The 110,793-nt window shown below is 39.3% G+C and overlaps 2 protein-coding genes across 4 annotated transcripts; both read right to left on the bottom strand.

The window, feature by feature from the left end:
* Positions 1 to 11,827: 11,827 nt before the first annotated feature.
* Positions 11,828 to 102,987, bottom strand: LOC122662084 (WAT1-related protein At5g64700-like). 2 transcript variants are annotated; one of them, XM_043857642.1, is made up of 6 exons: positions 102,723 to 102,987; positions 26,397 to 26,459; positions 25,606 to 25,927; positions 24,330 to 24,491; positions 23,907 to 24,058; positions 11,828 to 12,005 (listed from the first exon to the last, which is right to left on the bottom strand). In XM_043857642.1, exons 1-6 carry the CDS (start codon positions 102,920 to 102,922, stop codon positions 11,882 to 11,884), a joined length of 1,023 nt encoding a protein of 340 aa, XP_043713577.1. In that variant the 5' UTR covers positions 102,923 to 102,987; the 3' UTR covers positions 11,828 to 11,881. The 2 variants fall into 2 exon arrangements, with proteins under 2 accessions (XP_043713577.1, XP_043713576.1); XM_043857641.1 differs by lacking the exon at positions 102,723 to 102,987 and adding an exon at positions 27,914 to 28,172.
* Positions 72,196 to 98,231, bottom strand: LOC122662085 (WAT1-related protein At1g21890-like). Of its 2 annotated transcripts, none has more exons than XM_043857643.1 (3): positions 98,070 to 98,231; positions 97,790 to 97,941; positions 72,196 to 72,395 (listed from the first exon to the last, which is right to left on the bottom strand). In XM_043857643.1, exons 1-3 carry the CDS (start codon positions 98,214 to 98,216, stop codon positions 72,272 to 72,274), a joined length of 423 nt encoding a protein of 140 aa, XP_043713578.1. In that variant the 5' UTR covers positions 98,217 to 98,231; the 3' UTR covers positions 72,196 to 72,271. The 2 variants fall into 2 exon arrangements, 1 of the variants encoding a protein (XP_043713578.1); XR_006332970.1 differs by having other exon boundaries at positions 72,277 to 72,395; positions 98,059 to 98,076.
* Positions 102,988 to 110,793: the final 7,806 nt, after the last annotated feature.

The following is a 110,793-nucleotide window of genomic DNA, read 5'->3' as shown; positions in this document are numbered from 1 at the left end:
GGTCTTCCAAAACACACTATCTAGAAAAACTATAAAGAAACAAGCCTAATTTGATTACTTGCCTAGTTGGGAGAGGAATTAAAAAGTAAGTTTACTTTAAGAGAAAGGAATGAGTTTACCGAAAAAAAAGAAAAAAGAAAGGAATGAAGGATGAGCTGCCCATCGGAGCTACAGGCCAGCCCATTTAATTAGGCCATGTTTGTTTAGAGGGGACTCAGGTGGGATGGGAGAAATGGATTGGAAAATGTTCATGTGGCATTTCAAAATCTCACCCCAATCTTGTTTGGTTAATTTGGGGAATTTTTATCACCTCAAGTGCACCAAAAAGGTACATCTGACGGTGCACCTTAAAGTGATTTTGTTTAAAACACTCCCCCAAGTGCATGTGCATCGTCAGATGTACCTTTTTGATGCACTTGAGTGTGTACTGTACTTGAGGGGATAAAGGTCCCTCACCCCTTTGCTATCCAAAGTCCTTCCAAATTAGTTGGACTTTGGTTACTGTTCATGAGAAAAGTAACTTCACCTGAACATTTTCACCCCAACAAAATCCCACCAACATGTGAGTCCCATCTTCCCAACAATCCCACCCCACCTTCCTTTCTAAACAAACTGAACCTTAGTGATTAGACTATATGTGACCAAACATGCAAATACGGTAACACCCATGTATTAATAGGATTGGTTAAGCTAGGTTAGAGAAAGTGGTCATTTGGACTGATGCATATCATTATTTTTTTTTTGGGGTAAAAATGCATATCATTATTACCTGTACTTAAAACTGACAATTTTTTTGGGAAAAGGAACGATAGCCGTTGTTGTGTGTGCACATTTACGTACCTGTGCCTAGAAAACCCGATGCAAAAAGATCGCTGCAACCCTAGACCTGTCCACCTTTTTAGGGGTGTGGTGGTCTTTTTGCACCGGCGGTGTCTGGGCATAGGTACACACCCACACACAGCACCTGTTAGCATTCTTTCTCCCATTTAATATGAAAAGAGCTTATATATTAAAAGAAGGTATTTCTGTCTTGTACCTAATACTAATAGCTTTGAGAATATCAACCAAAAAATGGCTGGTTTTAAATTTTCAGCCGACAAAGACCCTACACTGCTTAGTCTATATCGATATCAATGGTGACCATTACGACCATGATATTCTTTTTTTTTTTGGTACCAATTACGACCATGATATTCGTGGGTTGGACATTACGAAATAGTAAAACATTTGGCAGCATTATGAACCGAGTGAACTGTCTTTGATGTAAAAAAATACAATGAATCCATTCCTAGCTTCCAGGTGTTGGTAAGTGTGGTCCAACAAAAGGAAATTTAAACTGATACACCATATTGTATCCAACCAGTTATAGGGTGACACATGGAAGAATGGGCCCTAGAAGCATATCCCCTCGAGGATTCATCTGTCATATGTGATAAGGTAAAACGTGGATAGACATGTCAACAAGATTAGTTGGAAAGATTCTCGATGACTGAAAATTAGGAGGAGATCACTCCTCCAGGGAGTATCCAAAGCCTAGAATGACTCAATCATCCTGGGAAGAAGGAAGGCAATCTCGCACGTCTTTGCAAAGGGGATCATGGGGGAAACATGTATAAAGAGAGGCCATAGTGCCACAAGAAAGGGGAGATTAATTATCTAATCAATCAATAAATATTTGATAGAGTTATTTGTGTTCATTATTAATTCTTATGTTGCAAAGAGGGAAACCTCGCAAATTCAATAACATCTTTCTTTGTGCAATAGTTTTTGGTGCCGTCTGTGGGAACGAAGAGGAAAAACCTGCGAAGATACCACGATTACTAACACCCACAACCAATCAAAAGTCTCCAAAGTTGTTGCTGCTGCCGCTGCTCGGTCCATTGCTCAAGATGAGGCACCAGAAAGATCCTCAGGCCCTCACGCCGAACGAGGCAATGTTATTAGAGAGGAGACCGATTCCCAGGAGGAAGATTCTCAACCTAGGGTGCTATCGATCCACCATGATACATAACGGTAGAGCAGTTCGAGGCGATGCAAACTCTATTGCAGGATCAGTTGAAACAGATGGATATGCAACATAACATCCTCCAGGGAGTTTCACCGCCACCTCCACACCCATCCCAGACGAAGGAAAGAACACATTCTCCTGAACACAGTGAAAATCACAGCGATGTCAACAATGTTCGGGGGAACGATAAAGAGGTTCTAGGAGACAATAGAAGGCAGGATCTCAGATGACCATGGTCGAACAGGCCTTGAACAACAAGGTGATGGAATTATAGGAGCAGATCCAGGCAGTTCTAAAAGGTAAGAGTCGTGCTCCAAGCCACGGCTTCAACTTCACCACCGACATTGCCTTCATGGAGGAGATCAGGGCAGAACGCCTACCCAAAGGCTTCAAGATGCCCACCATTGAGCAGTATGGAGGTACAACAGATCCAGAGGACCATCTGGAGAGTTTCAAGTCTGTAATGCTCTTCCAGGGAGCATTAGACGCCATCATGTTCCAGATATTCCCCTCTACCTTAAAGGGCTCGGTAAGACAGTGGTTCGCGCGCCTGAAGTCACGATCAGTCTCTAGAGTCCATAGGAAGACAGCGGCCAATCTGTTGGCCATCAGACAACGTTCCGATGAGATGCTAAGAGCCTTTCTTATAAGATTCAACAGCGAGGCGTTGGAAGTTTGGGACTTGGACCCTATTGTGAAATTCCAAGCCTTGCGCAATGGCATTAGGGATGTAGAATTAAAGAAGTCCCTCATCATGGATGAGCTTGTAGATATGTACGATCTTTTCTCGCGTTGCGAAAAGCACATCAACCTTTGTAGAGGTTCTTGCGATCAGGAAAAGAAAGATTCCCATTCTGGAGGAAATAGCCACAAAGATGGCAAGGACCAAAAGGACGGGAAGAGAAAGAGAGATGATCGGGCATGGGTCCTGAGGAGCGATTCGAAACCAGAGCACACCTACACCGCCCTCACCCACAACCGAGCATACATCCTTAATGAAATTAAGGATCAAGTGATCCTACGCTGGCCAGGGAAGATGATTAAGCATGCACAGGAGCGCAACAAGAACAAGTATTGCAGTTTCCACCAAGACCATGGCCATGACACAGAGGATTGCAGGTAGTTGAAGGAGGAGATAGAAGCCCTTATCTAGAGGGGCCGCTTGAGCAGATTCCTAAAAAAGGGTGGTGGTGATCGGAGGCAGGAGAACTGACCATGGGAACCCGAGGAAAGAGAAAAATTCCCCCACTCGGTTGGGGGATAATGAGGATAGGACAGATCCAGCTAATCGTAGGCGCCATACTGACAATGCACTCCTCAGAGAGATAGCCACTATCTTTGGAGGCCCAGGATTGGGAGGAGAATCTTCAAATTCCAGAAAACATCATGCTCGGTGTGTGTTTCAGGTTGAAATGCCAAACAAGAGAAGAAGGACCAAGCAACAGATAACCTTCTCGGATGAAGATCTCTCCGTTATCCAGTCACCTCATGATGATGCCCTGGTGATCAAGATGACTATCGCCAATTGCTCGGTGGTCATGATATTGATTGATAATGGAAGCTCGGTTGACGTGCTCTATTATGATGCATTTGGGAAAATGTAATTGAAGCCTGAGATGCTGAAGAAGGTGGATTCTCCACTATATGAATTTTTCGGAGCACCCGTGCATGTGGAGGGCTCTATTGAGCTATTGGTGACTGTGGGGACTGAGCCCTTGTTGTCCATAGTAATGATGAATTTTCTAGTGGTAAAGTTCAATTCCACCTTCAATGGAAAACTTAGCCGACCAGGCCTCAATGCCCTGCATGCCATAGTCTCCACCCCCACTGAAGGAGGAGTAGGAGAGTACCGTGGAAGCCAGATAACCTCAAGAAAATGCTATGAGGGTTATCTAAGAGGAAAAGGGAAGGAGTACTTGAAGATGCTCGTGGTGATACGAAGCAGGAAAGGTTAGAGCCGTCTGAGGATCTAGTCTTGGTGGAGATTGTTGAAGGGGATGATCGCTGCACCGTGTAGATAGGCGCAAGCCTGACTAGTGAATGGAAGAGGCACATGGTGGAGTTCTTAAGGGCCAATTCAGATGTCTTCTCATGGTTAGCTACTGATATGCCCAGAATTGACCGAGAGTTAGATGAGCACAGGCCAAATGTCCATCCAGTATCACAACCAATTTTCCAGAAGAAGAGGACCTTTGCACCTGGATGCCAGGGAAAAGTGATGGAGGAAGTAGTCAAGCTACTGGAGGCACGATCATTGAAGAGGCCATTTATCCTGAGTGACTCTCTAATGTAGTTATGGTTTCCAAGCCTAATGGCAAGTGGCGTATGTGTATTGATTTTACTGATTTGAATAAAGCATGCCCTAAAAACTACTACCCCTTATCTCACATTGACTTATTGATAGATGCCACGGCAGATCATGAATTGTTGAGTTTCATGGATGCCTACTCAGGCTATAATCAATTCAAAATGTATGAGCCCGACATACCGAAGACCTCCTTCATAGCTGGCAGAGACACATTCTGCTATAAAGTCATGCCCTTTGGGCTAAAAAATGCAGGTGCCACCTATCAAAGACTGGTGAACAAAATTTTCCAAAAGCAGATAGGGTGCAACATGGAAGTTTATGTGGATGGCATGCTTGTGAAAAGTTTGAAGGTGTATGACCACAAAATCGACCTCGACGAAACATTCTATGTCTTAAGGAAAAGCAAAATAAAGCTCAATCCTGCCAAGTGTACGTTCGAGATAACTTCAGGTAAATTCCTTGGCTTCATGGTATTATGAAGGGGGATAGAAGCGAATCCAACCAAGATCAAGGCCATCTTAGATATGGTGCCACCTAGAAGAATCAAAGAAGTGTAAGAGCTAACGGGAAGAGTAGCTGCACTGGGGAGGTTTATTTCTGCTTCTAGTGATCGGTGTCTTCCATTTTTCAAAGCACTGAAAAATTGAGCAAGTGAAAGACAGACCAAAGGGGTAAAACTTACTTTTGAATGGACAGAGGAGTGTTAAAAAGCATTCGCAGATCTAAAGAAATACTTGGCAAATCCATCATTGCTAATGAAACTTAATCCCGGGGATGAGCTCCAGCTTTACCTAGCGGTTACCACGGTAACCGTCAGTGCAGTATTGGTAAAAGGTGATGGGAGAGTGCAAAAGCTAGTATACTATGTCAGTAAAGTGCTCCTGGATGCAAAAACAAGATATAGCAACATAGAAAAGCACGCCTAAGCTCTAATAGTGGCTACACAGAAGCTAAGGCCTTACTTTCAAGTTCACACAATAGTGGTGGTGACGAATCTGTTGGGAAAATACTTCCCTTCCTCCATGATGGTTTTGATGATAACAAACATATTGGCACAAGACCATTGTGTATTATTGTGTTAACAGATTTGAGGATGGAATCAAACCAAGAATTAAAGAACTTAAACCTTATGGATGTTCAAGATCAAGACTTCGAAGACATGCGAAGTTTCTAAAGAAAACCTTGACAAAGATCTTTTGAAGATTGAAGAACATCACTTGAAGAAGTCAAATTCAAGCCAAGACTGAAGATTTAATGTATTAGCAACACACACTCCTCTGCACATTGTATTGCATGAATATTAGTGAAACTTGCATAGCATTCATTCATGCATATCTAAAGACCTTAGCGGGCTACTTAAAAGCCCATAAAGACCTTGGTATAAACTGGAACCAATACATGTCAATGTCTGCCAAAGACAGATTGTGAAAAAGCCAAAACTGTCAATCGGTTTCACAATCGATCGAGCGGCTGATTGACCAAATCGACTACCACAAATAGTGGCTAAACTGGTTTCACAACCGGTAGATCGGTGATCGACCGGTTGGAAAAATTTGTCTAAACAATTTTCTCCAATGGCTCTATTTTCCATAATGGTCATATTCAGCGGTCGATGGGCAGAACCAAGCGGTCAACCGATTGAGCTAAAAACTAGCCATTTTATAGCCGTTAGAGCTATTTTGACACATGATTTTTGAGCATTAATTGCTGCCAATAAATAGAGTTTATTGTTCACCATCACTACAGTCCAAAAGATTACTTTATTGTAAGGTGAAAAAGCCAATTCAAGCTCTTATTGCCATCATCACAAGTCAAGAAGAAGTCTTAGTCACTCAAGCTTGACATCATTGCTCAAGACCTTATTCTCTTCTAGCACAAAGCTCAAGAGGTTAAGCATCTTTGCATCTTTCATTGCATATTCACAATTGTATTTGCAAGAAGTAAGTTAGGACACTTCTTGCCTAGGTATCTTCTACCTCAATCTCTTTTTAATTGCTTTCTTACTCTTGAGTCAGGTTAACTCTAGATGAGTAAGGTTGATCTTGCACTTTCCTAAACTATACTTAGGTTATGTAATGGATTCTCTTATTCTGGTAAAAAGATTTGCAAAGGTGTTTTCTCCACCTATTGTATTGAAAGGGAAAAGTTTAGTGGAGGTCTCTCAAGGTTGAGAGGAGTGGATGTAGACTCAAGCTTGAGTCGAACCACTATAAATGCTTGTGTCTCTCTTGCTTTAATTTATCTCATATTACATTGTCTTGATAATTTAGTATAAAATTTAAAAAGGCTTAAATTCCACTAAGGTGACCTATTCACTCCCCTGTAGGTTATCCAACAGAATCAACCTCTAAAGAAGATATTGTTAAAACCCGACCACTCGAGACATTTAGTTGCATGGTCGGTTGAGCTCAGAGAATTTGAGATGCAGTACAAACCGCGCACCACTATAAAAGTGCAAGCATTGGCAGATTTTATCATCAAATGCACCATACCAGATGACAACTTAGCAGTAGACACCGATTATGAAGAACAGACAAAACCCTGGACGTTTTATATGGATGACACTTCCAACAGCGTCGGACGCGGGGCATGGCTGCTTTTGACGAGCCCAGAAGGATTTATAGTTTAGTATGCACTAAGATTCAAGTTCTAAACTATAAATAATGGGGCTGAGTATGAGGCATTGATAGCTGGTTTAGGCCTTGCAAAGAGCCTAATGGTAAAAAGCATCACCGTGTAAAGTGACTCACAACTGGTGGTCAATCAAGTGAATGGAGAGTATGAAGCAAAGAAGCAGCGCATGGCACAATATTTAGAGAAGGTACGCAAACTAACGATTGAATTTGCTTACTTTCAAATATTGCAAGTGCCCTGTGCAAAGAACGCATCTGCAGATGCGCTATACAGGTTGGCCACGTTAGATTTTCAAAAGCTAGGCCGAACAATGTACATAGACATTCTAGAAGCACCAAGCATTGAAGAAAAGGAGAATATGATGCTAATTGAAGAAGAACCCTGTTGGATGGACCTACTCATCGCATATCTCCAGAGGGGCATACTCCTGACCAACAAAGAAGAAGCTAAGAAGATAACGATGAGAGCAGCACGATTCATCATGATCGGAGGAGTACTCTACAAAAAGGCATATGCTATGCCATATTTGAAGTGCCTCAGATTGTCAGAGGCTGATTATGTCCTCAGAGAGATACACACTGGCATTTGTGGACAAAATTTGGGGGGCATAGCGTTAGCTCACAAGGTGATCAGACAAGGGTATTTTTTACCATACTTGCAAAAAGATGCAATGAGTTTTGTATAAAAATGCATTAAGTGCCAAACTTTCATATCGATCACATGCCAGCTGGAAACCGAGCTCACCACCATCTCAATCGTGCTACCTTTAATGCAATGGGGGATAGATATTCTAAGACCATTCCCAAAGGCAATCGGAGGAAGGCAATTCGTGGGGGTAGCAGTTGACTACTTCACCAAGTGGTTGGAAGCAAAAGCGTTGGCAACAGTCACAACAGCCAACGTATGGAAGTTTTTTCTCCAGTCTGTCATCTATAAATATGGAATTCTGAGGAACCTTATCACAGATAACGGGAAGCAATTCGAGAAGAAATTTAAAGAATTCAGAGAGAGCGCGGGTGAAGAACGCTGCTCATCAACAACGGATAGCACGCCACTACAATGACAAGGTGATGCTAAGAGCCTTTCACTAAGGGGACCTTGTGCTCTACAAGGTAAAAGCTTTAGAGCCAAGAGTCATAAAAAAACTAGCACTCAACTGGGAAGGACCATACAGAATCTCCAAAGAAGTAGCTTCAGGAGCTTATCATTTGGAGACTTTGGAGGGTGTACCCATACCATGATCATGGAGCTCAGAAAACTTGAGGAAATTCTATCAGTAGAGGTCAGTCCTCATGTATTCTAAAATCACTTATGTAGTTATTCACTTATGTAGTTATTCCAAGCTTCTGGAAAAAAAAAAATTTCATCTATATTTAATAGAAGCATTTTCATCAAACTATTTCAATATGCGAATCATCAATGTCCGTATTAATGGTCAACCAACCATAGTGGTGAGTTGCACCACAAAAGAACTAATGGTCTATCAACCATAATGGTGAGTTGCACTACAGTAAAACTAATGGTCTACCAACCATAATGGTAAGTTGCACCATAGTGGTGAGTTGCACCACAATAAAACTAATGGTCTGCCAACTATAATGGTGAGTTGCATCATAATAAAACTAATGGCCAACCGACTATAGTGGTGAGTTGCACCACAATAAAACTAATGGTCTACCGACCATAATGGTGAGTTGAACCACAATAAAATTAATGTTCTACCGACCATAATGGTGAGTTGCACTATAGTGGTGAGTTGCACCACAATAAAATCAATGGTCTACCGACCATAATGGTGAGTTGTACCATGGTGGTGAGTTGCACCACAATAAAGTTAATGGTCTATCGTCCATAATGGAGGTAGTGACATTAGAAGCAAACGACAGGAGGCGAACAAAAAATAAATAAATAAACCATTGGCAAATAATGAAAGGTGAAGATTTCATAGCAAAAATTATGAAAAGTTACATTTACAAAGTGTATATAATACATGAAAATGTCACAGATACATAAATCTCTTGCTGGGGCGCCGAGCATTAGGAGGCAATGGGCCAGGAAGATTCTGAGGAGGAGGAAAGAGGGGCAAGGAAATAGAAGAAGGCTCCAACTTCACATCCTGTATAGGGAGTTCGGGATTAAAACCCAGTTTAATGTTTTCCCACTTAAAGTAGGGGGCAGCCTTCTTCACTTTGTTGTATAAATGCTGAGCACCCTCCGGGGCCTTGTCCTCGCAAAAATGATGGAAGACCACTGACTTTAAGAGATGATCAATGGCCAAGTTTGCAGCGGCGTGGCTCTCTATCCAAAGATAATCAACAACATCGTCAATAATGACCCTGGCGAAATCAAGCCTCTTAACTAGATCATCCTCCCACCTCTCAAGCGACTTGTAGTAGTCAAGCTCCTTCTCAAGACAAGTCTTAAACCTCCACAAAGCTGCATTTAAAGATTCATACATTTTTAACCGTGCATGAAGTTCCTCCTCTTCACTTGCTCCATCAGAGTGTACACCGCGCATTGTAGGATGACCCTACATGCAGAATTCAAAAGTCATGCTCTGGAAAACATTGTCATTAAAAGTAATCTCTTTGTATACAAGAAAAAAAAGCGTGGCAACAGAGCTTGGATACAAGCATAAAAAAAAAAAACCAAAAGGACAAGATATGGGGTGAAACTAAACTAGGGCTTAAGTATCTGTTCTCGGATTCTCAGCATCGGAAGTAGAGGACTTCTCAGTATCTTGGGCCAGGATGGAAGGGGATTCCACCAACTTAGTTGGAACCTGCTCAGCTTTTTCTACCATAAAATTGGCACGCTCAGCTTCCTACGGCAATCTGTTTAGCTTCAATTGCAGTAATCTGCTCGCCGACACCCGAGCTCCCCACCCTAGCTCCTGAAAACTCCGCAGTACCTTTGGAAACATTCAACACGGGAATCTTCACCTCCCCCTTTGATGGGAGGGGAACAAAACAGCCATCCTCTAGCATGGACAACATCTTCTCCACCTCCTTCATAGTGGTGAAGTTGAAGGTGGGATCCCGCTCTTTCACTTGCCTCCAGAAGGTGTAAGCGTACTGCATCAATGTCTTCGCGAAGGTCTTCAGGTGTTCCACCCTATTCTCCTTTGAGGCTATGTAGGCCGCCACCGCCTAACTCCTGACTTCCTTCGTTGAATCCTCAGCATTCCTCAGCCTAGTCTTAAGGTTGGAGATCTCCACGTTCTGATTCTCCACCAAACTGCCCCTCTTCTTCGATTCCTCTTCGGCCTTCTTTTGGGTTCGGACAGAATCGCTGGAGCTCTTCTCGGCTGCCACCCGGGTAATCTCGGCAGTTCCCTTTGCCAGCTTCAGCTCAGTAACCTCTTGCTGGAGTGAAAGGATGCGCTGATCACAATCTTCACAGACCCGTTGCAGATCCTTATAGTCCTTGTCAAGCTTACTGTACACGGAAGCATACTTCCTCTTCCATAGAACAACCCCGGAGGCATAAGTCAGCACCTGAAAATTTAAATGGGTCAGGAAAATGAAAAGACTCATTAAAACTAAAGGAACAAAAAGAAAGAGAAGTTACCTCATAAGCCCGAGCATAGGCTTTACTCTCCAAGGAATGATCTTCCATATCGGAGAGCGCCACCCGATCAGTAGGAGGAATGCAGTTCAACGCCATTTGCTTGGCAGCAATGGCATCACCCAAAACTTTTTGATCGACTCGTACTGACCACTTGGGAATAAACATGTCCGGCGACATTTTTCCCTTGCCCTTGGAGGGCTTCTTCAATGTGTACTCAGGCAAGTTGGTGCTCGGTAGCACCATAACTTGACTGCTTCTCTGGGACTCAGGAGGGATACCATCCCGAGTACCATGATTGAGGATGCACCACCCATTAAAAATTTGTTATGAACTATATGTTTCTCAAAGTATACATGTTTTGCGGCATACTTTTCAATATTCAAAAGGAATCAATATATGATATAACCATATATATTATTCCAAAACTTTTATCACACTTTTTGTTAATGTTCTATGTTATTTCTAGCCATATAATTTTTGTTTCATTTTTGTGTAAATTTATTATATTTTCAATCCTACAACTCCAGGGTCAAGGGAACCTGAATTTATAGAAAAATTGACTCGGAATGGGGGAACATCCTAACTTACCATTCAGCCCTTTAGTCAAATAATTAAGAAACACTAAGAAAAAAAGCAAGGCCTATATATCCTATTACAAGGAAAGGTTATAACCAGTTATACTAAAATCTTCCTTCTACTTAGTAAATTATCACATAGAACTGCACTCGTAATTGAGAGAAATTTTCTTTTTATAAAAAAAATTAGGTGCGAGGTTTACAAAAATACTGCATAAAAAAAAGGTCCATCTAGGAGTCGCTTTGCCTAGCGAAGTATAATGCTTCACTATTTGCCCCTTGGCAGTACATTGATTAGTTCTGAGAGGACCCCAGATACATCTCCATGGCCAAATTTTTGTCCAAAATAAGTAAGGAAAATTGCTCAAACTTTGATTCAAAGTTTCAGAAAAAATACCAAAATGCCAGCAAATAGAGATAAATATAAAATACAAATGACATCTTTTGTAATTTTTAACATCTTCATCTACTCATTTTAAACTGAAATTGTACCAATGAGATGCTTGACTAATCCTCTATTACATGGACTAACCCATGTATTGCCATGTGGCAAATACTAGAGCATTTTACTTTATTAGGCATATTGATGGGAAAGAAGAAAAATAAATATTAGAATGGCAAATTCAGAAAAGTATTTTTAAATCAATGTGCCTAATAATACAAGTGTCTCCAGCTATACTTTTCCAGTCATGCCTTTCTGGAGATGACCTTCTGCTTATGATATTATCTATAAGATTTATATCATTTCTCTTATGAGAAAACTGATTTTAATACACTTTTGATCTCTTATGGTTGAATCAAGGGTGAGTTGATGGAGATATCATCATTTATCTCATACTGCTTCATATCGTCAGCCTTCGCCCATAATATTAGGTAGAGCCCCACAATTACTAGAAAAGCTCCTACAATGCTGCAAAATCAAATAAGTGAACCGATGAGTAAACAGAATAAAAAATACAATGATAAAGTATGGAATTTGAATGAATCAAACGGATCGCTCATCTATTGCTAAAAAAATTGCATGAATAGATCATCAGGACTTACTCATATAGAAATTGTAATAGAAGAAGTACTTTCATTTGAACTAAATGCCTCTATGTTTTCCCTTTTATTGATAAAATAATGTTTGTGGGGTTTACAGATTTCTATCTATAAAAATGGTACAATTATTTTTGTTTTGGGAAAAACTCGTTCTCACCCTCTTATGTTGCTAGTGCTCTTCAGCTACTCTGACAATTGATAGAGAGGATAGAATCTGGATTAGATATGAAAAATTTTCATACTAAAAAATCAATCAAATATTCTCCTATATATGTCAATGCATGTCTACCATAATCCAACCATTACTGTGCACTCCTCCATCGTCTGGATTCTTCAAAACTATATTATGCCACTTAGCAAGCCATTTGGGCTAAAATTTGATGTGTGAGTAAAAGACCTTGGAATCGATGTAATCAGTCGAATTTCTATTACAATATGGTACAATTATTTACTTTTTTCTTTTTTTTCTTTTTTTTTTTGAGAAAAACTCATTCTCATCCTCCACTTGTGCTTTGCAGCTATACTCGCCATTGATAGAGAGTTTAGAATTTGGATTAGACGTATCAAATCATACTGAAACTCAATCAAATATCCACCTACGTATGTGTAGACGTTGAATTTTGTCACCATCCCCTGCGATGACGATAACTGGACGTGGATGACTGACGACATCCCCCCAAGAACTCTTGCCCCTGCACACAAGCCATATCACTCTCATATCCCTAGAAATGATTCACAATACCTTTTTACCAAATATTGAAGGAGGTATTGCTCACCTTCCCTGACCACGGTGGTCCCAAGCCATACAAGGGCTTGTGGTGCCACAGCAGAATGAATCATTCTTGTGGCCCCGTACCCGCAGTGCCGCAAGATCACTTGGATTTCTGCAACGCTGTGCGTGCGACACAGCTAGATTGTTTGGAATTATGCAGCGTTGTGCACGCGGCGCCGCCAAATTGTTTGAGATTATTGCAGCGCCGCAGAGGGGCGGGAATCCCTATAAATAGGGGTTCTCCCCCTCATTTGGAAGCATTTCCAAACTTCGGGAAGAGCATCCCCAAAGCCTGTCTTTTGCTTTCTTTGCTTCCCAAAACCCTGTTTCACCCATTTTGAGGTCCTCCCCATCCCTAAGTCCAAATTTCCAAGCCTAGTTGCCTTGTCCAAAGTCCGGATTACCCAAACTTGACTTTTCGACCCAATTCCAGTCGAATCCCTTAAAGATTTGAGAATTCTTTATGGCGTAGTTACTCCGTCTGAGGATCGAGCATTCGAGTCCCAAAACCTCGTGACGCTGTTACTCTACCTGAGGTTCCAAGATTCAATACTTGTAAGCCATTATTTTGTCCAAGATTCCAAGATTCAATACTTGTAAAGCCGTTACTCTGTCCGACAGAAGATAAGTCAATCATTTGTCTCCACCTGAGCCGGGGGATGTTTTCCATCTTGCATTTTTCATAATCACATCGGTTTAGCATACATGTATACATTTCTATCGTTAACCTTTGATTTTGACACAATGTAAACTCTAAAATATTCATGTGTACTATACATAGTAGTTAGTATAGTGTAGTTTAGGTTTTATTTGAACAGTTTGTACATCATCATTGAGCCATGCATGTTGATATAAGACATTCATTATGGGAGAATATTCAAAATCAAACATCTAGTAGAATGACTGGTTTACCCGGGCGAGATGGGTGCCTAATACCTTCCCACTCTCGTAACTTGACCAGACCAAATGAAATCATGTAGCCCTTCATAGGGCTACACCAATTGAGTCCTAGGCCCTAATCCTAGGTGGCGACTTCATTCCATATGATTGCATGACCCCCATCCCCCGATAATTGACATAAGACCCTTCTTTTACTTGAGAAGCGTGGATCACGCCCATACCATCCGTAGACGAGAACCACCTCATAGGAAACACCCACCACCTCCCACGTTGTGCGACGGAACGGATCGTCACAATACGTCAATGCCCGACTATCATAATCTGACCAACATTGTGCACTCTCTCCCATTGTATTGATTCTTTAAAACTCTAATTTTCCACTTCGCCATCTATTTGGGGACTGAAATTTAACATATGAGTAGAGGACCTTGGGGTCTAACTAGTCACAAAATTTGGGCCCTATCTGATACAAAAGAATTTACATCAGCCAAATTTTTTTTCAATGATTTTGTATAACCCAAATTATTCTTGGCTTTTCAGTCTTGGGTAATAGTGACATCTTTCATGTAGCTCTCTTTTCAATTTGAACCCACAAAAGCCATCATATTGATCATTTTCTTTCCAATAATTTCATGACACCCTCTACTCTTCTTTCACATTGTAATCACTCATTACATTTGATGCCACATACTCCTTTTGAGACTAATTTGTGTACCATTCCTACCCTTCCATAAAATTTACCACTCAGTCCATTAGATTGCCTAATTCTACAATCAAAAAGCATCACTTGTAGTGTGGTTAATAGGTACATATACCATTTTTATCCTTTCACTTGAAAAAGGGGGAGAGGGAGATTAGTACAATAGAGACAAAATGGTCAATTTGATAAGAAGATTTCAAAATTTAAATGAGTGAATTATATTACAAGAAAGAAGTTAAAAATGTAAGATGTCATGTGAAATTGTAAAGAAAATGGAAAGACTGACGCCGTGCCATCATAAAAAAATAAGTTCATACACTAAGTTGGTAAATTTAAAAGAAAAGAGAGAAAGAATGCTACACCGGCTGTGTCTAAATTTCTTTTCCCACAGTAGGGTTACATATGTTATTTCATAGAAAAGAGGATAGAAGCAGACGCAGGGAGGCGCTAGTGTACGCTGCTCAATTTGACAGTGTTCTTTCTCCTCAAAGAAATAAATATTCCCACGACACTAGAATGGGAATGAATCCACATTCCCTTTCACAAGACCCATGGAACCCACATTCACACTCTCTCATTAATCAATATGTGGGCAGCCTACTGATCGAATTTGTCTCCCCAATCTCTCATTGGTGTGGTTTCCTACTCTACCGTCGTGAAAATCATTACCCTAAAAGCAAAAAGATTAGACCATTAGATGCAAATTGGACAAATTTATTAATATGATGCCTAGCTTTCTTTTCTGACGGGAGTAGGAAGCAATATTATATTTTGGGAGAAGGTTCCCCATGATACCCATGTGAGGAGGAATATGCACGCCACACTAATGGTGGTCCTAAAAAAGGTATTATGCACATGTTTAGAGCAAGAGAAAGAAAACAATGTTGTTAGGGTATCTGATTTCCGCCCAATCAGTCTCTGCAATGTCTCTTACAAAATTATCGCTAAATTCTTGGCTAATCGCCTCAAGGGTTACCTAGCTTCTTTAATATCTCCATTCCATGCTGCTTTTATCTTGATCGGCATATTGCTGACAATATTGTATTGGTTCAAGAAATATTCAACTTTTTAAGTCTTAAAAAACGAAAAGGGTGCTTTGTGCATGGCTACCAAAATTGATATGGCTAAGGCATATGACAAACTGCAATTGGGTCTTATTCATGCTTTGGTTTCTTAGGGTTTAGCGATACTTGGCACAAGTTGGTTTTTAATCTTATCTGTTCCCCCTCTTTCTCCATTAAGATCAATGATAACCCTTTTGGACTTTTTTTTGCCTCCAGGGAAATCCGACAAGGATGCCCTCTTACCCCCTATCTCTTTATCATTGTCCTGGAGGTTCTATCCCGTCTTCTTGCGGCCTACAGATATCTTCGTATGTTTCACGGCATAAAAATTGCTCCCCATGCCCTGAAAATTACTCATATCCTATTTGCAGATGATAATTTCATCTTTTGTAGAGCTACTAATGAAGATATTCTCACAATAAAATCTTTTTTGGACCTTTTTCTCTGATATTTCTGAGCAAGATATCAATTTTAACAAAAGTGAAATATTCTTTAGCAGGAATGTGGACCCTCTTGATTGTAGAAGATTTTTCTCTTTGATTGGCATCCAAGAGATGTCACAGGACTCCCTTTACTTGGGTACTAATCTCTTCCATTCTAGGTCGAAAGTGAAAGACCTTGCGTACATTGTTAAGAGAGTTAGTAGTAGACATTCAACCTGGAAGTCTAACTTCCTTTCTTTTGCACAACTTAGAGTTCTTATTTAATTTGTTTTGACGACTATTCCTTTTCTGTTTTTTTTTGCTAAAGGGTCATGTATTTTAAGAGAAGAAGAAAAAAAATACACAGAGATCAAGGAAAAAATGGAATATGAAACACCTCACAAAAGCAAAAATCCCCACTTGTGGCACCGCCATCAATAGGGCAAACAAAGAGAGACATGCACAAAATTAAGGGTGAAACAATCTGAACCTAGCTCTGCACCGAGCATCCACGACAAGTTCCTCTTAAACTAGGGGAGGCAACAGCACCATCATAGACAAAATTTACAGAGACATTGCCGATTTAGCTAAGAAGTCAGCTATTGGGTTAGCCCCACAGAAACAATGGGAGATTTTTCACACTATCAAGTCCAAGAAAGCACCGAGCAAGCCATCTCTACCAAAGATACCAGGGCACTAGCTTCTAAAAAACCAACATAAAAATTGCCACCGAGTCACACTCAACCCAAAGCCTAGAAACACCAAGACATTTTGCGAATTCCAGACCCAAAATTAGAGCATGAAATTCAGCAGAGAAATTAGTATCCACTCCCAAAAATTCCCTAAAAGAGAAGATGATTTGAGCCTCTAGATTCTGGAAAACACCCCTGCACCTGATCTGCCCGGATTCCCCAATGAGCAGCCATCAATATTTAATTTAACCCATCCAGGAGAAGGCCTAGACCAGAAGACTTCCAAAAATCGGGAGGGACTTCGAGGCAATAAAGAAATATTGAGGTGCCTCCCCAACAGGAGATCTTGGACAGTAATATTCCTGCACCGAATGGAGGGAGAGATCCTCGTCAATTCTCTGAGAAGTAAGCTCCATACCTGAGCTTCATTGTTGCTCCTACCTTCAAAACGTCTCTTGTTTCTCTCCAGCCATATAAAATAAGAAATTAGAGAGAGACCACACATCCAAACATCACGCAGAGAAGATGCTACTGCTTTACTCCTCCACCAAGCACTCAAATCTAGAAACGAATCATGTTGCTGCCAAGCCAAGCTGAAAGTATTTGAAAAGGAGGATCACAAAAATTGGGAAAAAGGGCACTCACAAAAAATATGGTGTAAAGACTCCTCTGCACGGAGGCAAAGACCACACCTAGATGGTAAAGGGATTCCAAATTTCTTCACCAGGTCGTTAGAGGGGAACTTTCCATGGTGGATTCTCCAATCAAAAATCGAAAGCCGGGGGAGAAGTAATTTATTCCAAATGATAGACAACCAGGGAGGTTTAGGATTTTTTGATCGAATCATATCCCAAGTAGAATTAATTGAGAACTCGCCAGCAGCATTTTGAATCCAAAAACATTTATCATCCAATAGCTCGGGAGGGAGGTGAATCTGTCTAACCAAGTCAAAAATGCTCAACAAAAAGGGCGACTCCACCTAAGGAAGACTCCATTGACCATCAATAATGAAATCCACCACTTTGCAATTAAAGCCCTGGAAGAAAACCGGATCTAAAGAATACATTTCCGTAATAGAGGAGGGACCCAACCATTTGTCAAACCAAAACTGAATTTTTGAACCATTGCCAACCGCCCATCTCTCATTTTCCGATAAAATATTCCAAATACGTTTAATACCGGGCCACACCAAGGAGGAAATATAGGTCCTCTTGACAGAACCATCTTGATTAAAAAATCTTGCTCTCATGAAACGACTCTAGCTTGATAGCCCCTGTTGGATGTGCCAAGCCAACTTGCAAAGAAGGGCCTTATTAACATCCCTCATACGTCGGATACCCAAACCACCCTCTGACTTGGGCCTACAAACAATATCCCATTTGATAGAAATTTTTTTCCCAAAATCTGCATCCCCAACCCAGATGAAATTTCTCATCCACCTTTTCAAGGTCTTCACCAACGCTTCAAGCCACCAATACATAGAGCAATTGTGGACTAGGATACCAGAGATCATAAATCTAACCCACTCCACCTGCCCAGCCATAGAGAGAAGCCTTCCTTTCTAACTCGACAGATGCGCCTTGATCTTATCCATCAAAGGTAAAATATGCTCCCGCTTGATCCATCCTTTGAAAATTTCCACACCCAATTACGTCGTTAATAAGGAGCAAATAGGAATTCCTAGGACACTAGAAATCCTATTCCGTCTCTGAGGAGGGACTTTTCCAAAAAACAACTTGGTTTTCTCCTGACTCACCCTCTGGTCCGAAAAGTCCTGGTACTTTTCTAGAAAAATCTTCAGATTATGAATATACCTGCTAGAAGCATTCATAAAAATAAAAATGTCATCAGCAAATAAAAGGTGGGTGGGAGTAACCACCCGTCTAGGACCCGAGAGAGCCTTAATCTTTTTGGAGGATAGCAAGGATTGTAGACCTCTACAAAGAACTTCATCTGCCAAAATAAAAAGCATCGAAGAGATGGGATCACCCTGCCGAAGACCCCTTTCGACTCCAAAGAATCCAACTGGATCACCATTTAATAAAACAAAGATTCTGGAAGGGAGGAGGAGCTGATGAATCCAGTCGACCCAGCTTTCAGAGAACCCCATCTTCCTTAGAACCCCAAACAGAAAATCCCAAGCCAAAGTGTCATATGCCTTCTTGATCTCTACTTTATTACCCATACCTCCCCCTCTGGTAGAGGCAAACATGAGATTAGCCAACTCAGAGGCCATAATAGTATTATTAGAAATAATTTTTCCTTGTTGAAATGCACCTTGTTCTTCAAACAACAGTCTAGGGAGCTTCACTGCCAATCTCATGGTCATCACCTTTGAGATGGTTTTACACAGAAAATTACCCATACAAATAGGCCTGAATTTATCCAACGACTGAGCCCCATCAAACTTCGGAATTAAGGTAATGAAGCAATTGTTAACACCAAACGGGATCCTTCCCGAAGAGAAAAAATATTTTACAGCCGCACAAAAATCAAAGGAGACAATATCCCAACACTTTCTGAAAAAAGCACCTGAAAACCCATCTGGACCTAGAGAGCTATTAGGGTCTAGGTCCCACACCGCTTTCTTGATTTCCTCCGTAGAGGAAATCATCTCCAAGCACATATTATCCACATTGTCAATCTCACGCTGGATATACTCAAGAAGATCATTGTGCGAAACCAAAGGAACTTTTGTATGAAAAGATTCATAATGACTAACAACATAATCAGCAATGGTAGCCTGGTTAGAAATTACCTATCCATCCTCCTTTTTTAGTGATTGAATCATGCTTTTTCCTTCGAATCTAGGTCGACATATGAAAGAATTTTGAATTCCTATCTCCCTCTTTGAGTCATCTAATTCTAGATTTCTCTACCCATAGCTTCTCATGCATTTCAGTTGCCTTTAAAAGTGCCATCTTACCATCCGCTTCTTGGTTGAAGAGCTCATCTGACATACCTTCAGCCTCTATTGCCGCCTGCACTTCTTTCAACTTGGTCTCAGCAGCGTCGAGAGCTAGATTAATATTAGGAAACACATTCCTGGCCCAAGAGCGCAACAAAAATTTGAGGCCTTTGAGTTTTTTGCACAACCCAACAATGGGATTACCAACAATCGAATCCTGCCAATGCTCAGACACCACCCTCGAAAAATATTCATGCTCTGACCAGAACTTATGAAATCTGAAAGAGCAATTAACCGGACAAGGAACACCATCAGAAAACACCAGGATGGGGAGTGGTCCGAAGCTATACAGGGCAGCACCCGCTGGGCACAGTCATGAAATAACGCCAACCAACCTTGAGAATAAAAACTTCGATCCAAGACAGCTACCATATTACCCCTCCTTCGGTTATTTAACCAAGTAAAAAAATTTCCTTGGGAAGGAGTACTGATCAGAGAACAAGAATCAATCATGGCCTGAAAATCTGCCTCTGATCCCTTATTGAAACTACCCAGACCTCTCTTTTCATTTGAGAACAAAGTCACATTGAAGTCCCCCACTACAAACCAAGGAAAAAGACCTGAACAAAGGTTCACAAGGTCCAGCCAAACAAACAATATCAGGAGACACATCCTTCAAAATGTTTCTCAAGGCCCTCCTACCAGCAGCCTTCTTCATCCCTTGGAGACTATTCCTTCTTACTTTTTGCCTTTTTTCCTTTTCCTATGAAAATATATTGTAATTTAGACTCTATCTGTCTTTTTTTTATGGAATGGGGACTTTGGGAGTGCGAGAAAGCTTCATTTAATTGGTTGGGATCAAGTTTGTTCACCCACCACTTTTGGTAGGTTTGGACTTTGCAAAGCCTCTACCCATAAAAGAGCATTACTTCTAAGGCTTGGATGGAGGTTTACAATTGACAAATCTATCATTTGGATCCGTGCTTTAAAGGCTATGTACTTTCACAATAAATCGATCTTTGATCCCAAGGATATGACCAAACAAGGATCCTAGACTTGAAACAACATTGCATCCCTTGGAGTTTAGGCAGAATTATGGTGATTTGTTTTTTTATCTATGAGGCTATAACTAATTATAGTTGGAATACACATTTTCTATCTTCTATGTCCCACCTGATTCTGTAGGAGAAATTATCTAAATTCCTATTTCAAGTTACGAGGACCGATGGTGGTGCTCCTTGGCATGGGATGGCCCCTTCTTGATTCGTTTGACCACTAAATATCTTAGGCCATCAGATTGCCCCTATTGTGATTCCAATTTCTTTAAGCGGTGGCGTTTTCTTTGGAAACTCAATTTACAACCTAAATTTAAACTATTCTTTTGATGTGTTTTACATATAGGAATTCCAATCAAAGCGATTCCCTCGAATGGATCTTGATCGAGCGTACATTTGTTTTTGTGGTTCATGTGTTGAATCCATCTGACAAATTTTCCTCTCATGTGAATGTACTAAGCGTATTTGATCTGCAGGCCCCATGGGATTGAGAACCAAGTTTCTCTCCAGTTCTTTGTTGGAACATATTTGTGTTTCGTTCCTCTCAAATAACTCTCTTGAAAAACAATCTCTTATCTAGTTCTTCTCAATCTTTTATTATTACTTGTTATTACATTTGTCATGTCGGGAATAAAGTTGTTAAAGGATGGGATTGAGAACCAAGTTTCTCTCCAATTCTTTGTTTGAACATCTTTGTGTTTCATTCCTCTCGAATAACTCTCTTGTAAAACAATATCTTATTTGGTTCTTCTTAATCTTTTATTGTTACTTTTTATTATATTTGGCATGTCGGGAATAAAGTTGTTAAAGGATCAGCTAAGTCTGATCCTAATCTGGTCGTTAAATTTGTAACTCACTGGATTTATGATCTTAACATTCACCCCCTTCTCTATCCCCCCCCCCCCCCCCTCTCTGATTGTTCACATTTGGTTTCTCTTGACCTTTCTCCTCTTACATTATGTGACCCCACCCCCATGTTAAATCACCCTATTTTAATCTGCACAGGAGCCTTAAACCCAAGTCTAAACACCTCTGGTTGGGCTATGTGCATTTTGTTTTGGTAGCTACAGGATATATGCAATCAGGGGATACTTTGGAGGCAGAGATTTTTGGCTTTTTGCAGGGCTTGGAGCACGCATACAGGATGCGGATAGATGTTAAAGAAGTTTGGTGTAGTAATAAAGAATTATGTTTATATTTACCACCACCATCCTCTACTCTAAAAACAATAAAGAGAAAAGAAATAATAAAAAAAATAAAGTACGAGAGAAAATAAAAAATCCCATGTGTGGGGAATTTCACAATGTCGTCATGATATTTTATTACACCCCAAACCCACTATTGACTACTCCCGAGGAATTTGAACAATAGACTTAAGCTGTGTTAGGTATGCATTCTAGGTCGATTTCGCATTCTTGGACCATAAAAAACAACTATATTGAACATCCAAGAATGCAAAATCAACATAGAATACATCCCAAGAATGCATACCAAACCCAGCCTTAGTTACTAGTAGCCAAGGCCCTTTACTGGCTGCTCTAGCTGACACTTTCAATGTATAGCTTTCCCTATTAACATTTGTTATTCAAATGAGCTTTTAATAAACAGTGGACAAGGAGTACTCACCCCCACCAAAAAAAGAAGAGAGAAAAGGGAGGACAATTGGGAGGTATTTGGTGAGGTTTACGTGGGTTTCTTGTTGAATTTGGACTTTTGGTTGATGATTGGGCTACTGATGTAACTTGGGCCTAAAAACCCCAAACATACCACCCAATATTTCACTTGGCTTGGCTTATATTTTCAGTCTGTGGGTTGGGCTATGGTTGAGAAATCCCAACCCAACATCGGATCACGCTGCATTAGGATTAATGCATCGGTCTAAATCAACCCTTATAATATATATAGGAAAAAGAACTTTGTCCGGGAGTGTGGCCTACACCAGCACTCTCATGAGTCTATCTCTCTCCTCCCCATATGAAAAGACAACTCTACCCCTTTGTTTTAAGGAGGAGAGAAATAGACACATGGGAGTGCTGGCGTAGACCACACTCCCGGACAGAAAATTGCTTCACTATATATATAAATATATATATTTATATATAGAGAAAGAGATAGCTACATGGTCGTGTAGCTCCTACATCAGCACATGGGCCAATAAGATCGTGCACAGGATCATCATCTTTATAGCATTTTTTATTTCAGTGTGTGGGTGTGCATGCGTAAGTGACTGAGTGTGTGTGTACATGTGTGGGTGGGTGGATGTGCATGCATGCATGTGTTATGTGCTCACTGGGGCCCACTTTTGTGTATGGGTGCTAGATTGGGCCAGCCTAGTATGGGATAGGTTAAAGGGCTTAATTTAACGTGTTCCATCAGCTCTGGAGCTTTTGGCATATCGGTCAAGTACCCAACATTTAGTGTAAGAGCCAATCACCACATCATAGGTTTGAGTCACGGAAAGGGCTACCTAGGAGAGGGCTACCTGGAATAGAGTGAAAACCGTCAAGAAAGGGCTACCTACTGTTAGGCAAACATCCTGGAGTAGAGTAGAGCCGCTTGGAAAGGGCTACCTACCACCAAAGTGAAAGCTGTCTAGAGTGAGAGCCGCTGAGGACGACGGTTGCGGAAGCATGATGGTCTGTGATGTGCCTAAAGGGGCCCACTCTAGTGTATGGGCGCTAGATTGGGTCAGCCTAGTATGAGATAGGAAAAAGAGAGAGATAATAGGGAGAGGAAGAGAGAAAATAATAAAAAATAGAAACTAAGGATGGGAGGGGAAGAAATAGGAGAGAAAATAGAGAGGCTTTACAAACGAAGCCAGGCGTCTGGCTTATTGGGAGGTAGCCGACCTCTCTGAAGATAAACTCAAGAACAGTTTCAATTTTCTAAAGTCTGCTTTCTATTTCAATATTCAAAAAATAAATACACGTACAATAATTGGTTATCACAACTACCTACTTCCCACTCCCACAACTTCTCCTACATTTTCACTTCAACTCATCCCTTTGCTAATAACTAATTTCACACTTACTATTACTAATTAACTATTTAATATTAAATAAAATAACTACTATTAATTAACTACTTAATATATATTAAATAACTATTAAATAAAATAAACATGGAGTACGTAACAGCATGCATATGTGTATGTGTAGGCATATGTGTGAGCACATATTGACTATAACCTTTTGGCATTCGGATTTACAGTGAGTTGTAAAGCTACGATTTAAGAGTAAGTTAAAGAGTATACTGACCTCCCCAAATGTGCAGTGTCACCAAGTACAAATGTGTCCAATAGGAAGGAGAAAACAATGAGGAGTGGTGTAAATGCTGACGTAAAGACTGGACCCCTTTTGTGTATACTCCATGTCATCACGTAGTATGAAAGGCCTGTTATCACAATTCCCTACAAATTCCAGAATAAAATTTCAATGCAACAGGAGCATATTAATGCAGCTACTATGTTAGATTCATTTATTAAGGATTGTGTTAGGTATTCATTCTCGGAATAGCTTCTGGGTCTAGAATGCATTTTCAAACCCATTTTTTCCTTTATTTTCTTGCTTTAGAATGTGTTCTAAATCCATAATCTATACTAAGAATGCATACCAAATCAAAACCTAAATGTGAATTTTTTGTTTCTTGAATAATCACATATAAAAATACATAGTAATTACCCCAAAGAGGATGGCTACAAGAACTAAGCCTCCATCCCATTGAAGTTTCCAGGATGAACTTGGGATCACAATTGCTGTGACTATGGCTGTTTGGATAGTCCCGAAGAAGCTCATCATCGCCGTCAATGATAGCTCCGCTGGATACATTCGTGTAACATGGCCCTGCCAAAAAGTAGAGGGAGGGTATTTCAGACCATCAATTAGTTAAGGGGGCAACGAGTAATAAAGAACCTAGGATTTTTGGGCAACCCTTCGCTGTGAGTGTAAAATAGAAATGTCAGAGAAGTTGCAAAATGAAGCTTTGCATTGATCTAATAATGTCAAGTAGGTAATTGTAATCTCTAGTTACACCCAAGAGGGGCTCCTTTAGAAAGAGGTTATGCTTTAGTCTTAGAGATAAAAGTAACTACATTAAAGTATTTTTATAGTCCATACCTAATACGACTACCAGAGTTCAGAATTCATGTCCTTCAACAAGAGTGCCATTAGAGGATTTTATAGTCCACACTTAATTTAATTAGAAGAGTAAATTCATGTCCTTTCAACAAAAGTGCCATTAACTCAAGAAGGCAGTTTCCCCACTTCCACGGTGAATATCCCTCACCCTGTCACCCATGGGTTTCTAGGATTTGGGTCCTCTGTAGCGCGAAAGGGAGTGTAGCGCACCGTCTGATTGTCCACAGTGTTTGGGCACGTAGCCCAACACATAAACGGGATGTTGGGTTGTGTGCCCAAGCACTGTGGGCCGTTGGATCTACGCTACACTCCCTGTTGTACTACAGAGGAGCCCAACGCTGGGCTTCTATGTCTTGGGATGGGTATCGGGCATAGTGGGAATCGAGGGTAATAATAATCCTACATGGTGGGTGAACCTTACTCTGTGGGTGGAGGAAAAATTTCTCCTTAACTCAAAACCAGAACACAGTTACCTATGTTTTCCAAACCTCTACAATTAATATCCCCTATATTTCTATCCGAGATCTGTTGTGCCTGTTTTGATTGTGGATTAGGTATTGTAAACTTAAGGCTGCGTTTGGTAAGCACTATTGAAAAGTAACCTAGATCGATAATGCATTCTAAGATGATAATTGTCACAGTTTTTATCATTTTAGAATGTATTATCAATCTAAAATTCATTCCAAGAATGCATACCAAACGCATCCTTATTATATTATTCTAAATACATTTTTGGTCCAATATAAAATTCTATTTCATTTTAAGCATAAAGATTGAGCCTCAAAAAGAAGTAGGGAAAAAAAAAAAAAGTCATTCTTACCACGAAAATGTTCCAGAAACAGGTGGCAAGTACCCCAACGATGATCATAATAACACCAAAAGTGGCCTCACTAGTAGCCAAATTTGTTGATTTGAGAACGGTGGGTCCCGTCCAAAGCACAGTTGACAATACACCGGCAGCAGATATAGTCACACCCCATATCTTAGCCTGCCCGTTTCTGCTCCAAAATCGGAACTTCTCCTGCCCAAAAACCACTGCTAGAACGAAGATCAGTGCAGTTTGCAAGTTCAAACCAATGCTTTCATATGACGACCCAATGAATTCTAAGGCCATTGTCAACAGCAACTGGCATAGTGTAATCCTATATTCATTGTGAAAAAAAAAAAAAATGGACCAAAGATTAATTAAATATAATAAATAGGACCGAGTTTCCCTCCACCCTATTCACCGCTGGGCCGGAGAGATCGGGAGAGAGTATCAGGAGGGTAATTTGGAATATACCAAAATCCTAGGAGGGATTTGTGAACTCTACGATGGTGGGCGAACCATCCTCTATGGTTGGAGGAAAACTTAGTTAATCAATTAAATATTGATCGCCCATGAGTATTATTGGTTGGACTAGGTTCACAATTCCAGGCCTGAACCACAAACCCCGAACCCCGATTTGTTTCGGGGAGCCAATTTTTAGCCTGGCCAGCCCATTTTATAAACCCGGTCCAATAACCAAAACTAATCGGGCCGGGTTTTGACACCCTGGGCAACATACCACATCAGGTGAACGTACCTGTACGTAGGTTTTATTGTAATATGATCAGTTCGATATACTTAACTGTAGGAGTCCCAACAAGAAGGCATAGCATAGTATCTTGAAGGAAAGTGGTGGCCTCTTCTGTCTGTAGAAGAAAAAGAGGGAGAAAAAAATGTCATGACCGGTAGTTATCAATTGGTTAGGTATCATTTTTGCAAATGCGACATCAACACTCATATGTCTCTATATGTTAAGTCCATTATTCTTACCAAACCGGTAAGGGTGTCAAAACCTAAACCGAATCGGTCAAACTGACTTGATCCAAACCAAGCTGATGTCTTATTGGTTTGGCTTTGGTTTGTGGGTTAGAGCACCATTCGGTTTCGATTCGTTTCAGGCTAAACCGACGGGCCACTGATTGGCCTGACCGATAGGATCGATCCGAACCAAATCTAAACGAACACAGAAATCGAACCCTAAAAACCCTACCTAATCCCTATCCAAAACTAGGGATGTAAATGGATAACCAAAAATCTGAATCCGATCCGCATCCATATCCGTTTAGGACATCCATATTTGTTTAGAGATATCCGGAAAAAAAAAATCCAAATACTTAATAATAAAATGGGCGGGAGTTCTCTGTGCAGCAGCGTAGGCTGTGCCCAGACACATGGGCTACCCATTCAGGGGGGCGGGGTGGTCATTTTGCCCACCCTCATGTGTCTGGGTGCAGCCTACGCTGCTGCACAAAGACCATTTGACCTAATAAAATTTAAGTAAATAATGATCTTGAGGGTTTTTTAAGATTCAACAGGTTCTAGAATGTAAGGAAAAGAGAATCATGATCTAAGAGATATGGATTGAGAGTGAATTGTATTCGCTAGGGGGAGGAAGGTCTGGGTTACGCAAGACAGAGATGTAAATGGATGGTCGAAAATCTGAATTCGATCTGTTTCCAAATCCATTTAGAGTTATCTATATTTGGCAGAAAATAATCGGATCCGATCTGTTTGCATTCCTACCCAAAACCAGTCTATACTCAGTTTTCAAACCAAACTGAACCGAATTAAAACGATAGCAAAACCAAACCAATACCAGAGTCCAAACCGAGCCGAAATATCAAAGGCAGAAATTAGATGGGTTTGACCATTTTGACTGGGGGTTGGGTTTTTCATAGTGAAAATTATCCGCAAACCCGACCCATTTCCATCCCGAGATGTTGCTAGAAAGAAAAAAAAAAGGCATTTCTGAAATTGAAACACTTTTCAACTGTTCAAATGCCGGATCCGACTCTTCTACTTCTGCTAGTTCGGTACTGTCGTGCGTCTTCACACACAAGCGTGGTGGAAAGTACAGCAGGCTTACTCCTACTCTGGCAAAGCGGTTGGACAGAGATAAGGCGGTACATGCCGCCTTGCTTGTGTGTGGGGCGCACATAGCAGTAGGGGCAGTCGAAAGTAGAGGAATCGAATGGTCAAATGCCCGTCAGTGACCTTCCACAATGTGAATACGGTCTAAGAATGCATAAAACAGGTGGGTAATTCTTAATGAGTAGAATGAATGTAATGCTGGTGAGGATTAAGTGTTCGAAGAAAGTACCTTTCTAGGAAGAAGGCAAGAACTGATATGACCACGGTGGCAACAACGTGCTCATAGACGACAATGGCTAGGGCACTGACACCTTTGGAGAGGATAGATTCGATGAGAATCATGAACACTGCAAGGCATAGCTCGTTCAAGGTAAGAAACAGGTAGGGCTTGCATGCCTCAAACCATAACCAAAGCCCCCTAAGTTCCATCTTTCCGCTTCTCCTATCTCAAAAGCTTCACCTGCAGGTATTCCATTCCATGGGAGAAGATAACTTAATCAGCATTTGATCATAAAAAGTGAGGTAGATATTCTGGGGTTGACAGTTGAAAAAATTCAGTAGCAGAACCTGAAGCGGGAAGTATCACTGATAATATAAGATGAGCACGTGATGGCCACCTAACTAAAAGTCTTTTCTTTGACACTTAGACCGGAGTCTACTTTATTGTTAGCCGTATACTTGGGTAAATACCCTTTCTGTTTTGTTTTGTTTTGGTTTTTTGGCTAAAGATCATTTATATTAAAAAAAAATAGAAAAAGAAAAATTACGTGATTAGCTACTTTTGGGTTTTCATTTACAAAACTGTCCATTCTATGTTTGAGTTAATAAAAATAGACAAAAACAAGTTAAGGTTTACAAAATTGGACAAAATAGTATCTCTCCCTCCCACACTTACTTTTTTAGACATTTTTACCCCTGTCGTTGTCTTCTCGCCCAGACATCCTCCGTTCCCTGCAACCCTGCCCTTGTCCCAGCCACCGCCATTCTCTGCTACCCCAAGTAACAAAGGAAAAAAAAGAGATTTTTAAGAGGGGAACCGCTGAGGAAGGAAGGAGAGTCACTGTTTTGTCTAGTTTTGTAAAACTAAACTTGTTTTTGTCTATTTTTGTTAATTCAAATATAGGGTGGATAGTTTTGTAACTGAAAACCCAAAAGTAGCTAATCATGTAATTTTCCCAAAAAAAAATTACAAATCAGTAGGAATTAAAAACAAAATGCTAAAACCTCTTTAACACCACCTACAACATTGCCTTCAGCAGGGAAGAGGGCAAGCAACAGAAACAAATTTATAGATTACGAATCGATATCTCGGTCTACATTGAGTATCCACTAAGAGCTCGTCTTGCACTGAAGGAGGGAATTTCAAAGAGACGAAAGACAAGGAATTTTTAGCAACGTCATTGGCCAAAAAATCCGCTATCGGATTTCCTTCACAAAAGCAGTGAGAAAACTTGCACTAGATAGAAGATAGGGCTGAAGATAAATCCAATCTTGATAACCATGTTAGAATTTTAATCCTATAAGGACTAATATTTTAATATTATATGGACTAATATTAAATATCCTAAACCAGGCTAATTAGAGTTTTGATCTAATTAGGGAGGTCATTAAGTTGTTTTAGAAGTCTAATGTGGACGGGCTTAGTGTGGGGCTAGATAGATTCCTACTGGGACTATGATGAGAGAGGCCCTCTAGGAATTACTATATAAAGAGAGCTAGGTCCCCCTTCTACCCATCACAACTATTAGTTCTCAATCTTTGTTGAGGAGTGCATTCTAGAAGAGAGGGAGATATTCAGTGTTCAACCTCCCTGTGCATTCGGTATTCTCATCAAGCCAGTTACTTTGGGAATAGAGGGGAAACACCTAGATCTTTGGTCTTTATTTTCTGTTGCGATCATCATCACTATGGATGTGAAATAAGGTTAGTGGTTCTATCCCTATTCTCTATTATTTATTTGATTATGTTCTTGAACGCCCTATAGAGATCCTAGCTTTTAGGGTTTTGTCCCTATTCGGATCAAATTAATCTAACATATGATATCAGAGTCTCCATAGATCCGTTCTTGAACCTATATGGATTCAATAATAATAGATCATGCGATAGGAATCAAATTTTTTCGCTTCAAATCAAGGTTTTTGAAGTTTTTAAATTTTTTGAAAAAACCCATCCGGACATTGGCTTTCTGCCATTTTTTAGCCTGCGAAAGTTGAAACAGATTACACAGATGGATGGAACTCGGAATTCTAAGAATTTTAGTGGGGGATCGCCGTCGCTGGCCACCAGACGCGCCCTCACATGCCAGCAAAAGCCGCGAGTGGATCTCACTCTCCGACAGGGTTTTTTTTTTTAAAAAAATTTACCTTTTTGGGTTTTGCTAACGTGCACCAGAGCCTGGTTAAGGGGTTTGCTATCGTGCGCCGCCGGGTCAAGTCACTAGAGGAGGCCAAACAAGGATGAATCAAGGCTGGTCATAGGAAACGATGGACATTCTGACATAGAGTTTGTGGGAGATGTCATTTTATTATAAGATTCTGGTTTTAAATTGACTTTAAAAAACACTTTTTATGTACCATCCTTCAGGCGGAATTTAATTTCGATTTCAGTTTTAGACATGAGTAGTTACCATTTTGAAATAAAGAACAGTATGGTTAATTTGTTTTTTAATTCAAGTAAAGTTGGTTCCTACATTATGTCCAATGGATTGTACAGATTGTGTTTATCTCCCAATGATATCTACGTCTCCTATAATGTTGAAAACGTTGTTTCCAAAAGACCCTTACCTAAGGAACGGTCTTTCACATTGTGGAATAAGAGGCTATGTCACATTTCTCAGGCAAGAGTGGAAAGGCTGATAAAGTCTGACATCCTACCTACTCTCGAAAGTGATCTAAAAATTTGTGTAGACTGTTGTAAGGGAAAGATGACCAAAATAAAGAAGAAAACTGCAGTCCGTAGTTTTGACCTATTAGAGGTCATTCACACTGACATCAGTGGTCCCTATTCAGCCACATTGTGTAGAAATTTTTATTTCATCACTTTTACAGATGACTATTCCCGATATGGCTACCTATACTTAATCAAATAAAAGTCTGAATCTCTTGACAAGTTCAAGATTTTTAGTATTGGAGTTGAGAAACAATTAGAGAAAGTTATTAAAATTATTAGATCTGATTGGGCGGGTGAGTATTATGGCAGATATGGCGATGTTGGATAGCTTTAGGGCTTGTTTGCCAAAATACCTAGAGGACTCTGGAATAGTTGGTCAATTTACTATGCTAGGAAGTCCTAAACAAAATGGGGTCGCCGAAAGGTGTAACCGCACCTTTATGGACATGGTGAGGAGTATGGTTAGTAGGACAAATTTACCTAAGTTCTTATGTAGAGAGGCTTTGAAAACTAGTCTTTATATCCCTAACCGAGTACCTATTAAAGCCATTCCTCTTACCCCTTTTGAGTTGTGGACCGGCCGTAAATCCAGTTTAAACCATCTTAGAGTTTAGGGGTGCCCTGCAAAAGTGAAGTTATATAATCCGACTTTAAACAAGTTGTATCCCAAGGCTACTCGTTGCTACTTTGTCAGCTACCCAGATCATTCAAAGGGATATAAATTTTATAATCCTTGCGGAGGCACTAGGATTGTGGAGTCACAGATAGTGAAGTTTCTAGAATTTGATGTGGCTGAAAAGAATGATTGTTCTCAAATTGTTCAAGATAGTCACATGGTTGGTACATCAGTACCTGTTCTTCTACCTATTAAGACGGATGTGGGGTATACTACGCCATTGGTTACACCTGTTAGAGTTTAAGAGCCTGATATTGATACGGTCCCTGACATTCATGTAGCACTTGATGAGATTCTTCTTATTTAGGATGCGATTAAAGATCTTATCATTAATGCAGTTCCAGCTGAGATTCCTCAGATTCAGGTTGAGGTAGTGGTGGCACCATTACAGAGATCCACTAGGGAGAGAAAGTTAGCTATACCATCTATCTATGAGGTCTATCTGAGAGAACATGACAATGACATTGGTTGTGTGGTTGATCCAATTACTTATTCGGGCGTTGTTTCTAGTCCTCACTTAGATTTGTGGTTAGATGCGATGAGAGATGAGATACAATCGATGAAACATAATGATGTTTGGGAGCTTGTTGACTTACCTAAAGGTTGTAAGCCCATTAGTTGCAAATGGGTGTATAAAACTAAAAGGTATTCCAAAGAAAAAGTTGAGAGGTTTAAAGCCAGACTAGTAGCCAAGGGATTCACTCAGAGAGAGGGAGTAGACTACAATGGGACCTTCTCTCTAGTCTCTTCGAAGGATTCTTTCAAGGTGATATTGATAGCTTATTTTGATATGGAGCTGCATCAGATGGATGTAAAAACTATCTTTCTCAATGGAAATCTTGATGAGGAGGTCTATATGGTTCAGCCTGAGGGTTTTGCAGTGGATGGTTCAAATCATCTTGTGTGTAGACTCAAAAAGTGTATCTATGGTCTCAAACAAAATTCTAGGCAGTGGTATATGAAGTTCGACAGTGTTGTGACTACATTCAGTTTGTGAAAAATAAAGTGGATCAGTGTATTTATCACAAGGTCAATGGGAGCAAATTATGTTTTTTCATTCTTTATGTGGATGACATCCTCCTTGCAAACAGTGACATTGGAATGTTGCATAATACAAAGCAACTATTATCTAGGAAATTCGACATGAAGGACCTTGGTAAGGCTTCTTTTGTCCTTGGCATTGAGATCTATAGGAATCGTTCTCATCATTTCCTAAGTCTTTCTCAAAGGGCTTATGTTGATCGTATTCTAGAGAGGTTCAGTTTGCTGAATTACAAACCTGGGAATGTTCCTGTTCTTAAGGGTGACAAGCTAAGCTCGACACAGTGCCCGAAAAATGAAGCTGAGAGGGATGAAATGAAGAAGGTGCCTTATGCTAGTGCACTTGGTAATATCATGTATGCTCAAGTCTGTACCAGACCAGATATTGCTTTTGTGACGGATCTTCTTGGTAGATATTAGTCAGATCCTGGTCTTAGCCACTGGGTTGTTGCCAAGAAAGTATTGAGGTTTTTAAAGGGGATAAAAGATTATATGCTGACTTACAGACACGTTCTTGAACTCAAGCTTGTGGGTTATATAGATTCCAAATTTGCTGGCTGTGAGGATGATAGGAAATCAAAATCAGGTTATGTTTTCTTGATGGCAGGAGGGGCAGTATCATGGGAGACTAAAAAGCAAACATTGGTGACCACTTCGACTATGCAGGTAGAGTTTGTAGCATGTTATGGGGCTGCTACTCAGACTATTTGACTCAGGAATCTCATAAAGGAGTTAACCAATGTAGACTTTGTGGATAGACCCATACAGATATATTGTGTTGACAGTTCTGTTATGTTATTTATAAACAACAATAAAGGACTTAGAGGGTCTAAGCACATGGAGGTCAAGTATTTGACCATAAAGGAGATAGTATAGAAAGGTGACATTGTAGTGGAGCATATTAGTACAGATGATATGGTTACAGATCCCCTAACCAAAGGTCTTCGCGCTTGTGTTTTTTGAAAGACATGTCATAAGTATGGCCTTAGGTGCAACATGGGATGCGATTGGTTAGTGGGAGTTTTTTTTTGCTCCATTGTAAAATAAAGTTTCTTTTCATCTGTAATTTTTGTCGTATGGTAAACTTTGGCTTATTTATATCAGTTGTCTTTGCATGCAAATTTCTTTTGAACATATGGGTGTTTCATTTATTGACATGATGTATATATATCTAGTTTTAAAGTCTTAAGGAATGTGTTAACCTTAAGTAATGCTGGGGCATTAAGTTATTAGCCTAAATGTATGTCTTATAACATATAAAGTAAAACTTGAGTTATTTAAGATGAGACATACAGATTCGTTGGAATCATAAAGATTATTTCTTTAGTGAGCCTGTGCCACGTAAAGAAGAGAAATTTTAGATTGACACATGGATAATACATAAGGAATCACTATATGAGTATTATCTCGTTGCCACACTACCACATTACATCCATGTTAGTAGAGTTGAGAGCTCTTGTGACCATGGAAGGCTCTGGGTCGCTTGATCATAGATGCAGTTACTGCCATGATTCGGTGTCTAAAACTCTATTGGACAGGATTGACTTTCTAGTACGACATCTAGATCAATTTATTTTTAAAAACTATGCATATAAAGTTTTCCTAAAAGGTTGTTAGCCTGTGATTTGTTTTGGTCAAAATTGCTTTGAATCTCTTTAAAAATAAGGGATTTAATATAAATTCAAGTGGTAGAATGTTAGAATTTTAATCATATAGGGATTAATATTTTAATATTATATGGACTAATATTAAATATCCTAAACCAGGTTAATTAGAGTTTTGGTCTAATTAGGAAGGTCATTAAGTTGTATTAGAAGTCTAATGTGGACTAGCTTAGTGTGGGCCAGATAGATTTCTACTGGGACTATGATGAGAGAGGTCCTCTAGGAATTACTATATAAGGAGAGCTAGGTCCCCCCTCTACCCATCACAACTATTAGTTCTCAATCTTTGTAGAGGAGTGCATTCTAGAAGAGAGGGAGATATTCAGTGTTCATCATCCCTATGCATTCGGTATTCTCTTCAAGCCAGTTAGTTTGGGAATAGAGGGGAAGCACCTAGATCTTTAGTCTTTATTTTCCGTTGCGATCATCATCACTATGGATGCGAAACAAGGTTAGTGGTTCTATCCCTGTTCTCTATTATTTATTTGATTGTGTTCTTGAATGCCCTATGGAGATCCTGGCTTTTAGGGTTTTGTCCCTATTTAGATAAAATTAATCTTACAAAACAAACCAGGGGATAGGTATACCATCCACTACAATTACTACTACGGTAGAGTCGCATTCAATTGAGAGGTCTTGAATACCCATATCCATAGCTTCTGTAATACCCCTCATACGAGCTCTAAACTCTGTCTCATAGTTAGAACAAAATCCTAATAAAAAAAATGAAAGTAGAGATACTCTAGGCTGAGAGCCACGAATAACCCCACCTTTACCAACACGACTTGGATTTTCAATAGAACATGCATAAACATTTAATTTAAGCCAAGGCACAGAAGGTGCACACCAAAAATTCTTTAGGACTGCTGTAAGCTTCCTAGGCGTTCCAAGATGGCCTAATCATCTAGAGCAAATTAAATCAATGACAGAAATCACCTGACCCTATCTCACAAGCACTTGTTCCTTTAAGGCTTTAAAAATAATACAAAAAATTAAATTTGCCTGCCTATACTTTCCCTCAAAGCGTCTTGAATTCCTTTCCATCCAAATGAAATAAGGAACCAACACCAAACCGGCACGCCACAAGTCTTTGAAAGCATGATACTTGGACTTGTGTTTCCACCACAAAACAAGGTCGCATAGGGATTCATGGGGAAACCAAGTGGTAATGAAGCACACTAGGAAAGCACACCAAATTGATCAAGAAAAGGAACATTCCAAAAATAATGTGAGATTCAGTCAGAAGCATCAAGGCAGAAATCACACTTGGAGGGCAAGGGGATATCCTTAGATCGAACCATCTCATCCAACGGCAGCTTCCTGTAAATCAGGTTTCAGGCAAAGATAGACTGCCTAGGCGGTAAGGTTTTATCCCAAATCATCGTACACCACGGCCTTTGGATTTATTCTTCTTGTCATCTCCCAGGCAGACTTCACTGGGAAGGTACCTGATGGAGTTAGGCTCCAAAAAAAACCCTATTAGTACTTATCGTTCTAATATTATGTTTACAAAAATAATTTGTAGTATTTACATCTTTCTTTCCAGGAAGCCTATCTCTCTTTTGATGTATGATACCAGTCGAGAACAAAAACATTGCAACAATCGCTTGTAATTGGTCTTGTAGGTATTTATCCAAAATATTTTCATTTATTCGTAATAATCATCTAATGGGTGCAACTTTTTGTCACTAAAGTGGTGAACTAAGAAATTCTAAATGCAGTATTTATTAGGAACAACAGGATGGTAAAAAGAATGCCAAACAGTCGCGTGCTTCCAGATAGCATTGCTCGTTGTATAGATTATTAGTAGTAATTGGATGGGTTTTGTATGTTATTGCTCATTTGATTGGGAATATTGTTTATGAACGGTCTCTTAGGGGCCCATTTGTTTGGCCAGGGGAGGTGAGTGAGAAGGTTTGAGTGTGGACTCCACATATTGTATGGAAGATGCAAGGATAGTAAAGTGGGAAAGTGTAATTTTTGCATCCCAATGCTTTTTAATTTGGTTGGCCTAGGAAAATTGCACTTATCCACCACATGGCATGTTTCGATATCCAGATTTATGAGTGATGGAAAAATTGTTAAAACATGTTATAATTATAAGAAACACCAATACATTTCACCCCCCAATGTTCCATTTAGTGTGCCCATTTTTTCTAATACAAAACCATTTGGGACTTGATACACCATATATTATCCACCTAATCTGAGAACGACACATGGAATGGCTTGGATTCCAAGAAATCCGTTTTCGTCCAAGACTGATCAAACCACGTGCATGGCAATTATATTGGTTAAGGCACGTCAACAAGATCAATTTGAGAGAACCCTGATAGATGGTGACTGCTAATCACTACTCACGTGTAAAAAGAAGATTCCAAGTCCCTGGAAAAGGGGAGAAGATGCCTCTTGCAAAGGGTTTTCCTAATCCGAGCACAATTGGACCGCCTAACGAAGAACGAAAGCCATCTGGCAGATCTGACAAATCTTTGGGAAGAGGGTTGGGGAGAGAAACTTGTATAAATAGAGGCTCTTGTGCCCATGTAAGGGATAGATTCAAGTATTCAGTAAACAGAGAAATCAAAAAAACCTTCAAGAGTGACCTTCGTTTTCCATAACTGTTTCTAGTCTAGTTCTAGTGTTGCAGTGTTGAGGAAATTCCTCAACACTTTTCTTTATGCAACATAATTGGCGCCGTCTATGGGAACGAGGGAGAAAAACCTACTAGGATTCCACCATGACCAACACTCGCAATCAGGCATAGCTTTCAAAGGCCGTCGCTGCTACTGCGGTAGCCGCCACTCATGCTGTTACTCAAGGAGGAGCTCTGGGTGGACCTGCAAGTCCTCAAGCAAGACCAGATGATCCGATCCTAGAAGTGAACGAATCCCAGCAGGAGGAATCACAGCCAAGACTCCCTGGAGATCCACCACGGTACGTGATGGTGGAACAATTTGATGCGATGCAGGCTCTCTGGAAAGACAAGATGGACCAGATGCTGGAGATGTAACATAACTTCCTGCAAGGAATCCCAACACCACCACATCCGTCACAAGCGAGGGAAAGAACCCATTCCCCAAAACATAGCGAGAATCATAGTGATGTGAACAATGTTCGAAGAAAGGATAAGGAGATCCTGGGGGACAGCAAGCGCCAAGGATCCCAGATGGCCAAGGTCGAGCAGGCCTTGAACGAAAAAGTGCTGGAGCTAAAGGATTAGATTCAAGAGGTCTTTAAGGGAAAGAACTTGGCTCCAAGCCATAATTTCCAATTCACCACCGATCTCGCCTTCACAGACGAGATCAGAGCAGAACCCCTACCGAAAGGCTTCAACATGCCTACGATCGAGCAGTATGCAGGCATGATGGATCCAGAAGACCATCTGGAAACCTTTAAATCATTGATGTTCTTTCAGGGAGCATCCGATGTTATAATGTGTAGAGCATTCCCCTCTACATTGAGGGGGGCGGCAAGACAATGGTTCTCACACCTCAAGCCGTAATCTCTAACTAGCTTTATAGAGCTTGGGCAGGCCTTTCTTACCCACTTCATGAGCAGTAGAGTCCATAAGAAGATAGCAGCCAATCACTTGGCTATTAAGCAGCTCCATGATGAATCCATCACAGAGTTTCTCACAAGATTCAATAAGGAAGCGTTAGAAGTAAGAAATCTGGACCCAATTGTGAAATTCCAAGCACCATGCAGTGGTATCAGGGATGTTGAATTGAAGAAATCCCTGATCATGGATGAGCCAGCAGACATGTATGAACTCTTCTCGAGCTGTAAAAAGCACATTAATCTGGTAGAGGTTCATGCAGCCGAGCAAGAGAAAGAAAGCAAGTCCGAGAAGAAGAACCAAGAAAAGAAAGATTCCTAGTCTAGAGGAAACAGCCAGAAGAATGGCAAATACCAGAAGGATGGGAAGAGAAAGAGAGATGACAAGGCCTGGGTTCCAAAGAATTACTTAAACTCGGAGCCAGTCTATATAGCCCTCACTCACAACCGGGCATATATCCTAAATGAGATTAAGGACCAAGTAACGTTGCGCTGGCCAACCAAGATGATCAAGCCCGCGCATGAGCGTAACAAGAACAAGTACTGCAGATTTCACCAAGATCATGGTCACAACACAAAGGACTACAGACAGCTGAAGGATGAAATTGAAGCCCTCATTCATAGGGACCACCTGAGTAGGTTTGTCAAAAAGGAAGGCGGCGAAAGGAGACAGGGGAACCATCCCAGAGAACCCAAAGAAAGAGAGAAGTCCCCTGCTCAGTTAGAGGGCACAGAGGAAGAAGACCGAGAAAGGAGAAAGTGGCACACTAAGAATGTGCCACTCAAGGAAATCACTACAATCTTTGGGGGCCTCGAGTTGGGGGGCGAATCGTCTAACTCTAGGAAGAATTATGCCCGATGCATATTCCAGACTAAAGTACTCAGCAAGAGGAGAAAGACTGAGCAACAGATAACATTCTCAGATGAAGACTTATCTGACATTCAAGTTCCACATGAAGATGCCCTGGTGATCAGAATGATCATTGTCAACTGTACGGTGGCCAGGATCCTTGTGGACAATGGGAGTTCAGTTGACATCCTGTACTATGATGTGTTTGAGAGGATGCAACTGAAACCCGAGATGCTGAAGAGAGTAGAGTCTTCACAAGAGAAAGTGGTTAAAGAAGTGATCAAGCTACTGGAAGCAGGGTTCATAGAAGAAGCAATTTACCCTGAGTGGCTTTCCAATGTTGTAATGGTGCCAAAACCTAATGGCAAGTGGCGTATGTGTATTGATTTCACCAACTTGAATAAAGCTTGCCCTAAAGACTACTACTCCTTGCCTCGTATTTATTTACTAATAGATGCAACTGCCAACTATGAAATGTTAAGTTTCATGGATGCCTATTCTGGGTACAATCAGATTAAAATGTATGAACCAGATATATTGAAGACCTCTTTCATTGCTGGTAGAGATACCTACTGCTTTACACACATGCCCTTTGGGTTGAAAAATGCAAGTGCCACCTACAAACGGTTAGTGAATCATATTTTCAAGAATCAAATAGGGCGCAACATAGAAGTTTACGTGAATGATATGCTAGTGAAAAGCTTAAAGGCATCAGACCACGTGACTGATCTTAAAGAGGGATTCCAAGTCTTAAGGAAGAGTAAAATGATGCTAAATCCTACAAAGTGTGCATTTGGGGTAACTTCTGGCAAATTCCTTGGTTTAATGGTATCATAGAGAGGGATAGAAGCAAATCCAGCTAAAATCAAAGCTATATTGGAAATGCAGCCACCAGGGAGAGTCAAAGATTTGCAAGAGTTAACAAGAAGAGTAGCAGCACTCGGGAGGTTTATCTCGGCTTCTGGAGATTGATGTCTCCCATTTTTCAAGGCACTAAAGAATAGAGCAAAGGAAAGACAATCAAAGGGAGTCAAACTTACTTTCGAATGGACCGAGGAATGTTAAAAGGCATTTACAGACTTGAAGAAATATTTGGCCAACTCACCACTCCTGACCAAACCAGACCCAGGGGACGTGCTCCAACTCTATTTGGCTACCACCACTGTGGCTATAAGTGCAATATTAGTCAAAGGTGATGGTTGAGTGGAAAAGCCAATCTACTATGTTAGCAAGGTGCTCTTAGATGCGAAAACTATGTACAACAACATAGAGCAGCACGCTTATGCCTTGATCATGGTGGCACGAAAGCTGAGGCCTTACTTTCAAGCTTATACCATAGTGGTGGTAACAAACCAACCATTAAAGAATATTTTTGCAAAACCTAACCATTCTGGACGGATGGTTGCATGGTCAATTGAGCAGAGAGAATTTGTTGTCTAATACAAACTGTGCACAACTATCAAGGCACAAACATTAGCAGACTTTATCGTTGAATGTACTTTACCAGATGATGGTCAGTTAGCAGCAGATGATGACCATGAAGAACATGTAGAGCCATGGATGTTATATGAGGATGGATGCTCCAATAGCATCGGATGCAGAGCAGGATTGATACTAACAATCCTAGGAGCGTTTGTGGTATAGTATGCATTGAGATTTAAATTTCAAACTACCAACAACGGAGATGAATACGAAGCATTGATAGCTGGCCTAAGCTTGGCAAAGAGCCTAATGGTGAAAAAGATCACCATACACAGTGATTCACAACTGGTGGTTAACTAAGTGAATGGAGAATATGAAGCAAAAGAACAACGTATGACACAATATTTGAGGAAGGTACGTGAATTAATTGTTGAATTCAATTACTTTCAAATATTACAAGTTCCCCATGCACAAAACACTTCTGCAGATTCACTATCTCAGTTGGCCACATCAGATTTTTAAGAATTAGGAAGAATAGTGTATATAGACATTCTCGGCGTACCGAGCATCGAAGAAACCAAGAGTGCATTACCCATTGAAGTTGAACCATGCTGGATGGATCCTCTCATCGTATATCTCCAAGGGGGCCTACTTCCGACCAACAAAGAAGAATCTAAGAAGATAAGGATGAGAGCAGTACGGTTCATTATGATCGAGGGAGTACTTTATAAAAAAGCTTACGCCATGCCGTATTTGAAATGCCTCAGGCCATCAGAGGTAAAGTACGTGCCTAGGGAAATTCATACTGGCATTTGCGGATAACACTTGGGGGGCATAGCGTTAGCTCACATGGTCATCAGGTAAGGGTACTTTTGGCCATACTTACGAAAAGATGCAATGAGTTTTATACATAAATGCATCAAGTACCAAACCTTCGCACTGATCACCCATCAGCCAGCAACTGAGCTCACTTCCATCTCTAGTCCATTACCTTTTGTACTATAGGGGATGGACATTTTAGGTCCATTCCTAAAGACGTCAGGAGGCAGACAATTCATGGTGGTAGCAGTAGATTACTTCACTAAATGGGTGGAGGCAGAGGCGTTGGCCACAATCTTAACTGCAAAGGTGTGAAAGTTCTTCCTCCATTCTGTCATATACAGATATGGAATCCCGAGAACCATTATCACAGATAATGCGAAGCAATTTGAGGAGAAGTTTAAAGTGTTCAGTGATCGATATGAGATTTAGCTACATAAGACTTCAGTAACGCATTCCCAATCTAATGGCTTAGTTGAAGCCATGAACAAGATCTTGCTGGATGGGATCAAAAAAAAGTTGGAGGCAGCCAAGGGATTATGGGCTGAAGAGCTACCGAACATCTTATGGGCATATCGAACAACCACAAGGCTTACAACAGGTGAAACTCCATGCATGTTGACATATGGAACTGAAGCAGTGATTCTTGTGGAAATTGAAAAAACGTCACTAAGGGTATAGCTTTATGACCCAGAGACTAATGGTGAAAATCTGAGAGCAAATTTGAATCTGTTAGAGGAAATCAGAGAGACAGCAGGTGTAAGGAATGTTGTACATCAACAAAGGACTGCACGCCATTATAATGCAAAGGTGAAACCAAGAATATTTCACCAAGGAGACCTGGTACTTCGCAAAGTGGAAGCCTCTGATCCAAGAGCCATGGGATAGCTAGCACCAAATGGGAAGGACCATGCAGAGTCTCCAAGCAAGTGATGCCAGGAGCTTATCACTTGGAGACTTTGGAAGGGGTACCCATACCAAGATCATGGAACTCAAAGAATCTGAGGAAATTCTATCAATAAAGGTTAGTCCTATGTATTTTAACTCCTTCATGGTGTTCCAGTGTTCTGTCGTCTACAATCAATAAAAGTATTTTCCATTTTGACTGCTTCTAATACCCAAGTTGTCATAATAAAAATAGAATGGTCGACTGGCCATAATGGTCTTCCGACCATAGTGGTGAGTTGCACCATAATGGCGTTCCACAATGAAAATTAATGGTCTTCCGACCATAAAGGCGAGTTGCGCCATAGTGGCATTCAACAATGAAAATTAATGGTCTTTCGACCATAATGGTGAGTTGCACCATAGTGGGGCTCCATAATAAAAATTGATGGTCTTCCAACCATAGTGGTGAGTTGGCCCATAGGAGCGTTCCAAAAGGAAAATTAATGGTCTTCCGACCATAATGGCGAGTTACGCCATAGCAGCATTCCACAAAAGAATTTATGGTCTCCAGACCATAAAGTTGCTTTTCACAAGAGTGGTCGGTTCTCAATGAGTTCAACAGTAGACAGATCATGATGAAAATGGCAAAATGAAAAGAAAAATACAAAAGGCAAAGCATCGTGGATAACAGAAGAAAATTGAGAAAATTCATCATTTATTAAAGCGAAACTTCTTACAACATAGAAATGGGGTACCAAAAAGCAACAAATATATCATCATTTTACAACGTTGAAACGAGAACTTAGGGCGATAAAAAGTCTTGAGAAAGAGTAGTGGATGTGTTCGGCTTCCAGTGAATGCCTCCTCCTAGCAACAAAAGCGAAGCAGAAACAAGGTGCGCCTAGACCCCAAGCACACAGAGCATCATCTTGGTTTGCCAAACAACAAATGTGGAGGATAATGGAAACTAGGGCCATAAAGAGGATGCAGTACAGGCTGCAATCAACCCAGACATTCATGGCATGCCCTCCTGTAGCCCTCAGCGAGCCCGAGAAGCCTTGATAAGACTGTTCGCCAACTAGGAATCTCCATATGGATGTCTTCAGGCTGCTTTGAAGATGGAATGGATTCCAACGATGGATACCTGCCCCTATGAGAGATGAAGGTGTTGAAGATGACAAGAAGAATGCCAGCTTTGATTCTCCAGCGCACTGTTTGTGCAAATCTTCCCACCCTCAAATTCTGAAGAGGTTAGGGGAGGCAGGAAACAACCACCTCAAGACTCTCCACCTCTTTGTATCAGCATGACAGCGCCAAGCATTGACGTGGGCACACTACACAAAGAGGCAGCCCCCCAGCTTGGAAGTATAAAAGACACAATGTGTCGATTGATGATCGAAGCTGTGAGGGCAAATGTCATTTAAAGATCGAAGCTGAAAGCAAGGCTATATAATAGGAGAGTTAACACCCAAAAAATGGCATCCACTGTAGCCAAAGAAGCAGTGATAGTCGCAACACCAGAGAAACAGGAGGACATCAAGGGAAGAACAAGAAGGAAAGCCGCAGTGAAGACCCGGCTTTGTTCCAAAAAGAAATAACCAAAAGGTGTGATAAAGGAAGAAAAAGGGAAAACCCCTATTTATAAAAGGATGGATGGTCTAGATCGAAAGGGAATCCCTAAAAGATGATATTCTGAAGTTAAAGGAAGTAATTGCTAGGGGACACATGGCAGGTCCCCATTGCTCCTACGGTTACCAAAGCCTGTGTAAAGATTTGGAGAAGATGTGACAGTTCAATTTAGGTGCGGGTTCCATTAATAGCGCAGTAGAAGAAGGGACCCAAGGCACTAAATGTACTACATTGAAGGGTACAATCAATATCCTGGTAAATCAGCAAAAATCCTAGGCATGCCCCCCGATTATAACGGTAAATTGCACCACAGTAAAAGAAGGAATGATGGTCTACCAACCATAGTGATGAGGCGTACAATCCGTAGAAAAGTGAAGCTGCAGCGATCTTGATAGAGTGAACAGTGTAAGCAACTGAGGCCGAGCAAGAATAAAAGGAAGAATTATTTATGCAAGAATAGAATAAAAATCTCATTTATTCAGGTAAACAAAAGTTTATAAGTTGCAAATGCCAAGTTATATACAATAAGGGTTACAAGAATGATCGCGTTAGACATGGAGGATTGGGAGTTAGTGGTCTTGGAAGGTTCTCGGGAGGATCAAAAAAGGGTATTGAAATGGAAGACGGGTCCAACCTCACCTCCTTCATAGGAATTTGAGGGTTGAAGCCCAAGTCAATCTTCCCCCACTTAAAATAGGGGGCAGCCTTCTTCTCCTTAATGTAAAGCCGCTGAGCACCTTCTAATGCCTTCTCTTCACAGAAGCGCTTAAATACTGTTGATTTGAGAAGATGCTCGATAGTCAGATTGGTTGCAGAATACTTCTCAACCCAGAGATAATCAATAATGTTGTCTACAATGTCTCTAGTAAATTGAGCCTTTCTAGCAGATCATTTTCCCATCTCTCAAGCGACTAATAATAGTCCAACTCAACTTCAAGACGGGTTTTGAACCTTAGCAAAGCAGCGTTTGAAGTTGCATACGTCTTTACCAGAGCTTACAGTTCCTCCTCTCTACTCGCACCATCAGAACATCTACCGGGTTTGGTAATAAGATCCTATATAAAGTTCAGAAGTTATGGTCGGAATTTGCTAATATACATAGACTAGGAAGAAGATTTTTAACCAAAGCAGAAAAATTCTTAATTAGCAAAATTTTCATACAAGAAAAAGACAGCAATCATAGAGTCTGAATACAATAGACAAGAAAAGAAAAAAGACAAGGAGAACAGCTAAGCTAAAGTTGGGGGAATTGTGCTCGGAGTGGCAGCATCGGAGGAAGGAGACTTTTTTGTATTTCAGACTTGCACGGAAGTGGACTCCTTAGGATCCTGTTTGGTTTGAGCTTGCTCGCTAGAGTCCGAGCTCCCATCCTTAGCCTTCGAAGACTCTATGTCAGCAGGGGTCTTAGTATAGGAACCCTCATCTCCCCACTTGACGCAGGGGGAACAAAAGAACCGTCCTTCAGTATGGACATCATTTTCTCCACCTCCTTTACACCCTCAAAGTCGAAAGAGGGATTACGCACCACCGCTTGCTGCCAAATGCTATGGGCAGTTTGAATCATGGACTTCGTCATGGTGAGAATATGTTCCCTCTTATTCTCCGGAGAAGCTATGTAAGTAGCCACCACCCGACGGCTAGCTTCGGCGGTTAACTTTTCGGCAGCTTCCCGTTTACTCTTCTCGGAAGCAATTTCCAATTTTTGGCTTTCCACCAGATTATTCTTCTTGTTCAATTCCTCTTCAGCCAACTTTAAAGCCCGCTCAAGATCCTTGGATTATTTTAGGGCTGTCGCTTGAGCCTTCTCAGTAGCCACCTTCTCCTGTTCCCTCTTCGTGATCTCCTGTTGAAGTGTGTGGATCTGTTGGTCGCGATCTTTGCAGACCCGCTTCAATTCCTTATACTCCTCCTCCATTTTACCATATATAGAAGCCATATCCCTCTTCTGTTGCACAATCCGAACAACATTAACTAATGCCTAAAAAAGATGATCGGGTCAGGAAAACAAGGAAGACTCATTTCTACCAAGGATGAGCAAAGAAGGGTTACCTCATAAGTCTGGGAACAGGCATGTCTCTCCAGGGAATCATCGTCCATGGAGGTGAGTACATCCCAATCGATAGGGGGAAGACAGTTCAGTGCCACCTGCTCAGCAGCATTAGAGTCACCCAAAACATTTTGGTCAACATAAATTGACCACTTGGGAACCAACGGATCAGGCATTATCTTCTGTTTCTCCTTAATGAACTCTAACTTCTCCTTTAGGGGCTTTTAAAGTTTTGTAATCTTCTGGGTCTCCGAAGAAGCACCACCATCCCGAGCATCATGACCGGTGACATTAAGAATTCTCATAGTCGAAGATTCCCCCTTTTTGCCACCATGGTGGCTCAAATTCTTGGGATCCTCGGTTCTCTTCTTCAAAGTTTTGATCTTGGTAGGTACATTCTCCTGCTCAGGATGAGCCTGCTTCTTCTTATTTCCATTCAAAGGAACTGAGGACACCAGCTCATCCCTGGTTATCATGATATCCTCCTTGAGCAAGTCGAACGCGGAAGGTAGATCAATATCCACTGCATAAAAAAGAGAAAGGATGCAAAGTTAGTACAACTATGGAAAGTTAAAAGCAAGAATAATTATATATACTCTCATCTAGCTCAAATTGAGACATATCTAGAGCATCGATCTTAGTTAGCTCCACGGGATCCTTGGACCCTATTATTAAATTAAGGGTTTTTAGATCCTCCTTGCCAAAGAGTGGGGCCTTATTCCGATTAGAGGTCTTGGGCGAGTCTCATTTACAGAGGAATTTGTTTTCTAAGCATGAAGCCCAGAAGAACCTTTGTTTCCAAGCATGGATTGAAGTAGGAGTATTCTCATGATCTGAATGGAGGGATCACGCTGGCAGAATAAATACCACCCAGGATGATTCTTAAGCGAGTTGAACAGGAAACACCTAATGAACAATGCATGGGAAGGATGCCTGTGTAATCGGGAACACCAGAGGATGAACGCACCCACACACCTTCAGGAATTCAAAAGCAACTGGCTGGGAGCAGCCCCATAGTGTTTGAGAAGATGAGAAATGAATTGGGGAATTAGAAGACGAAAACTAGCTTGAAAAGAATCTGAGATCAAACTGATTTCACCAGGGCACTCGGTATTTAACCTCTCTTCAGGAGAAGCAGCCCTGAGGTCGATGGATTCGGGATTGGAATAGATCTCACGGACCTCCACGACATCAGACACATTCAACACCGAGGGAATTTCCTCTACATTCTTCCCTATAGTAGGGTCATGTTGGGGTTGGCGAATGCGACGAGCCTTCCCACGAGGAAGTGCAGAGGGTTTCTTTGAAGGGATACTATGCAAGGGCGTAGAGGATTCACTCGAAGGGTTACCGCCAAAAGTACCAAAGGAAGTACCAGACTTCCTGCATTGAATCGTATCAGACACCCTAGGGGGAACTGTAGTAGTCTCCCTAGACGCCCTAGAAGGGGCCACTGTGGCTTCCTTAGACTTTTGGCCATGGAATAGCTGATCAGATTCTTCAAACAAAGCTACTTCATCAGTAGTCTTAGAAGTTGGAATTTTATTAGAACTCGACATCTTTTGGAAAAAGAAAAGAAATCAACTACAAAAGCAAAGAGAAGATGACTTACTCGAGTAAGAAAAGTGTGGTTGGAGCAGAAGATTCAGAATGAAGAGGCTTCATAGTGAAACAGACGCAGAGAATTCTAAAACTTCAGAGCTCAAAAGCTAGGGAACGATAAAGAAGAGAAATTCTAGGAGTTTAGAATCCTTTATACCCTTGGGAGGAGAATGAATGCTCTAGATCAATCCAATATCTTCAGTTCAATGGTCAAGATATCAATGAGAACTTGTTAGATGCGTGTCCAACCCATGAAGAAAGCTTCCTCAACAAAGTAGCACCGGGAGTTCAAGAGGTTCCAAACTTTATTGTGTCTTTTCACGTCCCCTCAAAAGGCATGAAATTCGGAAGATATTTCGGTCCCACGTGTTAAAAACGACGAATGGCGGCACAATTTTAGGGAACTCCTGCTTCATATCCAAGGGTAAAAATCTCAATAAAAGATACATTTCAAAAATGGGATTGCATCCTCGTCTAGGCGATGGTTGGTACTACTGAACATTAATGAGCCTAAGTAGAAACGGTCATGGATCTACAACGAATGAAGATCGTGGATGACCAAGCATAATAATCGGTATACTGATCCTCGGAAGAGACAAGTAGTCCTCCCTATGCCTTGTTCAAGCCAAAGGGAGTAGGGGGAAAATGATACACCATATATTATCCACCCAATCTGAGAAAGACATGTGGAATGGCTTGGATTCCAAGAAACCCATTTTCGTCCAAGATTGATCAGACCGCGTGCGTGGCAGTTATATCAGTTTAGACACATCAGTAAGATCAGTTTGAGAGAACCCTGATAGATTGTGACTGCTAACCTCTACTCACGTGTAAAAAGAAGATTCCGAGTCCCTAGAAAAGGGGATACAATCCCTCATTCAAAGGGTTTTCCTAATCCGAGCACAACTGAACCGCCTGACGAAGAAAGAAAGCCATCTGGCAGATTTGGCAAATCTTTGGGAAGAGGGTTGGGAAGAGAAACTTGTATAAATAGAGGCCCTTGTGTCCATGTAAGGGATGGATTCAAGTATTCAGTCAATAGAGAAATCAAAAAAACCTTTAAGAGTGACCTTCATTTTCCATATCTGTTTCTAGTCTAGTTCTAATGTTGTAGTGTTGAGGAAATCCCTCTACACTTTTCTTTGTGCAACAGGACCCATCATTATTATTTACTTAATTTAATTTTATAAATCAAATACTATACTAATTATCCCATAAATGCAACTTCTAATTCTAGATTCTCAAATGGGAAAATGTTATAAAATACCAATGGTGCATATGGCCCTTTCACACTATCTCTCCTCGTGACACATTTCCTAACATGTAGCACCCTACATATAAACTATTGGGTGCTCCCTCAAATGCTTCCATTGTATTAACATGTAGATGCCATATAAGGAACACATTTCATTATTATTATTATTATTATTATTATTTTGGATGAATTGGCATATATTCAAGAAGCGTAATGAACACCTAGCCACGAAGACTCGAAGGGGAGAGGAAAAGAATTGGTGTGGCGGGGGGGGGGGGGGGAGGGGAATACAAGCAAAAGTTGAAATACACTGAAATATGCACAACCCACATCAAAGAGAAGATCTCGGCATTGGAAGAAGATCTAAAGATAAGTTCCAAGTAAACACAACATGATGATTCCACGCGGAGGAGATACATGGCCTGATGGAGACTATGGAGAGCACATCAAAAGTGATGGAGTTCTAGATTTGATATTGGGATCTAGAGTTGTCTGTACAAAGCCTAATATTGCATTCTTTCCATATGTGATAAACCAAAGCACCAAAGCAAGCTTCCCAAGGGAGTATATGCAAGACTTTTCATTGAAGCTTCCCAAGTTGAGGCGGAAGAGAAAAACTCATTTGAGGACCAAATGACAATATCACTAGAGCCACAAGGCCTTTGGGGTATTCTAGGGAGGATATTCCAAACATCAATCTAACTGGGTGATGTGTTAGGATTGGAATCCTAATCCGCATCATGAAAGATGGAAGAGATGGAGTATACTAAGATGTCATCAATGAATAGAATGACAAACCAGTCTAGGAATTCATGGAATACCCAGCGCATCAGATCTATAAATGTAGCTGGGACATTTGTCAATCCGAATGACAAAACTAGGATTTTATAGTGTTTATATTGGATCCTAAATGATGTTTTGGGGACATCCTCTTTCTTTATCTTCAATTGATTTTACCTAGATCTAAGGTCAATTTTGAAAAAAAAAAAAACATTTGCCATCTGTAGCTGGTCAAACAGTTAATCAATGAGAGGCAATGGATTCTTCTTATTGATAGTGGCCTTGTTCAACTCTATAGTCAATGCATAGCCTCATTGACCGATCCTTCTTCTTCACAAACAATACTAGTGCTCCCCATGGGGATTACTGGGTCTGAAAAACCCTTTATCTAGGATTTCTGGTAACTGCTCCTTCAACTCCTTTAACTCTGCTACTACCATTGTATGTGCCTAGAGACTTTTACTATTCCAGGTACCAACTCTATAAAGAAATTTGTCTCTCGATCATAAGGCAAGACAACTAGGTCTTCAAGGAACACATTTGGAAAGTCCTTGATAACCTCTATATCTGCTAAAATGGATCCTTTACCTTTGTATCACTATATTGGCAAGGTAGCCCTGGTAGCCCTACTAAAACAGCCGTCTAGCCTGAAGGGTTGATATCAACGGTAGTAGTGGAGCGCTTAGTTTCACTCCAGAATATGTAAATTCATCATCATCTCTGGGTCTAAAGACTACCTCCTTCTCAAAACAGTAGACACTAGCATGGTAGGTTGCCAACCAATGAATGCCTAGTATCACATTAAAGTTTCTCATATTCAGAAGCACTAAGTTTGTTGCTAAGTTTCTACCTTCTATGTGGATGATGCACACCTTGTACACTGTATCATTCAATAGTGCTTCACCAAATGGAGTAGCTATACACAATTGAAGGTTCAGGAGCTTAAGGAAAATTTTTATTGTCAGACCCCATTCCCAACACAAAGGGGACCGACATGTGAACAGGATACCCAATGATATCCCAACCATCCACCAGAATCACGATAGCAGTATTTACACATCACAAACCACAAAATCAAGGGTAGAAAATGATATATCAGAGTGCAACGAAAGACTTGAACTACCCAAAGGAATGTATACAAGATTTATAGTATAACCTAAAAACCTATGTTATAATATTTACATATCCATTTGTGCTCAAAAGGTTAAAAGAAACTTAATATTTACAATTCCAAAAGAAAACAAAAACATGTATTCATTACATCATATACAGTTCAGCAAACGAAGCGAAAAGTCTGAAGTTCCATCAAGTTTTAGGAGCACATGATTCACATGAACACCCTATGAGGACAAAAACATGGCGGGGGATCGCCACATGTCCTCCACCTCATCCCTCTTTGGGGAGAAGAGAAAAGTAAATTGAATATTAGAGTCGCCACCTAGAGGAGGGTCTAAGACCCATAATGTAAAATTGACTCTCATGTAATGTCCATTGGGGACTAATCGGTCCATTGGTCTGGGTACTAGTCAAGTTACGGCTCAGGGAAGGTATTAGGCACCCCAGTCCGCCCGGTCATGCCAGTCTTCCTATTACTTGGCTAGGCAATGGTATAACATGCTTTTAAGTAAGAAATAAGGTACAAGAAAAGTGAATAAAACACAAGGAAAGATAAGAAAACATACCTGGAAGCTTCGCTACATGGTAAGGGTTAGTATACATGGAAAGTAAAATAATAGATAAGAGTTGAAAAAATACCTAAAGTATTTGGCTGCATGGTTAGTATACATAATGTAAACGAATAATATACAAGATAGGAATGAACACTGCATGAGGAAGCAAATCCTAAATATGCAACCCCTAAACTAGGATGCATGGATGAATAGTAAATCAAAGGGAAACCTTGAGAATGCAAAGATGCATATAATTCATGGACACATGAGATTATGCTATTGACATATTTAAGAGATGCAAAAAGAACCTAGATCTAAACAAGAAAAAACATAGATGAAAGTTAAAGAGAAGGTCTAAAATACATGCATGTATGCAAGAGGCTATGACAACACCAAATATGAAGATGAAAACAACTATCCATAGTTGATCATCACATCATAATATTGGGAGAATCAATAAGCATGCAAATCATCATGAGGATGAGAGAAGATAAACATGGACATGCTAGCCACATATAAATCAATGGTACATAGAAAGTGTGATCTAAAATCATAGAAAAATATGCAAGATAAGAATGCAAAATAAGACTCAAACTACATGGATGCATGAAGTACAAGGAAAAATATAGGAGATGACATAGAGAACAAATCCATAAGATCACCACATGCATTGTATCACATCATCAAGAGTCATCCATCAATATTGAGATTATCATAAGATTAAAAGAGAGAAAAATGAGATATGAAAACAAAACACTACTTAAGACAGCATAAACTATCATAATATAGAATACATGAAGGAGAAAATCTATTCTAAAGGAGAATGAAGATTCATCCATAAGGTGATCATAATGCATCAAAATAGAGCATTGAAAAATTGTTATTATAAAAATACCATGAAAAATAAAGAGAAAACCTAGGCCTAAACATGCAATGTAAAGGTTATGAAAATAGATCTAAGGACATAAATAAAGAAGATAGAAATCGATATGCTTGATTGAAAGATCTAAAACAACAATAAATGAAGAATCAAAATCAGCACACATGGGTGTATGACCACTACCTAATAGGGTAGGATCACACACCCTTTTGTGTGTAGTGAAAGACAGAAGATATGTAAAGAAAATGTAAAAGAGAAGAAGCAAAGTGAAGAGAGAAAAGAAGATTACCTGATCAAAGAAACACAAAGAAGTGGGGTTGCAGGTCGCCCTTGACTCAGTAGAAGACCCAAATTCGTTTACAATAGTTACCTAAGTATTAGGGTTGCACAACCTTCTCTCTCCAACTCATTCCAAGTTCAAAAAGTAATGTTTTGTATGGAGAAACCAGAGAAGGATCCCTCTCAAAATGGAAGGTAGTGTATTTATAGATTTAATGGGGTGTATATGCTCTTAAATAAGTCCATGGGTCATTGAATTGATCTGAATCATCCATGGGGAATTTCCCAAGTGGTTTTACATCAATGGTGTAGATTTTTCTAATAATCTTGGCCAATGAGGTTTAAGCAAGTGTATTGTTACCACATATGTGTTTCTTGGGGCTAAGAGTGTCCATGAACGAGTTATAGCTTCCAAATAGGTTCCATGCGTGATAGGAATCAAAATCCATTAATTATGGAAGGTTAGATGCACTTCGTATTAGTAGAATTCAACATTGAGATGGTTCTGTTCGACATTGACATGCTCCGAGTTGACATCGAAATGTGTCGATCGGCAACAGCTCGACATTGAAATTGGCTACTGCGCTTCTTCACGAAAATGGTCATAATTTCTTCGTCCAACCTTCGTTTGACCTGATTCTTTTTCCTACGTTCAGAGGACTCAAGGGATACAACTTTTATGTTTTGATCAAGAGCAAAATATCTATGTAAGTACCCCAAAATAGATCTTGAAGATACATGATATGCAGACACAACTTTTCTTTGCAGCACACGCGTCAGCCTTAAAGATCGAGTCATAACTTCCAACTCCAATATCATAATGATATGATTCAAATTGCATGTGGAAGCTAACTCAAATATTTATCTTTGTTATGTTTTAAGCTTTCCAAAAATCCAATTGAAAGATAAATAAGAATGGCCATGAAGTTACTCTACAAACATAACTGACAACCTTAAGTCTGCTACTTTCTTAGCTTCTTCCGACATCGATCGAAGGTTAGACGACATTGAAGTGGTGTCGAAGAACATCATTCAACATCGAGTGGAGGTGTTTAAATGTCGAAGAAATAATTTTCATTTTCGATTGTATGTCAATATTCAAAGGATTCTATTCAACAATATCAAATAGCTCATCGATGTCGATACTAGGTCAGCTCGATGTCGGTTTGGGCCGTTTGACTGTTGACCTCTAGTCTGGATGTCAATTGTGCATTTTGTGTCTCTTTTTATGGTTTTATTTTGGATCATGTTAGTTCCAAAGTGAACTGGGCTGGGTCTAGTACATCCAGGGTAAGTTTGGAATGTCCAAATGCCCACAACTTTTGATCCGTATGCCCAAATCGAGTGATTCAAAAGCCATTTTTCTCTTTATTTTGCATACTACATTTTGGTATGAAAATCAAGGATGGTACAGGCCAGCATGGACTGCCTCCAGTGTGGGTCACAGTTGTCAGAAATAGAATCTTCTCCCAATGAAGGGGCAACTAAGTTCATTTTCATACCAAATATGGGTATGGTGAAATTATCCATTATTCGGGTGCCTCAGCATATTTTCAGGATTAATAACCACTTATTATCATGTTTTCCTCTACAGGGGTATTTTGATCAATTTGCATAGATAATTTGATGGATTTGTAAAAAACATGAAAAACCTCCTAAATCCATAGATAAAGTCTCTCAACCTCAAGGGATACTCATCATCGTCAGGGCGACCTCCGGAGTAATAAAATGAGGTGTCTACACACCCCGGGCCATATCCTTCATTCTCGGGCATCCACCATTCCTCACTGACAAAACCATCCATAGTCTCATCACCCATTGGTAACTCAATACCTGCATCCACATCTAAAAAGAGTTTCGCATGTGGAATGAGCTTCACAAGCCCAGTGAATTAAATAGATCATGCAAGCAATGCAATACATATGAATCCTATATGCATGGGGTTCAATTTTAGTATCAAATCCACCTAATAGCAAATATGTAAGTCAGTAGGTTCATTGGTACTACTACAATCCCCAATACATGTATCACTGATGCGGGCTTCTAACCCCTTCCCGCAATGCACCCATTGGGTTGTCGGAGAAGACTAGCCGGCCCCAGCATACCAATTCTTGGACTACCTGACTAGCCCTCTAAATTACCACTGTGCTACCACCAGCCCTATTGACTGATGGGTCTACCGACCGAGCAGTGCCCTCCCAAGACACTGGCCTCACACATTTCTATGCTACCACCTATCCTCATGATCTAATGGGTCTACCGACCGAGTAATACCCTTCCAAGACATTGGCCTCACACAATTGTAGTATCCAACACCTTAATTCCTGTTGGAAAGGGCTTGTAGTACGGGTTATGTTAATCCCTAGCCACATGCCATTCTATATGAACAAAGTATGAAGTGCAAAGTGTTCCAGCATCCCATACTACGGCACACCATACCCTTTGTAATACCTGCGCCCAATACAGGGGTAATTTGGACTTTTCACCTTATGTGCAGAATCTGTACCAGTGGTGGAACAATGAAGGGTGGAATTTTGGTTGATTAGCACACTAGAGGTATATACCTTACTAGTATTTTATTAGTGTAGCATATGTTTGTTTATTTATTTTTTCGTGCATGATTATATGTAATTGTTATTTAAATATATTTATTTATAAGCATATTAATGTGTAAGTTGGTTAGCCTAGTGGTTGGGATTTTGTAAATAAGAAAAGAGGTTTAAGGATCAATTCTTGACAGAAGCCATTAAAGGAAATTTTATTTTTATTTTTTGGGCTTATAGGTGGGCCCAACTGATTTACCAAAAAAAAAATAAAGAAAACCATGGGAGAAGAACTCAACCACGTGAAAGATAGAATGAAACCTAGAACCAGGAAACAAGGAGAAGGAGAGAACCAGGAAACAAGGAGAAGGAGAGAACCAGGACATCCAGTTTGATATAAAAAGAAAGAGAGAGAGAGAGAAGAAGTTAGAGTTTGCATCTACCCAAATCGTGGGGGAGAGAGAGGGATAAGAGAAGTTTGTTGGGAAGGATTCTCCCTACTTCAAAAAAAACCGTGTAGAGAAGAACAAAAAAAAAAAAAAAAAAAAGAAGAAGAAAAGGGATTCATCATATTGCCACATCTTCTTTTTTGGAGTTTTATCCTTGTATATTCTTTAGAGGTTTGATAAGAGAGAAGGAGGAGGACTTTGCTGTTGCTACTACGAGTTTGTTCCATGGATTTATCTTGAAAAAATAATATAAAAAAGGAAGAAGAGTAGGAGTGGAGTTGAATCTTCCAAAAGAGGTATGTTGAACTACACCATGTTCCAATTAAATTTTTGATATGGAACATGGGGGTAGACTAAGGTTAATGCTTAAGGTTGTATTAAGAACTTTTCATGGATGAATACATCATGATTTTATACGTATAATTTTAGTCTCATAATTTCAAAACATTCAAATTCGGATTTGGGAAGTGATGAGAGAGAAATAGGATTTTTTCTTGTGAAAGGTATTTTTTGTGTTGGACAGAATAGTAATCCAAAATCTTTCATGTTATTGACCATATTTAGAAATTGTTTCAAGGTCTAAAAAATTTATTGGGGATGCATATATGAGTATAATGATCTCATAAAAATTTCATTAATTTTAAAATTTAATTGATATGTCAAATAATTTGTGTACTAGGATAGGTTGCTGCCAGGGTAGTTTTCTATACCCGAATTTGACAATGAGAGCAGACATATTTAAAAAATTTATTTTGGTCCGAAATTTTTAATGTAACAACATTTAGGAGTCTTATAACTATTCTCACTAGTTTGACCTTAATTGAATTCGGAAAAGGGAAGATATAAATTTTATAATTTAATGACTCAGATTCTATCTCAGTCAGAAACACTATGTTAAAGTGATTGGAAAGTTAACTTGGTGAGTGTTTTGTGATAAGATTTATTTATGGTATTGAAATATGTGTGTTGTCTTTCAAAGGAAAACAACAAAATTCACTTTTGATTTCCAGAAGCATTTGTTTTGTATTTTTCTTTTGCTATGGACAGAACAGTGTTACAATAGAATTTTGAGATCTAATGGTATAATATAGAATGGAGAGGGAAGGGCTATATGTGTGATAAGATAGGGTTAAATAAAGAGTAATACTAATTTTGAATACCTATATACACATGTTTAAGAAACTTGACTTGTTTGGGAAGGATCATCGGGGAATCGAGGTGGCCTTTGAATTATATTGGCGTTGACGAGATTGTTAATTTAGGCGTCATTAAGGTGAGTGAGACTACACAATTCCCTTAAATATTATTTTCTATAAATCTTCATGATTTACTATTTTATGAGAAAATTATGATTTGAATAGTATGCATGACGTTTCTAAACATGTTTTAAGTTGAGACAATGCATGAATGATTTTACTTTATGATTTGATTTTCTATCATTAAAGCATGGTGATTTAAGCATGATATTTAAAGTATGATGAGACATTTGGTTTTATGGTTTTATGAACTATGGGGAATATTGTTGTTAGACTGCGACCCTTCCAACAGGGGGTTATGTTGTTGGGATGGAATGTTAAGCACAGGAGCGAGGCAAGAGCGTGACGTTAAGGATTTTGTTCCGATTCTGGGAGCCAAGAGCTTGACGCTCACATTTCCATTTTTGTGGGTATGTGAACCGGGGGGTGAGGCAAGAGCATACGTTAAGGAACGTGTTTTCCCCACCATAGGAATACGGTATCCGGTTCTTTGAGGCAAGAGCCTGAGTTCTTTCCCAATGTTTGATTTGATATATTATATGAGATAGCAGTACCATTTTGAGACTCTTATGAGTGAGAAAATTAACTATGGAATATGGATTGTGTTACATAGACTTTTGATGTTCTAAAGGCATGATTTAAAATCTGTTTTATGATAAATTGCATGATTTGAAATACTTCTTTTATCTTGAAAAGCATGTGTTTTATCGCTATTATGTGGATAGTGTTCCCCTCATTTGCTAAGATTTCCCACACTTACCCCATAGTATTTTCAGATGATGTTGTTGAGCAGGAGCCATGCCAATGCAATGAGTGTTTGGTGAATGTTGAGGATGATGGTGATACTATTGAAGAGGATTATATTGAATCAGTTGAAGAGGATCTCTGAAGACTTTGATTTAGCATTGATGATTTCATTTACTTTAGTTTGCATAGATTGAAATTTGACAGCATTTGAATTTTTAAGATGATACTAATTTTTAGCTTTGAATTTTCAAGGGTTGTAATAGAGATGTAGTAGTTACTTTTATCTTTACTGTGTGGTGCCACCAGCACATTGCATCATAGATTTTCAGATCCTAATGAGATTATTATTGATTAATACTTCCGCTATATTTATTCTAAGACTTGATGATGTGAGATGATCTTTTGAGATGATTGGTGGTTTATCATTGTTCATGATCATAACCCGTATTTCGATCTTGGTTATCGTGATGACCCATACTCCTAGGGTGGGTTTTGGGGCGTTACACTCTTCATTTCCGTCGGCTATGACAGCTAGTCTAACTCAGCATGAACGTGTATTTAAAGCATTTAAATATACCTCATCATCACATCACCATAATTCCATAAACAAACGGGAAGAAAGATAATGTATAGAATATAATTTCAAACAAACATACTATAACTCAATTTGCATGAATGGCATACATTGACAAGTTAAAGTAAACATTCCATAAAATAAATCCAGTATCTATTCCACTCACCTAGTCAAAAGACTTGGTTGCACGATCGAATTGTTTCCCAAGATGTTCCCCGATAGCCCTTACCACACAATTTGGTTCTAATCTATGTTGGTTAAATCAAATAAGTGTGTTAGAACATGATTGGGTGGAAGAGGGATCCTAAAGTACATAATGGTTTATGATGGAATAGATCACAGACCAAAAACAGGGCTGACAGCAACTCAGGTTGGTCACTGAGGTTGATTCTGATCGACCGCAGTCTATAGTAGCTAACTAAATTTTTTACTGTGCAGAGCATTCTTTGATCGATGCCTGGGGTCGATCAATCGAAGTGATCGACCAGAGTTTGCAACAACAGAATTTTAAAAGGAAAAAATTGGGGATTTTAATTGGTCCCACTTTAATAGTCTTAGGGAAGAACAAATTTAGCTCAAACTTATGTAATCACATCCTAACTTAGGTCTAGAAAGTGGGAATTGTTGAATTGAAGATGGGATTTGTTAGAAAAGGAAACCCAATGGAGAGAATATTCATATTCACTCAGGATTGGATTTTTCTAGCAATCCATGTCTTTCCTAATTTAGAGAAAGATTGCTTGGGAGATAATTGAGTCACTTATAGTAACTCAATATATCTATCCCGTGTGAGCTTGCAATATGGGGATTTTGTGAGAGAAATATAAATATTCATGAGATCACAAAATCACACAAGACAAGGAAACCCATAAGCAAAAATCGCAGAGCTCTCTCTCCCTCCTAGAAAAATCGTCCTCTCCTTCTCTATTGTTCTCTTGGTGTTTGATCCTAGAGGTGGTCCAAGCTATTGTGTTCTTGGAACTGTGGAGGAGTAAGCTTGACCGTGGTGGGAACGCAAAGCTTGCATGGTGCGTGGAATGACTGCGAAAGGGCTATCATCGGTTGGAGGTCTTACACTTGTGAGACTTAGGTAATAATCGATCCCTGCTTCGTTCTGTTTTGAATGACTTCTCCATCGATACTGTGATCCTATTTATGCTTCTATTGTGATCGTACTAGCGATGCCTTCAGTGGTATCAGAGCCTCTTTATCGATGGGGTTGTTTTCAATTTTATTTGTTCATTATTTTATGATGCTCATAATTTTTATTCTGTTTATTAAAAAAAAAAAAAAATTTGAGGTGAGATGCATGTGCGCATAGGGGCCGCGGGCTAGCTGCCTGCGCGCGCCCCTAACCGCATGCACCCCAACCCTTGGATAGCCTATACCCCTGGCCGTGTGCACCCTACAGCCTGCGGTATGCGTGCAAGGCTGCCAGTCGCATGCATGCGCAGGCAGCCTTGCCGCATGTGATGCTATTGTATGAATGTGCACTTGTTTTTCCCTTTTGTTTTGCTTCACTTTGTGTTGCAGGTTTTTATAAATAAAATAAAAAAAAAAATTTCTGGTTTCATTAATGAAAGGGATTTTCATTGGAGAAGATGGGTGGAGAGATTCTTCCCTTCACCCACCTTCCCCAATTTGGCATAATGGCTTACTATAATTGTTAGTTTTATTTTAAGCATGTATGTGATGGCTTTGTGGGGTATGTATCATGACCATTATGATATAAGTTGTCATGGTAATGGCTATGTGATGTGCATGATCATAGTGACATTGGATTGTCATGGTAATGATCATGTAATGCACATAACCATTATGACATAAGTTGTCATGGTAATGGTTGCATGATGGATGCACTTGATCATAATGGCTTGAATTGTCATGGTAATGATGGTTTATGTGTTTTTGGGCAATTTTCACATAAATGTTGGAATATTATTTTTGAGCATCATGTAAATAATGTGGACCATGGTTATGGGATGAATAAAATTACATGCATTAGATGTATGTGTGTGCTAGGCATGGCATGGTTGTGATTTTATATGTAATTTCCTTTATTATTCTCCAGGCAGTCCAATTTTGGTGGACTGGTTTTCTGTTATGTAATTTTGTTTATTTGGAAAGGGTTGTAATATTTTTAGCTTAGTTTGAAAATATTCATTGTAACCTCGTGGATCGTGGATCATGGATCATGGATCTTGAGTCAAGGATCATGGATCATGGATTATGGATCATGGATCATGGATCGCAGATCGTAGATCATGGATTAGGGATCTTGCCGGTTCGTTGGAGACAAGAATGAAGGAAGGACTTGCTCACTTGAAGTGTCCTTAATTATTACAGTTTTAGAATTTCCCTGTAATAGATAGTTGCATATGCATTATCACACTATAATTGCCGTGAGTGGGAGTGACATATGAGGCTATGATTACTCCCATCCATTTTTAGTCAAAGTGAGTTTGTCTTGGTTATGAACTCACATTGATTAAAGATGATATCCCATAACCATTGGTATTTATGTGTTTATAGTTTTCCTTGGATGGATGTGCTATTTTGTTTATACATTGGATGTATGCTTGTGGTTTAATATGCGTTCTCGTTTTCCCTCATTATAATACAAGTGTGATATGGGAAGCCCTGGTTGGTGGGATTCTCATGGCCTCCCTTAGTTGGTAAGTGTAGAAATGTCGTTGATCCACCCTTGTAGATGCCGATAGGATAATATTAGGGTGAATTGGTGAAATTGTCTGCACTCATTTCACATGTGATAGGTAGAGAATATGGTTAGTGGTATGTGTTCTATGATAATAGGCATTAACCCACAAACACCATAGTTCCCTCCGAAATTAAGGGTAAACACTTGACTTGAGTGTGTGTCAGTCGATAGGAATGGGCATGACACTCAGGTGGCCAAATACATTGGAAGTCCAAGTGACGGGCAGAACAGTCCACCCAACCAAGATGCGAATGATGAACTCTGATAGGCTAAGTCATGAGCATGAGGGTTGGTCGTTTCCAATTCATGCCCTATAAGCTAGAGGGAAGCTTGGGGTGTGACTGACCATTGATTGATCTTACCCCAGTTATTTCAATGGTTGTAGATCATGCTAATTAGTAATTTTTATACATCATGTAGATTTTAAAAATGTCAACCCAAATGAACTATGCCGCCCTTCTCAAAGACCATGTTTTGACCGGCCCTAACTATGTTGAGTGGAGGAGGAACATCAAGTTACTCCTATCTACGGAAGGTCTAATGTCTGTCCTGGACGAAGATGAGCCTGAATTCCCTAATGAGGAGAACCCTGAATCGAAGCCTGCCTATGAGCTGTTTCGACAGAAAAACTCTAAGGCAAAACTCCTCATGTTGAGTTCTCTGGAGAAGACCATCGCTGATTCGGTCAAGGATCTGTACTTGACTAAGGACATGATGGAGGAGTTGAAAGAGATGTATGGGAGGGAAGAACATCATGCCCATCATCAACTGGTGACACTCCTCCATGGCACGAAGATGGCTCAAGGTACTCCAGTTATTGACCATGTCATGAAACTGAGGAACTTGTTCTTGGATCTGGAAAACCTTGGGACTTCATTCAAGCTAAATTATAAGACGGATGTCATCTTCCACTCATTGCCTCAGGACATCTACGGATCGTTTATTGTCAATTACAATATGAATAAACTTTTCGTGGAACTCCCTGAGTTGGGCAACATATTGTAAGAGGTGGAAGCTGCATCCAAGAAGCAAAAAGTGGAGGTCTTGACTACAGAGGACAAGTCTTCTTCCTCAAAGCCCAAAGGCAAGAAGAAGAAGAAGGCTAACAAGGGCAAAAACCCTAAGGTTGGCGATAAGGGAATTCAGAAGAATAAGAGTAAGGGGACTTGTTTCTATTGTAAGAAGGACAGACATAGGAAGAAGGAATGTCGTGCTTTTCTGGCTACTCAGAAAAAGAAGCGGGAGAAACAGGAAGAAGGTATTTCTGAAACCTTGGTCCTTTATGAGTTTAATTTGTCAGAGGAACCTACTAACACATGGTTGGTGGACTCGGGATCTACCGTCCATATTTATAACTCGTTACAGGGGTTCAAGCTGACAAGAAGACTGAGTAAGGATGAAGTTCAATTGCGAACGGGTACGGGTGCTGAGGCCGCTGCTGAGGCCGTTGGAGATTTTACTTCAGTTTTTTATTATAGTATTTTAGTTTTGAGAGATTGTTTTTATGTTCCTCATTTTAGGAGGAATATTATTTCTGTTAGTAGGCTTGTTATGGATGGTTATACTTTCCTCTTTGGTAATAAATTAACTATTCAATTGAATAATTCTTTTATTGCTTCTGGCCTACTGGATAACGGGTTATAACTCTTAAAACCGGTACTAGAGGTGAATGAGATCTCCAATAATTCTTTAAAAAGAAAATCAACCCAAGATAATTCTACATACCTTTGGCACTTGAGGTTAGGTCACATTGGAGTAGAAAGGATAAACAGGTTGGTGAAGGATGGGCCTTTGGAATCATTGAAGGTAGAACCTTACCCAACCTGTGAGTTGTCTATAAGGAAAAATGACCAAGAATCCCTTCTCTAACAAGGGAAGAAGAGCCGAAGCAGTGTTAGAATTGATACATTCAGATGTATGTGGACGCATCAATGTTCAGGCGAGGTATGGTTACGAATACTTCGTGACCTTCACTGATGACTACTCTCATTATGGATATATTTACTTGATGCACCGCAAGTTGGAAACCTTTGATAAATTCAAGGAATTTCGAGCGGAGGTTGAAAAAAGTTAGGAAATTACATCAAGTGCCTTCGATCTGATCAAGGAGGAGAGTACTTATCAGATGAGTTTAGGGACTATCTAAAAGAAGCTGGGATCATAACCCAGTTGACAGCCCCGGGAACAGCTCAACAGAACGGAGTTTCAGAAAGGAGGAATTGAACCTTATTAGACATGGTTCGGTCCATGTTGAGATATTCGGAACTGCCATTGAGTTTTTGGGGTTTTGCACTAAAAATTGCCATCTATATACTGAACAAGGTACCAATAAAGTCTATGACCAGAACACCTTTTGAGTTGTGGTATCGGCGTAAGCCAAGTCTTCAACATCTCAAGGTGTGGGGTTGCATAGAGCATATAAAGAAACAACAGACGGATAAGTTGGAATCCCAAACAGATAGATGTTATTTCTTGGGATACCCTAAGACTACAATAGGCTACTACTTCTATGACCCTGTTAATCAGAAAGTCATAGTTAGTAAGCATGCGACTTTTCTTGAGGATGACACAATCTCACTGAGATCAGATCTAGTGGCCATTAAAGAAATAACTAATGACCAAGTACCTTCAGCATCGACAGAGGTTCCAGTTGACGTACCCACTGTTGAGCAACAACCTCAAGAGCCTAGGAGGAGTGGGAGGTCTATCAGGCCACCAACTCGTTTGAACCTTCTCACGGAGGAGGATCAAAAGGTGGAAGAATTCCACATGGTGTCTGACTGTTCAGACACAGATCCTTAGACTTACGCTGAGGCTCTTAAGGACATTGACTCAGTGAAATGGCAGGAACCAATGCGCAGTGAAATAGATTCCATGGATTCTAATCATGTCTGGACTCTTGAAGATCTGCCAGTTGGGGTAAAACCCATAGGGTGTAAATGGATCTACAAGAGGAAGAGAGGTGGAACGTTTCAAGGCAAGGCTGGTGACAAATGGATACACCCAGAAAGAGGGTGTTGACTATGATGAAACCTTCTCACCTGTAGCGATGATTAAATCCATTCAGATTCTATTGTCGATTGCTGCATACCATGACTATGAGATCTGGCAGATGGATATGCAGACCGCTTTCCTTAACGGTTATCTTGATGAGGTCATATACATGAATCAGCCAGAGGGTTTTGTCTCTCCAGGAGAGGAAAACAAGGTATGCAGGCTGTTGAGGTCTATTTATCGACTAAAACAAGCTTCCAAATCATGGAACATCCGTTTTGATCAAACTGTCAAGGATTTTGAGTTTGAACAAAACATCGATGAGCCATGTGTGTATAAGATAGTCTGCGGGAGTGTCGTCTGTTTCCTAGTCCTATATGTGGATGATATATTGCTCATTGGGAATGATGTGGAGTTACTTTCATCTGTAAAGATGTGGTTGTCCAAAACATTCTCAATGAAGGATCTGAGTGAAGCCAGCTACATCCTAGGAATTAAGCTTATGAGAGATCGCAAGAAGAGGATGTTGGGATTAGTACAATCCACCTACATTGACAAAGTGCTTGAGAGGTTCAACATGCAGGATTCAAAGAGAGGTAGTGTGCCCCTTAGACATGGAAACGGTTTGTCCAAGTCACAAAGTCCTCAAACTCCTGAGGAAATTGAGACTATGAAGAGAGTTCCTTATGCTTCGGCAGTAGGAAATCTGATGTATGCCATGTTGTGTACCAGGCCAGATATTTGTCATGCCGTAGGGATTGTGAGTCGATATCAATCCAATCCAGAACAGGAACATTGGACAGCTGTCAAGGGTATCCTCAAGTACTTAAGGAGGACCAAAGATTACTTCCTTGTTTATGGTTGTGATCAGTTGTCAGTGGTTGGATATACGGATTCGGATTTCCAAACTGACAAGGATGACAAAAAGTCTACCTTTGGGATGGTTTTTATGATTGGTGGGGGTATAGTAATTTGGAGGAGTGCCAAACAAAAGTCAACAACCGACTCCACAACAGAAGCTGAGTACTTGGCAGCTAGTAAAGCAGCCAAGGAAGGTGTCTGGCTCAAGAAATTCTTGAAAGACCTAGGGATGGTGCCTGAGCTAGTGGAGCGACCCATACAACTATTATGTGACAACAGGGGAGCTATAGCATAAGCGAAGGAACCAAGAGCTCATCAGAGGAACAAGTATGTGGAGCGGAAATATCACTTGATCCGTGAGATTATTCAGCGTGGCGATATAGCCATAGCTAAGGTTGACACTGCAGATAACCTATCTGACCCTATGACCAAGGCGTTGCCTCCTGGTGTTTTTGAGAAACATGTTGGGAATATGGGGGTGAAGTCCATGGGTGACTAGCACTGATGTATAAAACTCCTTCTATTTGAATAATAAATTCTTGTTTTGATTAGCATGATCAGTTGTTGAGCTTAGTTATTATCCTTAGGTATTCATACCTAAAACTGTTCACCACTGGGGATGGAACTGGACATCCCATCCAGCATGGTGGTCACATTGTGTGTGCTTAGGGAGGTTATTTTCCAAGACACAAATGTGAGTGCATTGGACTGGATCATTGAGAATTTCACATGTGGTGTACTGTCAGTATAAAAAAAATGAGATTCTCTTAAGTAGTTCACGATTGGTCCCTTGACCTGAGGGGTCCTTATCAACGCATTCATATGTTGAGAGTTTTGGTGTACCAACGGTTGATGTCTATCTCTGACTATATATCGGTGCGCTGGATTCTCAGTGTCTGACTGTATTCGAAAAAGATGCCCAACACGAAACCTACAGCCCATACGTTGGGAATATGTTGAGGAGAGTATTCTATATAGGATTGGACCCAAATCTGGATCCGGTAGCATCTTCAAAATGTTTTGAAATGTTTTTAGTTATATATATAAAATATTATCTATTTTCTTGAATATTTTGTTTGAAATATTTTCTGTTGGTCCAATCAAGGTAATTGAATCTCTCGATTGGTGTATCGGTTCATTGAGGATTGACAGTCCCGTACACATGCCTTATATTGAACCATGCAACATTGTTTTGTGGGGAACTAATGCATGATTTAACTACTTACCTTGGGCGTAGGTTATTACATCTGCTTAGCATCTTCGATGGCCTTTTCTTAGAAGCTAAGTGGTATCCCATTGTGATCCTACCCCTTTCCTTTCAGTTCCATTCATCTACGCGGTGACGATTGATCGTGATGTCCTTTTCATGATCCTTTTGTAAGATTGGATCTTACAGTAGGATGGAGGAGATTGTTAGAAAAGGAAACCCAATGGAGAGAATATTCATATTCACTCAGGATTGGATTTTCCTAACAATCCATGTCTTTCCTAATTTAGAGAAAGATTGCTTGGGAGATAATTGAATCACTTATAGTAACTCAATATATCTATCCCATGTGAGCTTGCAATATGGGGATTTTGTAAGAGAAATATAAATATTCATGAGATCACAAAATAACACAAGACAAGGAAACCCATAAGCAAAAATTGCAGAGCTCTCTCTCCCTCCTGGAAAAATCATCCTCTCCTTCTCTATTGTTCTCTTGGTGTTTGATCCTAGAGGTGGTCCAAGCTATTGTGTTCTTGGAACTGTGGAGGAGTAAGCTTGATCGTGGTGGGAACGCAAAACTTGCGTGGTGCGTGGAATGACTGCAAAAGGACTATCATCAGTTGGAGGTCTTGCACTTGTGAGACTTAGGTAATAATCGATCCCTGCTTCATTCTGTTTTGAATGACTTCTCCATCGATATTGTTACGCTTTCGTTGCGATCGCACTAGCGATGCCTTCAGGATTGAGTATGGATGGTTAGGTTTTGGTTTCCAATTGCATCAATTTAATCATGCAAGTTTATGGATGATCAAATCCTAGCTTAAATAAAAAATGGAACTAAGTTTTTAGGCTAAGGAGAGAATATAGGAAACAAATGGGAATAGGTTTAGGAATTTACTTACCAAGAGTTGGAATTGGAGGATAGTTGTTGAAATTCACAACTATGGCTCTCTTGTTCAAACTGAAATTTTGAAGCAAAGCATGGATTCAGCAAGGATTCATTGTGAAGAACCTAATTGAGATGAAAGAGGGTGTGGGTGTGATGATTTCCTACCTTAACCCAGAATTGAGTAGGTGTACGTGTCCCATGCCCTCCCTTCTCTCTTCTTCTCTTTTACTTCTCTTCTTCTCCTCTGCCCAAACCCAACAAATTTAGATGGTAAATGGTTCCCAAAAATGAAATGAGATATATGTATAAGTTGGCTTAAGGGCCCGTTTGGCTTGGAGACAAAAATGTCAAAATGGATTCTTCCTTGATTTCCAGTGTACACGAGCTTATGTGTAGGTCCCGCTCAACTCCAATGTTGGAGAATTACTTCTACTAGGTTATCGGGGCTCAATGATGAGAACCTCGACATGCGGCACCGAGCCCCACACTCACGGGACAGGATTTACACAGTCCATCAACTTAGGTTGATGACACAAGTCGATGCAGCATCAGCTTGAGAGATCAACCTGAGTGTCTTTCTCTGCTGATTCAATGCCGAATCATTCCGCTTATTATGTCTTCATATATTAGCCTTCTCTACAGCATTTCATATCATAGGGTTAAGTTAAATTTAGAAATTTAGAGGGTGACACTTACCACAGGTCGTACATCTGATGGTGAATTGTACATCAGCAAGGAGAAGGTATTTGCCTCCTCATCGGTATGTAGACTCTCACCACCGGGGTTACATCATTTCTCTTAACCACTTGGTCAATGCACAACAAGGTGCTAGAAACTATGACCTCGGGTTCAAGACCAACAACCAAGGTTCGAGTTAGAAGTGGGTGCAGGTATAACATTTATTCTTGCTGCAAAAGAATGTGAGACGAATGAATGTGTGGACTCCGAATCAAATAACCTATGAGCAAGCTGTCCTGAAATACTAACACAGTTATCATGCACCACAACATCTTAGAAGTATACTTAACCTTATAATTCACATACAAAAATTAATAAACACAAATTAATTTATTTATACAAAACAAATGCAAGGTCAATATTTAATTTAGCATAGGTGTACCTGTCACTACTAACAGCAAGGTCTGAACATCCATCATAGTCATCACAAAGACCTTGCCCTGAGCCTAGGGGTGTTAATTGGTCCGGTTCTGGGCTATCGGTCCAGATCCTTAGTGGTTCCAGCTCTAAGGTGTCAAGACCATAATTGGACCAATAAGCTTACCGGATCCAAATCTAAGACCCAAGACAGTTAACTATTGGGTGGTCCGGTTCCGGTTCCTAATCGGTTCCAAACATTATTGAGCCCAAAACAAGGACAATGATAGTTTTTCTAGGAAAATGGGAGCTTCATCATACATAGATATAGCCTTATAGAGCAAAAAATAAAGACATTGATGCATATATAAATAAGGAGACAACTTTAAAAGTTCATAATTTCCATTTCAAACTCAACTCATATACTGATGACTTAAGAGCAACAAAAGAGCGCCACTTAAAAGTCTCAAGCAATGTCATAATATTAATAGGTTAGGGTTTAAAGCCTTTTAGGGTTTCAGATTTCTAATTTCTCAATCGATTTGTTTCCATATCATCCGGTTCCAACGGTTCCAGTGCAACTGGGTCCTTAATGGGCTATTGGTTTTGGAACCGTTGGGAGACCCGGACCAAAATCGGCCCGGACCAATAGTATATTACTAGGACCAGATCTGTCCCAATAAGCTATTGGATGGTCTGATTCAGGTTCTTGTCAGTCCAGATCAGTTCCGATTTTCAGTTCTGGTCCTAAATTGACACCCCTACTTGAGCCCTAGGCTTCTAGTCTCCTTGTTATTGAGGAAAAGACCTCATAAACTCCAAGTCATCCATCATGATGACATAGAGGTTTTGATGATAACAAATAAAATCACTTTTGGACTAAATCTTGTTTAAGTTGTTTAGATAAGAGCGTAGCACCAAGTAAGGGGGAGCACTCAATCCAAGAGATTGATGCGCAAGTATATTTATCCTATCTTTCAAAGACATCAAAAGAATCATAAAATGAAGAAACAAGCATTGAAGATAAGGACCAAGACAAGATAGAAGATCTTACATTAAAGACAGTAAAGAAAAGTTTAAGTCTTGAAGAATTCAAGTTGTACTATGCTGTAAAATCATTTGTTAAAGTCGAAATTAATGTAATGCACACACACACACACGCATACATTCATATAGAATGACTTTAGAAGGTTGAAATAACCCCAATTCATATGACCAAACTCATTCGGAAACCCCCAAGATAGTCCATCAAAGGAATTATCTTATTTCAGCAGAAATTAGCTGATCCGGCATACTGGATCCTTGAACGGCATACCGGATCAGTTATGATCTCAAGAAATTGCCTACAATAGCTTTCCAGCACACGCTGGATTGTGATCCAGCATACCGGATCAAAGGTTTGCTGTGTTTTACCCTGAACTGACATACCGGATTAGATATAACTGTTGGGAATTTGACTGTTATACCAAAGATCATTTTAGGAAATTTGGTGAACCGGCATATCGGATTAGGAATTGGTATACCGGATTATGTCTATCTAATTAAATCCGATCTTAAGACAGATTCCTAATTTATTAGAGCTACCTAGCCTATAAATAGGCACTTGTTTAAGCTCTATTCACTACTAATCACCATCATTAAGAGCCTTCATTACAAGCTTCCATTGCAATAGCCTCAAGTGAGCCTTCATTGTTTTTAAGCATCAATTCATCACAAAGCTCACATACTCAAGCTCCTCCATCTCATTTAGCTTCAAGCTCCAAGGGTGGAAGGTAGCTTACACACTTACTAAGGTTGAGGTAATCCTTTCCTAGTAAATTTTTATTGTATGTGTTAAGTTGAGTCCTTTTACTCGGAATCAAGATTGGTTGAGTCCTCTTGCTCGAAATCAAGAGTAGTTATTAGTGTTCAGTTCTCTTGCTCTTAATCAAGATTTGTACGAGTTCTCTTGCTCATTCTCAAGATTCTTTTTAGTGGAATTCTCTCTAAGGTGAGAGGAGTGGATGTAGGCAAGTTTTGGCTGAACCACTATAAATTCTTGTGTTATCTTTGTTATTTACTTATCTTTCATTGGTAACTCTTTTATTTCCGCAATATTTTTGTTTATATTCCACTACCTTCACCTATTCACCCCCCCTCTAGGTGAATTCACACTTGTGTACTATGTGATCCCTGTGATCCTTGTGCTATCGGCCTGATCTGCTGGCCTTGCAATATCTGACGGCCCTGGGGTGTCGACCTAGTGAGTCTGTCTTCCTTGATAGGCCTAACGATCCTGGCGGGGCTGGTAGTGCGGTGCACCCTAGCCACCTGGTATTATTGACCACCTTGGCTGCCCTATACTAGGAAGTTTGTGGCCACATGTCCAAGCAACCCACATCTATAACATGCACTAGACCCATATATACACGGAACTTGACGTAGTTTCCCACACTTGGAGCACTACCCCAATCTCTATTTTTTCTAGGAAGAAGCAGCTTCGGTATCTTGTGCAATCTGAGGATGCTTCCCCTGAATCCTATCCTCTATGTGAGGGGGCTCTCTGTCACACTCATCAAACATCTATGCTCATTTGAGCACTTCAATATAAGTTTCCAAACATAATATGAAAATTTTGGCATAGATGTAGTGCTTCAAGCCTTTCTTGAATTGACGAGCCTTGTGCTCCTTAAAACTGATCGCGTATGGGGCAAATAGGTACAACTCATCAAATCTCCAAACATACTCTATTAGAGGTCGAGAACCCTGAGTCAGCTGAAGAAACTCCAGCTCAAGGATCTGTCGGGCGGATTCCTCTAATATGTAAAACTCCCATGTCAGTGTAGAGGGTCTGCCCCATGGGTTTGCCGGGTGGATTTCCATAAATATGTTGCCTCGCAATGGTAGGTAGAAGTGGTAAAACATCACCAATGTGGTGCAGCAGAGGTAGAGCTCTCCCATAGGATGCTACACCCTCTGTGTGGTGCTGGTGAGGTGGGGCACCCCACTTGCTACTGTGTAATCATTCTACTGCTGATGGGGTAGAATCTCCCCACTTGGTACTACACCAACAACCTAGTCTACTACTCTAGTCACTGGACCAGGAGCATCCTCAATCGGGATAGTCCGGTGTACTCCCCTCGTCCTTCGAGGTACCAAGTTAAAGCTGGAAACCAAAAAAGAAGGAAATTGATTAGAAATTTCACTAATCATTAGCTCATAACATTTACTTGTTAGTAGTTTTATATTTCGATACACAGTAATCAAATACTATATTGTTAACAGTTATATATCTCTAACAGTGTTGTCTTTAGAAATGACATAGCCCAAAATTTTCTATATTGTAAAAAGTTTTATATCTCTAACTCGGTTCTTGAATATTCATTCATTTTTATAAACCAAAACTATATATATCTTTTTATTAAAGGGTGGTTATGATAAACTAGTATAATAGATACACCTAGTGGCAATGGTTTAAGCAAACCATTGCGGAAGATAAGTTACACGGGCAAACTAATAAACGCTGCGATAGAAATTTCTCAAATTAAGTGGTTAATTCGACCATCGGTCTCAAAGGAGAAAATACCATTTGTAGATCTACAGTTGTAGTTTTTGGACCTACAACCATGGAAAAACTGTAAGCAAGAATTTTTTTCTCATAGCATGATGATATTTGGGAGTTTAGTCCCACATCGGCTACTAATTAGCCTACAACCCCCCTTATACACTTGGTCCTTCCACCTATCAGTTCAAACTTTTGGGTTGGAAACTTGGTGGGTTTTCAGTGTATCCATGTGTCCACTATTTACTGCTACACTTGCGGGGAGTGTTGTGAATATAGTCCCAAATCATCTACAATTAGTCTACAATGCCCCCCCTTATACACTTGGGAGTCCGCCCACCTACCAGTTTGAACATTTAGGTTTGAAACTTTACAATGATTAAGTGCAGTTAGTTAGTTCAGGCCTTTAGTATGGTTAACTTGGAGCCTGTTCTTGATATGATCACTCTTGATGCAAGGGCATTTCTTTTTTATAGCTTGGATGAAACAGTATCTATTAGGGAAGATAGCTCTGGGAAACTTTCTCTACACATCTCTCTTTGTAACCATAAAACCACCGGTAACTCTTCAATTAGTTGAGCTTATTTATGCATGGTGCTCTCGACACCTCTAAGGTACTTTGTAAGTCTTGGAGGTGATTGTTTGTTTGTCTTTTGTTAGCCTATGATGCTTTTCTTTATAAAAGTTAGAATTTTAACCAAACACTAAAACCCCTTGTAAAACATATTCAAAACCATTAAGCATGATGCTTCACTTATGGTGTATAACTTGCATGATTAATATCTGGAAGTATTAATGGTGAGCAAGGGGAATTAGAATGACCAAGGTAAAAGGTGAAGAATGAATAGAAGTTACATTAAAAGTTTGAATGATGTACCCATAATAAATTTGGATATGATTCATGTATAATTTGTTATGAACTGGGTTTTTGAGAATATGCATTTTGTGCGACATTTTTTCAACTAGTCAAAAAGAATAAATATATGATATAAACTATCTATATTATTTCTAAACTTTTTCCATACCTTTCGATAAGGATTTATGTTATTTTCCATCAATATCATAATTTTTTGATTTTGTACAAAGTTACTTATATTTTTTGCCCCGCAACTTCAAGATCATGGAGAATCTTTTGAATTTTTTTAGGAAGAAAAAAAATGAAAAATGAAATACAACCAGCGGGCCATACTAGCTTACCTTGAGCCCTTACTCAATTTGCTAAGAAACACTAGGAAAAAAAGATAAAAAAAAAATTCCTACCCTAATACAAGGGTATGATATAATCATTTTGACTAAACTCCTCCTTGTACCTAGTAAATTATCACATAAAACGACACTTTCAATTGAAGTAAATAAATACATAAGAATATGGGAGAGGGATAGCAATACCACTAACTGGGGAAGAAATCCCCAATGGACTATATGAGGGGGGGGGCAACAACAGTTCTTCTAACAGACCTAAGGAAGGATGTAGGAGAGAAATATTTTGTGCGGGAAAAAAAATATGAGAGGGTGCAGGCTAAGTGGACAATATGTATAGCATTTTTTTTCCTAAAAATATGTTAGAATGCCAAGTCTATATATTTTAAATTACCATGCTGCCTGAAAATGTGAGTATGTATCCCTCAGTACTTGTGTCATCCTCAAACTCACTAAACAAGGTTGTGCCTTTCTTTGGAGATGACCATCTGCTTGTGTTATTATTTTTTAGATTTGTACCTGTTCTCTTATCATAAAATAGATGATAGTACGCTTTTGATCCTTTATGGTTGAATCAAGGGTGAGTTTATGGACATATCATCACTTATCTCATTCTTCTTCCTATCATCAGCCTTTGCCCATAATATTAGGTAGAACCCCACAACTACTAGAAAAGCTCCAACAATGCTGCAAAATCGAATAAGCAAACCCATAAAAAATTTATGAATAATCAATACAATGATAAAGTCTGAAATCCAAACAATATTCTTACTAACATAATTTTCAAGCAACCTAGATCATGACATATTAGAATGATTTAAATTGATATGTATCGCTCATGTATTGCTAAAAAAAATATATGAATAGATCATTAGGATGTTTAGGTAGAAATTATATTAGAAGTCCTTTAGAACTACATTCTTTTTTTTTTATGAAAAAGAAAAATATATTATAGATTAGAAATATGTACAAGGGGGGATTACACTTTCATAAACCGCATTAAGGGCTAGGGATTTTAACATAGATATAAGATTGTCATCATCAGAATATTTAAACATAGAGGTAGAGAAATTAGTAGATCTGCTAATTCTAGACATAAGTGTTGAATTGACCAGAGAAACTTAGTATAAGTAAAAGGATTAAGGAGATTGATTAGAGTCCTATTGACACTCCATAATTCTTTGATACTGATATTGGAGTTGTTAGCATATCTCTAGCCTTATCTCTAGCCTTGTATCAAACCATTGAGTTGTGCTTCCTTGCTGTCAGAGGATGTATTGTAACCTATCAATGTTAGAAATCCTTGTCCAGCTAGCAAAATGCATAAAGCATTTTATTGGTAAAATTATTAATGTTCCTATGACCAGTTCACAGATTTTTATTATGAAGTATTACAATTATTCCCTTCCTATTTTGGAAAAAAAAGACTCACTCTCACCCCCTTTGGTGCTTTGCAACTATTCTGGCCCATTGTTTTGAGAGGATATAATCTAGGTTATACATGTCAAATTTCAAACTTAAATTTAATCAAATATCCCTTATATATGTTAATGCACCCTATCATATACTATCAACTATTGTTCACTCTCCCATTGTCCTGATTCTTTAAAGCTCTATTTTTCCACTTAGCAAACTACATTTTATGCTTAAATTTGACTTGTGAGTAAGAGACTTAGGGTATACCTGTGGGATAAGTGACCATCTGACCTCAATCATTTTTATGAAGAATTAAGGAGTAATAAAAGAAAATGGATGATTCCTAATTGTGGAATGTAGCTGTTAGGGGATAAAGACACCCTAACAACTATATATGCAATGGGTGATTTCTAGTTGTGAAATTTAGCTGTTAGGGAATAAAGACACTCCAACAACTATATATGCAATGGTTGTATAATAACTATATATGCAATGTCTATAAAACGACTATATAATGGTCATATACATGAGTCTATAAGTAGAAAACTCTATATGTCGATCAAGACAACTAATGAAGAGCCTTGTACCTGAGTATAGACATTACATTGGTATCAGAGCCAAAAACATCAGCCTCTCCAACGCCACCACCACTGCTATGTTATGCTCGCCACCTCTCCCTCCCATCTCTCTTTGTATTTTCAATCACTTCAGTTCATGACGCTATGTATGGTGCTAGAGTTTTTCATCAATAAGCTCGATTTGTCTAGGGTTAAGATAAGTAATTCAGTCTCTTCTACATGTATTAGCATGCATATTACGCTATAAATGATTGTAATTTTGAGCACCACTTTGACTCTCCTTTTAAACATAAATAAAAAAAGGAAGAGAGCATTTCTCTTTTGTAAAACATTTGAACATTGGTGATGGACTACATCAAATATGAGCAACGTAGTTGTATAGGCTGCAACCTATGTTTTTCAATATTTTGAATCCACTGACCTTTTACACATCAGGTTTCATTCTCAGTCATATGGAAAAGATAAAAATATTCTTACAAATCAATTATTTAATAAACATTTACTTTTGATCAATCAGAAGAAAATGGATAGTCTTCTTACAAGTGTGTTTAGAATAAAATAAAAAAAAAAACTATTTTATTTGAACCAGTTTATTATAATTATTGGTAAATATTCATTTTCAAAAGAGTTACAGTATTAAAAAAAGGTTTTTGTTTTAGTTTAAAGACTATGGTGACTTGTTTTTAGTCTGTAAAATAAATAAAGTGCATCAAAAATTACTTTCGTTTTGAGACACGAGCTTTTTGTCTGATCTTCACAATGACCTTCTGTCATAACAATAGAAAATGATGGAAAAGAGAAAGGATGGCAATGTTTAGACCGTATGTCTTAAACGGATAAAACTTATATTTTAAAAGATAGGCCTGATTATGAGTTGATCTGTAGTTTGATCATTGATTAGACCCACTCTCTAATTAACAACCATTTTGATGTTTTAACCCACCATAACATGTTAATCAAATCACATGTCTCATCTATTGAGTTTTGGTAAAATAGCCCATTTATTAGAAAAGCTTTGAACCATGAATTGAGGTTTCATAAAAGGATCATGGGATATAAGTATGATATTCCATCTTAGTGTTTAGATAAAGCTGAACTCTATTTTTTATTATTCTTCAAAGCCCATTTTTGAACTTATTTTTTTGCATGATATATTGACAATGATTATATCGCGTATTCCATGTTATTGTGAATGATCATCATTATAAATCATGATTTTGATTTTGTCTAAGTTTACATAGTTGGGACCATACATATATATAGAATATATAAAATCCATATTTGAAATTATAAATTTTACTTGGAATTGTTTAGGTTTAAGTAACTCAATTTTGACTTAGATTAGACCAAACCTTTTAGCTTGTAAAGTATATTGATTTACCTTGTAGGTTGACAAAGTGGTTCAAGTGTTAGACAATTTGACCTAAGCTATCTCAATGATAATTTTGTGATGTAACAGGTAATGCAATAGTTTTGCAAACATAAAATTTATTAATACGGAATATTATTTTTCGTGTTGCATCATTAGTAAGTTCAGTGGATTTGTTAGCTAATTTTTTTCATCATACATTTATGTATATGTTGTATCTGACATCGATTAAGGTTTTATTGATGCTAGATTTGAGTTGACCAACGTGTCACAAACGTCAACAAAATTATACTGGACGTCGGATATAGTATGTTAGACATCATAAAAACCAAAGTCTTTGTACTTTTATATGTGGGTTTAGTTTATTTTTCTTTGATTTTAGCCATTCAAGCCAAGTGATATATGTATTAAATAATGTCTCATTGATCTATTGGGAGTGACCCAAAATGTCCAGCCCAGATCCCGGCTCGAGCGTGGGAGTGATGCGTGCTGGCTGGTGTGCAATAAGGAATTAAAGTTGCACCTTCCCTCACAAGACGTCTTTTGGAGAATTGACAAGCGCTTAATCCTACAATTGGTATCAGAGTAGGTGGTCGCGAGTTTGAGTCTCCCCGGTGCCATGGGTGCTTTGTTATTAGGCGTGCATTAGTGCCATGGGTGCTCTATTATTGGGCGTGCATTAGTGCCATGGGTGCTCTGTTATTGGACATGCATTTGGGGGGGAGATTGTTGGGAGTGACCCAAAATGCCCTGCCCAGATTTTGGCTCGGGCGAGGGAGCAATGCGCACTGGTTGGTGTGCAATAAGGAATTAAAGTTGCACCTTCCCTCACAAGGCGTCTTTTGGGGGATTGGCCAGTGCTTAATCCTACATAATCCAATTATAGTTTCAATTTTATAAATATATATAAGTATGTGCATGCAAATGAAATTGAAAAATGCATTGAACTATGTATATGAATTTCTTGAGTTAGCCATTTATAATTATATGGTATAAAATTGATAAAATGTAACGTAAAGTTCGATCTTGATTAACTTACTAATAGTTACGATAGAATTGTGAAGGTTTTGAATTTTCTATTGGCATGGAAAATTTATGACTCCGAAAAAAATCCAATATTGTGAGCGTAATGTGGAGAATGCACATCATTGCATGGTGAACCTCTATTCAAAGAGATGCTTGAATTTTAAGTGTATTGATATAAGTCAAAGCTTGGAAGATCTTGGATAGAATCTAGAAGATGAGTCTAGATTTGATTATGAAAATTCATTGGATAACACAAACGATAAAAGGGATATAAATTCTATCAACGAATAAAGGGCTAATTGAGAACCATAATGTAGAATTTCTAGCGAACCTAGATGAGGAGTCACATCAAGAGGATTCAAAACCCTTGCATATCATTGTGAGGATCCGTTCCCGCGGCGCATGCGATGAGCACGGAGGGGTTTATTTTCTCCTCAGTTGGGAGAGAGAAGGAATGCATTTTCTCGAGGTTATGATTATCAAGGGATGGGGGTCATACAATTTATATAAAATGGAATCACCACCTAGGATTAGTGCCTAGGACCCATTGGTATAGCCCTGTGAAGGGCTACACGATTCCGTTTGGTCTGGTCAGAGATTTGGGGTAAATGGTTAGGTCACGAGAGTGGGAAGGTGTTAGGCACCCACCTCGCTCGGGTAAACCGATCTTTCTATTAGATGCTTACTTTCGAATATTCTCCTTATATGAATGTCCTATACCCACATGTATGGCTAAATAATGATGCACAAAGTACTTAAATAAATTAAACTATATTATATTAACTACTATGTATACTACACAAGAATGCTTGGAAGACTACATTGTGCCGAAATTAAAGGTTAATGATAGAAATGTATACCTCTATGCTAAACTAATACAATTATGGAAAATGCAATATGAAAGGCATCCCTCGGCTCAGGTGGAGACAAATGACTGACTTTATCCCCTGTCGGACAATGTAACGGCTTACGAGTGTTGAATATTTGGGTTTTGGACAAAATAACGATGTTGCGAGGTTTAGGGAGCTAAGTATTCGATTCTCGGACAGAGTGGCTACGCCATGAAAGATTTCTAGGACTCGGGCGAAAAATGGTTGAAGAAGTTGGGTTCGGATAACCCGAACTACGGACAAGGGGACAAGGCTCGAAAGCTCAGAGATTAGTCGGGGAAGGGGCCCCGGGACAAGGAAACGGGGAAAGGGGAGTTGGAGCTCTGGGGACTCTCCTCTCCCAGAAAGTTGGAATGTGCAAATGAGGGGGTGAAGGGGTTATTTATAGGCAAAAATTGGGTTCTGCGGTGCCGTATAGAATGCGCAAGGCTGTAGAAAGTGGAAAAAAGGGAATCTTACGTTTGCAGGGCCACATGGCAGGGTTGCGTAGAGCATGCGGCACTGCAAGGTAGGGCCGCGTAGAGCGTGCGGCATTGCAAGGCAGGGCTGCGTAGGCTGTGCGGTGCTGCAAGGCAGGGCCACATAGGGTAGCGGTGCTACCTTATGGAGCCGCATGAGGTGCAGCCCTCCTTACGGAGTCACGCAGACCGCAGCACTGCCTGGAGGGGTCACGCCTTATCCGCGATGCAGCATGGCGGGGTCGCTCCTGCTTGCAATGCTACCACATATACGGTGTACACCTTACAGGATGAACGAATGTGTTTTTTGGATTTTTTTGTATTTCTAAGGTGTTGGAGGATGGGTGCCAGGGGGCATTGTCAATCATTCGTGTCCATTTGTCATCACTACCGGGGGTGGTGACAAAATTCAGCGTCTACAATCATTTTAAATTATTATGACATTGACTCTCAAGATGAACCTGAAAATGTCATAATAATTTAAAATGATTGTAGATGCTGAATTTTATCACCACCCCCGACAGTGATGACAAATGGACACAAATGACTGACAATGGCCCTTGGAACCCATCCTCCAACACCTTAGAAATACAAAAAAGTCCAAAAAACATGACCGGAACCTAAGGTGAAGTAATAAAATCATAGGAATCAAGTGAATGACTGAGCAAGAGAAAGTTAAATCCATAATAAAGAATCAAATATAGGAACTATGAGACGTAACAAAGGTAGAAAAACCATAAGTTGCAAAATATGTGCTTAAGAAGAAGTATAACGTAGATGGGTCTATTGAAGAGTTCAAGCCTTGGTTAGTCGCAAAAAAGATTTACCTAAAAAGAATTTATAGACTACCAGTAAACTTACTCACTAGTAGCTAAATTTGACTCTATTTAGAAATATTGGCAATTGTCACAAATCTGGATCTAGAATTATTCCAAATGGACTTGAGAATTGTTTTTCTATATAGTGAGTTGAGAGAAACAATTTATATGCGTCAGGGTTTGCAAGTAACATGTTAAGAAGAAAATTATATATAATTGAAAGTCTTAATATAAGTTAAAGCATTATTGAAAAAAAAATATGAGTTAAAGCAGTCTTTTCATCAGTGGTTTTTTATGTTTACAAAACAATCCTTAAATAATGATTTGTTCCAAACAAATTGAACAATTGTGTATATATCCCAAAGAGTGGGAATCATTTCTTATTTTTTCGTTATAGACATATTTTTAGATGGTAATAATTTAAAGATGCTAAACAAGACCTAGTATGAACTCAGCAAGAGAGTTGAAATGAAGGATATGGAGAAATCATCTTATATCCTAGGAATTCAGGTGTCCAAGGATAGAATAAATCGTAGATTGTGCACGAGTCAAAATAAATACTTGAGCTCTGTATTTAAAAGGTTAGGAATGCAAAATCGCAATCTCTCATCAGCCAGGCATGGTTTTCTAAGCTTCTCTTTCCCTTACTAGAGGGAGCCCTGCTCCTTCCAAGGTGTTTTTTTCGACTATGGTAATAGATTATTTTCCATACCAAGTATGCTCTGGAGTTGCCTTAATTAAGGATCCTCTCCATCAGAATGGTTATGACATTTCAGTCTCTTAGCTCCACAAGTTTGTGTGTAGATAACAGTCCTTAAGCACCAAGTATGGGTCACAGGCAAGAGGCTATCGTAAATCCCAGTTACACGCTCGGAAAACCTTCTACATATAGTCTTTTGGTCTTATGAAAGACTGAGGTTATACTCATTCTATTACCTCCTCAAAAGTCACCTTGGCAAAGCATCTCCATTCAGTAGGTGAACTTAGAATGAACATCTCTCATGGCTTTACAACCTCCCCCAACTTCCTTCATTACTCTTCCCCAGTCACATGTAGCAAAGGTAGACTATCTGTATAAACTCAACTACACTCCTGCTGATCAACAGATCCATCCTACAAATTTTCCCATCTTGAACCCTTATGATGTATTCCCCCAGAATCCATCTTCCATGACTAAAAGGATTAGGACTATTTTTTTCCCCAAAAAGACCCCTGGTCTGAAAGAATATGTCCAAGCCTCTCCATTCTCTCAGAATCAGGTGACAGCTTCCGGCAAAGAATAGTAGTTTCCCATTGAGATAAGCCCCGAACTCATCAGACAATGGCTTACTCTGGGATATACTTATCTCCACCTTGGTGTAGTAAAGATCACTCTTACTTTGCACGGTCAAAAAGGTCTTCCCATGGTGATGAAAATGGATCTTCTGGACACAAGATTCAAGCAATACCCACATACCACCAGTACCAATGTTCAGACTACTCTGAATGATGGAACAGTCTTCTATACTCTATACCCCAACTACAACATCTCCTTGAAAGATCCCAATCTTCCCACAGCTTGGAAGTTCCTCATCCAGATCACCGGCACACCTTAAGTAGAATCTATTATTGTGGCAACCTTGCACTACCAAATCTGTTACAGGCTCAAAAATCATGCTTTCGATCTCAATACTGGTCATATTAGCAATGATTCAGCTCTTTTTCTACAAATCAATTCTGACAGAACACCTACCATCACACATGTTCCTCGACAGCTCAGTCGATCTGACCTTGTCAATCTGATTTCAGAAGCTTGGATTACAGCTTATGAATCCACCCACGAAGAAATGGCTATTTCTCTGATTGTTTCTACTAACCCTTCTTACAGGCGTTTAGAAGGAGGAAAAATAGAAGTCCATTTTCCTAAACCCGCAAACATGTGTCCAGTAGTCCCAGTATTTCCCTATGAGCTCCCAACTCGTGTGCCTCATGTCCCTATTGATGCTTTTGATAGCAGCGGTAACCCAATCTACCGATTTCAGAGTCCAATAGGTCATAAATGGTTTGATATCTGTGATTGTCCAGATTATTGTCATACTGATGATAATGACAAGCCCCCTAGGCATCAAAAATCTTCCCCGCAAAAGAAAAAGAAAGTGCCAGACCCCCTTTCGCAACGGAACCAACGTGGTTGCCCCAATGTTGGCCCTCTTGGTGATGATCCCGGCAAATACCAATTCATTGTTGAATATGGTACCAGGAAACCTTGTTCATTAGGATGCTGCTCTCCCCAACCCATACCCTATTATATGATGGGTAGCGGCTCATCCTCCATCAATAAAAATTTCCCACCAGCAGCTGACGATGAAGATGCTAGCCAAAGAATGCATCGTTGGAAGATTACTCCTCCAAATACAGTGGACCAGAACGGCCAAAGAACAAGCAACTCTTCTGTTGAAGCTCAATTGAACTGGCAAGTAGAAAATGCTATGGTTCAGAATCAGTATCTGTAGAAAATTGTTTCTTATCAGAAACACACAACTTTGGCTTTGCAAAAGCAAGATCTGGATGTCAGATACCTCAAAGAAAAGATTGAAGCTTTGTATACAGAGCTGATGCACATAGCTACAATAGTCAAGGATGTTGCATATGCTTTTGCCCTAATCTCAGTCTGAGAAAAGGAAAAAAAAAGCATTAGAAGAACAACTTCGTTGGGTGCAAACCCCAATTCAGACATCCTACACCCCAACTATGACAACCCATACCCCTCTCTTCCCAGAGTTTCTTCCTATCATTCAGATCAATTCTCCGAACAAACCTCATACTTTCCCAATAGAAATGCTCAAAGAATTACAACATGATCAGAGACGCAGCAGCCAGATAAAAAAATCATCCTCATCTCGAGTTAGATCCACATTAGTCCACTCTCAACCTTCCCCACAGCAAGGTTACCAGCCAAGCCCCCAGTCTTACTCCCAACCCACATTCCAGCCAACTTACCCAGCTCCACCAAAGCCACCTAGCTTTGTTCCATATGTACCACCATCCACTAAGCCACCATCCACCCAGCCAGCTTGTTCCCCCTTGGTCCCTGCAAAGAACTCAAATATTTTGAGCACTTTCCTTGAACAGATTCATCCTACCCCTTCTCCTGTACAACCCATCCCAGTTCTCTCTGTTCATGATCATAATGATTCAGACTCTACTGAGTCTAACTCCTCTACTACCTCAGAGCACCATTTTCCTCCCGCCTTTGCAGCTGAGCCAAGCTCTCAGCCTGATCAACAAAACACCACTGGAGTCACAGAGCCCATCATTTTCGATGATGAAGAGCATACAAGAGAAAATGCTCACCATGCCAACTAGCAAATCTCACTCCAAGACCACCACCCCTATCAAAATAAAGACCCCAAATAATTATTCACATTTGATGGAATCCCATTCCCCAAATGGCCTGATAAGATCTCAAAGTTCCATGCATGGTTGATCTCTGAGCTTCTCCAAGAAGGAAGGACTCCTCGGGCAGCTATTACCAAGTTTCTGGTAAGAACACAGTACACTACGAGAATGGTACATGGCTCTTGGCCCTTACAGGCAGTTGCAATGGGTACAGATAGGCATTGATGAGTTTGTATCCCAACTCTATAATAAGTTCATTGGTCCAATTGAGAGCAATAGGATTAAATCTCGGGAAGAATATTTTCAGATGAAGTGCTGCTCTTTCCAGAAGTCAGACCTCAAAAAACATTATACCAGAATGATGGATCATTTCTACATTCTTGGCGGTCTTGATGATGTAAACATGAAACTGGTCTTCCTGAACTCCTTTCCATAACCTCTTGGTAAGGATGTTGTAAAGAACTTAACCATCCAAGGTCTCCAGCTTCACCAGATCACTCTTGGAAGACTGTACCAGGAAATTCAAACAGCTCTCCAAAAGCTTTGTGATCAACAGCAGTTTTTCAAAACATGGGAGAACACTTCGTACCTGAAGATCAAATGCAAAGACAAAAGCTATACATGTCCCATAAAGAAGCAATCACATTTCTCTAGAATTTACAGGCACAGATCAGCTTCTCATAAGCGATCTAACCATTCTCATCAGATCCATAAGCACCCCAAAAATAAGAAATACAGGTATTTTAAAAGGAAGAAATTTCGAGGAAAGACTTCTGACAAAAAGAAGAAGACATGCATATGCTGACCAAGTTCACCATCAATGATGCAGATGATGCAGATATAGAGTCGCTATACTCTATAGATGAAGATTTCTCCTCAGATCTTTTATTTGCCCTAGAGGTCCATAGTTTAGAAACAGAATCTGAGTCCGATACCGGGTCTGACGGATTTGGCCCCGTCTACCCTCTTCTCCAATCTGACCCTCCACCCCCATCCCAGCCTCTACCCCAATCGTTACTACCAACTACTAAGGTTCTGCTACCCTTAGCTCCCCTATATGTAGTCCCTACCACATGGGATCGTCCAATCAAGATTATTGGATATTTTGATACTGGCGCTACCATGACCATCTTAGCACCACATGTTTTACCTCTCTGCTATTGGAAACCTCACAAGAAATACTTCACTGCAGCCGATGGAAAAACTATTTCAGTAGATCTCATTTCAAAAGACGCAGTCAAGTTCAAGATTTTTCTTACTTTGGTCATTAGCCATAGAGTCCTAAGATCCTCTCTACCAGGCCGTGATGCTCTTATTGGTTTTGATCTTCTCAGCAAACTCCCTTCTCTTCAATGGAGTCCTCATGGTCTAACTTATAAGAAGCAATTCCTCCCTTGGACATCAGTTTCCAACCTTTTTCTAACAGTTCCTTTTGCAGATATCAAGCAGCAGCTAATCTCCCAATGTTGTGCTGATTCTCATACAGAATTCCTTACTAAGTGTGATCATCCCTTATGGCAGAATCCACAGTTCTTCATCAAGCTCCCTTTAAAAAAGAATGAAGATGCAAATCCAACAAAAGCCAATCATACAGGCATGAACCCATCCCATCTCACTCTTGCATGAGAAGAAGTCACCCTCCTGCAAGCTCAGAGCCTCATTCAACCAACATCCTCTCCATGGGCATGTGAAGCATTTTATGTCAATAAGAGAGCAGAACAATCTAGAGGCAAACTCAGGCTAGTCATCAATTATCAACCATTCAATGCTTTCCTAGAAGATGACAAATTCCCATTGCCAAGCAGAGCAACCCTTATGCTATAACTTTCAGAAGCAACAGTCATCAGCAAGTTTGATCTAAAAGCAAGATTTTGGCAACTCAGCATTCACCCGGATGACAGACCCAAGATAGGTTTTTGCATTCCTGGACACCATTTCCATTAGAATGTCATGCCATTTGGTCTCAAGGTCATCCTGTCTCTCTTCCAGAAGGCAATGATGAAAATTTATGCGCCCATCCAATCCCAAGCACTTATCTATATTGATGATATCCTTCTTTTCTCCAAGACAGAAGAAGAGCATCAGCATTTACTTGCTCAATTCTATGCAATCACTGTGCAATATGGTATCATGCTCTCACTAAAGAAGATGGAGATCGGAGTTCCCAAAATAGATTTCTTTGGTGTCACAATTAATAAAGGAAACTATGAGCTTCAACCTCATATTGGGAAATCTCTCCTTCAGTTCCCTGATGGCCCCCTTACAGTTCAACAGCTTCAGCAATTCCTTGGTATACAGGACCCCTGAACAGCCTTCTTAAGAAGAAGCCCCCATCGTGGTCAGCAATACATACCAATGTAGTAAAGACTCTCACAGATATTGCTTAGTCTCTCCCCCCCTACATTCCTTCTACAGGTCTCAGAATTTTGCAGATAGATGCAAGCGATGAACAATGGGCAGCAGTTCTCTTAGAAGAGGCAAAGGATGGCACTAGACAAGTCTATGGCTACAGAAGTGCACAATTCAAACCCTCAGAATAGCATTACCATTTCACCTTCAAAGAAATATTGGCAGTCAGGCGAGGCATTGAAAAATTCCAATTCTATCTCATTGACCATACATTCCAGGTTGAGATGGACATGTCCTCTTTCCCCAAGATGCTTCAATTCAAGCAAAAGGTTCTCCCTGAACCACAACTCCTCCATTGGGAAGATTGGTTTTCACAATGATCTTTTAGGGTCAAGCATATCAAAGGCAAAGATAATATTCTTGCAGATTTTCTCTCAAGGACAAAAAGACCAATCCACTCACCTAGCCCTGTTCTATATATGCCACTCTAGCATTCCTCTCATTCCTATGCTTCATCTTCCCAGCCCACTTCGGATGAACCAGGACCATCTGAGCCACCACCACCAAATCCTCCCATACCTGATCTTGTGTGCATCTTCTACCCGTCCTTCCCCCATAAGTTCATTCCGATATTTCTGGAAGGACCATGGTTGGTTACAGTACCGAAACATACCAATCCCTACTTGCAGTTCTTGTCCACAAATATAGTCTCCAATATAATTGGATGGTTTGTTATCTAGATTATCCATACCTCACTCTTTTCACCATTTCACAGTTCTATATGTTTGAAAAAGAGTTCGTAGTATTCTTTTGGCATCTGTTAGTTGTCCACAAAATTGCCATGTGTTTTTTCATCCCTGGCCTCATCCATTACTTACGACGGTACTCCTCCCGATACAAGTTACCGTCCAGGAACAACACTTTTCTCCGTCTCGAAGTCTCTTCTCACTTTGCAAGATTTCTTCAATTCTTTGCTCCTATACCTCATTGGCTAAATGTTCTGTCCAGCTTCCCTCATGACCACCCCTTTGTCACTATCCTCTTCCATTGACCTATTGACCATATTCACTCTGATCTTGTTGAGCCCCCAATCCTTAACCAACATCTCATAACCTACAGTCCTTCTTTCTCCATCCTTGGAACCAGTGATGATGATCTCTTCGCCCAATGTGATGATAAAGATTCTACACGAGATACATGGAAGCAGTGCATGCGTAACATGTGCATAGAAAATTAGGTGGACCCAGCTACTTTACCTCCCTCACTTATTGATTCCACACGCACTGCATGGGACGTCAATAATGAGCTACAACACCCAATGATCCATCACATCATGAGGCACCATGTAGAATATGAGGTTCACCAGTACTTCCAATATGGCACAGGTCTCGATTCCTCCAGCAGCCCTGAGATAGATTAAAGAAGTTTAATTTTTCGTGTTTGTCATGTTTTGTATGCATTAATAACATGCTTTGTACTGATAAGTCCGTGTATTATGTTCGGATTCTAGTTGTTGTTAAGTCTGTCCGGAGTCTAGTTGTTGTTAAGTCCGTCTAGATTCTAGTTGTTGTTAAGTCTATTTGTGTCTTTGTAATGGCTATATATAGCCCTTTTCTATGATGTATTCCATCATCGGAAGTCTATGAATATATTACTGGTATCTATGGGGAAAGACTTTGTAAAAAAAAACAATGTCCTTGAGAATGACAAGAAAAGTTGAATGTAACTTATGCTCAAGCAATAGGTAGTTTAGTGTACGTTATATTGTGTACTTGACCAAATTTGACATATCTAGTTAGTTTGGTAAGAAGATACCAAAGTAATCTTGTCATTAAGAAGAAGTGAAGAGTATAATGAAATACCTAAAGAAACTAATCATTTAATGTTTTCCTTTCAAGAGGAAAAGCTTGAGATTCTTGGATACTCCAATGCTGATTTCGGAGGTGACATGGATGACTATAGGGCCCCTTCCAGACATGTGTTTATATTCAGAGGTGCAGTTATCACTTGTGGCAGCAAGAAACAAAGGTGTACTTTGAAACATACATAAGAAGATGAATACATTGGTTGTAGTATGTTAGTTACTCATGTAGTCTGGATTATAGAGTTAATGGAGTTTGGGCTGGATTTTGTTAACAAACCAATGGAAATGTTTTACAATAGTCAGAAGACAATAAGCTTGATACATATTGGTGTAAACAACTTGAGGGAAAAACATGTAAAAATACAATACTACTATATGTTAGGAAAATTCTTCCCTCCCTCAATAAATGTTTTGATGATAACAAACAAGTTGGCACAAGCCTTCGTGTTCTACTATGTCAACAGGTCTAATACAATAAAGAACGGATCAAGGCTCAATTCACAAGGAAGCTAAAGACAAAGCCTAAAAAGATCAAGCATATAAAGAATTTCCAAGATAAATGGTTTTTTAAGAAAAGACTATTTAAAGATTGAAGATCATCTTGTAAAGAAGAAATCAAGTTGAAGATGCTCCTATGCACATTCACACACTTGCTAATTGTAATTGCATACGTATAAATAAAATTGCATATGCATCATATAGACTCTAGGAAGGTCTAAAGACCCTAGAAGTCCTTAGCATTTGTTGGAAAAAGAGTGGACCAAAAATAGGCTAACAAAATGACTAAAAACCCTACCGATCAGACAACCGGTTAACCGGCTTCAGAGCCAAATCGACCGTTGGAAATAGTGAGCAATCGGTTTCAATCGGTTCTCCCAAACGGTCGCCCAACACCTGTTGATCACTCAATCGATCGACCAGTTATCGACCACTTTAACTTAAGAGTCTTAACGGCTCTATTTTGCCCAACAACTGTATCTAACAGTCGACCGGTTGAGCTAAAAACTAACCGTTTTATAGCCATTAGAGCAATTTTGACACATGATTTTTTAGCATTAAATGATGCCTATAAATACCAATCATGTCAGACCTTTTGACTATCACTACAGTCCAAAAGAATACTTTACTGGGAAGTGAAAAGGTCAAGTCAGGCTCTTAATGCTAGTAGTTGAAGTAAAAAAGAAAGCTTAGTTACTCAAGCTTAACATCATCATTTGAAGATTTATCTTCTTCTAGTTTAAAGCTCAAGCATCTTCATACTTGTCATTGCATATTCACATTTGCACTGCGTGGAGTAAATTGGAACACTTCCGCTTAAGTAATACTTTATTTTTCATCTCTCTCATTAATTGTTTTCTTAATTTTGAGTCTGGTTTACTCTAGACGAGTAAGACGTGCTTACATTTTCCTAGATTGTACTTAGGTTTTGTAAGGGATTCTCTTATCCTTAAAAGATTGTGGGATTCTCTTATCCTTAAAAGATTGTAGGATCCTCTTATCCTGGTAAAAAGATTTGTAAAGGTGTTTTTCCCACCTATTATACTGAAAGGGAAAGATTAGTGGAATTCTCTCAAGGTTGAGTCGAACCACTATAAATGCTTGTGTTTCTCTTATTTTAATTTACTTTGAATTATATTATATTGAAACTCGGGTATAGTTTTTAAAACATTAAAAATTCCACTAAGGTAACCTATTCACCCCCTCTAGGTTATCCAACACTTGGTATCAGAGTGGAAGCTCACTTTAAGAGTCTAAAAGATCAATGGGATCACATCACCCTACTACACTTGAAGGGCTGAATGTATCAAGACCACCATTGTTTAATGAAGATAACTTTTTCTACTGAAGAATTAGATTTAGGAATTTCACATGTGCCTATAATCTTGATGTGTGGCATGTGATTGAAAATGGACCACACATATTCTCTAAAACAGTAGATGGTGAAACCGTACTAAAGGACACATCTGAACTAACTCCCTTGGAAAAGGAAAAAGTTCAATATAATTATAAAGCTATCACCTTTTTACAATATGCATTGAGTGACTCTGAATTTAACAAGATAACTATGTGTGAGACAGTTAAGGAAATGTGGGATACACTTGTGGTTTCATATGAAGGAACCTCACAAGTAAAAGAATCTAAAATAGACAAACTTGTTCATGAATATGAATTGTTTAAGATGTTAGAAAATAAGAATATTGCTAGTATGTTTTTAAGATTTACTAACATTATCAATAAGCTGAAGTGACTTGGAAAAATTACACCAAATCAGAGAATATTGAAAGATCCTCATATCACTTCCCCCAAAGTGGAGACCAAAGGTAAGTATAGATGAATTATTGAACTCTCTACTAACTCATGAAGTTGAGTTGAATAAAGATGAAAAATATGCTGAGACAAAGGAACCTAAGAAGAAAGTCATCGCTCAAAATGTCTAATATATCTAATGATGAGAGTGAGGAGGAAGACAACATCACCTTCTCCGATAAAGAAATGTCTTTGATAACCAGGAAATTTAAAAAATTCCTCAAAAGAACAGGAGGAAGATCATCCAACATAGGAAGCTCTTCCAAGGAACAAAAAGGTAAAATCCCATCCAAAAACAAAACTATATCTACTAACAAAAAGGATATTGTTTGTTTTAATATAGAAAGGCAGGACATTTCAGAACCGAATATCCAAAATCTAGAGAAAGAAGAAAGCCTATGCTACAGAAATTTCTTGGAACTCTAGTGAAGACGAACAAGAAGAGGAGTCCGATGATGAACAAAGAAATCTAGCACTTATAATACTTACTCAAGAGGAAGACAATGATGAGGTAACCTCTGGGTATATTACAGCATCTAAATATAGTGATCCATGTAATGATATAGATACTGATAACATTGATGAAAATGACATTGAGAAAGGCTTTGAAGCATTAAATGAAACTAGTCAACGACTAGAAATAACCAAAACCAATCTTGAAAAAGAAGTTATTTTATTACATAATAAAATAGATGACTTACATTCTTAGATTGCAAAGCTTGAAAAGGAGAATGAAAATTTTTCGTCTACTCTACATACCTTTATCAAAGGACAAAAGTCCTTAGATGATCTTCTTGGTACACTACAAAAAGGTTCTCTGGACAAAGAGGGACTAGGGTATAATGGGAGAATCTCGTATCAAGCCAAAGGCAAAGGAAAAGTTGTGTATCAAGAAGACAAAAGTATGGAAAACAAAACAATTATGCTTTTCAATATACATCTCAAAGAAGGGACAGACCCCAAAGAAACTTTGCACCTCAAAGGATCCAAAGGCAATACCATCAACCTCAGGCTCCATACATGATGGAAAGAAGGCCTGGACCTCAATACACTCATAAGTCGTATATGTAGGGTCAAGCATCAACCTCTCATGCTCCTCATTCAATAAATAAAAAAAGAAGTCAAAGGTATGGAAAACAAAATAATTATGCCTTTCAATATGCATCTGAAAGAAGGGACAGACCCCAAAGAAAGTTTGCACCTCAAAGGATCCAAAGGCAATACCATCAACCTCAGGCTCCATACATGATGGAAAGAAGGTCTGGACCTCAATACACTCATAAGTCGTATATGTCTTATCATCCTGAACCATATGGCTATTATAGATCAAATGCATACCAAAGAACTCAAAGAGGAAGGAGACCTTAAAAATATTTTGATCATCAAAAGCCACAAAAATCAGTAAGGGCACCTTCCCCATTTGACATCTGTGATCCTAGGTATCAATGACTTAAAGGTTATGTTCCAGATAAGAACAATAACCATAAAAAGGTTTGGGTACCTAAAGGAAGATTTGATCCTAACAACGATGGACCCATGAAGATATGGGGACCAAGTTATAATTGACTCTGTTTTGTAGATATGTTTGAAGAGCAAAAGAGAAATTGAATGGTACATCGACAGTGGCTGCTCCAAGCATATGACAGCAAACTCCAAATTATTAACAGAGCTAAAGAAGCAAGAAGGTGGATGGGTGACTTTTTGAGACAATGGAAAAAGAAAAATTATTGGTACTGGAAACATTGAAATCGAAGGTACAATCATTTCAAATATATGTTTAGTAACTAAATTAGCATACAATTTACTTAGTGTTAGTCAACTATGTAGTGTGGGATATAAATAAACTTTGATGTGTCACACTGCTTAGTAGTTAATTCTGAAAATCAAGTAATGTTGAAAGAGACTAGAAGCAATAATATTTATATATGCTTGATTAATGAATCTAACCTTAAGAACACTTGTCATATTTCTAGCACTGAATCTAGTGTATGGCATAGGAAGCTTGGTCATATAAATGTAAAGCTAATCAAAACTAATTGCTTCCAAAAATATAGTTAGAAATCTCCCAAAACTGAATTTTAATAAAAATAACTTTTGTGATGCATGTCAAAGGGGTAAACAAACCAAGGTATCACACAAGGCCAAAAATATAGTGTCAACCGATAGACCTCTGAAACTATTGCATCTAGACTTATTTAGACCAATCACAACACCTAGTCTTGGTGGAAAACACTATACCTTTGTGATAGTTGACGACTATTCACGATTTACAAGGACTCTATTTCTGAGTCATAAAACAATGTCTTTGATGAATTTGCATCTCTATGCAAGAAGATTTAAAATAAAAAAGACTATATGATTTCAACCATTCAAAGCGACCATGGAGGAGAACTCAACAATCGGAATCAATTCAAAAAAATTTATGATGATCAAGGGATCACACATAACTTTTATGCTCCTAGAACTCCCCAGTCTAATGGAGTAGTTGAAAGAAAAAATAGATCTCTCCAAGAGACTGCTAGAACTATATTGAATGAATATTCTTTACTCAAATACTTCTGGGCTGAAGCTGTAAGCACAGCTTGTTATATACTAAACCAAGTTTCTATTAGAAAAATACTCTCAAAGATACCATATGAGCTGTATCATGGAAAAATCCCCAAAGTCGACTATTTTCAAATCTTCGGGTGCAAATGTAGTATATTAAATAATAATGACAAGCATGAAAAATCTGATGAAGGCATCTTTCTTGGATACTCCTTAAATAGTCGTGCCTCTAGGGTATTTAATAAGACAAGCTTGGTAGTTGAAGAATCCATGAATGTTAAATTTGATACTTCTTCACCAAAAGAAAAATATAGACCCTTAGATGACGATGATGAAAACTTACTAGTAGAAATCAATAAAAAAACTGAAGATACATATCTTGATAAGCCACAAGACCAAACTCAAGAAATGCCTGAAGAAATTATTTCTGTAAAAGACCATCCTTTGGAATAAATTATTGAAAATCTTGATATAAACGTACAAACAAGATCTAAAATCCAGAACACCAGCAACTATGTTGTTTTTCTATCCAAAATAGAACCCAAAAACATAAAAGAAGCACTTAGTGAAAATGATTGGATTGTTGCTATGCAAGAAGAACTACATCAATTCGAAACAAATGATGTTTGGGAACTGGTATCCAAACCCAAAAATAAAACAATTATTGGCACTAAGTGGGTTTTTAGAAATAAATTTGACGAGGATGGAACAATAATAAGTAATAAAGCTAGGTTGGCTGCCCAAGGATATAATCAGCAAGAGGGAATAGATTTTGATGAAACCTATGCCCTCGTTACTAGACTTGAATCCATTAGAATGTTATTGATTTTTGCATGTCACAAAAACTTCAAATTATTTCAAATGGATATCAAAAGTGCATTCTTGAATAGATTCATAATGGAAGAAGTATTTTTTGCACAACCTCCTAGATTTGAAGATTCAAAATTTTCATCTCGCGTTTTCAAATTAAAGAAAGCATTATATGGTCTTAAACAGGCTCCTCGAGCATGGTATGATAGATTAAGTAAATTCTTGCTTGAAAATAATTTTTCTATGGGAAAAGTAGATACTACATTATTTGTTAAACACAAGAATTCTGATTTAATCATAGTTCAGATTCTTGTGGATTATATAATCTTCGGTGTTACAAATGACTCATTACGTGTTGAATTTAGTACTTGTATAAGCAATGAATTTGAAATGAGTCTGATGAGAGAGTTAAATTTTTTTTAGGACTGTAAATAAAACGAACTTCTGAAGGAATATTTTTGAATCAATCCAAATATGTGAAGGAACTATTAAAGAAATTTGATATCAATTCACAAAAATCGTCCAGCACTCCAATAAGCACATCCCTAAAACTATCAAAGGATGAGAATGGTATATCAACTGATGCAACTAGATATAGAGGAATGATTGGAAGCTTATTATATTTAACTGCTAGCAAACCTGATATCATGTTTAGTGTCTGTGCTTGTGCTAGATTTCAAGCAAATCCCATGCAATCACAAGTTAATGCAGTAAAATGAATTTTCAAGTACTTGAAAGGCACGATTGACGTTGGATTATGTTATCCTATGCATAATGACTTTGATCTTATAAGCTTCTCTGACCCTAATTTGGTGGGTATCACATTGACCGGAAGAGCACTAGCGGTACGTGTCACTTCCTTGGTTCTTGCCTTGTTTCCTGGTTTAGCAAGAAATAGAATTTTGTTGCCCTCTCCACCACTGAAGTTGAATACATCATTGCTGGAAGGTGTTGTGCTCAAGTCCTTTGGATGAGACAAACTCTTATGGACTATGGAATATCCTTTCCGCCATCAATAATTCAGTGTGACAACACAAGTGCTATAAATCTCAACAAGAATCCCATTCATCACTCCTGAGCAAAACACATCGATATCAGACACCATTTTCTAAGGGATACAATTCAAAAAGGTGATGTGGCTCTTAGATACATAGAAATCCAAAAACAGCTAGCCAATATCTTCACAAAACCGTTGCCAGAAGACAGATTTTGTATTCTTAGGAGAGAATTAGGGATTTCCAATCCATTTGAATAAAATCTCTATAATATTTCTCCAAAGATAACCCCAGAACAAAATCTAGGTCAAAAATCTGAGAATTTTAAGTTTTTCACGCAACCGATTGGCCTATTCGATCGTACCGGTTGACCGGATCACGAAAATCTATATTTAAAGCAAATCCGTAGGTCTATTGGCTCACTTATCTTTTCCTATTTTCTGACCTCTCCTCTTCTAAAACCCTAGGGCGAATAAACTAGGGCATATATCCTCCAAAACCCCTTGATTCCTTGTCACTATTCCATCAAATCTTACCACACTCAATCAAAACCCTCCTTTTCTCCATCCAAATGGCCCCCAAAGAAGGCGCTCCAAGATAGAAGAGAAAGACTCTTGCTAACAAAGGCAAAACCTCCTTTAATCATGCCCTCTTTTCATCCTTGGAGGCCTTAATCTTTTGGCCAAAGTACTTCAAGAGGAAAGTCATTCAAGAACGCCATGTGAGGACTTTGAAACTCCAAACTGGTAATATCTCTGAGTTTTACTCCTTCCTTGGTTGGGATGCCACTCTTTATCACAACAATCTTTGCTATCCCAATCTTGTCAAGTATTTTTATTGCAATCTACAAGTTGTTCAAGAGGATGATGACATTAGAATCAATTCTCTTGTCAAAGGCACTCTCATCTCCTTTACCTTGGATGATCTTGAAGACATCCTAAATATTAGGGCTTTTGGTAAGAAGAAGTTTCTCAAGACCAAACAAAATTTTGATGATTTTATGAATGAGTTAGAAGTGTATGGAAAAATTATGATTCATTATAATGGAGACTCACATAACTTCAAGGTTGTCTAACTTCATGACACTCCGAGGATCATGTGTCTAATTAACTCCTACAACACTCTTCCTAAAGGAGGTCATAGAGATACTGTCAAGCCTTTTGTGGCCTTTCTTGCCTGGTGTCTTATTACCAGGAATCAAATTAGTCTACCATATCTCATTATACGAGTTATGGAGACTGCATCTCGAAGAACTACCAAGGATAGTCTGCCATATGGTCGATCTCTCACCACTATCTTTCATTATTTTCAAGTTGATTTTTCTGGTGAAATTCATGTTGATAAGCCATGTGATATTGATGTCACTACCATCAAGAAGATGAACCTTTCTGTGGTTCCTCTCCTTGTCGATACCTCTCAAGCTCGAAGAAAGAGGGCTACTTAAAACAATGCCTTCAACACTGAAGATGAGGACTATGATGAAAGCGATGAGGAGGATGAGGATTATAATCCTGAGACAGGTGAAGGATCCTCTAGTGCATCTGGAGACAGGAAGGTTATGATGGACTACATGGAGAAGACAATTGGGAGGCTCGATGAGATGGACAAGAAGCTTGACTCCATTGTGTTTGATCTCGCCCGAATCATAAGCTACTTCAACATGCCTCCTCCTCCTGCTCCTTAGTTCTTATTCCATCTTTTGATAACTCTAAACAATTTTCAATTGGGTTGTAATAACTTTAGATTTGATCTCTTTACTTTTCTTTCAGTCTGCAGTACTCCCTACGACTAGTATTTTTGCTGCTACGAATTATATGCATTTAATCTTATTCCGATAATTATATTTTTCCATTCTTCTTACATGCATATGTTTAGGGGTAGTATGCTTATGGATATACAGATTTTATCTGCAGGGGGAGCTTCTTTGAGGTTATCTCTTTTTGCTGTTGACAAAGGGGGAGAAGAAATCATGATTTGAGTTTACTTACAATGATTTTTTTGTGCCTTTTGTTTATGTTTATAAGGATTCTTAGGATACTTAATGATTATCCATGAGTTGCTTGTCCTATTTATTATCATTACTCTATACATGTTATTTGTAAATCATAAAGTTATCATCATCAAAAAGGGCGAGATTGTTGGAAAAATTCTTCCCTCCCTCAATAAATGTTTTGATGATAACAAAAAAGTTGGCACAAGCCTTCGTGTTCTACTATGTCAACAGGTCTAATGCAATAAAGAACGGGTCAAGGCTCAATTCACAAGGAAGCTCAAGACAAAACCTAAAGAGATCAAGCCTATAAAGAATTTTCAAGATAAAAAGTTTTTGAAGAAAAGACTATTCGAAGATTGAAGATCGTCTTGTAAAGAAGAAATCAAGTTGAAGATACTACTATGTACATTCACACACTTGCATAATTGTAATTGCATACGTATAAATAAAATTGCATATGCACCATATAGACTCTAGGAATGTACTTAAAGACCCTAGAAGTCCTTAGCATTTGTTGGAAAAAGACTAGACTAAAAACAGGCTAACAAAATGCCTTAAAGCCCCTACCGGTCAGATAACTGGTCGACTAGCTGCAAAGCCAAATCGACCGCTAGAAACAATGAGCAACCGGTTTCAACCGATTCTCCCAAACGGTCACCCAACACCTGTCGGTCGCTCAATTGATCGATCAGCTATCGACCACTTTAACTTAAGAGTCCTAACGGCTCTATTTTCCCCAACGGCTATATCTAGCGGTCGACCGATAAAACCAAGTCGATCGATTGAGCTAAAAACTAGCCATTTTATAGCCGTTAGAGCAATTTTGATACATGATTTTTAAGCATTAAATGATGCCTATAAATACCAATCGTGTCAGACTTTTGACTATCACTACAGTCTAAAAGAATACTTTACTGGGAAGTGGAAAGGTCAAGTCAGGCTCTTAATGCTAGTATTTGAAGTCAAGAAGAATGCTTAGTTACTCAAGCTCAACATCATCATTTGAAGATGTATCTTCTTCTAGTTTAAAGCTCAAGCATCTTTATACTTGTTATTACATATTCATATTTGCACTGCGTGAAGTAAGTTGGAACACTTCCGCTTAGGTAACACTTTACTTTTCATCTCTCTCATTAATTTCTTTCTTACTCTTGAGTCAGGTTGACTCTAGACGAGTAAGGCGTGCATACATTTTCCTAGACTGTACTTCGGTTTTGTAAGGGATTCTCTTATCCTTCAAAGATTGTAGGATCCTCTTATCTTGGTAAAAAGATTTGTAAAGGTGTTTTCCCCACCTATTGTACTGAAAGGGAAAGATTAGTGTAATTCTCTCAAGATTGAGAGGAGTAGACGTAGACTCAAGGTTGAGTTGAACCACTATAAATGCTTGTGTTTCTCTTGTTTTAATTTGCTTTGAATTACATTATCTTGAAACTCGGGTATATTTTTTAAAAGAATAAAAATTCCACTAAAGTAACCTATTCACCTCCTCTAGGTTATCCAACACTATATACGAGATATAGAAGAAAAAAAAAAGATGAAATTAAAGTAACTTATATACCTATGAACGATATGGTAGTTAATACTCTTACAAAGGAAGTTCGTGTGGAAGCCTACATCAGAATGTGAATTTAATGGGACTTGGAGCAACCTAAGTCTAGAATTAGAGCAGTCTAAACCTGGAATAGAAATTGAATATTTTTTTTATCATGACAATGCAAACATCATGATAGTTATGGGAACGTCAAGCATAAATACAGCTAGTATGGTTAAGTAGAAAATGCAAATATCATGATGCTTGTTTCTGGAAATGGGAATGTGATTCCTTGAAATGGGAATGCAACAACGTAAAGCATTGTGATGGTTGTTTTTGGAAGAGAATGTGACAATGTAAATGCACAATCATGATTGTTCCTAAAAATGGAAACGTGAAGCGTAAATGAAAATATCATAATAGTTGTTACTGGAAATGGGAACGTGAAGTGTAAATACAACTAGTATGGCCAAGTGGGAGATGTTGGTGAGGTGGCCATTTGACCTCACTCACTTTCATAAGAAATTAAGGAGTAATAAAGAGGGACGATCGATTACGAGTTATAGAATGTAGACTTTAGGGATTAAAGATACTCCAACGACTATATATACGTCTATAAGTTGAAGACTCTGGTAATTGATCAAGACAACTAAGAAGGAGTCATCTACCAAGTATAGACATTAGAAGACATGTCTACAATTTGAGCTCCATCCAATAAATCACCTTTAGAAAGTTTTGCACTTTTTTAATAATCTAGGTTTGGCCAAATTTCTTTCCAATGATTTTATAAGATAACCTAAATTATCTTCATTTTTTTTTTTTTGGGTAATATCCTATGCACTTCTCATGTAGCACTCATTTGAATTTGATGCCACATACATCATCAAATTGACCATTCTCTTTCCAATAATTCCATGACCTTAGACTCTTTTTTTTACAAAGCAGTCACAAATTTCATTAAATACTACATAGTCCTTCAAATTGACCATTTCTTCCTAACCTCTTCCCATCTTTTGAGACATGAAAATTATTAGTTTTATCCCAACTTGTAACATTCCTTCTCCCATCAAGTTGACCACTTGGTCCACTAAATTGGTAATCATACAACAAAATAAAATAAAAAATCACTTGGAATTCAATCAGTCTTTTTTTAGTGGTAATACAGGAAACCCCCCCTCTCTAATTCGAACTCCCAAATGAAGGTAGAATTTGATTCAAAGATGTGGCGACAATAGGCTTATGTCCGTATCAATTGTGCTAACTAGCACCTTCATCACAAACCTAATTTTGAATCACATGCCACTCTCATTCCTCGACTCATAATCTCATATAATTTTTTTTTTCACTTTAATTATTTGGGCCAAGTTGGGTTTGGCTAATAAGGAATAGGCTAGGCTAGGTTTGAGGACATGGGATCTTCGGTTGGGTATATATTTTTGAAAACTGAAGCCATCATGCCAGTTTTCACCCAGAATGGGCTTCTTGTGGCTTTGGCTCTATTTTTGAGTGCCCACACATCATCCATACAAAACATGACCCAACTTGTTTACCATCATCACTACTCTTTATTCAGAACTAAGAGGATGCAAAAAACATACCAAACAGTACCAAAAATTGAAACCATAAAAATCCTACCAAAGATAGCATAAGACCTAACTAATCAAATTTGATTTTAACTTTTTTCCTTTTGAATCTACGTACAATGAATGGTAATGTCAAGATTAGGAGTAAGTTAAAGAGTATACTAACCTCCCCAAATGTGCAGAGTCACCAAGTACAAATGTGTCCAATAGGAAGGAGAAAACAATGAGCAGTGGTACAAATGCTGATGTAAAGACTGGACCCCTTTTGTGTATACTCCATGTCATCACGTAGTATGAGAGGCCTGTTATGACAATTCCCTACGAATTCAAGTATATAATTTCAGTACAATAGAAGCATATTACTAAAACTACTATGTTCAGATCCATTTATTAAATGTATATTTTTGTTTACTTGAATAATCACGTATGAAAAACCTAATAATTACCCCATAGAGGATGGCTATAAGAATTAAGCCTCCATCCCACTGAAGTTCCCAGGATGACCTTGGGATCACAATTACTGTGATTATGGATGTTTGGATAGTCCCAAAGAAACACATCAGTGCCGTCAAAGATAACTCTGCTGTATACATTCGTGTAACATGCCCCTGCAAAATCAAGTTAAACATGTTGAGAATGTGAATTACATTTGGAGATACTAGATCATGAGATCATGTAACGGGTGCAAGCTGGTCAAGTTGGTGTCAACCCTATTCTAAATACACACTTCTATGGATTTTGCCTAAATTTGTATTTCTTGATTCTCTTAAAGAATTTCCTCAATGCTTAGATGTGTCCTATGTGATCATTATATTTGGAACCAAAACCGTATACCGAAATCGAAACCGACTGCATAAAACCGTACCACCAAACCATACCGTTACAAATTCGGTACAGTACGGCATGAGAAAATGGTATTAACCTCGGTACTGTACGGTATCGGTTTCTAAGATGAAACCGTTCGGTATGTACCGATACCGTACCGAATGGCATATACCATACCGAACAGAGGGTAAATATGTAAATATGATATAATAACTAATAAACTAAACACACAAAACAAAACAAACTAGAAAGTGAAAACCCTAATATCCCTTTCGGCCTTTTCTTGTTCTCTCAACTCTCAATTTCTCTACGGTTGACGGGTGACGTTTGTGCTTCTGGCCTTCTGCAATCTATTCATCGGTTTCACAAATCCTGTAAACATCAAAGGAAGATTTTGAGAAATAACATCCAGGGTATCACAAAGCCTGTGATTCGTTATCTTACAAGGAGAGAAGGTGTTAGAGGATCAGCGCTGATGACTCTTAAATATGAACAGACGAGGGGTGTTCTTAAGATCTTCCTCAAGAACGTTATTCGGGATGTTGTGTCATACATAGAGCATACAAGGAGATAGACTGTAACGGCAATAGATGTCCTCTATGCCCTGAATAACCAGGAGAGAACCTTTTACGACTTCGAAGGTTGAGTAATTTCTTAAGGCTTCTTATCCTCTACTCTTCTTCCTTTTACAAATCAATGGTGATTGTAGATGATGATTGTGTTTGGTCATGATTAAAGTATAAGAAACATGTATTTTAGGTTGTATTTGCTCTTGAATTCCAATGTCGTTAATAGCTTCTACTTGCGTTGATTTAAAATTTTCAAAAAAAAAAAGAAATTTCTTGTTTGTCGCCTGCTTCATTTATTCAGTTTTGTTTCCAAAATACCGAATTCATACCGGTTTGTATACTGAATATATACCGTTTAGAAACCATACAGAGTTGGTACGGTATCGGTATTAGAAATTCATATCTTATATAGTACAGTGCTGTATCTAGTATATATTCCATGCAGATACCGTATCGATTGACACCCTTATGTCAAATGCCCTATTCCCCTATTATGTGACAACAGAGGGGCAATTGCACAAGCCAAGGAGCCTAGGGCTCATTAGAGTAACAAGCACGTACAGCGAAAGAATCACCTTATCAGGGAGATTATCCAGTAAGGCGGCGTGAGTATCTCCAAAGTGGACACAGTTGAAAATGTGTTGGATGCCATGATGAAGGGCTTATCCCCTGGAGTGTTTAAGAAACACATGGAGGGCATGGGCTTAAAATGTATGGGGAATTGGTTTTAATGTACAAGTGGGAGATTGTTGGATATGTATGTCCATCAAACCCAGTTCAATCCGATTCAACCCGGTTTATTGTTTATTAAACATTTCATACATGTTTGTTTAATAGGATCACATGCGATATAAACTTTTTGAGCAATGTATGTCCATAAGAATTACTTTAAATTGGTAGTCACGACTAGGATTTGGGTTGGGCAGCCCTTATCATATGGTCATCGCATTGGGTATGCCTAGACATGTTTGATGTTGGGGTACGAATGTGAGTACACACATGTTGATGTTAGTATTGGCAAAGAATCTTATTTTGTCGATTCTCTCATGTATTACTGTCAGATGTATGTTTGGCATAGACATGTGTCACCGAGACCTAGTACCTGAGAGGGCCTTGTCACTGCGTGATGTGAGTGTATTCTTTGGTTCACCAATGACTGCGGTTCAAGAGAACGAAAACCGGTGTTCTGTAATATTATGTGAGTGAAAGAGTCACTCAACATGCTCTCCACTTCTCGATTGAGGAACATCAAAGGAGTTAGTATGTGGATGGTCGGATTGAATCAAGATTATGTATCGTTTTGTTAAATGGTTTTTGCAAAACATATTTTCATATAAAATGAAACTTTATAATTATGTATTTAATTAAAGAGTTTAATCGAGTTTTGTGGATTCCGATCACGTACACAGACGCTCTGATTTGGACATGTACCATGGAATGGGGTTTGGCAGTACAAGTATGCATGCCCTAGATTCCATGACAATGATGTTGTTTAGTAGAGGGTTGATGCATATTTGATATGCAGGGGTATTTCTGGGATTTCCTAATTATTAATTAATTTATTTAAACTAGTATGGGTTTGATGCTAATTAATTAAAGGCCCATTAATGTTAAATTAGTTAATTACAATTATTCCCTTTTAGATTCTACTTCTTCACTAATAAGAAGCCCATCACTTAAGGCCACTAGGGTTTAAGTCAAACAGGAAAGAGAGTGTTAGACTCTCACTAGGAATGAGGAGGCTCTTTAAAGCCTCACCTATTTAAACACACCAGGGGGTACGGCCAGAGTGAATCTAGCCTTGGACGAATTTTTCTAGCTCCCCTTCTGAAAAATTCGTCCCCTGGCACTCTCTCTCTTCTCCTTTGTTCTCTTGCTTTATAGAGTTGTGAGATCAGGTTAGGGTTTTGGAAACCCTGGAATTTCGGATTGAATCCAGATTTTGGAGAAGAAATTCTGGTTTGGCTTAGTGATCTTCTACTGCATCAAGGAGATCCAGATTAGGGTTTTCTTGATCGGCTCGTTAGGGGAAGAACCATTTTCTGGAGGAGAAGCAACACTTGAGGCTCAACAAGTTAGTAGATCTTGATGTTTATATTTACATTAAGTGTTTTTAATTATTTGGTAATCATAGGATGTGAAAGAAACCCGAATCGATCTATTTTTCGTTGGGCATTTGGGTATGGGATGGTTCCTTCTTTCCATAGGATGGAAAGGAGATGCTTTTCTCTCTTCTTGTGGATCCCATATTTTTATGTGACAAGAAAAGAGAGGGTTTGATAATAAATTTTTATACCAAACCCTAATTGGGTTACACCAGGGTTCCCTTGGGCAACCATGGGAAACCCTAATTTTTAATAGGACGCCCATGGGCAACAATGCATGGGTTAACCCAGGAGGTGTAGAACCCTAGTATAAAGATTATTGGTTTCCCTTGGGCAACCATTGAGTTGATCCCATGACTGCTATTTGCCAACAGGGTCAGGCTGGGCCAGGGTTGATTCAGGATAAGCTCAACCCAACCCGGCCTTGTGTTAGATTATGCTTTATAATTTATTGATTACATTTTGCAATTTTTTGTTAGTATCTAATTATCTATTGGTTTACCAGAAAAAAAAAAAAAGAGTTAATTATTTACTGAACAAAAGTATTTAAAATTTTAAGATTGGGCTAAGTTTTTTATCCCAAAGAAAGTCTAATAGTCAATTGAGTATGAAACAAACCAATACCCAATCACATGAGATTGGTCAATCACAGCCAACCAGGCCCTAGCAAAAATCAAGGTCAATCAGGGCCAACCCAGCCCAACCTGCCCGATCAGAGTCAATCAGGACCGGATGGGCTGGGCCTGGGCTAATATATCTCAGCCCGATCTAGGGCCGAGTTGGGCTTGGATTGAGTTAAGAGGACTCAAGGTTAGGCTAGGGTTTTAAAAAACCCAGCCCTATTTCACCCCTAATTCAGACATGCACCTCGAGTGCCTCCATCTGTTAGATGCACGCTGAAGAGACTAAAGCCCCCCCCCCCCCCCCCCAACCCCAACCCCAACCCCAACCCCAACCCCAAACAAACAAACAAACAAACAAACAAACAAACTAAAAAAACATTATCACTCTTACCACTAAAATGCTCCAGAAGCAGCCCGAAAGTACCCCAACGATGATCATAATAGCACCAATGGTGGCCTGATCACTAGCTACTTGAAAACTTCCCAAATTGGTTGATTTCAGTACAGTAGGTCCTTTCCAAAGCACTGTTGCCAATACTCCGGCAGCAGATGCAGTCACACCCCATATCTTAGCCTGCCCGTTACTACTCCAAAATTCAATCTTTTCCTGCCCAAAAACTACTGCTAGAACGATGATGATTGCAGGTTTTAAGTTCAAACCAATGCTTTGATAAGATGAATCAACGAATTGCAGGCTCATTGTCAAGAGTATTTGACAAAGCGTAACCCTATTCATTTTGAAAAAATGAAAAAATAAAAATGGAGCAAAGATTAATTACATAACAAATATGTTAAGGACAGGTAAAAGTCTAGGTTTTTTGGAACATGAGTTGGGGTATACTTAACTCTAGGAGTCCCAAAAGGAAGGCATAACATAGTATCTTGATGGAGAGTAGGGGCCTCTTCTGTCTAAACAAAAACAAAAAAGATAATGCACTATCAAATGTTGGTGCATATGAAGTGTTCGAAGAAAGTACCTTTCTAGGAAGAAGGCAAGAACTGATATAACCACGGTGGCAAGAATGTGCTCATAGACGACAAGGGCGAGGGCATTGACACCTTTTGAGAGGATGTATTGAAGGAGAATCAAAAACACTGCAAAGCAAAGCTCGTTTAAGATAAGAAAGAGGTAGGGCTTGCATGTCTCAAACCATAACCAAAGCCCCCTAAGATCCATCTTTCTGCTTCTTCTGTCTCAAAAGCTTCACTTGCAGGTATTCCATTCCATGGGAGCAAGATAAGAACTTAAAATTAACCTTCATAAAGGTAAGAAATGGTTAGGTACACCATAAGATGAGCACGTGATGGCCACCTAACTATGTCTGTGCTTTCACAATGGGGACCTGAGTCCAGTTATAGTACCTATTAATCTAATATTATGTTTGAAAATATAATTTCTCATGTTGCATTTTTTTTCCAAAATATTCTTCATTATTCATTATTATCTAGTAGGATTGTTGAATGACACTTCTCTAGGTCTGTTTAGAACTTGACACCTTCATGCTTCTTGTCTTATTTAACAGTATTTAATGTGATTTTCTCAATGAGGGTAAATATACATAGAAATTGCATTAAATAATGAATTTGTACCATAAGGGGGACCATATTTTAAATTTTAATATTTAAAGCTATTAAAATTTGGACCACATTGCTATTATTATTATTATTATTTTGGTTATGATGCGATAAACGCATGGAGTCACAATTACAAAGATTGATCGCCCATGGAGTGGAGATAGGCCAGCTAGTCATACACTCAATTGACAGGGCCTTCCTGCCAAGGTATCAGCAAAATTGTTGATGGACCTTAGAATATGATTAAACACACAACTCAGGAAATACGTTGACATGTCCTTGATAGCTTGATATCTTGAATGATGGTAATGGTATCAATTGGAAGGTGTGTCGAATCCGAATTAAGAGAGCAAATGAGTTCTTTGTTGTCGGACTCAATAATCAGCTTCTCCATGCTATCTTGTGGAGCGTGAAGCATATCAAGATGCATGGCTAGAGCCTCGCCCTAAAGAACTAAAGCAAATCCGTTGGGCTCCGAGATTGCGACTAGTACCTTACCGGTGGAGTTCCGAATGACCAAACCAATGCCTTTACCGCCTTTGGCCGGGCAAGCAGCATCACTGTTCAATTTAACGTATCCTAGAGGAGGAGGTTGCCATTGAGGAGGTTGTATCACCTGTGGATTATATTGATCCCATGTGTGTGGTAAGGGGGGTACCTTGTAGTAGACCAGAACTCTTCAAATGTTGAACTAGCCATACGTCCTATCTCCTCCGGAGAATGAGAAATACAATCATGAATGGAATCGTTTCTAGCCCTCCATATGTACCAACATAGGAATGAAAAAAGGCAGAATGTAGCTCGACCAGTTGCCTTATCCTTGAATTTTGTAGTTACCCATTTCAAAATCCAATTGCTCAAACTAGTAGGATTTTGATTGGTGACTTTAATACCTAATGGAGAACCAAACTAGGTAGCCCAATGTCACACCCCGGTCCCTGTACCACAGGGTGGTATGACTAGAGCGTACACTTACGCTCCATTTTCCCACCAGGATCACTGATGCAGTATCTAAAGGAACTCATCCAAACAGTAGTTGATAAATCAAGAGAGAAAGAGAATAATACTAGAATTGTCAGAGTAGCGGAAGCTAAATTGTATTATATACAATAAATGTGAAAATTTATCCAAAAGTTTACAATTCTTTCCAATCAGGACTTATATATTAAATACTATTTAGGTAATACATCTATCATGAAAGGTAGCAAAAGAATACATAACTGTATCAAAATATGGCCACCTGGCCGAGAATCATTGTTCCCCAAGAGAATAAGCATCGCAATAGCTGTTTGGTCCATGCTCCTCAGTCTCAGGAGTTCACCAGTCATCATTACCGCCATTAGGAACCACATAGTCTGAGCCACCTAGCTCCAATACACCTGCATCAAAATCTAAAAGAGAGGACCCTCGAGAGATGAGTTTCACTAAACCCAATGAGCAATCAGATCACACAAGCAAACACAAATATGCATGAATACATAGATATGATGATGCATGAATGCATTAGTTTATTTTTCCCCTAACATCACATCCTAAGTCCAGTCTAGTACTACTGCAACACCATAGGTAGCATCCTCGGCCCTAGCGATGACAAACCCGAGTTGCGCTAGGAGCTTGCTGGTCCCGGTACCTCATTCAGCCTTGTCGGTTCCAGTAGCTTATTTGGTCTCACTGGTTTACCCAACAAACCCCCATTGTTTAATCCTACTACCGCAGTTTCGGTACATCATTCGGTCTCGCTGGTTTCCCAGGGATGATTATCCAACATGTAAACCCTATTGCCAAGGGTTGTAGCACTGGGTGTAAAACCATCCTAACCAGCATACAACTATATGCATATTAGGGTATGTACATGTGTAGGCCAATAGATAGAGTCCATAGTACCTCATTCAGTCTGACTATCCTCTCGCCCCCTCTAGCTTACACATGCACATACAATTTTACTATCACATGGCGATCCCAAGTCCGACACTCACTTACGGCACTTGGATCCCATTGATCACATCCACCTCTCAACCATCATTCATTTTCACAACTCATCACATAACCATCATACATTCATCATCCACATTCATGTCAACACATACCCAATATCCACATTCATAATTTCGCCATACTATTTCAAATGTAAACATAGTTCCTAAGCATCTAGCAATCATCATGATAGCATCCTAACATAGGTAGCCATAGACTAACATTTATATAGGATATAGAATCCTAAATAAGCAAGCATAGTGACTATAACATCATTGGCATGTTAAACATAACACATGCATGAGTGGCAGTCACATATTACAAGTGAGAAACATTCGGAAATTAAATCAAGTACCTAATCCACTCACTTTGTGTTTTCATTCGACAATCCAATTCAAGGCCCGAAACCTTTGATCCGGGTAGGTCCTCATGTGGAGTTAAATACCCTAGAACATGTACATAATATAGGCTTATTCAGTGCTTTAAATCCCCGTAAGAGAGGGATGTAATAAGGGCATCAATTCAAGAATTAGGGTGACCGGCAGGTGTAATTTATTCTAACCGGCAGATGCATTTTATGACTATATCTGCCAGTGACTCACCTATCGATAAACTAGCCAAGAGTGACCGACAGGTACACTTTACCCTGACCGACAGATGGGTACCTGGGGCCCATCTGCTGGTGAACCCAGTTTGTGTCAGCCGATGACTGTTGTGCTCAAATGGTGGATTTGGTTTTGTCCCCTTCGTCTTTTATCTCAAATGAGGCATACCTATGGGTCAAGGGTGGTTCCCTAACCCAAATGACCACCTAAAACTAGGGTTTTGTACATCCAATCCCATTGGGTTCTTAAGCTTTAGGGTTTATATGGGTTTCTCATCAAGACATGGAAGGGGAAGTAGTAGTAGGATGCAAAAGCGGGTAGGGAGACTCACTTAGAGTTCCCAAATGTGGTCTCATACATAGCCCTATGAATAACACTCCCAAGCCCATGGAAATCCCTAAAATCATTTGTTCTTAACCTAAGGTTCACATAAATGGGTTTGGTATTTGGATGGAAGGTAGATGAGAACCATAAGGGCTCATTTAGTTTCACAAGGATGGCATTAATGACTTCCATTAATGGCTCTCCCCTTGGGTTGGTGAAGCTCCATTAATGGTCATGCCTTCCCAAACCCAAAATGTAAAATGAGAACAATGGAGGGAGAGAGAAATAGAGTGGGGGAAGGGAACACTCACCAAAGGTATGATGAGTTGAGCTTTGCTCCTCTCCTTCTCCTTCTCTTCTTCTTCTTCTTCTTCTCTTATTTTCTCTCCAAATCGATTTAGGGCTCTCAAGAGTGAGAGATGCCCAAATGTCATGAAAGGAATCCTTATTTAGGGTCCAAAAGGTACTAGGGCCTGTTTTGTTAGGTACTATGTCCTTAGATCCCAAATCAGGTTATTTGGCCATTTAACTAATTTAGTCACACAACCCACCCACTACTCAAAGTAAAATGACACTAGTGTCCTTAATCCAACTTAATATTAAGTAGGGGTAGGGTCCCACTTAGTTTAGGTAGCATACACATATACACTCTGGTTCATAAGCCCTATTACTCTCATGCATCAATTATTTTTGACTACTATGTAAAAATCTAATCAAGAGGTTTAAAGCTTGATGCTCACCTAGTTGAAGTTTTCCTCCAGAACTCCGAAGAACTTTCTCATCTCAATGCACGCTTCGCAAAGACACCAAGTGTCAATGTTACAAGACACTGGATTCTTTCTTTGGTACTCTTCACTTATAGGACTAGTGGTTGGAGGGAAGTTAGTGAATTTACCGTCAACAAATCTTCCCGACTCCTGACTGAGGAATCTCTCTACGATAGGTTTCCCCGTTCTCGGGTCGGTGATCTTATGTGTTGGCTTAATCATCAACTTAAATAGCTCACCAGCATAGGGAGCTTCCCAAGCTATGCTAGAATACACACATAAGTTCAAATTAGTACGGATTTGGGTACATATGTAACACCCAAGCTAATTGACAATTGAACAAATTAAATATGGTCCACTATTTTTAGTGAAATTCCACATCAATGACACTGATGATCAATCGGTACTTGTCGTCTCTGCAACCCTTCTCCAGTAGCCAATCCTGATGCACACACATTCCATAGAAAGCTCTTGATCTTGGGGAGAGTGCTACTATTCCAAATAGAATTCCAAACGATTTTGGGAATGGTAAATTGCATTTATGTACATAAGATGAGGGTTGTGTTTGCTTTTCCACCCATTGAGCATTACATAAAACCTGATATGTAGACTTCACCGAAAAGAGGCCATTGATCGACCCACCCCACACTTGATGATCGTCCCTTGGGAATAGAGGGAGTTGAATCTGATTTATGCAGGCCACATTTGAAGGGTGGAAAATCTGTTCCAAGATATCCTGCTTCCAACACATATTTGAGTGATCGATTAATTGGGAGACCCAATTGTAAACACACCCAGGGGAACTAGGGTGTTGCACTTTGAAATTGTGAGTACCAGGTAGCCAATTATCATTCCATATTTGAATGCTTTCCCCATTGCCTACTAGCCAGCTCAGGCCTGCCAATAACACTAAGCGCCCCATCAATATATTCCTCCACACCCAAGAAGGTTGAGAACCCAACCTGGCCTCTAAGAAACTAGATGAAGGGAAATAAATTTGTTTCATAAACAGGCTCCAAGATGAGTCGGGAAATTTCCATAGAGGCCATGCCATCTTGGTTAGAAGCGCTTTGTTATGCATTTGGGGATCTCAGATGCCCAAACCACCATGATCCTTTGGTTAACATAAACACCTCCATATTATCTTCTTCTTAGGCTCATGGTTGCCCCAAAAGAAATCTGCTGATAATATACTGATCCTATCATGATGTACGTTTAGAAGTTTAAAATGTGCCACTGCGAAAGTATTCATGGAGAGGGCCACTGACTTTGTCAACATTTCCTTGCCAGCTTGGGATAGAAGGAGATGCTTCCAAGCTCGCACGCGCTTACTTGTTTTGTCCCCAATATCTCAAAATAACTGCACTTTTGAAATACCAAGATCAGTGGGGAGTCCTAGATATTTTTAGGAACCGCCACCATACTTGATGTTGCAGCAAGATCTAATCCGAGCTAGCTCTCTTGTGGCTGAGCTGACCTGCACAAAAAAACAAAGCTAAGAAATGGAGGGCCGACCTGAGCCGACGGAATCACTCCGATGCTTAAGTCAGACCTCTTACAACAAATTAATCTCTAAGCAGACGAAATGAAAAGTGAAATTGACCCCTTTACCTAGGCTTGGAGTTGCTATTTATAGAATTTGAATGATAGATCAGTGTAGAATTCCCATGATGGTAGACTATTGCGGGGTGTTCTTGATTTGTATACGTGGCGCTCTTCAGGTTAGACACATGTTGGCTTGGAAGTCATGCGGAAGGTGTGATCCCTTTCTTAACCAGATAGGTTACTCAGGTTAGCTCAGGTCGGCTCGGGTCGGCTCGGGTCGGCTCGGGTCGGCCTAGAATCTAATAGTTGTAATGAGCTAGATGGATTATCCGATGGTCGGCTCAGGTCAGGTCGGGTTGTCCCGGCATCTGACACGTATGATGAGCTGGATGGATGATTTGATGGTCGGCTCAGGACAGTTCGGGCCGGCCTCATCCAAGATGTTTCCACATGTCATCCTCTCACTGGTCGATAGTAATTTTGTTCATCACTTGATTTTTAAAATCCGAGAGAACTAAACATCATCAGTAGCATTATGTTGCATTATTCCTAAAATACAGACAAATTTATGAAGGTCATCTAACTTTCCAAAATTACAAACCACATATATTGGAATGATTTAATTCGAAAGTTTGCTACCGTACCACCAATTATAACTATATGGAATATAGATTTATACATTTGTGAATTTGTACCAACTAATTTTATGAAAAATATTACAAGTAATGCTTAAGTGCCTAAGTTACTAACAAAATAAACGTAACCATCTATAAATCACTAAGACCCTACCATCAGTTCTTTAAAATTAGATTTAATAATTCAAATAGTGATGCCAACTAAATATAGGAAGCTCGGTGTAATTAGGTGGATTAGGTGCTTAACCGACTTCTAGCTCCAAAACTTGACACTAGCAGATCTTTAGTTGGATTTGGTTTAAATGGACTAAATATATTTTGTGGGTCTAAAACCCTAATTTAGGTGACGATTCTCTAAAATGACGCAAATTTCCCAAAGGCCCGGCCAGACTTTTTCCTCTAACCTCATCCATGGAAAAATAAATCAATGTTGTCACATTCATGCATAGGTAGAAGATATGGCCGGTGTCTAGCTCTAGGCCTCCGGCCCAGATATTGGGCCATTGATAGAACTAAGACTTTGGAAGATAGTAACTATAGGTTCAACCAAAAAAAACAAAACTTTATATAGGAAACTCCAAATTTTATAATTATGATGCATTGGAAATGTCTTTCTAAATAGTTTAGGCTAAATTTCACAGACACTCCTTGTATTTTGGCCTAATTATATAGATACCCTAAAATTATCAATATATAACCTTCCCCCTGACGTTTAACACTGTTAGTTTAAAATTTAAAATGTCCATTTTAACCCCATCACTTATATACATAAAAGCCTTCCATAACAACTTCTTCCCTTCTCAAACCGTTGGAAATCTGCAACTTAGAGGGGGGTGACCATCACGCACCACCGACAACCTGTACTCTCCCTCCTGCTCCAACTGTGCTCGAGAAGTTGTATCATCCAGAGAAACAACAATTTGGTTGACAAAGAGCTTAATGATTGCATGAAAACTTGGTGGGACAACCTATAACCCAAAACCTGATACTTTTTTTTATTTTTTGGATAGGAAAAAAACCTGATACTTGAGAATGTACTCTAATATATTTATCAGTGACACCATAGATTTTTGAATTAGACAACGATTACTTGTAATTTTATATCCCACATTTGCACTCCAACCCAGAGCTGGTTTGTTGTAAGTTGGTTCTTTGTGTTATATTTTCTGTTGATTTGAGGTTCTTGATTTGCTCAATGAACCGAAACAATTGTGTTGCAAGAATCATACTATAACTAGAACTAAAGTCTAGAAAGTATTATCTTTTTTGAATTAAAAATTCTCAGATTGAGGATATGTAAATTACGCTGGAGTAATGTGCATATCGAACAATGCCATGGCGTTCCTGTTTCCCTAAATCTCCTATTTTAGTCTTGGTTTCTGAGTTTTTTTCTTTCTGAGCGGTACTACCAGATTCTAGAAAACCATCTTAGGATCCTTACACACACTTCGATTGGCTCTGAGATTTTATCCATAAGTTCTTTTCTCTTGGGCGATCCATACCTGGAAGTTTCATATCCAGAAATCTCTCTTTCTATGAGATTCAAATTTTCGAAGTAACCTACAACTAAGACATCCACCAGATCTGGTTTTAGATCTCACAATTCAGTTGCCAGCAGAATTT

This window comes from Telopea speciosissima, chromosome 5, assembly GCF_018873765.1.
Source record: "Telopea speciosissima isolate NSW1024214 ecotype Mountain lineage chromosome 5, Tspe_v1, whole genome shotgun sequence".
Taxonomy (NCBI): domain Eukaryota; kingdom Viridiplantae; phylum Streptophyta; class Magnoliopsida; order Proteales; family Proteaceae; genus Telopea; species Telopea speciosissima.
This window is presented reverse-complemented; position numbering and strand designations above follow the sequence as displayed.

What these genes read in the sequence shown, in the direction of transcription:
- LOC122662085 (XM_043857643.1), bottom strand. Translation starts at nt 98,216, where the DNA reads ATGTATACAGCAGAGTTATCTTTGACGGCACTGATGTGTTTCTTTGGG. An exon ending in TTATAGCCATCCTCTATGGG is followed by an intron (nt 97,942 to 98,069) that starts GTAATTATTAGG and finishes TTGAATTCGTAG; the next exon opens with GGAATTGTCATAACAGGCCT. An exon ending in GACTCTGCACATTTGGGGAG is followed by an intron (nt 72,396 to 97,789) that starts GTTAGTATACTC and finishes TCGATTTTGCAG; the next exon opens with CATTGTTGGAGCTTTTCTAG.
- LOC122662084 (XM_043857642.1), bottom strand. Translation starts at nt 102,922, where the DNA reads ATGGATCTTAGGGGGCTTTGGTTATGGTTTGAGACATGCAAGCCCTAC. An exon ending in TTCTTGTTGGGACTCCTACA is followed by an intron (nt 25,928 to 26,396) that starts GTTAAGTATATC and finishes CAATGAATATAG; the next exon opens with GATTACACTATGCCAGTTGC. An exon ending in TTGTAGCCATCCTCTTTGGG is followed by an intron (nt 24,059 to 24,329) that starts GTAATTACTATG and finishes TGGAATTTGTAG; the next exon opens with GGAATTGTGATAACAGGCCT.